At 38.4% G+C, this 144,179-nt stretch overlaps 3 protein-coding genes across 4 annotated transcripts; 2 read left to right on the forward strand and 1 right to left on the reverse strand.

Moving 5' to 3' along the window:
- Positions 1-24,672: 24,672 nt before the first annotated feature.
- LOC103968571 (calcium-dependent protein kinase 4) lies at positions 24,673-73,372 on the forward strand. 2 transcript variants are annotated; one of them, XR_010496675.1, is made up of 12 exons: positions 24,673-25,209; positions 60,155-60,285; positions 60,975-61,016; positions 61,267-61,378; positions 61,477-61,555; positions 61,684-61,853; positions 62,986-63,112; positions 63,349-63,464; positions 63,545-63,652; positions 70,329-70,391; positions 72,277-72,450; positions 72,914-73,372. XR_010496675.1 is itself a non-coding variant. In XM_065151815.1 (11 exons), exons 1-11 carry the CDS (start codon positions 24,871-24,873, stop codon positions 72,352-72,354), a joined length of 1,365 nt encoding a protein of 454 aa, XP_065007887.1. In that variant the 5' UTR covers positions 24,673-24,870; the 3' UTR covers positions 72,355-72,703. The 2 variants fall into 2 exon arrangements, 1 of the variants encoding a protein (XP_065007887.1); XM_065151815.1 differs by lacking the exon at positions 72,914-73,372 and having other exon boundaries at positions 72,277-72,703.
- A 752-nt stretch (positions 73,373-74,124) lies between these two features.
- Positions 74,125-74,857, forward strand: LOC103968578 (photosystem II repair protein PSB27-H1, chloroplastic-like). Its single transcript, XM_009381844.3, has one exon. It carries the CDS (start codon positions 74,170-74,172, stop codon positions 74,686-74,688), a length of 519 nt encoding a protein of 172 aa, XP_009380119.2. The 5' UTR covers positions 74,125-74,169; the 3' UTR covers positions 74,689-74,857.
- A 31,372-nt stretch (positions 74,858-106,229) lies between these two features.
- On the reverse strand, positions 106,230-109,357 carry LOC135638095 (pentatricopeptide repeat-containing protein At5g15340, mitochondrial-like). Its single transcript, XM_065151044.1, has 2 exons — positions 106,966-109,357; positions 106,230-106,663 (listed from the first exon to the last, which is right to left on the reverse strand). Exon 1 carries the CDS (start codon positions 109,175-109,177, stop codon positions 107,237-107,239), a length of 1,941 nt encoding a protein of 646 aa, XP_065007116.1. The 5' UTR covers positions 109,178-109,357; the 3' UTR covers positions 106,230-106,663; positions 106,966-107,236.
- Between the last annotated feature and the right edge of the window lie 34,822 nt (positions 109,358-144,179).

A 144,179-nucleotide genomic window follows, 5' to 3' on the forward strand; every position in this document is an offset into this window, starting at 1 on the left:
TTCTTGAGATGTGCAAGTTTCTTTCTTCCTTCTTCCTTTTGTTATAAGAAGAAGAGGAAGAAGAAAAGGGGAGGAATTCATTCAACACAAGAAAAATCAAGTTTATAACAACCAAATCCATGAAAGGATTTGAACCAAATCAAATCCATAAAGAAAGTTTCATTGAATTAAGCTTCTACTTTAGCAAAAAAAAAGGATTCATCATAAAAGATCAAAATGTGTATACTAAAAATTTATGAATCAAATCTCTTCTTTGGTATGAATGAAGGAAATGATCTTGATTTAAAAGGAAAACAAGTTACAAAAAATCGAGAAATCCAAAAAATATATATAAGAGGAATTTATGCATTAGGAAGATTTAGCATGCCTAATTCTCTTATAATAAAATTAAATTATTCCTCATTCAATGGTTTTATAAAAATAACTGCTAATTGATGTTTAGTATCAATAAATTCTAAAGATATATCATGATTATTAATATAATCTCTAATAAAATGATGCATAATATCAATATATTTAGTTCTAGAGTTTTGAATGGAAATTTTTGTTAAACATATTGCACTAGTGTTATCATATTTTATAGGTATGTTCTTCAAGTGAATTTCATAATCTTCTAATGTGTTTTTCATCCATATAACTTGTGCATAATATGCACCTGCTACTATATACTTAGCTTGGCTTGTAGATAATACAACCGAGTTTTATTTCTTGGACGATCAAGAGACAAGTGCATGACCTAAGAGTTGACATATTTCAAATTTGTTTTTTCTATCTATTTGACAACCAGCAAAATCAGCATCGGCATAAGCAATCAATTCAAGATTTTTAGTTTTTGGATACTATAATCCTAGATTAGGAATTCCTTTTAGGTATCTAAAATTTTTTTTAACAACTTTTAAGTGAGATTACTTGGGATTAGATTGAAATCTAGCACATAGTCCAACACTAAACATAATATCAGGTCTAGTTGCTGTGAGGTATAATAAATTATCTATCATACCCCTATAAGTCTTTTGATCAAAATTTTCTTCATCATGGTCTATATCTAACTTTATGGAAGTGCTCATTAGTGTGTTAATAGCCTTAGAGCTATCCATATTAAACTATTTTAATAGATCTAAAGCATATTAAGTTTGACTAATAAAAATTACATCACTTAGCTACTTAATTTGTAATTCTAAGAAGAATGTTAAATCACCCATTAAACTCATTTCAAACTCTTGGCTCATACATTTAGTAAAAGACTCACATAAAGACTCATTTGAAAAACCAAAAATGATATCATCAACATAAATTTGAACTATAAGAAAATTATTTTCAAAATAGTTAATAAATATTGTGGTTTCAACCTTGCCTTTCAAAACATCATTCTTAATTAGAAAAGAACTAAGTCTCTCATACCAAGCCCTTGGGGCTTGTTTCAAACCATAGAGAGCCTTAGACAACTTTAAAACATGATTCGGAAAAATAACATTCTCAAATCTGAGAGGTTGTTCAACATAAACTTCTTCGGAAATAAAGCAATTAAAAAAAGTACTTTTAACATCATTTTGAAATAACTTAAAATTATTACAACTAGCATAGGCAAGAAGAATCCTTATGGCTTCAAGTCTAGCCAAAAGAGCGAAGGTTTCTTCATAATCGATACTTTCTTGTTGGTTAAAACCTTTGGCCACTAATCTAGCTTTGTTTCTAACCATGATACCAAGTTCATCTTGCTTGTTTCTAAAGACTCATTTAGTACCAATCACCAAATGGTCACTAGGTCTAGGAACAAACTTCCACACCTCATTTATCTCAAATTGATTTAATTCCTCATGCATTGCAAAGACCCATGAATCATCTTTTAGGGCTTCATCAATGCATTTATATTCAATTTGAGATAAAGAGATTGCATTCGCATAAAAATTTTTAAGAGAAGAACGAGTTTGAACACCTTTTGATGTATCTCCAATGATTAACTCTTTAGGGTGAGTATCTACATACTTCTAATCCTTAGGTAAGGATTCTTTAGAAGAAGATGCATCCAAGTTACTTAGAGGAGGAGAGTGTTCATTCACTTTTAAAGCATCAAAATCAAAATCATCATCAAAATTATTTTTCTTAAATTTGGGAAACTCATTAAAAACAACATGAATATATTCCTCTATAACCAATGTTCTTTTATTAAAAACACGAAAGGTTTTAGAAATAAAGGAATATAAAAAATATATATTTTTATCAGATTTAGCATCAAATTTTCCTAAGGCATCTTTTTCATTTAAAATAAAATATTTATATCTGATTTAGCATCAAATTTTAAAATATGAAACATTGGGTTTTTTGTTATTTCATAATTTATATAGAGTTTTGGAAAGTAATAGTCTTACAAGAACCCTATTCATGACATAGCATGGCATATTTAAAACTTTGACCCAAAAATATTTGGGTAGGCTATGATCATTTAACATGGTTCTTGCCATTTCTTATAAGCTCCTATTTTTTCTTTCAATGACTTGATTTTGTTGTGGATTTCTTGGAGTAGAGAAATTATGGTTGTACCAATTTGACTCACAAAAATTTTAAAAATTATGGTTTTGAAATTCACTACCGCGATCACTACGAATAGATTAAATCATAAAACCCTTTTTATTTTGAGCAAGTTTACAAAATTTTGAGAAACATTTAAAACAATCATTTTTGTGAGCAAAGAAATATGTCCAAGTGTATCTACTAAAATCATTAATAATTACAAATACGTATTTACTACCTCCTAGACTTATTGTATCAATTGGTCCAAATAAATCCATCCGAATCAATTATAATGGTCTAAAGGTGCTTAATTAATTTTTCAATTTGAAACTACTTTTATTTGTTTTCCTAGTTAACATGTATCACAAACTTTATTTTTAACGAATTTGATATTAGACATTCCTCTTATAAGTTCTCGAGTTGAAATTTGAGAGATTAGTTTAATGCTAGCATGACCTAATTGTTAGGATCAAGAGCACTAAGAGGGGGGGGGGGGGTGAATTAGAGCAGCGGAAAACTTTCAACTATTAAAACTGCGTCCGTACGATAAGAGCGATTTCGGTAGAAAAGCCGATTCGTAAATCACTTTAACTTGTGATCAAGCAAGATGCAGTTAAAGCAAGTCTGTGAAGGTAGTTTGCAGTTACGATGGAAATTAGAATGTAAGCGTAAACTGAAATATGATATTCGTACGATAAAACTGATTTACCGTTTTGTTGTAGGCTATGTTCATTCAATATGGTTCTTGTCATTTCTTGTAAATTTCAATTTTTTTCTTTCTACTACTCCAATTTGTTGAGGATTTCTAGGAGTAGAGAAATTATGGTTGTATCTATTGAGTTCACAAAATTCTTGGAAATCATGGTTTTAAAATTCACCACCATGATCACTTCTAATTGACGAAATCATAGAACCCTTCTCATTTTGAACAAGTTTACAAAACTTGGTAAAATATCTAAAGCATTCATTTTTCTGTTTTAAGAAGTAAGTCCATGTATATCTGCTATAGTCATCCACAATGACGAAGGCGTATTTGCTACCTCCTAGGCTTGATGTAGAGATTGGTCTAAACAAGTCCATATGGATTAATTGTAAGGGCCTAGAGGTGCTTATTTGATTCTTAGATTTGAAACTACCCTTAATTTGTTTACCTAATTGGCAAGCATCACATATATTATCTTTGATGAACTTGATATGAGGAATTCCTCTTACAAGTTCTTTAGATGATATTTGAGTAATTAGTTTCATGCTAGCATGACCTAATCTTCTATGGCATATCCAAGCATCCTCATTCAAAACCGAAAAACACATTTCATTACACAAATCATTGATGTCAATAGTGTATACGTTATTTTATTTTAATGCAATCATAGACATGTTTTTGTGTGGTTTTTCAATGATGCATCCATTAGATTCGAATCTGACAATATATCCTTTATCACATAATTGACTAATGCTCAAGAGGTTATGTTTTAAACCATCAACTAACAAAACATCTTCAATAAAGAAGTTGGATTTGTTACCTATGGTTCCTTTGCCAATGATTTTACCCTTGTTGTTGTCTCCGAAGGTGACATAGCCTTCGTCTATGCTAGTGAGCTTAGAGAATTGAGATGGATCTCCGGTCATATGCCTTGAGCATCCACTATCAGAGTACCATCTCTTGCTCCTAGCTTGCGATGGTATAAGTTTCTACAAGAAAGGATGATCTTTAGGTACCCATTTGCTTTTGGGTGCCTCAAAAATAGATCTACATTGTTTATCATGTTACATAGAATTTATCATGGTCCCTTTAGGAACCCAAATTAATTTGTACGGACTAATTTTCTTGAATGGACAATAATGTGTTTTGTGTCCAAGTTTGCAACAAAAGTTGCATTTGCTTTGGTGTCGAACATGTAAGATGGGGCCATTTATGAAGGTGGTTGGATTTTGGTGAGGACTTCTCACAAATCCGATTCCACTTCTTTTGGGAACGTGACCCTTGTTTGCAAGGATCATGTTCAAAAACTTGCTACCAACCTCAAATTTCTTCAAGGTGTCTTTAAGTAGCAAGTTTTCCTTTTGGATAGTTTCTGGATCATGGCATTTTGTGCATGAACTTAAACTATCATGATATTCAGTTTTTAACTTATCAAAATTAAAAATAAGACTATCATGCTCCTTTTTTAGTAATTTGTATTTTCTACTAATAATCTTGCATTCATCAAATAAGTCATGGAAGGCATTTAATAATTCGTCAAATGATAAATCTGCATCTATTAAATTCGTTGCCTCCTCCTCGATGGCCATTAAGGCGTAATGAGTAACTTGCTCGGTGTTGGACTCCTCTTCTTCGGACGCGCTCGAGTCATCCCACGTTGCTTTGAGTGCCTTCTTCTTTGATGTTCTCTTTTTGGCTTGGGGACAATCACTCTTGTAGTGACCCGGCTTTTTGTACTCATAGCAAATAACTTGGTTCTTCTTGGGTTCAAGTTTAATTTTTGCGTCATTCTTAAACTTGTTTCTTTTAATGAATTTTTCAAATTTTCTTATTAGAAGTGCCAAGTCATGGTCACAGTCCTCATCACTTGAGTTTTCTCTCAAGTGGTCTTCTGAAGTTTTAAGTGACATATCCTTCCTGTTCTTTGGAAGGATGTCTTCTTGCTCTTCATGAGCTTTGCAAGTCATCTCGTAGGTCATTAATGACCCGATTAGTTCTTCAAGAGGGAAGTTACTTAGATCTTTCGCCTCTTGAATAGTAGTGACTTTAGGATAACTCTTAGGAAGGGATCTTAGAATCTTATTTACGAGCTCAAAATCCGAAAAACTTTTTTCGAGTCCTTTTAGACCGTTGACGATATTCGTGAAACGGGTAAACATGTCGCCAATAGTCTCACTCGGTTTCATCCGGAAAAGTTCGAAAGAATGTATCAAAAGATTGATTTTTCACTCTTTCACTCTACTTGTGCCTTCGTGAGTCACTTCGAGTGTGTGCCAAATATCAAATGCAGTTTCATAAACTAAAACATGGTTGAACTCGTTTTTATTAAGCACACAAAATAAGGCATTCATAGTCTTTGAATTAAGAGCAAAAGCCTTCTTCTCCAATTCATTCCAATCGATCATTGGAAGAGAAGACTTCGAAAATCCATTTTCGACAAGATTCCAAAGTTCAAAATCCATAGAAATAAGAAAGATCCTCATTCGGGTCTTCCAATAGGTGTAGTCCGTCCCATTGAACATGGGTGGACGTGTAATAGAATGGCCCTCTTGGTTTCCGGCGTATGCCATCTCTCTTGGGTTTTAATCCGTTTGAGAGTTAACCCCGCTCTGATACCAATTGTTAGGATCAAGAGCACTAAGAGGGGGGGGGGTGAATTAGTGCAGCGGAAAACTTTCGATGATTAAAAAGGTGTTCGTATGATAAAAGCGATTTTGATAGAAAAGCCGATTCGTAAATCTCTTTAACTTGTAATCAAGCGAGATGTAGTTAAAGGAAATCTATGAAGGCAGTTTGCAATTATGATGAAAGTTAAAATGTAAGCGCAAACTGAAATATGATATTCGTATGATAAAACTGATTTATGTCTAAACGCCGATTCAGAAAATACTAAACTTTAAAACACGATCATAAATGTGCAGAAGGTAGTAAGCTATTGAGGAGGTTTGCAGTAAGGATAAGATGCTCAAAGTAAATGCAAACCGAGATTTAGAGTGGTTCGGTCAATCTTGACCTACATCCACTTTTGGCTTCCTCCACCGACGAGGTCACCGACGTCTACTAGAGGCCTTCCTTCAATAGGCGAAAGCCAACCACCCTTTTACAGTTTCACTCCTTTTGACGGGCTTAGGAGACAACCCTTAGAGAATTTTCTCTCCTCCCTTTAAAGATCAGAACTTGGAAGAAAAGAGGGAGAAGAACATTTGGCCTTTACAACAATTTTGAGCTCTAAAAATCACATAATATGATCAGGATTTCGGTGTGTTTTTGTCGCTCTTTCAGTGCTAAAAGGGTGGGGTATTTATAGGCCCCAACCCAGTTTGAATTTCGAGCTCAAAACTGTCAATTCCCGGAATTCCGGGATCTGGCGGTTGCACCTCCTGACTAAGGCGGTTGCTTCGCTTCGCAGAGCTTGAAGACTGAGCCTCTGGGTGGTGCCACCTCCTATCAGGGGCGGTTGCACAGCCCAGTCTCGCTCGGAGACTGAGCCCAAGCGGTTCAACCGCCAGGCAGAAATCAGGGTCCGAATGGGTTGATCCATTCGGCCCAATTTGGGTTTTTCAGGAGCCCAATTTCCCCAAGATTAAGTTAATGTGATCACCTCCCATTTCCAACTTAATCATTGTGCTAACTATGATATTTCCTAAGACATTTACTACAACTTGCTCTGGTGCGTCAATCGCTTCTTCCGGCGAGCTTCTGGTGAACTTCCGTCGATCATCCGATGAACCCTCGGTGATGCTCCTGCGGACTTCCGGCAAACTCCTGGACTTGCGACGATCCACTTGGCGAGTTCCGACGAGCTTCTTTGGCAAGCTCATGGACTTCTCAAATTTGTTCCCACAGAACCTCTGACGATTATCCAAACTTCCGTCGAACTCTCAAACTCCCAACGTGATCATGATCTTGACTCCGGCGCAACTCCTGCTGCTTGTCTGACTTTCATCGTAGTTAATCCTGCACACTTATCTCAACACATAGATTAGACAACAAATGACAATTGACTTCATCATCAAAATCCGAGATTCAACAAGGAGGTGCTGTTCGTCGGGGAGAAGAAGGGGATGAAGGAGAAGAAGAGAAGAAGAAGAAAGGAAGGAGAAGGAAGAGTAGAAGGGAAAGAAGTAGTTGCGGCTGCGGCTGTGGCAGCTACAGCTGTGGCAGGGAAAGAGGAAGAGGAAGGAAGAAGGGAAGGAGAGGAAGAAGAGAAGGGGAAGAAGGGGCTGCGGCTGCTGCGATGGCAGCTGCAGTTGGAAGAGAAGAAGGAGAGGAAGATGAGCAGGGGAGGAAGAAGAGGCTGTGGCCGTGGCTGAGGCTACGACTGCAGCAGTGCAGCTGGGAAAGAAGAGAAGGAAAGGAAGAAGAAGAGGAAGAAGAGGAGGGGCTGCGGCTGCGGCAATGGCAGCTGCAGTTGGAAGAGAAGAAGGAGAGGAAGATGAGCAGGGGAGGAAGAAGAGGCTGTGGCCATGGCTGAGGCTGCGACTGCAGCAGTGCAGCTGGGAAAGAAGAGAAGGAAAGGAAGAAGAAGAGAAAGGAAAAGGGAAGAAGAGAGGAAGAGGAGAAGGGGAGGCAGTTGCGGTAGTGGCAGCTGCAACTGGAAGAGAAGGAGAGGAAATAGAGCAGGGGAGGAAGAAGAGGCTGCGGCTGTGGTGGCTGTGGCCATGGCTGCGACTACGACTGCGGCAGTTGCAGCTGGGAAAGAAAAGAAAGGAAAGGGGGAAAAAGGGGTTGCAGACGGGATTGTGGCCGCAGTGGTAGCGATTGCGTATGCAGCTGTTATGTCTGCAAGAAAAGGGAGGAAGGAATGTAGTGCGGTGGAAGGGACTGCGATTGTGGCAGCTATGTTTGGGAAAGAAAAAGAAGGAATGAGAGTAAGAGAGAGCAGGTGACTGTGCCTCGATGTTTGACATGTGGTGTAGTTGCAAAGAAAGAAAGAAAATGAGTGCACAAAACGAAACAGGGAGGGGACGGAGGAAAAGTAGAAGGATTTGGGCTGACACCTTCTTCGAATCTTTGGATCAAAACCTTCAAAAGGCAAGTTTCTTTATCGTTTCTCCTATAATTGCTCTAATTTTTCTTATTGCAAGTATTATGATCTTCCTTGTGCAAGTGTTTCGATTCCTTTCTATTACAAATGTTTTGATCCTTTCTATTGCAAGTTTCCCGATCGTTTCTCCTGTAATTATTCTATTTTTTCTTATTGCAAGTGTTTCGATCCTTCCTATTGCAAGTGTCATGATCTTTCCTTACTGTAATTTGATCTATACATTTGCTTTGAATATGAGGAACTTTGAATTGTTCTAGCCTTGCATTTGATATATCTGCTGTTTAGACGAAACGATTCGAATCTGTGCAACTTTTGAGATTCTGACCTTTCTACCTTTTTATGGTTATAACTTCATGTATTGACCTCTGATTTGTTCAAAACTAATTTCATTAGAAACTAGACTTGCAGATCTTTCTTTTGATATATAGATTGAAAGATTTGGATTCCAAACACTTGCCCAGTTTTCTGTTGAAACCGAACTTGTGAATTCTATAAAATTGAGATTTGTTCTTTGATCTTGGGTTACTAAATCTATGGTAACTCCTTGTTGGAAACCTTGATTCGTACGAAATTTATTTCATCAGAAACTAGATTGAAATATCTTTCCAATGATATATTTTCTGAGTAAAATTGGAGCACGATTGATAGTTTGATTCATTTGTTCAATGTGCCTCTTGTATTCTGCCAGAAATCGAGCTTTGGTCGATTTCTCATATTCTGGTTTCATTCCTTTGGAAATTGATATCCTTTGGCTTTCTTATTCAATTGAGCTTTATATTACTGCTTTGAATTCTTGTATGCTCTTGTCCTTAAAGTTATTTGCATTCTTGAAAACTATTGTGTAACGTTTATGCTATATAGTATTGACTCATATAGGCACATGTATATCCCATTGTTCTGCATTTGCTTTTGATATGTGCCTATTCCAGTTTCATTCCTTTGGACATTGAATTCATCTAACCTTCTTATTTGAATTGAGTTATATGTAATTGCTTGGAATCCTTGAATGCTCTTGCTTTCATTTCCTTTCAAATCTGAATACAATTGTGAAAGATTATTGTTTACTTCGTATTGACTCGTAAAGGCACATGTACGTTTTGTTGTTCCGCGTGTGCTTCCGATATGTGCTATTTATTGTTCATACTATCCCTTTTGTACTCTAGTGTTTGTGGGATATTGTGAACCTTTGCCAGAAATGGTGAAGGGAGTTATGCATAGAGCTTGAGATGCTCTACCAGCCCCTATGACTTCACTCAGATGTGGGTGGATGGAGCTCCCAGACGTGGGAGACTTATGTTTGGTGGTCATTCAGAAATGGATGTACCATATTATGTTATGGTCCCACTTCACCTTCTGTATGTTTGATATGATATCCAAAGCTTTGGTTATGTGTTTCTATACGTGCTTTGGATACGAATGATATGAATGCAACGTCAAATTCGACGTTTGAGCTTCTGTTTCGTATTCGTTATTGATATGCTCCGAAATTGTCTATATGCCATTGATATGTTCCGAAATGTCCCATTTGTCATTGATACACTTCGAAACATTTCATACGCCATTGATAAGCTCCGAAATGTTTCATTCATTATTGATATACTCCAAAATGTTTCCTATGCCATTGATATACTTCAAAATGCTTCACATACCATTGATATATTCCAAAATATTTCATTTGTCATTGATATGCTCCGGAATATTTCATACGCTATTGATATGCTCCAATTACTCTATGCTCCATTTGCTATGAACTGATATGTTCTGAAATATCCTATCTGCCATTGATATGCTCCGGAACATCTCGTACGCTATTGATATGCTCCAATTACTCTATGCTCCATCTGTTATGAACCAAATAGGTTTTGAATGACATGACACATATGATTTTGTATCTAATAAGATGGTATCCTTGAGAATTCTTGTATTCTACCTTGCATTATAATATCTTACTTGTTTGAAATCGTTCATTTTGTTCTGAATATGCTTTGCTACTTGCTAAGCTGTTTTTAGCTCACTCCGTTGTTATATAAATCTTTCAGGTCAGCTTGTCACTCTTTGAGATGTTTGAATTGGGCTGAGGCAGTGGAGAGCTATTCTGAATTATGGGCAAGTCTTGTTGGTTATTATGTTATTGTTGTATAAGCATATTTTGTATGAAATGAAATGTTGTCGATGAATCGAAATGGATATACTGTGTAAAAGTGTTAGAAGATCTCTCTTATTTGGAATTTCGGAATGTTAAGTCTAATTTATGATGATATGAACTTGTGGTAAATGGTTCGAGTTATGATTGTATAAATTACATAGCTTGTGGATTTATAAATGTTGTTCATGTTTGTCAAGTTAGCTTGGGTTGCCATAAATGTGAATTATCGAGTGATGTGATATATGATTATAAATTACACAGGTTTTATAGATGTGAATTTGATAGAATGCTTTTTCAGTGTCCTCAAATGTGTGTTTGGATCCTGGATTGGTTTGCGTTGAAAAAATTTTAATATTATGGATATTTTAAGGGGCGTGACAAGTCCAACACCGAGCAAGTTGCTCATTACGCCTTAATGGCCATCGAAGAAGAGGTAACAAATTTAATTGATGCAGATTTATCATTTGATGAATTATTAAATGCCTTCCATGACCTATTTGATGAATGCAAAACAATTAGTAGAAAATATAAATTGCTGAAAAATAAGCATGATAGTCTTGTTAGCAATTTTGATAAATTAAAAACTGAATATCATGAAAGTTTAGCTCAGTGTGAAAAATGTCATAATCTAGAAACTCTCCAAAAGGAAAACTTGCTACTTAAGGACACTTGAAAGAAATTCGAGGTTGGTAGCAAGTTTTTGAACATGATCCTTGCAAACAAGGGTCACATTCCCAAAAGAAGTGGAATCAGATTTGTGAGAAGTCCTCACTAAAATCTAACCACCTTCATAAAAGGCCCCATCTTACATGTTCGACACCAAAGTAAATGTAACTTTTATTACGAATATGGACACAAAATGCATAAGTGTCCATTCAAGAAAATTAGTCCGAACAAATTAATTTGGGTTCCTAAAGGAACAATGATAAACTCTATGCAATATGATAAACAATGTATATCAGTTTTTGAGGCACCCAAAAGCAAATGGGTACCTAAAAATTATCCTTTCTTGTAGAGACATTCACCATCACAAGCTAGGAGCAAGAGATAGTACCTTGATGTTAAAAGCGCTTTTCTTAATGGTTTTATTTCTGAAGAAGTTTATGTTGAACAACTTCCCAGATTTGAAAATAATAGCCTCCCTAATCATATATTTAAATTAACCAAAGCTCTCTATGGTTTAAAACAAGCCCCAAGGGCTTGGTATGATAGACTAAGTACTTTTCTTATTGAAAATAATTTCATAAAAGGCAAGGTCGATACTATATTGTTTATCAAGAATTTTGAAAATAATTTTCTCATTGTTCAAATTTATGTTGATGATATTATTTTTTGTTCTACGAATGAATCCCTTTGTGAATCTTTTGCTAAAACCATGAGTCTCGAATTTGAAATGAGTTTGATGAGAGAATTAACATTTTTCTTAGGCTTACAAATTAAGCAACTAAGCAATGACATCTTTATTAGTCAAACTAAATATGCTTTAGATCTGCTGGAAAGATTTAAAATGGATAGCTCAAAAGCTATTAACACTCATATGAACACCTCTACTAAGTTAGAAGTTGATGAAAGTGGAGAAAACTTCAATCAAAAAACCTATAGGGGTATGATAGGAAGTTTACTTTACCTCACTGCAACTAGACCAGACATCATGTTCAGTGTAGGACTTTGTGCTATGTTTCAATCGAACCATAAGATATCTCATCTCAAAGCGGTTAAAAGAATATTTAGATTTCTTAAAGGTACCACAAATCTAGGATTATGGTATCCAAAATCCAAGAATTTTGAGTTAATTGCTTATGTTGATGCGGATTTTGCTGGGTGTAGACTAGATAGAAAAAGCACATCAAGAACATGTCAATTTTTGGGACATTCCCTTGTTTCCTAGTCATCTAAGAAACAAAACTCGGTTGCACTACCAACAACCGAAGCTGAGTATATTACAGCTAGTACATGCTGTGCACAAGTTGTGTGGATAAAAAACACCTTAGAAGATTATAAAGTCCATCTTAAAAACATTCCCATTAAATGTGATAACACAAGTGCAATATGTTTAACAAAGAATCTCATTCAACACTCAAAAACAAAATATATTGATATTAGACATCACTTTATATAAGATCATGTCACTAATCATGATGTAATCATAGAGTTCATTCATACTAAGCATCAACTAGTTGATATTTTTACAAAACCTCTAAACGAAGAACAATTTGATTTCATTAGAAGAGAATTAGGAATGCTAATATGTCCGAATGCATGAACTTGTTAAAATTATTTTTCAGACTTTATTGATTGGATGATCAAATCACTTGATTGCCATTACATGCCTAAAATTATATGTTGGAAATTATGTGTTTTTGATACAAAAATTTTCATAATAATGAGCATGTTTTATCTTCATGATTGTATTTGAAAATCTATAGTATAGTCTTGTCCGAATGCATGAAAGTGTTAATTTCATTTTCGGATTCTCTTAACTAGTGGTATCCTAACAATCGGATTTTCTCGATACATTATTCTCTTTCGAACTTAATAAGCATATGTCATATCGAGTTTGATTCTCATCATTGATTTTTGACATATGAAATCAACTAGCAAATACATCTCTTATACACTTATCATGTGAAAAGTATTTTTTGAGAAATGGATTTGATGAAATGATTCCTGCCTGTAAATTCCTTCTTATATGGATGATAGTGTTTTTACTTGCAAGGATTTGTTTCACATACATATCTTGATCCTTATAAAAATGAAGTGTGATTTAATCTCTCATCGATTTTAACTTCATTCAAAGGAAACTCACAAATAGCTGGTATCACAAATAGCCTTCCTCCTTTATGCAAAAAGATAATAACAAATAAAAAGGAAGAAGTATTCAAAGCTATCTCCATGTAATATTTTCCTTGAGATGTTTGCATAATTAGTATCCTATCACTCATGGTTGGAAAATGACATGAACCTAGTTATGGCATAATTACCGCACTTATGCTTAAAATTTGCTTATATCGTTCTCCTTTTTGTTGATGACAAAGGGAGAGAAATATATTAATTAATGCTATGAGTGCCATATTTGAATGAGAAATATATGAATTGATGCTATGAGTGCCATATTTGCACTATGTTATTGCCATATCATGATAAAATATCAAGAACTTGTATAGCAACTTTACTTGTTGATATCCTGCCATGTGATGCTACGATTGCTAAACACTTGAAATGTTTGCTTTACGTTAAGATATCAAAAGCTTAAATTGTAAATTTACATGTTGATACCTTATGTTGAACTGCTACCATCATTCATATTTAAAATGTAAAACTTGAGAATGGATGTCAAGTCTTGACATTATTTTCAGTAAGATACATCGTGATAGGAATCATGATAGGAGTAATTGATAAGGTTAAGAATTCTTAACTTATCAATAAGTCTATTGAATTCAAAGGCCTTGAATTCAAGAATGACTTATCTCAAGTATGGCATATAGATAGGGGGAGTTAAGGTTAACTCCGTTATCAATTGATTGTCATCATCAAAAAGGGGGAGATTGTTGAATCTCAGATTTTGATGATGAAGTCAATTGTCATTTGTTATCTAATCTATATGTTGAGATAAGTGTGTAGGATTAACTACGATGAAAGTAAGACATGTAGTAGGAGTTGCGCCGGAGTCAAAACTATGATCAAGTTGCGAGTTCGAGAGTTCGACGGAAGTCCGGACGGTCATCGGAGGTTTTGCGGGAACAAATCCGAGAAGTCCAAGAGCTTGCTAAAAGAAGCTCATTGGAACTCGCCAAGTGGATCGTCGCAAGTCCAGGAGTTTACCGGATGTCCGCAGGAGCATCACCGAGGGTTTCATCGGATGATCGACGAAAGTTCGCTGGAAGAAGCGAATCTTGGGGCAATTGGGCCCTTGACAGACCCAAATTGGGCCGAATGGATCAGCCCATTCGGACCTAGATTTCTTGGCCAGCGGTGGCACCGCCTGGGTTGGTGGTGGCACCGCCCAAGGATCAATCTCCGAGCTGCTAGGCGGTTGTACCACCCTAGTCAGGAGGTAGTATTGCCAGGACCCCGAAAATTCGGGAAATGACATTTTTGAGCTCCAAATTCAAACCAATTTGGGGCCTATTGTTAGGATCAAGAGCACTAAGAGGGGGGGGGGGGTGAATTAGTGCAGCGGAAAACTTTTGACGATTAAAAAAGTGTTCGTACGATAAAAGTGATTTCGATAGAAAAGCTGATTCGTAAATCTCTTTAACTTGTAATCAAGCGAGATGTAGTTAAAGGAAATCTATGAAGGCAGTTTGCAGTTATGATGAAAGTTAAAATGTAAGCGCAAACTGAAATATGATGTTCGTACGATAAAACTGATTTACGTCTAAACGCCGATTCGGAAAATACTGAACTTTGAAACACGATCATATATGCGCAGAAGGCAGTAAGCTTTTAAGGAGGTTTGCAGTAAAGATAAGATGCTCAAAGTAAATGCAAACCGAGATTTAGAGTGGTTTGGTCAATCTTGACCTACATCCACTTTTGGCTTCCTCCTCCGACGAGGTCACCGACGTCCACTAGAGGCCTTCCTTCAATAGGTAAAGGCCAACCACCCTTTTATAGTTTCACTCCTTTTGACAGGCTTAGGAGACAACCCTTACAGAATTTTCTTTCCTCTCTTATCAGATTAGAACTTGGAAGAAAAGAGGAAGAAGAACTTTCAACTCATACAACACTTTTGAGCTCTAAAAATCATAAAGTAAAATCAGAATTCCGGTGGTTTCTGGGTGCCCTTTCAGTGCTGAAAGGGTGGGGTATTTATAGGCCCCAACCCAGTTTGAATTTCGAGCTCAAAACTGTCAATTCCTGGAATTTCGAGATCTGGCAGTTGCACCTCCTAACTGAGGCGGTTGCACCTCCTAACTGAGGCGGTTGCACCGCCGGGCAGAGCTCGAAGACTGAGCCTCTAGGCGGTGCCACCACCTGTCAGGGGCGGTTGCACCTCCTGCTAGAGCTCGAAGACCGACAAACTCCTAGACTTGCGACAATCCACTTGGCGAGTTCTAACGAGCTTCTTTGGAAAGCTCATGGACTTCTCAGATTTGTTCCCGCAGAACCTCCGACGACTGTCCGAACTTCCGTCGAACTCTCGAACTCCCAACGTGATCATTGTCTTGATTCCGGCGTAACTCCTACTGCATATCTTACTTTCATCGTAGTTAATCCTGCACACTTATCTCAACATATAGATTAGATAACAAATGACAATTGACTTCATCATCAAAATCCGAGATTCAACAATCTCCCCCTTTTTTACGATGACAATCAATTGATAATGGAGTTAACCTTAACTCCCCCTATCTATATGCCATACTTGAGATAAGTCATTCTTTAATTCAAAACCTTTGAATTCAAGAGACATATTGATAAGTTAAAATCATTTAAACTTATAAATATTCCCATCATGATTCCCATCATGATGTTTCTCTCTGAAGATGATGTCAAGGCTTGACATTCATTTTCAAATTTTACATTACAAGTTTGAATGATGGTAATAGTAGCAATCCATCATATTGTAAGATGTCAACATGTAAAACTGCGAAGTAAGATTTTTATATCATTACATGATGCACACATTTCAAATGTTTTAGTAATTATTGCATTTCATCTCATGGTAAGATATCAATACGTAAAATTACGATGCAAGTTTTTTGTTTGATATCTTGACACGATACAAACAAGGCATAGCATAGCATTAATACTCATATATTTCTCCCCCTTTGTCATCAACAAAAAGTGTGGTAATTGTGATACCAGGAGAATAATATAAGCAAATTTTGAGCATAAGTGTGATAATTGTTCATGCCTTTACTAGGTTCATGTTATTTTCCAATAGTGAGTGATAGGAAATCAATTATACATGTATATAAGGGAAAGCATGATATGTAGATTGCTTTGAGTACTTCTTCCTTTTTATTTGTTATAATCTTTTTGCATGAAGGAGGAAGGCTATTTATGAGTTTACTTTGAGTGAAGTTAAAATCGATGAGAGATTAAATCATGCTTCATTTTTACAAGGATCAAGATATGTATGTGAAACAAATCTTTGCAAGTAAAAACACTATCATCCATATTTCAAGATGAAATTTATAAGCTGGAATCATTTCATCAAATCAATTTCAGAAAAATATTTTTCATATAATAAGTGTATGAGAAAATCCGATTGTTAGGATACCAATTGTTAAGCGAATCCGAAAATGAAATTAACACTTTCATGCAGTCGGACAAGACTATGCTATAGATTTTCAAATACAATCATGAAGACAAAACATGCTTATTGTTATGGAAATTTTTGTATTCAACACATAATTTTCAACATGTTATTTAGGCATGTAATGACAATCAAGTGATTTGATCATTCAATAAAGTCCGAAAAATAATTTTAACTAGTTTATGTATTCGGACACATCAACATTCCTAATTCTTTTCTTATGAAATCAAATTGTTCTTCACTTAGAGGTTTTATAAAAATATCAGCTAGTTGATGTTTAATATTATGGCAATATAATAAAATGATGCATAAACTACATTGGTATATCATTTTCTCAAATCATATTTATCATGGAAACCAAGGCACAAGGTTTTCAAGGTGGTTATAAAAACATTTAGTTTCAATGTAAAATTCAATAGTGAGTAACGAGATTAAACAATTAGTGATGTTTGTAACTCTTCTCACAAATAAATGCATCAGGTAACCATATCAAACATCAAGGCACAGGGCATTGTGATCATGGTGAGTAACATAAAGAGTTTACAATACACATATAAGCTCATTCAGGAGGTGAAAAATTAAAATGCCTAAATAAAGAGTCAAATTGTCGATGAATTTGCTGCAGCTCAAATAGGATTTGATCTTATCGATGTTCAAGCCGTTCTTGTCTTTGTTCAAATCGGTCCATCCGAATCCCAATATCTTCAACAGATGATGTAGGAGCTTGCTCAAATGAATGTGTTTCCTCAAAGGGACAGATCTGAGGAGATTGAGTACCCCTAAAGACTGGTGTTTCTGGTTCTGGTTCAGGTTGAGGGGGATCGGTTCTTCTAGGCATTCTAACTCAGTTACCGTTTCTATAAACACATCTCAATCGGTGAAGTAGATTTTTATTTATTATGCTAAACCTATCTACTTTTATTACTTCTTCGTCGGATGGTATTGGAATATCGTAGGCTTTCAGTATTCTAGTGATTATACCACCATATGGAAGCATCATGTCTTTCTCAGATAGTTCTAACATGTTTTATTGGATAAGATAACCAAGACAGATGTCATATCCTTTCATGATCCAATACATAGTTCCTAATTCTATTTGGCTTACTTCATCATGATGGTATTGTTTAGGGAGAATGATGCTAGTTAGGATATGATGAAGTACCTTAGTGTTTAGTGGTAATAGATGTTCACAACTTTTAGGAACAATCGCTAAATTGGGATTGGCAAAAATTATTCCCAAGGCTTCAACATATGTTGTCCCAACAGTTTCATCATCCCATGATCCTTTAAAGTAAAGTCCTCTATTTTTTATGGGAATGCCTATCATGTCGCAAATGAGTTTATCCATAATGGAGATGTGTTGTCCTAAGAGATAGGTAAACATTCTTTCTTCTTCATCTACTTATATATTGTTGTAAAACAATCTAACAAGTCTTGGATAGATGGGTTCATTAATTTGTAAAATAGGGAGTAGATCTAGGTTTGCAAACCATTGGATTATCTCTAAGTCTCTTAGTTCATCTAAATCTACATGTTTTCCCTTATTGACACTTCTAAATTTGAAAGAGGAAAACTTTTCAACATGATATTTTGAATCGAAAAGGGTAAGATCAAAGTCTTCCACTAATCTCCTCTTCCCTTTGTCCCTTGATGATCTTCTAGACCTCATAACTACTGTTGTTTAGGAGGATAGTAATGAGCAAGAGTAAATGAATCAAAAATAGAATTTAAGGGCTTCTTAGAGAATACTTGAGATCTTCAAGAGAAGGAGAGATTGTTGATCTTTTGCTTCGAAATGAGGAGTATTTGGGATACTGTGAGGGGAGAAATGGAGGTGGAGAAGCTTTGGAAGAGTAAAGAGGAGAAGGGAGTGAGTTGGGGTCGGTTCCACCGCCGGCCCTAGCTCGGGTTAAAAGGGGGTAGGATTGCGGGCGGTTGCACCGCTTGCTGGGGCGGTGCAACTGCTTGTAATACGTGATAGCCGGAGGTGCTACCTCCAGCTGAGGCAGTGCAACCGCTGCAAGCAGTGAGCATGGTTCTGATTGCTGTGTGGTCTGATTTGAATATTTTTGACTTTGAGATGAATTTTTATTTGTGGATCAATCAACTTTACTTACGTAATTACGTAAGAATTTTCATTTTAAGATAAGAATTTTTGCACGATCAAGATAGATCTTTTGACGTGCATACTCTCAATGTCGTACACATGTTTATGACAGATCGTTCAAGTTGGTAAGCCTTGCAAGTTCATGACAAACTTAGTCAGTTCATGATATAGTTGGATTCGAAAGTTATGAACGGATGAAATCGATGGGTTCGAAAATCCAGAGGATATGTGAAGGGAGAATCATGGGTTTCCAATTCTGAGGGATCAAATGGGATTGTATCCATATCACATTTGTAATTTTAATTTTCTAATCCACTTTTTCTTATTTAGGCTAGAGAGCATCACGTGTTCTTTTTGGATCTCGGGTCATGAATATCGAGAATCCAAAGAGCAGGATATTATTTCTTGCTCCCAACTTATGATGTTTTACATCTTTATAAGAAAGGATGATTTTTAGGTACCCATTTGCTTTTGGGTGCCTCAAAAATAGATATACATTGTTTATCATGTTGCATAGACTTTATCATGGTTCCTTTAGGAACCCAAATTAATTTGTTCGGACTAATTTTCTTGAATGGACAATAATACGTTTTATGTCCAAGTTTGCAACAAAAGTTGCATTTGCTTTGGTGTCGAACATGTAAGATGGGGCCTTTTATGAAGGTGGTTGGATTTTGGTGAGGACTTCTCACAAATCCGATTCCACTTGTTTTGGAAACGTGACCCTTGTTTGCAAGGATCATGTTCAAAGACTTGTTACCAACCTCGAATTTCTTCAAGGTGTCTTGAAGTAGCAAGTTTTCCTTTTGGAGAGTTTCTAGACCATAATATTTTATGCATGAACCTAAACTATCATGATATTCAGTTTTTAACTTATCAAAATTACAAGTGAGACTATCATGCTCCTTTTTTAGCAATTTATATTTTCTACTAATAATCTTGCATTCATCAAATAAGTCATGGAAGACATTTAATAATTCATCAAATGATAAATCTGCATCCATTAAATTCATTACCTCCTCCCCGATGGCCATTAAGGCGTAATGAGCAACTTGCTCGGTGTTGAACTCCTCTTCTTCGGACGCGCTCAAGTCATCCCACGTTGCTTTGAGCACCTTCTTCTTTGATGTTCTATTTTTGACTTGGGGACAATCACTCTTTTAGTGTCCCGGCTTTTTACACTCATAGCAAATAACTTGGTCCTTCTTGGGTTCAAATTTATTTTTTGTTTCATTCTTTAACTTATTTCTTTTAATGAATTTTTTAAATTTTCTTGTTAGAAGTGCCAAGTCATCGTCATAGGCCTCATCACTTGAGTTTTCTCTCAAGTGGTCTTCTGAAGTTCTAAGTGTCATATCCTTCCTGTTCTTTGGAAGGATGTCTTCTTGCTCTTCATGAGCTTTGCAAGTCATCTCGTAGGTCATTAATGACCCGATTAGTTCTTCAAGAGGGAAGTTGTTTAGATCTTTCGCCTCTTGAATAGTAGTGACTTTAGGATCCTAACTCTTAGGAAGGGATCTTAGAATCTTATTTACGAGCTCAAAATCCGAAAAACTTTTTTCGAGTCCTTTTAGACTATTGACGATATCCGTGAAACGGGGGTAAACATGTCGCCAATAGTCTCACTCGGTTTCATCCAGAAAAGTTCGAAAGAATGTATCAAAAGATTGATTTTTGACTCTTTCACTCTACTTGTGCCTTCGTGAGTCACTTCGAGTGTGTGCCAAATATCAAATGCAGTTTCACAAACCGAAACACGGTTGAACTCGTTTTTATCAAGCACACAAAATAAGGCATTCATAGCCTTTGCATTAAGAGCAAAAGCCTTCTTCTCCAATTCATTCCAATCGATCATTGGAAGAGAAGACTTCGAAAATCCATTTTCAACAAGATTCCAAAGTTCAAAATCCATAGAAATAAGAAAATCCTCATTCGGGTCTTCCAATAGGTGTAGTCCGTCCCATTGAACATGGGTGGACGTGTAATAGAATGGCCCTCTTGGTTTCCGACGTATATCATCTCTCTTGGGTTTTAATCCGTTTGAGAGTTAACCCCGCTCTGATACCAATTGTTAGGATCAAGAGCACTAAGAGGGGGGGGGGGGGGGGGGGGGGTGAATTAGTGCAACGGAAAACTTTCGACGATTAAAAAAGTGTTCGTACGATAAAAGCGATTTCGATAGAAAAGCCAATTCGTAAATCTCTTTAACTTGTAATTAAGCAATATGTAGTTAAAGGAAATCTATGAAGACAGTTTGCAGTTATGATGAAAGTTAAAATGTAAGCGCAAACTGAAATATGATGTTCATACGATAAAACTGATTTACGTCTAAACGCCGATTCGGAAAATACTAAACTTTGAAACACGATCATATATGCGCAGAAGGCAATAAGCTTTTGAGGAGGTTTGCAGTAAAGATAAAATGCTCAAAGTAAATGCAAACTGAGATTTAGAGTGGTTCGGTCAATCTTGACCTACATCCACTTTTGGCTTCCTCCTCCGACAAGGTCACCGATGTCCACTAGAGGCCTTCCTTCAATAGGCGAAGGCCAACCACCCTTTTACAGTTTCACTCCTTTTGATGGGCTTAGGAGACAACCCTTACAGAATTTTCTTTCCTCTCTTATCAGATTAGAACTTGAAAGAAAAGAGGAAGAAGAACTTTCAACTCATACAACACTTTTGAGCTCTAAAAATCACAAAGTAAAATCAGAATTTCGGTGGTTTCTGGGTGCCCTTTTAGTGCTGAAAGGGTGGGGTATTTATAGGCCCCAACCCAGTTTGAATTTCGAGCTCAAAATTGTCAATTCCCGGAATTCCGGGATCTGGCGGTTGCACCTCCTGACTAAGGCGGATGCACCGCCGGGCAGAGCTCGAAGACTGAGCCTTTGGGCAGTGCCACCTCCTGTCAGGGGCGATTGCACCTCCTGCCAGAGCTCGAAGACCGAGCTCAGGCGGTGCCACCTCCTGATTGAGGCGATTGCACCTCCTGCAAGAGCTCGAAGACCGAGCTCAAGCGGTGCCACCGCCTGACTGAGGCGATTGCACCTCCTGCCAGAGCTCGAAGACCGAGCTCAAGCGGTGCCACCGCCTAGCTGGGGCGGTTCAACCGCCTGGCAGAAATCAGGGTCCGAATGGGTTGATCCATTCGGCCCAATTTGGGTTTTTCAGGGGCCCAATTACCCCAAGATTAAGTTAATGGGATCACCTCCCATTTCCAACTTAATTATTGTGCTAACTATGATATTTCCTAAGACATTTACTGCAACTTGTTCCAGTGCGTCAATCGCTTCTTCTAGTGAGCTTCCGGCTAACTTCCGTCGATCATCCGATGAACCCTCAATGATGCTCCTACGGACTTCCGGCAAACTCCTGGACTTGCGACGATCCACTTGGCGAGTTTCGACGAGCTTCTTTGGCAAGCTCATGGACTTCTTAGATTTGTTCCCGCAGAACCTCCGACGACTGTCCGAACTTCCGTCGAACTCTCGAACTCCCAACGTGATTATTGGCTTGATTCCGGCGCAACTCCTGCTGCATATCTTACTTTCATCGTAGTTAATCTTGCACACTTATCTCAACATATAGATTAGATAACAAATGATAATTGACTTCATCATCAAAATCCGAGATTCAACACCTATATATACCCCACCCTTTCCTGCATGAAAGGGCACCAAAAATCCAATCTTACTCTGTGATTTTTAGAGCTCAAAAGTGTTGTATGAGTTAAAAGTTCTCCTTCCTCTTTTCTTCCAAGTTTTGATCTATCAAGAGTGGAAAGAAATTCTGTAAGGGTCGTCTCCTAAGCCTGTTAAAATGAGTGAAACTGTAAAAGGGTGGTTGACCTTTGCCTATTGAAGGAAGGCCTCTAGTGGACGTCGATGACCTTGTCGAAGGAGGAAGCCAAAAGTGGATGTAGGTCAAGATTGACCGAACCACTCTAAAATTGCGGTGCTCTATGGTTTGCATTTATTCTTGCTGCTTACCTTACTGTAAACCTCCATATGTGCTTTACTTCCTCTTTACTTTTGCTACACTCCTTTACGAACTCGCTTTCAAGTTAAGTTTCCGAAAACGATTTTACGTCGGAAACGATTTTATCGTACGAACGTAGTTTTAAACATCGAAAGTTTTCCGCTGCACTAATTCACCCTCCCTCTTAGTGCTCTTGATCCTAACATGAATTACTTAAGGAGAGTTTTGAATATTATGAATTATTTACGTATTTTTATTATAAATATTATAAGGCAAATAAATTTAACATTGAAATATTTATAAAAAATTAAATATTTTTAAAAATTGTAATGATGTTACTTATACTTTACCCACTGTTTATTATCCTCTTGCTCATTTATTTGTAATAAAATATTTTGATATTATTGAAGCATTAGAAGAATAGAAAAATGATAATGAATTAAATATGATTATTATGTGAATGACAACTAAATAAATTATTTATTTTCTAAATATTCCATGTATTTATCTTGTTGTTTCATCCTCATTATACAATAGATGGTTTCCGTGATTATTTGTGTATTTATTATGAATGTTTATATTTAGATGTTGAAATTAGTAAAAATTGAGAAAAGTTAAAAAATGTTGAAATCACAGAAAGTATTTATTATGAATATTTATACTTAGATCTTATTTTTTATTAGATTCTATGAACTCATTTTGAAATATAATTGCAGCCTTTCTTTTAAAAAATTTCGTTTAAAATTCAATCTAAAAAAAATTTCTTTTAAAATTGCTCGTTGCAAACACTGCTTAAATTTAATAGCAAAAACAAGGAAAGTAGAACCCTGCTTCAATTAGCAAAAACAGGAAAATTGCTTAATGGCACCTTTATCCCTACCAACGTGGTCTTACCGATTGTTATACCATTCCTAAAATTACAGCAAACGTGGGGCCAGTGTGTGAACCACTTGCGATAATGACTTCTCCGATCACGATTCAGGTAAGCGGGTAGCTCTTTAAATATAAACGTTCCAATTAGCATTACAGGAGACGATCTAGGAATAAACTAATTGACATTAAAAAAACATTTACCCAACATAAAAATTCATTCATTTTATTTGAAATATTTTAGTAGTTAGTAGATTGTTATATTATATAATTAATAAATCTTAAGTCCAAATCCGTACAACAAACTTAAACAAATTGATAAAATATTTTTAAAAATATAAAAAATTAGATGAATTCTCGGAAAAAACACTTTTTTTGGGTTTTTCTCAATAGATTTTCTTTTTATATATTTTTAAAAAATATTTCTTATTTATCATAATCCCGAAATACTTGTACCCCGAATAAGATAGTGAATTTGTCCAATCCCTTCATATATAAGATTCATCAGTTAGTTATAATATTTTAAAATAAATTTAGTATTATTGATATTTTCATTAAAACATTATATATATTAAAAATATTATAACGAAGATAAATTGATTCAAAACTTAATGAAATCAGTTCTTGCAAAAATATGATTTCGAATAAGTATGTTTGTTGGTTTAAGAATAATAACAACCAAATAGAAAAAAAATCTCTGTTATAATATTTTGAAATAGATTTATAATAGTTTTTAAAATATTATAAATTTATTTAAAAACTTATAACTGAGGAATGAGATCGGTTCACCTATGGGCATATCTATAAATAACAAAGGAGTTGTAGGTATTATCTGAAAAATATGAAAGAAAGATATCTGAAAAATATAAAGATGGGATATGGCTTAGAAAAAAAAAAATCCAAAAAAGGAATTTTCTGAGAGTTCTTTAGAAAAATCATCAATTTAAAAAATTTTCCGCACCGAAGCCAGGAGAATGAGACGAAGTGAATAGGAGGACAGAGGGGTTGCCTTCAATCCCAATCCCACCCCGTCTTCGAAGGACAGTCTCCTCCTTTGACCACCTCCCCACCTCCACCCCCTCCTTCCCTTCCCCCCATCTTCCTCTACCCTTCCCTCCTCCTCCTCCTCCTCCAATCATCACTCCGAGCACTTAATTCTCCTTTATAAGAAGACATCATCTCTCTACTTTCTTGATCCATTGATGGTTATCCCTCCAAGCCTAACCCCCCAGGGCAGGAAAGAATGGGCGCATGCTTCTCCGCGGACACCAAAGTAAGCGGCGGCATCGTGCCTACTCGCCTTAGGCCGATAGGTCAGCCGCAGAAGCAGCAGCAACCGCAGCCAGAGCAGAATAATCAGGCACCGCGGGAGAAGCAACAGCAGAATGACAGAGGCAATAAGCGGCGGCCGTGCGGGCTTCTGTCGTGTGGCAAGAGGACCGATTTTGGGTATGCGAAGGATTTCGAGAGCCGGTATTCGATCGGGAAGCTGCTTGGGCATGGGCAGTTTGGGTATACATTTGTCGCCACCGAGAACTCCACCGAGGAGCGGGTGGCGGTGAAGAGGATAGACAAGAGTAAGGTAATTCTGCAAACGCTTATTCTTGATTTGGTTTAGGCTAATTTGGTTTTTTTATTATTATTTTTGTTTTTGATCGTGAACTGCATGAGCTTTGCAATTGGGATTGGGGTGGTAAATTGATACTATCATTTTTCTGATGCACACACAAAGTAGGATTCACTCGTTTGCAATTCTAGTATGGTTTTGTTCAGAACTTCGTTGATAGGTTGGAAGTTCTTCTTTATGTCACCCAATGAATTGATGTGATTCAAGAAAGAGATCATTTTGGGCAAATTTGGACATTCACTGTTGCAGTTGATATCTTCTAATTGACTTGAGTTCCCAGGTTCAGTTTCCATAATAAGGTGTATGCTGGAGCTGCTAGGTATACAACCTTTTGTTATGGTACGATAGCTTTGTTGATGATGAACAAAACATCCATCTCGAGTTGTGCTTGTCTTTGAATAGGATAATAAGCTCTGCAAAATTAACCGACTGTGCATCCCTTCTGAGTGAAATGAAAAATGCTTCCTCTTCATTTATGTGAGCTTTTTGTAGGATCAGTTTATCCTGGAAATTTCAGCAAGCTTGTACTTTCTTATGTGGATTTTTATCCAAATAGCAATCATTTGAAATGGTAGGATTGCAATTAGCAGTGTGTAGGATACCCTGGAAAGGTTTGGTTCTGTTTCCCTGCAACACAGTTCAAACTTATGTCTTGAGTGAAAAATGTGATCAGCCAAAAGTGTATAATCTTTGTGATGCAGTAACTTTATTCATGATTAATCATTGTGAATTAAGGAGATTCTTGACTAGCTACTTGCCACCTGCTCAGTGTCCAACTTCGACCACATAGCTGGCTCCTCAAGTTGGCAAGTGCTTCCAAGCTCCAAAGTTTATTTATCATCTCAATTAGTGATCAAGATAAACTCAAATTAATTGGAGGACAGATTATTCCTCAAGTTGGCAAGTACTTGCTAACTGTTAACACCTTAATAATAAAGTTGGAGAAGTCCAGTTAATATCTGAAGAGGAATGAAGAATTTTAGCTTATTAAGGAGATGATAGTCTCGGTCTATCTTGTAGTCTATATTGGAGGTAGGGAGGGGGAGAGAAAGATTATTGCCAGAATATGTTTCTGACAATTAACACTTGGATTATGTTCGAGACCTTGTCATTGTGAGGTCATTATAATGTCCTGAGATCAAAAACCTACCTTCACTATTTATTCTTGGCAAGAAAAAAAAAAAATTTCAATTCGCCTTAATTCATATATTTTACAAATTCATAGAAAGTTGTCTTTCTATTTTAATATTGGTTGCTCATAAAATGTTTTCTTTCTGCCTTAACATGATTGTAGATCGTGTGAATGAATGTCAAATTTGGGGAATGTAGTTCGGGAGACTATAATTACTATGAATTTGCTAGTTATTGTAAAAAATGACGTAATCGGTGCACGAGGCTCTCGCCAATGCGCGGTTTTGGGTGTTAATGTAGTTAATGTACTCAACCTTACCTCTAAATATAGAGAGGCTGTTCTGTGACTTGGACCCTGGTCAACAGTTGATAAACCATTTGGTTGAGGATTGATACCGGCGTGATGCAGAATGGGGGTAAAGTAGAATAGAACTCGAAAGAAAACCGATAGTACAGTTTTTTCGGATGGAAAATGTACGAACTCAATAAAATCGAAAAATAACTCACCACCTAGTTCAAAATCACAAAGGGATACAGAAAGTTAACCACCATAAGGAAATTAAACAAGGATACAGAACTGAAAATAAAAGATTCACTATTCAAGGAAGCATCCAAGAGATACAGAGTTTAAGCGAGAACTCCAAGAGAGCTTCTGCAAAATATCATCAGTTTCTAAAGTCCTTTCTAAGTCCTAAACACCAAAATAAATACTAGTGCATGAAACAACCCTTCATGCATTGGGAATTTCAAAATTAAGTGTTTACAGCTACTAACTAACTCCTTTAATGCATTCCTTGGTCATGAAGAAATGTTCACAGTTGCTAACCAACTCCGTTAATGCATTCCTTTGTCATGAAGAAAAGCATCTTGAAACAACTTTAACTTTGTACAGGAAATATGCTGATGAGCTATCATATTTGAGTGAGTTGAGTTGAAGATTATGAGGCATCATTGTTGGCTGAAAAAAATACCATATCATAATTAAGGTTCATATGATCAGATTGTAGTAAATTAGATACTCCCGTGTCAATCTCCCCCGGTTGAAAAAGACTTGTCCTCAAGTCCTTGTTTAATTCAACAACTTGATTATAAAAAGGGCTTAAATCAGCCACATTAAATGTTGGGGATACTCCGTAATCTTCTGGTAGTTCAATCTTATAAGCATTTTTGCCAATTCTCTTAAGCATCTTGAATGGACCATCAACCTTTGGTTTTAGTTTTCCAAATTTTCTCGGTGGAAACCTCTCCTTCCTTAGATGAATCCAGACCAAATCACCTGTATTAAACTCCACATGTTTTCTGTGTTTGTTGGCAGCATGCATGTACCTCTCATTTTGCTTCTCAATGGTTGCTTTCACACCCTCATGCAGCTTCTTTATCTACTTAGCTCTTTCATCAGCATCTCCACTAAATTGCTTTGTTGTAGAATGAGGGATTAAGTTCAAAGGACTAGCAGGATTAGCACCATAAACAATCTCAAAAGGACTCTTACCGATACTATGATGGATAGAACGATTGTAGGCAAACTCAATTTGTGGAAGAATGAGATCCCACCGCTTAATATTCTTGCCAACATAGCTTCTAAGTAAATTTCTCAAGCTTCTGTTCGTTACCTCAGTTTGCCCATCGGTTTGTGGATGATACGAGCTGCTGAAATTCAAAGAAGTACACAGCTTCCTCCAAAGAGTTTTTTAAAAATGACTAACAAATTTTGAATCTCGATCAGACACCATAGTTCTTGAAATACCTTGCAATTTAACAATCTCCTTAAAATACAAATTAGCAATATGAGATGAATCATTCGATTTATTGCAAGGAACAAAGTGAGACATTTTTTGAAAATCTGTCAACAACAACCATGAAAGAATCCTTGTTCCTTTGAGTTCTTGGCAGTCCCAAAACGAAATCAAGACTCACTTCCTCCCATGGAGCATTTGACACAAGCAATGGAGTGTACAATCCAGAATTTTGACTTCTTATTTTTGTCAAATGACACACTCGGCATTGCTTTACATGTCTTTCCACATCTCTAAACATCTTAGGCCAATAGAAGTTTGATTGAATAAGAGCTAAAGTCTTATCTCTACCGAAATGTCTACCCAAAACACCACCATGAGCTTTAGTTAGAATTACTTGTCTCAAAGAACAAGATGGAACACATAAAGCATTAGCTCGAAATAGAAAACCATCAAGGATAGAAAATTGTTGAAAGGAACCTGATTTGCAATTCTGCCATATTGAGCCGAAATCCACATCATTCTCATAGAGATCTTTGAACGTCTCAAATCCAACAACTTTGACTTCCATTGCTGATAATAAAGAATGCTTTCTGTTCAATGCGTCAGCAACCACATTTTGAACACCAGATTTGTGCTTAATTGTAAAGTTATAAGATTGCAAAAACTCCACCCAAGCTGTATGCCTCTTGTTTAGCTTGTGTTGGTGATTTATGAACTTTAATGCTTCATGATCTGAATATAGCACAAATGGCTTGGCAAGAAGGTACTGACTCCAATGAGATAAAGCTCGATATATGGCATAAAACTCCTTATCATAGGTAGAATATTTCCTTCTTGTATCATTCAGCTTCTCACTAAAAAATACAATCGGCTTTCCGTCTTGACTCAAAACAGCACCAATTCCCACATTAGATGCATCACATTCAATCTCAAACACGTTGTCAAAATTTGGTAGAACTAAGATAGGAGCTTCGGTCATCTTTCTTTTTAAAAGCTCAAAAGCATCATTAGCCTCATTAGTCTATTTGAATTTATCACATTTCAGACATTCGATGATTGGAGCGACAATAATGCTGAAATTCTTGATGAATCTTCTGTAAAAAGAAGTTAAGCCATTGAAACTCCTCACATCATGCAATGAAGCAGGTGTTGGCCAATTGAGAATAGCTTCTACCTTACTTTGATCCATTATGATTCCATCTTTTAAAACAACATACTCCAAAAACACAACACTAGATGTAAAGAAATCACACTTCGTTAGATTAGCATAAAGCTTTTGCTGCCTCAAAATAAGAAAGATTTCTTTCAAATGATTCATATGCTCCTTTTCACTCTTGCTGTACACCAATATATCATCAAAGTAAACTACAACAAATATTCCAATGTATGGCTTAAGGATGTGATTTATAAATCTCATGAAAGTGCTAGAAGCATTAGATAGCCCAAATGGCATAACCAACCATTCATATAAGCCTTATCTAGTTTTAAATGCTGTTTTCCACTCATCTCCGGACCTCATTCTTAATTGGTGATAGCCATTCCTCAAATCAATTTTAGAGAAAAATAAAAGCACCACATAATTGATCAAGTAAATCATCTAACCTTGGAATGGGAAAAAGATAATCCATTGTGATTTTGTTGATAGTACGGCTGTCCACACATATTCTCCAAGAACCAAGGTCTGCAATTTCGTACAGTACCGGAGTTTTGACGTTGGCTCGATATGATACGAAATTGTATACCGAGCGATATACCGTTCGGTATACGGCTCGGTATATATATATATTATATATAATATAACTCGGCGACGTCGTCGAAGCGATGTTGCCTCTCTCTTCTCCCAGGTGGGGCGACGTCGCCGAAGCTTCGGCGACGTCGCCTCGTTTATATATATAAGATTATATATATATTTATATATATATATATATATTATTTAAAATGCGACATCGCCTTTTCCTTCCCCACGCGGGGCGACGTCACCGAGGCGACGTGACGTCACCTCGTTTATTTAAATAAATAAATAAATATATATATATATAATCTGAAAAAGGCGACATCGTTGAACGTCACCTTTTTCTAATATATATATATATATATATATATATATATATATATATAATTTTATTATTATTTTTCGTTCTGCCTGGTAGCGGCCGGTCCGCGTATCGGTATGTCGTCGGACCGGTTCGTACCGCCTGTACTGGGCGGTATCATTCGGTATTGCCTACCTTGCCAAGAACCATCATTCTTAGGCACCAACAAGGCTGGAACTGCACAAGGACTTATGCTCCTTGGGACTCATTCTGTACGTTGCCTTATTAGGTAGAACAACCCTCGGAATAAGATTAATTTGATGTTGAATGTCTCTCAAAGGTGGAAGGCCATGTGGAATCTCTTCCGGTATAACATCTTGAAATTCCTTTAGGATTGGTTTCATGATTTCCGGTGTCTCCTTATGTTGTTCGTTCTCTTGTACTACCATTAGTGCCAAAACATGACCACCCTTGTCTAATTCATATTTGCATTCACCATAAGACATAAAAACACTAACTTCCTTCTTTGATACATTAATTTCGGAAGGTTGTAATGAAGCTAAGATAATATTTTTTTCATTCACCTTAAAAGAATAAGTATGTTTATAGCCATCATACAACACCCTTATATCATAATGCCAAGGTCTTCCTAACAGCAAATGACAAGCATCCATAGGAGCAACATCACACCACACTTCGTCTTTATAATACTTGCCAATAGAAAATGGAACTAAACATCTTTTAGTTACCTTGATGTCATTTCCTTTTTGCAACCAACATAATTGGTATGGATGTGGATGAGGGATTGTGTCCAACTTCAGCTTCTGCACCATCTCCAAAGAAACCACATTCTCAAAACTGCTGCTGTCGATGATCACCAAGCACACCTTGCCAAGAGAAGTGCATTTAGGCTTGAAACTTCCTCCTTTTGTATAGTCTTTTTTTGAGCCGTACCGAGAACTCTTTTCAAACTTCTGTTGCTTTTCAACTTTCAATGCCAGCTTACTCACATCATTTAAAGACCAATATGGCTGTAGTTGAACCACTTTAGCAATCTCATATTTCAGACCTCCTAAGTATCTTACAATGGTTTGCTCTTTCGGTTCCACAAACTCACCTTTTAACATTAGATTATCGAAATCTGTAGTGTACTCCTCTACACTAAGATCTTTTTGCTTAAAATAATGGATTTTTAGAAAGATCTCTTGCCTATAATTGTCAAGTAAATAATTTCTCTTCAGCTCCCTTTTCATTTTTTCCCATGTCACGATCTTACTCTTCCCCTTACGTTCTCTTTGTTTCTTCAGATTTTCCCACCAAAAAGATGTATTCCGTTTGAGTTTGAGTGCCACAAGTTTGACCTTCTTTTGTTCTGTTGGTTCATGAAAATCGAAAATTCTTTCTACTGTATTAAACCAATCGATAAAGTCATCAACATTTATTTTACCTTCAAATTCTGGAATCTCCAATCTTAGGTTATATTTATTCTGCCACTCGTCTTGGACTCCCTGCCTTATCGGACATCTTCTCGACTCCCTTGGAAGAGGTGTATCATCATAAGAAGTTAACTCACGGACATCATTTTTATGCTGGTTGTTTCTACTTCGAAGTTCTTCAATTATTTCATTTTTTTCTTGTAGACTACGCAGTAATCTTTGTAGCTGCAACCTCAACGACTCGGCGTCATCTTCATGGCCGCTAACTTCACCAACTACATCTTTTCCATTCCGCCTTGCCATGATCTCTAGCTTTTAGCTCTGATACCAAATTGATACCAGCGTGATGTAGAATGGGGGTAAAGTAGAATAGAACTCGAAAGAAAACCGATAGTACAATTTTTTCGGATGAAAAATGTACGAACTCAATAAAATCGAAAAACAACTCACCACCCAGTTCAAAATCACAAAGGGATGCAGAAAGTTCATCACTCTAAGGAAATTAAACAAAGACACAGAATTGAAAATAAAAGACTCACCACTTAAGGAAGCATCCAAGAGATACAGAGTTTAAGCGAGAACTCCAAGTGAGCTTCTGCAAAATATCATCAGTTTCTAAAGTCTTTTCTAAGTCCTAAATACCAAAATAAATACTAGTGCATGAAACAACCCTTCATGTATAGGGAATTTCGAAATTAAGTGTTTACAACTGCTAACCAACTCCTTTAATGCATTTCTTGGTCATGAAGAAATGTTCACAGCTGCTAACCAACTCTGTTAATGCATTCCTTTGTCATGAAGAAAAGTACCTTGAAACAGCTTTAACTTTATACAGGGAATATGCTTATGAGCTGTCATATTTGAGTGGGCTGAGTTGAAGATTATGAGGCATCATTGTTGACTGAAAAAAATATCATATTATAATCAAGGTTCATATGATCAGATTGTAGTAAATTAGATACTCCTGTGTCAAGGATATCTTTTAAATTTATAAAAATCACGAGGTTATTACATCTTTATTACAATCCAAGATCTTTCGCAAATGTTAGACTGACCAATGAAGGCTTATTTGTTTTTAATTTAAGGAACATGCTGAAAATTATATATTTGTTATATAGATTTTCACAGAATTGTTGGAAGAAAAAATGTTATAATTTCACAAACTCAACTTGATCATCTAGTTCAGAACATAACAACAATAAATGGATAGACATTGCTGCCAAAATCAGGTTTGAACTAATGCTAGAACCAAGGTCTGCCATACCGAATCGTACCGCCCGCTACCGGACGGTATGTTCAAAAAACCTCATATTAGACGATATGGGGTAATATCGGGCGGTAATGATTGAAATTTCGGCCGTTACCGCCCGGCACAACTCAATCGATCATTACCGCCCGGTACAACTCAGTAACGATCGAAATGTTAGGACTCTAGCTAGGAGAGTCCTAATTGAGAGGGACATTCATGTAAAACCTACCTAAGCTGACCCCTATTAAAGAGGTGAAGAGGCCGGCTAGGGTTAGGAGGTTGTTTCTTAGAGAAGAATTAGGAGTTGTAAAGGAATAAGAGTCTTGAGTAGGAGTCCTATTAGGAGTTGGTTAGAAGTAGAAGTCCTATTAGGAGTTAGGGTTTAGAAGCCCTATAAATAGCCATGTATTCCTCCTTTTTTGATAAGCAATAGATGAATCTTTTCTGCAATCTTTGAGCAGCAACTTGGAGGGAGGAATCCCTATAGAGTTCCAACGAGACCGATCCCCTAAAGAGATCAACCCCAAGTTTAGAATCTGCAAGGTTTCTAACACCTGGTATCAGAGCAGCGTTCTTGGCGTCTCGCTGCCCTTCCACAGCCGTCCATCAGACCTTCACAACCGCCCAAAACAATTCCCACAATTGCTTAAAACATCGTTGCCGAATATCGCCATCATTTCCACTACCGTGGATCATCCTTTGATCTCCTCGTGAATTGCAACAGGTTCTGGTTTCCTACCTTACTGCTACTGTAATTTAGTTATCCTTATTCAAAAATCCAAAAAAAATTATTCCTATATTACTGCATAAACTTTTCGTCATAAAGTTTTCATCTCTACGACGAAATATACATTGCAGAATTCTAGCCGCATAGCATAGTCTGTTTGATCTTGCTACTGCATTTTTTCTATCCAAATTTCTACGAAATTTTTATGACAGCTTTGACACTTCCTAACAGCAGATTTCCCTTTAGTTTTGTCAAAAAACTCTCAATATAAACCATTGATCTTTTACGTCTAATCTGTTATACTTGAAAATCTGCACTGTAAAATTTCAGTTGCATAGCACTATTTGTTTGATCTTGATACTATGTTTTTTCTATCCAAATTTCTATGAAATTTTTATGACATCCCTTTAGTTCTGTCAAAAAATTCTCAATATAAACCATTGATCTTTTACATCTAATCTGCTATACTTGAAAATCTGCACTGTAAAATTTCAGCCACATAGCACTATTTGTTTGATCTTGACACAACGTTTTTTCTGTCCAAATCTCTATGAAATTTTTATAATAGCTTTGACACTTCCTAACAGTGGATTTCCCTTTAGTTTCATCGAAAAATTCTCAATATAAACCACTGATCTTTTACGTCTCATCTACTACACTTGAAAATCTATACTGCAGGAAATTACAGCCACATATTGTTGCCTTAACCCATCTATTGCAATCTCTTTTGAATGAAATTTCTTATACCCTTCATAGATTATCTTGGCTTCCATCTAAGGTTGATCTATTGAGGAAGTCATCTCTAAAAATGATTTTGTGTTGTTGCAAATTTTCGTCGTAAACAACTAAAATTTTTCTACGAGAATTCTGCTATCGCAACTTGCACCAATTTTCTTGCTGTTATTGTCGAAATTTTCTTGATTAAAGTGGACATACTTGCTGTTATATAAACTGCGATATTGCTGTCAATTCCCTCCTCAAATCTCTCAAGTTTTTGGTGAAAATTTCGTCGAGAAACCGCTGTTTCTTTGACGACAATTCTGCTCTTACAAGACAACACAATTTTGCAGCAAACTTCCACTGATTTCTATCAAACCTTTGCTGCTATCTACCACGGATCTAAAACTTTCATCCACAGCCCTAAAACTCCACCAAATCACACCCTCAAACTGCACCCAAAACATCCACAAAACAAGCCTAAACCGTAGCCTACATCCACCGATCCACCAACCCTTTCGACCATTACTTCTCTCAACCCATACATGCCTTTAACCCAACAACAAAAGAGAGATTTTACCATCACATATTTGGAGGCATATACTATGGTATATGAGGAGGCAATCAATGCTAAATTCGAAATATTCGAGGCACGAATGGAGGATAAGATTCAGACGCTCTTTACCGAACTCAGATTGGGCCGACCACTAAGCCCGAATAAATCACATCAAAGAGAGAGCTTTGCCTAATCACACCAACCCCGAAGAGGTGACTTCCAAGGGAGGGGAGGCTCTATGACCAACCCCAACTATCCATACATGAGGGTGGACTTCCCTAGATGGGAAGAAGGAGACCCGATTGGTTGGATCTCGCGCGTGGAGCGATATTTTCGGTACCACAAAACCTCGGACGCATCTATAGTGAAAATTGTGGCTATACATCTTGAAGGGGAGGCCATACAATGGTTTGACTGGTTTGAACACACTTATGGAATGCTCTCATGGCAACAATTCAAAAAAGGACTGCTGATCCGCTTCGGACCAACAGATTACGAGAACATTGACGGACAACTAGCAAAGATCCGACAAACCTCCACCATTCAGGAGTACCAAACTAGGTTTGAAAGGTTATCTAATCAAACTCGTAATTGGTCTCAAAAACAGCTATTGGGGACCTTCATTGAGAGCTTGAAGCCGGAGATCCGGGGAGAAGTTAAAGCGCGACAACCGTACACGCTCATGACAGCTATCTCTTTCGCACGACATCAACAGGAGCGATTGAACTATGAAGCTCGGAGGACTAGGGTCACTCCTCGACCAGCAATACTGAAGCCCTTAGCCCCCCTATTATCGACCGAGTCCCTGCACAAAAGAGGTTGACAAGAGAAGAGCTTCGGGAGCGATATGCGAAGGGGTTATGTTGGCATTACGACGAGCCGTGGAGTCGTGAGCATCGCTGTAGTAAAGGGAGACTTCTTATGATTGAACTAGTAGAAGAAGAGGTCATTGAACATCCAGAAGAGAGTCTTGAACATGAAGAAGAAGATACAAAAGAAGAGCCACAACCGACCGAAGTTACGGTACATGCACTAGCCAGCTACTCAAACCCGCAAACGATGAAAGTTGGAGGCCTTCTCAAACAACAACCGATCACTGTTCTCATCGACACAGGTAGTACTAATAACTTCCTAAACAGTAAGGTTGCTGTCCGGATGGCCTTACCTATCGAGAATTACAGCAGATTTGACGTTAAGGTTGCCGACGGATGGATTTTGAAGTATGATCGTAGGCGCCCACGAGTGAAACTGTTGTTGCAGGACCAAGAGATAATTGCATATTTCTTCCTCCTCCCTCTTGATGATCATGAGGCTATGCTTAGAATTAAATGGTTGATGATATTAGGTGATGTTTCTTGGAATTTTATGCAACTAATTATGAAATTTTATAGTAAGGAGAAACAGGTGATACTGTATGGGAAACATGGGGGCGACGTTACGACGATTTGCACACAACAAATGGAGAAAGTTTTGTATAAAGCATGCAGCGTCTTTTTGATACAACTCGAGCAGCAAACTAAGGGAGAGCCAATAGAATTTGAAGATCCAAACCTACTTCCTTTGCTTGCTGAATTTTCAGATATATTTGACGAACCGCACAACCTACCTCTTACCCGTCGGCATAAGCATTATATAACGATTCTTCCGGGTAAACCTCCAGCAAATACTCGGCCATATCAGTATCTACATCTCCAGAAGGATGAAATAGAAGTGATTGTAAAAGAGATGCTTAAAACAGGAGTTATTTGGCCAAGTTGCAGCCTCTACTCTTCACCGGTGCTACTTGTACGCAAGAAGGATAGAACATGGCGAATATGCGTTGATTACCGAGCTCTCAATGGCATAACCATCAAGGATAAATACCCTATTCCAGTAGTAGATGAATTGCTAGATGAAAGGGAGCACAAATCTTCACAAAGCTGGACCTTCGATCCGGGTATCATCAAATACGAGTGTGCGAAAAAGACATACCAAAAATCGCTTTTCGAACGTACAACGACCACTACTAATTTTTACTTTCTTCAACAAAAGGTGGAATATCTTGGGCATATCATATCAGAGGAAGGTGTGATTGTGGACCCCTCCAAAATAGAAGCAATGCAGAACTGACCGACCCTGATGAACATAAAATTGCTATATGGCTTTCTGGGTTTAATAGGCTACTACCGCAAGTTCATAAAAAACTATGGAAAGATCAGTACACCACTTATTTCCTTAATGAAAAAAGATGTCTTCCAATGGTCGGACAAAGCCTCCGCTGCCTTCGACAAACTTAAGGCAGCCATGACGACGATGCCGGTGCTAGCACTACCAGATTTCAGCCGACCCTTTATTATTGAGGCCGACGCATCTGGAGTCGGAATTGGAGCCATTCTCATGCAAGATGGTCGACCACTCGCGTACACTAATAAGGCATTGTCTCCCTCTCATCAAAATATGTCAACATATGATAAGGAGATGCTCGCCATTGTGCACGCAGCAACGAGGTGGAGACCCTACTTTATCGGTCGACGATTTCAAATTAAAACCGACCATAAAAGTCTCAAGTACTTTTTGGAGCTAAAGATATCATCCCCTGAGCAGCAAAAATGGATAACAAAGCTTATTGGATATTATTATGAAATAACTTACAAAATGAGGAAAGAGAATATTGTTGCAGATGCGCTTTCATGGCTATCTAAGCAAGCTGAATTTTTGGCCATTTCAATTTTGACTAGTGACTTCCTTAAAGATATTAAGAGGGAATGACAAGAAGATCTGGAGACCTGTAAGATCATAAGAAAATTGGAGGAAGCACCAAGCTCCGTGGCTCATTACAATTGGGACTCAAAAGAATTACACTATAAGGGATGCATTGTGTTTGTGACAAATTCTACGTGCATCTTCACGAGCAGATTTTGGACAAAGTTTTTCCGTATGCAGGGTACTAAATTGAAAAGGAGTATGACATATCACCCACAAACCGACGGCCAGACGAAAGTTGTAATTGGTGCTTGGAGATAGTCCAAAGCCACCCACCAAATATGACTATCCAAGGAGAACTCCAGACCCAGCCAAGTGCCATTATTGATTGACGGATCGTGACTTAACGACGATGACCCACTACTGAAGTGCTAATACAGTGGGCGAACCTACCAATTGAAGATGCCACTTTGTCACGGACTTAACTGGTTTTGCCTAAGTCGTGCGGCACCCTTGCGTGTCTGTCCGCAAAGGTCAGCCTCCCCGAAGCCTCCCATTGTCCCTTAGGACCAACAAAAGAGAGAACGGGTTAAAGAGAAAGCCTCAATCGGGATCCACAAGCAAACATCTCCGAAAAACACTTCATAGACAATGCAAATTACAAATAGACTTTACAAGCTCTGAACAGTTGCACAACAAAGGGTAAAATGGTCCATTACAGACCAAAAATCTCTCACACGTGTCCACATGACACAAACTTTATTTACAAGCCTAAAGAGGCCACCAACCTAACTAAAATGAGACTATTAAGCCTTCGGCCGTCCCTCTACATGTTGTACAAGGCATGAACATACCAAAAGACACGGACATACATAAGCATTACATCAAACATCTTGTTTAGAAGTTTGTCCGTGACATTCTCCCCCACTTATTCCTTCGACGTCCTCATCGAAGCCTTTGTGAACATTGCAACTCCTCGCCTTTGTTGAGTCTTCAATCTTCCGCTCCAGCTACAATGCGCCTCTTGGCTCCCAATTGCTCTCCACTGCTGTTTTTTTTTTTTTTTAGTAGTCGAACCTTTGATCCGCCATGCTGCTTCAACTCACCAATGACTCTGACTCTGGTGTGGGGTTGGCTGAGTTGTGTTGATCCTTGTTGATTCCTGCGGATCCTGCAAATGAAGGAAAAGACCATCCTTACTGCGCCAGTCTCTCAAATACCTCATGCTGCTTGAACTGGGTGGATGCTTGTTGGAGCTTTAACGAGCATTGTCTCGCAAACTTCTGAAGTTTTGGGTCATTCTCCACAAAATTTGCTTATTGACTCTTCTTTCACTTAGTTGTCACATCCAAGTAGGTTCGCATCACTTCTGCTTTCGATTGGCATTTCGTTGGGAAATGAAGCGGACAATCTATTCTCCGTAGCACTGATCACCGTTGGTGAGGATTTGACAACTATTATCTTCCATTATCTTCGAAGGGTCTTTGAACTTGTGCAGAGCTCCACTACTGGATAGATAAGAGAATTGAGGTACTCGGTTTCGCCCATTCTCTTAAGGGTTGAGAAGGCAAAGGTTACTTGACTTCACCCGCCTCCTCCAGGTCGTACTCCATGCATCGAGCTGGTTACTAGCCTTCGCTTGCTCTTTGCTCACACTTCTGAAGCGCTTGTAGTGTTTGCACTCCTTGCGTTGAGTTAGTTACTTTGATTCACCTTCTCAATGCCATCGAACTTCTGGAATGCAGGAAGTTTTCACCCCAACTTTTCTCTTATAGGTTTGGTCGCCTTTGGGATTGTACCGTCTTCTCCATCAACCCTTCCGCCTACTCCACTGAGTAGCAAAGGTACAACACCGCATACTGCCTGCTTCGTTCCTTGGTTATGCACTCTTGCATGACTCGAAGTCCTTCGCTTTCGGCTATCTTGATGAGAAGCTCATTGACACCGGTCTTACGAAGTTCCTCGGCCTCTGCCCTTCAGCCTTGTCTCGGTACTTGGAGATTGCCTTTGCATGCTCCACCTCCTCGGCCCCTTTCATGACCAAGCACTCTCCCTTTATGAGTGCAAGGGATCAATGATTTTCACGGAAGTCCCACCTTTGTGGTACCATGGCGCTGACATGCCCATGGCCCTACTATCCGTCGCATCGCATCTGCATCCCTTTTCTTCACGATTAGTAGATATGTCTTCGTGACACTCCTCTGAGTCCACCTCCATTCTAATTGATGCTTGATTTTGGGTAGCTAAGTCCCTCTGGACTCGTCGTCGCTTCCTCACCCCTTTCGACCCCTTGCTTCAACACCTCTGTGTTATCCAAGCAGTCCGTTTGGTCGATGGAAAGACAGACTGCAACTCCCATGCATGGCCTCTGCCATCAAGTTGTAGGGTTTGCACCGATTCTGTTCTCCTTAGCTTCCTTGGTAGCAACGTTCGCTTACTCGACCTTGTCCTCTGACTTGTCGGGCTCCCTTAAGCGAATATGAGCTCTGGAGCAGTCCAACTCTCCAGTTGCTTCGATCATACCTCTGCATGATCAAGTCCCTCCTATGGGGTTCACTAGTACTTGCATGCGAACTTTTCCCTTGGTGGAACACAGCTCCCATATGCTGATGACCAAGGTTTTCATCCGATGCAAAATTCGATGCACGCCCGGAAGACCCGCCTCTGCGGTACTATGACCTTCACTCCTTGAATCCATAGCCCTTCCTGCCGTCGTGTTGTTCACCAAAGTGGAGCTTCCAGTAGCTCCCGATCATGCCTCCATATGATCTAGTCCCTCACAGGACTATGTCGTGTGTATCGCATTGCCACGACATGTTCCACCACGATCCATTGCACCATGTCGCCTCCTGGTGACATCTCCATTGCATTCTGATCCTTGTGGTATGAACTCGAATTGTGGTCCCTCTATGTGTGGCTTTTGCCCTTACATCGCAGGGTCTCTTCCACCTTCGATTTTGTTCGCTCCTTTGGCAATCGACCTTCATCCACCCACTCTTGGGTCATACCTAGATAAAGCACCGCTCTAGGACAGTCCGTCGCCTAGTAGCTCCCGAAGTCCCCCAACTTCGCTGCAATTAGTGCACCATTGTTTGGATCTTGGGCCTCTGCCTCTACCAGTACAATCTTCGCTGCGCACCGCTTTCTTCATGACAACTTGAATGGCAACACTGTGGCATATTCTTCAAGAGTACCCGCCTCTGCGTCCTCTTGCCCCGTGTTAAGGCCTTCCGAACCCAACTTCGCCTCCGCAAATTGAGTTGCCTTAGTTCCTCCATCACATGCTTTTCCGAGATAAGGTGCATGTGCCCAGAAGCTCCCTTCGTCTTTGGCACCATGCAAGATGAGTCCGCTCCGTCAGAATGAAGGACCCATGGAACAACATGATCCTACTCTTGCCTCTGCAAGAGTTCATGTCCTTGACCTCTGTCTAAGGAAAGCACTGTGCCTTTGCTCCATGTTCCAACTTCTATGCTGGCTCCCTTCATGCGGCTTGGGTACTTCGCCAAGTTACACCCAAGTTGCTCCGCTCCTCGTTTTTGCATTGAGTCGATGGTGGCCCTCGCGCCCACCATTCCACGGGTCAGCCCTCCCTTGAGTCCGATCTCCATATCGACTCCAAGTGTGCCTTTATTTAAGTTGCTTTGGGTCGCTCCCCCACTTGATCTCGCAATACATCCATCAATGCATTCTCTCGAGCGAGATCATGCGACGACTCCTCGCCGCTTGCTCAGTCCATTGAGCTTCGTGGAGTTGTTGTTTGTTGAGGTACTCCTCCTCAACTTGTGAGGTCCGTCCCACATGATTCTCCCTCTGGAGAGCCGAGACTTATCCCTCCTGGATAACTGTCCCATTGGAGCAACATCTCTCTTCGTTTCGGAGACCACCATCCCCTTATACTACTCCGATCTGCTGAACAACCTGTGCATTGTTCTGCCTCCTGCAAACGCACTTGCTAGATTGTGACTCCACGTCAATACAGCCCCCGCTGCACCACTCAAGGCCTAGCAACATGCTGAACTCGTTGCACACTTCAGCCTCCTACGGACGTATCCTTCACATGCCAAAGAGAAAGTTTCAATGCTCCATGGCGCCGAGTTTCTGTCGCCTTGGGATAGCCACGAACATTCCATCATCCGTATACAAGCCCATGTATGAGTATCGAATTCTTTGAGTTAGCAATTCCCCTCACCTCTGTGAGCTTTGCACAACTCTTACGGTCGCTGAGCAATTCATTTCACCTTGCATGGTCTCATCCTTTACCAAGCGCCTCGCTTGCCTTGAGCACCATCAAGTATAGTTGTCAACGTTGAGCCGTAGCTCAAACTCAACCATCCCAACCTTTGTGCGCTCCGTATTCTTCCAAGCTTGCCTGTTCTCGTGGTGCCTCTTGCGCGAAGGGTTGGCCATTCCTCTGAATGCCAATGTCAGATGCCCGCTCCTCCGAGCGACTCCTTTTCCCTACATCTCCATGCTCGGTTTCCTCCAAACGGTCGCGCGTGTGTTGACTGCCCTCAACGTAGCCCCACTAGGTCCCCCACGTTTGCACGCAAAGTGTTTCTATGAGTGCTTGTCCCGCTCTGATACCATCTATCACGGACTTAGCTGGTTTTGCCTAAGTCGTGCGACACCCTTGCGTGTCCGTCCGCAAAGGTCAGCCTCCTCGAAGCCTCCCATTGTCCCTTAAGACCAATAAAATAGAGAACGGGTTAGAGAGAACGCCTCAATCGGGATCCATAAGCAAACATCTCCGAAAAACACTTCATAGACAATGCAAATTACAAACAGACTTTACAAGCTCTGAACAGTTGCACAACAAAGAGTAAAATGGTCCATTATAGATCGAAAATCTCTCACACGTGTCCACATGACACAACCTTTATTTACAAGCCTAAAGAGACCACCAACCTAACTAAAATGAGACTATTATGCTTTCGGCAGTCCCTCTACATGCTGTACAAGGCATGAACATACCAAAAGACACGGACATATATAAGCATTATATCAAACATCCGGTTTAGAAGTTTGTCCGTGACAACTTGGGAGAACTATGACAACTTGAAGATCAAATTCCCAGAATTCATTAATTCCTCAGCCTCGAGGGCAAGGCTGATTTGAAGAGGGCGGGTCTGTTAGGACTCTAGCTAGGAGAGTCCTAATTGAGAGGGACATTCATGTAAAACCTACCTAAGCCGACCCCTATTAAAGAGGTGAAGAGGCCGGCTAGGGTTAGGAGGTTGTTTCTTAGAGAAGAATTAAGAGTTGTAAAGGAATAGAAGTCTTGAGTAAGAGTCCTAGTAGGAGTTGGTTAGAAGTAGGAGTCCTATTAGGAGTTAGGGTTTAGAAGCTCTATAAATAGCCATGTATTCCTCCTCTTTTGATAAGCAATAGATGAATCTTTTCTGCAGCCTTTGAGCAGCAACTTGGAGGGAGGAACCCCTATAGAGTTCCAAGGAGGCCGTTTCCCTAAAGAGATTAACCCCAAGTTTAGAATCTGCAAGGGTTCTAACACGAAATCGACCGTTACCGCACTGTTGTAGTGCTACAGTGCTCTAACGGTCAATTTGACCGTTGGAGCCTTTTCTCATTTTATTTTTAGCCATTCTTCTCTCCCCTATTTAAGCCAAAGGGGAAGGCAGTAGCATCAGTTGCATCGTTAGAAAGAATCGAGTCGGCGACGAGAGACCTTCACAATCACATTCTCTTTCTCAATCGGTCCAGAGACATGACAGCAACATGGATAGTAGTGCCTCGACAGATGATGGCGGTGATGCCGGGCAGTCGTTGGTCTCGTCTACACAACTTGAGGGTGGTGAATGGACTGAGGAGCAATATTTTACACATGCCACTCAAGATTTAGATCATGGAACTCGACAAGGTACTGGTCAAGTTTATGCGCGGAAGGGGAAGGGGAAGGCAGTGGATGAATATGAACAAATACGATAGAGCATACATGATAGACACAGAAAGAGGCTCATCGTATTCACAACCATCGTATTATGGAGAATCATACGGGCAATAACAGTATGGTGATAGTTGGTCATCCTTCTCTGAGCAACAGTATGATATAGAATAGCAGATCAGTAGCGAAAGTAGAAGCTCTGACATTCACCAATATATGCCTCAAGAGTTGCCTCGGACAAATATGATTCATAACGATCAGTCTACGATCAGCATCACATTGATGCATCAATGGCATACGGTGTATCAATACACTATGTCATGGGATCAATTTCATGATTGGGTTCAACAAACGTATCATATTGATATGCAGATGTATCGGATCGAGGACCCCGATCCACCACCCGTGGAGGCCCGTCGTTCGTGTTGGTGGTAGAATCAAGTAATCAACAATAATGTATATCTACATATGTGATTATTTAATTCATTTGAATTTTAGAGTTTATATTGTAACAAAATAGTCTAACAATTCAACTGATTTTTCTGTAGATATTTCAATCTATAACGGGCTGAAATACGAACCTCGAACAAGACTACTTCAAAGCCCGAAAAAGATATATGATACTATTCTTACCTAATTTACATTAATTTTGCTAAACTTATACTATTATTATATTTATTTGTAACTTAAAAACCCTATCCTAACTTTTTTTTTAATTTTAAGGTATTTTCGGAAGGTTAAATCTGTGAAATCAGGTGTACCGTTCGGTATACCGTACCGTACCATACCGAGCCCAGGTCGAAATACTGGTATGGTACGGTAATGCGAACCTTGGCTAGAACAACAATGACAACATATTGGATTATCACTGTATGACAATTACAGAAACTTCAGAACAAGAACAAAGACTTGATATGTGTTTGCATGTTATTGGAAAAGATAGGCAGAAAAATAGAATTGAAGAAGACAAATTTGTGGATATGACTACTATGGATAGTCGTACCATGCATGAATAATCAAAATTTGCTTATCTAACAGGTTGACGAGTATTTTATAAAGTAGTTGACAACCACCTCTGAATGTGCCAAGTTGATTATTAATGGACTTGAAAGGTAAGTTGATGAAGAAGATCATTGGAAATTTTTGATGAGTTACAGATGAGGGACACAAGGTCATAGTGTTAGAGCTAGCCCTAGGAAATTTACTAAAGGATAATTTTGGTAACCTAACAAAGACAATAAAACGGAAAAGATAAAAGCGACAAAAACACCAGATTTACGTGGTTCGATCAATTGATTTTGACCTACATCCATGGACGAAAGAGGAACAAATCACTACTATAAAAAAGGGACAATTACAAATGCCTTAGGAAGATGTTCCTAGGCCATAAAACACCCGAAAATACTAAACAAGAAAAACCTCAACTATAAGCCCGAATTATTTAACTGAGTGTGGACTTAAACCCAAAGCAAACACTTAGGTTTTTCTTGTGATGCCTCTTGTGGTGTCTCTTGTGGTGCATCTGACTTCAAAGCCCAGACCCTTATTTATAGTTCCAATACGAGACAACAAGTCTGATTTTCCCAATGTGGGACTATGGGACTTGCCAAACTAACAAATCTCCACCTTGGCATGTCCCAACAAAACTTGCTCTACCTTCTTCATAAAAGCCCCAATGGGCAATCACCAACAATAAATACCGACCAAGTCAAAGCATTGCTTGAACTTGTAAACTGGAAGAGGCTTCGTAAGCATATCAGCTGAATCGTCCTTCGTATGAATTTTCTGAACAAGGACCTTTCTTTCAGCAATGGTATCCCATTTGCATCCAACAATTTTCTTACCCGAAGGCGGCTTCACAAGATCCCAAGTTCTATTCCAATGGAGAGATTCAATTTCTTCATTCATCGCAATCAACCACTTAGCGGAATTATCACAAGAAACTACATCTGAGTAGGAAGTAGGCTCACCAACTTCACTTGTTTCTTTTGCAACAGACAAAGCATATGCAACCAAATTTGCATATCTTTGTGGTGGTCGAATATCTCTCCGTGGTCTATCCTTGGCTATGGAATATTGCTCTTCCTCTAGATCATCTGCGTCAGTAGACTCGGGACCATCTACTGGAATTCTTTGAGTAGAAGAGTTCGACTGAAAAGAATCAGACCTACCAATCTCAAGCTCCACCTGCTTCTGCGCACTATCATTTGTACAACTAGTAGAATCATCTTTAGAAGATAACATAGATAATTCATCAAAAGTAACATCTCTACTGATTACAAATTTGGGGATTTGGGATCAAAACACCATAATCTGTATCCTTTCACCCCAGAAGCATACCCAAGGAAAATGCACTTTTTAGCTCGAGGCTCTAATTTTCTTTCATTTACATGCATGTATGTTGGAGACCCAAAAATTTTTAAATCAGAGTAATCAACAGGAGTACCTGACCAAACTTCCTCCGGAGTTTTAAAGTTAAGTGCTGCAAAAGGAGCGCGGTTGACAACGTAACAGGCTATATTAATCGCCTCTGCCCAAAAGTCTTTTGTCAACTCTGCATTTGAGATCATACACCTTGCTCTCTCTAAGAGTGTTATGTTCATATGTTCGACCACACCATTTTGCTGAGGCGTCATCCTAACAGTGCGATACCGAACAATTCCTTCATTTTTGCAAAATTCATTAAAGTCACATTCACAAAATTCCATGCCATTATCTGTTCGAAGCCGCTTAATCTGTTTACCTGTTTGTTTCTCAATCAAAGCCTTCCATTGTTTAAAGGTTAGAAAAACATCATTTTTATACTTCAAAAAATAAACCCAAACTTTCCTGGAATAATCATTAATGAAAGTCAACATATACCTAGTACCACCCTTAGACTGAACATGAGCTGGACCCCAAAGGTCTGAATGAATATAGTCAAGAGTACCTTTTGTTTTGTGAACTACCGGAGAATTGAAGCTGACTCTTTTTTGCTTTCCAAAAACGCAGTGTTCACAAAAATCCAGTGGCCCAGTACTTTGTCCACAAAGTAGACCCCTTTTGCTCAATATGTTCAAACATTTTTCACTCATATGACCCAAATGCATATGCCATAATTTGGTGATGTTAGAATCAGACAATGATGATGACGAGACTGCAACTGAGCCTGTGACAGTAGTTCCCTGCAAAATATATAAGCTACCAGACCTGCAAGCTTTCATAACAACAAGAGCATTTCTAGAAACTTTCATAACTCCACCTTCAGCTGTGTATTTACACCCAAGGGCCTCTAGGGTGCCTAAAGAGATGAGATTCTTTTTTAAATCAAGAATATGTCTAACATTAGTGAGCGTCCTCACAATACCATCATGTATTTTAATTCGAATTGTGCCTCTACCAACAACATCACATGCGACATTATTGCCCATTAAAACAATTCCACCATTAAAAGATTCATATGTGGAAAACAAATCCCTATTGGGACATATGTGATAAGAATAACCCGAATCTAAAATCCATTCATTTTTAGACATCGTCCTGTCATCAGTAGCAAAGAAAATATTTTCAACATTCTCATCAGATACTACACTAGCTTCAGCGGACTCAATAGTTTCCTCAACAAGTTTTCCCTTTTGCTTTAATTTATTTTTCAATTTAAAGCAATCAGTCTTAATGTGCCCCATTTTATGACAATATCTGCATTCCAAATTTCTATGTCTGGATTTAGATATAGATTTAGATCTACTACTGTCAAATTCTTTTTTATCAATTCTTCCCCTAACAACTAGACCTTCAGCCTGATTCCCTCTATTTTCCCCAGTGATATTCCTGTCTATCTGCTCTTTAGATTTCAGTGCAGATTTAATTTCTTGATACGAAACTGTTTCTTTTCCATAAATCAAAGTATCACGGAAATACTTAAAAGATTGGGGAAGAGAACACAAGAGTTATAGGGCCTTATCATCGTCATCAATTTTTGCATCTATATTCTCCAAATCCATAATCAAGGAATTAAATTTATCAAGATGTGAGAGTATAGATGTACCTTCAGTCATCCGAAGCATATACAAACTCTGCTTCAAGTAGAGACGATTCTCCACTGTCCTCTTCATATACAAGGCTTTAAGCTTGTCCCACATGCTCTTAGCCGTAGTCTCCGTAGCTACCTCCCGTAAAACCTCGTCAGAGAGATTTAGAATGATGCTTGATCGGGCCTTCTTATCTATTGCCGCAAAATCTTTCTTTGATGTATCATCTAGAATATTCTCAGCTCCTTGTAGTGCCAAATCAACTCCATCTTGAACCAGAATGACCTCCATCTTGAGTTGCCACATGCCGAAGTTGACATTTCTGTCGAATTTCTCGACAACACTCTTTGTTATTGTCATCGTTGCCAAAAGATCCCGAAACCAGGCTCTGATACCAGTTTGTTAGAGCTAGCCCCAGGAAATTTACCAAAGGATAATTTTGGCAACCCAACATAGACAATAAAACGGAAAAGATAAAAGCGACAAGAACACCAGATTTACGTGGTTCGATCAATTGACTTTGACCTACATCCACGGACGAAAGAGGAGTAAATCACTACTATAAAAAAGGGACAATTACAAATGCCTTAGGAAGATGTTCTTAGGCCATAAAACACCCGAAAATACTAAACAAGAAAAACCTCAACTATAAGCCCAAACTATTTAGCTGAGTGTGGACTTAAACCCAAAGTAAACACTTAGGTTTTTCTTGTGGTGCCTCTTGTGGTGTCACTTGTGGTGCATTTGACTTCAAAGCCCAGACCCTTATTTATAGTTCCAATACGAGACAACAAGTCTAATTTTCCCGATGTGGGACTATGAGACTTGCCAAACTAACACATAGAACTTGCTGAATTGTTCTACCAGGATTAGGGATTAATTGGAGAAGCTTTGAGGCCATGCCAATAGAGTTTGAGTATTTGTTGGGGCTGCACAACTAGATTTTGACTTTCTTGTTGTAAATTGTGTAAATTATGGTGTAAAATATGTCATGGATTTATATGTTCAAGATTTTGAGAATACATATCTTCTAAACTAAAAACACAGGTCAAACCCTAATGCAAATTTCTAATATGGCTCTTGGATTATATATGGTCAAATAATAAATCATATGTGGCCTAAGTTTTTAAAATGAGAAGAAAAATAAACATAGAGACATTCAATAAAGTATGCCAACTTGAGAAATTATTACAGATATTGTAGTTGTAAAGGGTAAAATCATAATAATAAGATGAATGCATCCCTTTAAGATAATTTTCCAATCTATCAGCTAGAAATAATATGAGTCTATCTCCATATTGAAAGTCAGTGGTACTAAGTTTTGGGGTTGCATGCCAAGTTAATGTTGTAGTCATCATATAAATATGGTTGATTTTATGATCAAAGGAATGGTATAATGATACTACACATTGTGCCATTATCAAATGGTCTTTCTCCATTGTCAAATTGTTTTGATACCATAATATAAATACAAGTATCCTTGTTTTAGAAACCTGTCAATTCCCTATTAAAACTCTGTATATACAGGCATCTATTGAGGTCAATAAGCTTGTTTAGTATGTGCTAAGATCATTTATATACATAATAGCCTCCTCATGCTGCTAGGATAATAAGCACCATAGTTAACTCATATCCATTGTTTGAGATCTCAGGTACTAGACCTGTATTGGTCCCTAGCTAGAGCCATACGGACTGGTATACCATGGTTGGTATGCTGGCACATAACACAGTAACAAAAGTGGGAGGAGGGAAGGAGAAGAAGTGAAAGAGGAGCACCCACTAGTGGGCTGTGTGAACAACAAATGGGTGGGCTGATGTGTGTGAGAGAGAGAGGCTTACTATTTAACTCTAGAATAGCAAAGGAATGAACGGGACCAGACCACCTAACAAGGGGCAATTTGAATCTTGACTGACACATGTACTGGTAAATGTCGCCTTGTATATATATATCAGTCTGGATGAAAGAAGGAACCTTGGTTCCATCATAACTATGTTCTATTACCAATGTCTTTTTCACTTCTCCTGATCAATGTTAAGAATGTTTTTCATGCCCCATAAGATCATCTTATGTTCTTTGCTTTCATTGTCGCATATAATATTTAGAGCTCATGGTAGTCATGTGTATGAGGGTAAAAGTCTTATTAGCTCTTGTTAAAGTTCTTCCAAAGGATCAAAATTAGCAACTTCGGGATGCTGACTTGGTAGTGACAATCAAGCTCATTGATATTCTTTAAGGAACAAAATTATTGTGCCTTAAAGGTTTCCAAATTGGGGTTAAAAATAGGTAACTTCGGTTTTCTGATTAATGACTCGTGTCTTCTTTATATTAGCCATAATATGATAACGATATAACTCTAACCAAACACATCCTGGGACTGACACCATGGATCTATTGAGTTGAGGAGTTGTCCCTTATCCAATGCTTTCTATACCTCCTAATGTGATAAGGGACAATCAAGCCAAATTTGAGTTAAACTTCAATTCAGCTCAATCGGAGTTCGTGTCGAACTCCAAATCAATCCTAATCCTATATAACCAATCTCAAGCTCGAATCTAAGCTCAAGGACAAGATCAAACACAACTTATTTCTCGCTTGAGTTCAGCTCAAACCAAGTTTTGGTCGAAGTTCAATGTAGCTCAGCCAGAGTTTGAGTCGAACTCCAATTCAATCTCAATCCTGCTGAACCCAATTTGAGCTCAATTTCAAGCCCAGAAGTCAGATTGAACCAGCTCCAACCTCAACTCCAACATGCAACATACTCAATCCAAGTCCCACTTGGATTAGGAGAGGAGTAGGTGGCTAAATTGAGAAAGAGAGCTAGGGGCACTGATCGTAGCAAGGGAGAGTCCCAATGTAGTAAGGACTTCATCCCTAAAAGCACTAGGAAGAGAGGGTCGTGACCTAGTTAGGACTCTACCCCTACAAGCACTAGGAAGAGAGAGTATTAAACTAGTTAGGACTCCACCCCTCAAGCCTATAAAACAAGGGGAGGTGCACCATTCTCAGACCATCTGAAGGTATAAGAAGTCGAGAGCTTCCTCAAGTCCCAGTTGACCCTAGGAAGAGTCCAAGCTGAGAGAAGAAGGGACAAAAGAAGAGGGTTCAACAACCTTAGCATCACGGCTAGTTGGCCCTAATAACTTGCAAAAGGAGCCTTGGGCAACAGCAAGAAGAGAAGGAGAAGAGCTTTAGCAGCCTTTCTTTAAGCAACAACCGAAGCTTCATCTTCTTCCTCGTAGCAACAACGAGAGTTCTATTCCAGTTTCTTCCTCTGCTACGATAGAACCTTACAGCAGAGAACCATTTAAACAATAGCTTCGTCTTCGTCTCCGACATCAAAAGATGCATCAACAACTCCGACAGAAGTAGCCCCTTCCGCAGCACTACGGAGAGGTGCTGTCAGTTGAGAAGAAAAGGAGAGAAAGGGAGAGAAGTTGGCAACAAGCTACGACTTCTTTAATCTGCACTTGTGTGCAAGAAGTCCAAGCATTTGTCACTCATGAAGTCTTTTAATTAGTTCTGTGTTTAAGTACTTCTGTTTTGAAGTAAAGTAGATCGATTTCCCTTTCCAAATTTCTGTATTCTGCAGCAAAAGATGCAACTCCTCCACAAAGACATAAATCCACTTGGAGGGAGGTTCGACGTGGTCAAGTCCTTCCCCATATGGATTAGGTGGTGTCAGATCAAAGATCCTTCACTTGTTAATGGTTACCGCCAGGCAAAGATACAAGGCATTGGGCAAAGAACCACAAGAGTTAGAGTTTCAACCTCGATCTCCAACGAAAAGAAGAGACAACGTAATAATGAGCAATCTAGCAGCCCTGGCGGGCCTTGCTGCCCGAGTCATGACACCTTCGCAAAAATGAAGGTTGTGATGGTTTGGATTCAATCTCAAGCCAATCTAACAACGAAAGAAGATCGAGACAAGCACGTCGTAGCTTGAGAGAAGGAGCCATCATCGTCAAATTCCGAAATCAGTTTGTTGAAGATGCACAATGACAACAATGGCGATGATGCTGCGATTTTGGTGGTAGCAACAAGGTTTGACCTTTCCGAATTGAAGTCTAGATTGACATACCCTCAATGAAGACTTCATCAATGCTGAGGTATTAGATGCATGACTTGATCAACTAGAGACTTATTTTATTCTCTATGGGTACAACAAAGAAAATAAAGTTGCGCTTGTGCTACTCAAGTTGATCGGTCATGCGCTTGTATGGTGGAACACATACTTTCAATCTTATAACAACGAAGTGGTGACATGGGGACAATTAAAACTCATTTGAGAAGAATTCTATCTAATGGGTTACCTTAAAGATTGGTGGAGAAGATGACATAGCTTATGCTAAGGGAGAGACTAATCGTTGCAAGACTGCATTGAATTTTGACAAGCGGTGGTGTGCATGTTTTCCTTTGACGACCACTCGACAATCATGAAATATATCACTTGTTTGCATAATCAAATTAGCACCAAATTGACTTATGACATCTCGAGCACTAGCGTGACGACTATGACAATCAAGAAGAAGAATATAACCTGGATCAAGAAGATTGTGGAGAAGGCTAAAGAGGGCTCCTTGAAAGCTAAGAAAAATTTATGGAATGATAGAATTCTTTGTCATCGGAAATAAGTGACCTATTCTACTATCATTGTATAATTGCAAGTCATGTCAAGAAGAAGGGCTAAAAGTTTCACCCGAAACTCTTATTGAAAAACTGGATGAAGAATGACCAAAGTCAATGGATAATGACTACGCTAGTTGGCGATATCTCCACTGAACTTGCACCAGTATCTCATGCAGATCCGAGTCTATTGTTGATGCACGGCCTAAGGTTATAGACTTAAGTCCATCCCTCGGTCCAAAAGTTTTGAGAACAATTCTTCACTATAAAGATTCGGTGAAGCAAAAGGTCGATAGCACTATCTTCGATACCGGTTGTCAAAAGAACCTCGTCTCGACGAGCTTACTCCAAAAGCTCAACCTATGGACAACATCACATCCAAACCCATATCCTCCTTTAGGTTTACTCCATGAGGATATGAAGATGAAGATTAACTGACAATGCAAGATATGCTTCACTATCACAAGTCAATACATCAATGAGGTGATGTGCAAAGTGGCACCACTTCGACATTTGTTAAGGCATCCTTAGGAGCCCCTACCTTTGGGATTTTACTTATGTCGAGCCTAGAAGTATCGACTATAGATGGATGGAAGGAAGTTTTTCGTCATCTGAGATCTGCTTGGTTCGATGGAGGAAACCATTGGCCTAGAAAAAAAGGATGGTGAACGCTTGCTAAAAGCTTGTGGCTTTCTATTTGGCACGCAAGAAACTAAAATTGATCTCTAAAATGACAAAAGAGGAGAAACCAAGAGGGGTAGCAGCGAGCTTGCAGCTTCGAGAAGTCTGAAAAACGAGACCCCTCAAGTCGACGGTGATAGGCAACAAGGAGAACCTTATTGAAACGACACAAGAAGATGGCATGGTCGGGTGTGACTACGTCGATCACAATAACGGACCTAAGCAAAACCTCTGGTTGCTCAAACCCGCTGATGGCGAGAAGCAAAACCTCAAATTAAGATTCAACAAGAGTTGAATCACCCAATTGGGGGAGCTATGATCAGGGATGATCAAGTTGAGGTCGAGTCAAACTGCATATCAGCTCAATCGAAGTTTGAATCAAACTCTAAATTGATCATGATCTAATTGAACCAAGCTCCAACTCAAATCTGAGCTCATGGACCAGATCATACACAGTTTAATTCTCGGGTTCAACTTAAACCAAGTGTTGATCAATCTGATTCAATCTCCATCCTACTGAACCCAACTCGAGTTCAATTCCAAGCCCAAAAGTCAAATTCAACAAATCTGTGTTTGGGAGAGGGGGGAGGCTTCCAAATTGAGCAAGAGAGCTTGGGGCGTTGGCCCTTGCACGGGAGAATCCTAACCTACTTAGGACTCCATCTCTAAAAGCACTAGGAAGAGAGAGTCTTGACCAATGAAGTCACGGGGTGCCCGGGCACTCGCCTAGGCACCTAGGCGAGGCGAGGCAAGGCCTGAGCGCCCACCTATTGGGCTAGGTGAGCGACTTAACTCAGGCACGGCCTAGGCACTCACCTAGTTTAACTCAGGCCTGAGTCAAACCAAAATACTCATCTAGTTCAATCGAACCAAGTATCCATCGTAGAAACCCACTTGCTAGTGCCATAACATAGAAACCCACTCATGAGTGCCCTAACGCTGAAGTCCTCTCTCCCACTATGTTTCTCACAATGGCGGGTGACCTTTGCGGACGGACACGCAAGAGTGCCACACGACTTAGGCAAAACCAGCTAAGTCTGTGACAAATGGTATCAGAGCGGGACAAGCACTCATAGAAACATTTAGCATGCAAACGTGGGGGACCTAGCGGGGCTGCGTTGAGGGCAGTCAGCACACGCGCGATCGTTTGGGGGAAAACGGGCATGGAGATATAGGGAAAAGGAGTCGCTCGGAGGAGCGGGCATCTGACATTGGCATTCAGAGGAATGGCCAACCCTTCATGCATGAGGCACCACGAGAACAGGAAGGCTTGGAAGAATGCGGAGCACACAAAGGTTGGGATGGCTGAGTTTGAGCTACGGCTCAACATTGACAACTATACTTGATGGTACTCAAGGCAAGCGAGGCGCTTGGTAAAGGATGAGACCATGCAAGGTGGTATGAGTTGCTCAGCGATCGAAAGGGTTGTGGAAAGCTCACAGAGGTGAGGGGAATTGCTAACTCAAAGAATTCGGTACTCATGCATGGGCTTGTATGCGGACGATGGAATGTTCGCGGCCATCCCAAGGCGATCGAAACTCGGTGCCATGGAGAATTGAAACTTTCTCTTCGGCATGTAAAGGATACGTCCGTAGGAGACTGAAGGGTACAATGAGTTCAACATGTTGCTAGGCCTTGAGTGGTGCAGCGGGGGTTATATTGACGTGGAGTCGCAATCTAGCAAGTGCGTTTGCAGGAGGTAGAACAATGCACAGTTTGTTCAGCAGATCGGAGTAGTCCAAGGGGATGGTGGTCTCCAAAACGAAGAGAGATGTTGCTCCAACGGGATAGTTATCTAGGAGGGATAAGTCCCGGCTCTCCAGAGGGAGAATCATGTGGGACGGACCTCACATGTTGAGGAGGAGTACCTCAACAAACAACAACTCCACGAAGCTCAATGAACTGAGTAAGCGGCGAGGAGTCGTTGCATGATCTCGCTCGAGAGAATGCATTGGTGGATGCATTGCGAGATCAAGTGGGGGAGCGACCCAAAGCAACACAAATGAAGGCACACTTGGAGTCGATATGAGATCGGACTCAAAGGAGGGTTGACCCGTGGAATGGTGGGCACGAGGGCCACTATCAACTCAATGCAAAAACGAGGAGCGGAGCAACTTTAGTGTAACTTGGCAAAGTACCCAAGCCGCATGAAGGGAGCCAGCATAGAAGATGGAACATGGAGCGGAGGCACAGTGCTTTCCTTGGACAGAGGTCAAGGACATGAACTCTTGTAGAAGCAAGAGCAAGATCATGTTATTCTACGAGTCATTCATTCTGACAGAGCGGACTCATCTTGCATGGTGCCAAAGACAAAGGGAGCTTCTAGGCACATGCATTTTATCTCGGAGGAGCATTTGATGGCGGAACTAAGGCGACTCAATTTGCAGAGGTGAAGTTGGGTTCAGAAGGCCTTAGCACGGGGCAAGAGGACACAAAGGTGGGTACTCTTGAAGAATATGCCACAATGTTGCCATTCAAGTTGCCATGAAGGAAGCGGTGCACAACGAAGATTGTATTGGTAGGGGCAGAGGCCCAAGATCTAGACAATGGTGCACTAATTGCAGCGAAGTCGGGGGACTTTGGGGAGCTACTAGGCGACAGATTGTCCTAGAGCGGTGCTTCATCTAGGTGTGACCCAAGAGTGGATGGATGAAGGTCGATTGCCAAAGGAGCGAACAAAATCGAAGGTGGAAGAGACCCTACGATGTATTGGCAGAGGCCACACATGGAGGGATCACAATTCGAGTTCATCCCACAAGGATCAGAATGCAATGGAGATGTCACCAGGAGGCGACATGGTGCAGCGGATCGTGGTGGAACAGTTCTTGGCAACTACGATACACACGACATAGTCCCGTGAGGGACTAGATCATACGGAGGTATGATCGGGAGCTATTAGAAGCTCCACTTCAGTGAACAATACGACGGCAAGAAGGGCTATGGATTCAAGGAGTGAAGGCCATGGTACCGCAGAGGCGAGTCTTCCGTGCGTGCATCGAATTTTGCAACGGATGAAAGCCTTGGTCATCAGCATAGGAGGGTTGTGTTCCACCAAGGGAAAAGTTCGAATGCAAGTACCAGTGAGTCCTATGGGAGGGACTTGATCATGCAGAGGTATGATCGAAGCAGCTGGAGAGTTGGATTGCTCCAGAGCCCATATTCGCTTAAGGGAGCCCGACAAGTCAGAAGACAAGGTCGAGTAAACGAATGTTGCTACCAAGGAAGCTAAGGAGAACATAATTGGTGCAAATCCTATAATGCGATGGCAGAGGCCATGCATGGGAGTTGTAGTCTGTCTTTCCATCGACCAAAGGGAGCTGCTTGGAGAACACAGAGGTGTTAAAATAGGGGGTCGAAAGGGGCGAGGAAGTGACGACGAGTCCAAAGGGACTTAGCTACCCAAAATCAAGCATCAGTTAGAATGGAGGTGGACTCAAAGGAGTGCCACAGAGACATATCTACTGGTCGTGAAGAAAAGTGATGCAGATGCGAGGCGACGAATAATAGGGCCATGGGCATGGCAGCGCCATGGTACCACAGAGGCGGGACTTCCGTGAAAGTCATTGATCCCTTGCTCTCATGGAGGGAGAGCGCTTGGTCGTGAAAGGGGCCGAGGAGGTGGAGCATGCAGAGGCAAACTCCAAGTACCGAGACAAGGCTGAAGGGCAGAGGCCAAGGAACTTCGTAAGACCGGTGTCAATGAGCTTCTCATCAAGATAGCCGAAAGTAAAGGACTTCGGGTCAGGCAAGAGTGCATGACCAAGGAACGAAGTAGACAGTACGCGGTGCTGTACCTTTGCTACTTAGTGGAGTAGGCGGCAGGGTTGATGGAGAAGACGGTACAATCCCAGAGGCGACCAAACCTATGAGAGAATCACTCCAAGTTGGGGTGAAAACTTCCTGCATTCAAGAAGTTTGATGGCATTGAGAAGGTGAATCATAGTAACTAACTCAATGCAAGGAGTGCAAACACTTCAAGTGCTTCAGAAGTGTGAGCAAAGAGCAGACGAAGGTTAGTAACCAGCTCGATGCATGGAGTACAACCTCGAGGAGGCGGGCGAAGTCAAGTAACCTTTGCCTTCTCAACTCTTAAGAGATTGGGCGAAATCGAGTACCCCAATTCTCTTATCTATCTAGCAGAGGAGCTCTGCACATGTTCAAAAACCCTTCGAAGATAATAGAAGACAATAGTTGTCAAATCCTCACCAATGGTGATCAGTGCTACTGAGAGTAGATTGTCCGCTTTATTTCCCAACGAACTGCCAATCGAAAACGGAAGTGATGTGAACCTACTTGGAAGTGACAACTAAGTGAAAGAAGAGTCAATGGGCAAATTTTGTGGAGGAAGGACCCAAAAACTTCAGAAGTTTGCGAGACGATGCTCGTTAAAGCTCCAACAAGCATCCACCTAGTTCAAGCAGCAAGAGCATTTGAGAGACTAACGCATAGTAAGGATGGTCTTTTCCTTCATCCGGAGGATCCATAGGAACCAACAGGGATCAACACAACTCAGCCAACCCCACACTAGAGTCAGAGTCATTGGCGAGTTGAAGCAGCATGGTGGATTAAAGGTTCGACTTCTCAAAAACAGCAGCGGAGAGCAGCTGGGAGCCAAGAGGCGCATTGCAGCTGGAGTAGAAGATTAAAGACTCAGCAAAGGCGAGGAGTTGCAGTGTCGACAAAGGCTTCGACGAGGACGTTGAAGGAATAAGTGGGGGAGAATGTCACGGACAAACTTCTAAACAGGATGTTTGATGTAATGCTTATGTATGTCCGTGTCTTTTGGTATGTTCATGCTTTGTACAGCATGTAGAGGGACGGCCGAAGGCTTAATAGTCCCATTTTAGTTAGGTTGGTGGCTGCTTTAGGATTTTAAATAAAGGTTGTGTCATGAGGACACGTGTGAGAGATTTTTGGTCTATAGTAGACCATTTTACCCTTTGTTGTGCAACTGTTCAGAGCTTGTAAAGTCTGTTTGTAATTTGCATTGTCTATGAAGTGTTTTCGGAGATGTTTGCTTGTGGATCCTGAGTGAGGCGTTCTCTCTAACCCGTTCTCTTTTTTGTTGGTCCTAAGGGACAATGGGAGGCTTCGGGGAGGCTGACCTTTGCGGACGGACACGCAAGAGTGCGCGGACGGACACGCAAGGGTGCCGCGCGACTTAGGCAAAACCAGCTAAGTCCATGACACATCGGCAAATGATGGCAGCAGCGACAGCAGTGGCATCTTCCTTCAGTGGTAGCTGCGGGTCTTCCTCCCGCGGCAGTTTCTTCCCTTCCCTCCTCTCTCCTACCTTTGCCCCATTTGCTGCAACCCTCCTATGTTCACTGTAACCATCCTATGTTCACCACAACTCTTGTATGGTGTCACCGCTGCCCCCTTTCTTCCCCCTCTTCTCCAATCGCTCCTCTCTTCCCTCTTCCCTCTTCAGCCCTCTCATGTTCCTTCTTCACCCCTCTACCACAGCCCTCCTATGTTCACCGTAGCCCTCCGCCGCAGTCCTCAGCCTTCTCTTCCCTCTTCCCTCTACCACAATCTTCCAATGTTCACCGCAGCCCTCGTATAGTGTCACCGCAGCCCCCCGTCTCCCCCCTCATCCCCAATCACTCTTCTCTCTTCTCTCTTCCCTCTTCCCTCTTCCCCCTCTTCCCCATTCACTGCTTCCCTCCTACTGCCCTATGTTCCTCGCTCTTCCCTGTGTGTCAAATTTGCAGATTTTGGAATTGTTTCTTTGGATGTTTTTATGCTTGAGTTTTCGGGTAATTGGCTTGGAATTTGGTTTTACAAGAATCTGCAACGTATGAAATGAGGGTTTATTACTTATCGTTTATTGGGTGCATAGCTTTTAGAGGAAAAAGCATCTGGTTTTACAAGAACTGCAGCTCTCTGCTGTAGTTAACAGTACCATCTTTGCTGTAGTGAATAAGTAAAATGTCTATTATTATGGAAGAGGTGGAAGAAGAGGAAGAAGAGGAATATAAATCATCCGGAGAGGAAGAAGAGGAAGATGGTTACAAGATTGACGATGATGAACTAAATTTTAATGATTCTTGATGTTAATTTTGTTTTATTTTGTCATTTTTGCTATTGGATATGGACAATGTAGTTTGATACTTTAAATGGATGCATGTTTGATGTGTTATTTTAATTTTAGTTTAATTTTATTAATCATGACATATAATTTTTAAATTATAATATTCGGGATCGCCTAGCCTCGCTCGGATGAGTGCTAAGCGAGCATTTAGCGCCTCGGGCATTTTGGGACCATGGCTCCTTTTGGCGCCTATCATTTTTTACTACACTGGTCCTAATCTAGTTAGGACACCATCCTTTTAATCACTAGGAGAGAGTCCTAACTAGAGAGTCCTAACCTAGTTAGGACTCTACTCCTCAAGCTTATAAAACAAGAGGGGTGCTCCACTCTCGGATTATCCGAAGGCAAGGATTTTAATTTCGAATGATATTGCCCAGTTCGCCAGTAGATCGGTATGCGGACTGCTCGCTATTGGGCGGTACCGTCGATTGGGGCTGTTTCTGCCCCGTTACCACCCGAAAACTTGTTTGGTTCTTTGGTGGTGTCGTTGGGGCACTTGTGCATAAGGACGTTTGTACGCGGTGGACTGTATTGGACCCTTTGTGACGCAACTATTGAGAGCCTACGAAGTTATCTTTGCATATTGCATTCCATATAAGGTGTTTACTTAAATGTCTATTTGTGGGATCCCAAGTTTGCGTTTCAGAATAGTGACAACGATAAATTAACTTGTTTGGTTGATTAGCAATCACTGTAAATCAACTTGTCTTTGATTTTTTTTCCTTGACTATTTTGCCCCTTCTTTCCCCTTCATTTCTTAGTAGTTTTGTTTTTGTTTCTCGCTCATTCCATGTGTAATTGAACAATAATTGAGATTCTTATCTTTTATTTTTCAATTTATCCCTCTTGGGTTGCCTCCTAGTCCAGCAAGTACCATCAGATATTGCCCTCCACAGATTTTGTTAACATTGGCAATACTTTGCTTTTTCACTTCTTAGTTTCTGTTAGTTATCACTTGTGCTGCAAAGTTTCGCAAGATGTGCCAAGAAGAGAAATTACGAAGTGACAGCAAATGTAAGCTAATATATAGATAAAACATCATACCAAATGTCAAAACTTGTTTCATCATCAGTTGCTTTTGGAAAAATTATTTTATTTGGAAAACCAAAAATTAAAACTAAAAATTGTGTCCTCTTGTTTGCTAGAAAAAGTGATATTGCGTGAGTCTTTAATAATCACATAGTAGCTGTAAAAAAAAAAAATCACATAGTAGCTGTGAGTACAGATAATCTGGCATCATATGATGTCCTTTTTTATGTAATGCCCACATGCTCTTCAATAGGCATTTGTATTCGTCGCAACTTTCTGTTTTCTGGCAGATGATCCTTCCTGTTGCTGTGGAGGATGTAAAGCGGGAAGTAAAGATACTGCAAGCCCTGAAAGGCCATGAGAATGTTGTCAATTTTCATAATGCATATGAGGATGATTCCTATGTGTATATAGTCATGGAGTAAGTTTCTTTATCGTGATCTATTTAGTAGCATGGAATTATTGCAACACAACATTCAATTTCTCCCTATTCATTTTATGTCTCATGCCTTCCATTTATTCTTTTGAACACATTGTTACAAACTGGTCAACATAGATGGAAAAGTATCTTTCTCATCTTCTCTTAATAAAAAGGAATTAACATGTTGACTTACATATGGAGCATCATGAAAAATTACCAACTGCCAATTCTGATCTTCTGATATTTTTTCCTTCTTTTAATGTACCTGATGTTTTTTCTTTAAATTAAATGGTTATTTTTTTCTTAAGAAAATTGTCTACTTGTTTTTATCTTAATTGTTAAGACTTCAATCTTGTAATGAAAAAGACCAAGATTGCTGGTAACTTCTTCAATTAAAGGCTTTCATTTTGATGGTGAATTCAATGACAGATTAACATTCTGAAAAATTTAGATATAGTATCATAACTGATATTATTACTTTCATAGGTTTAATTTATACCTAAAGATTTTCACTTGCTAGAGTTCTGGGAACAGGAGTCTGATTCAACTTCTTTATCTGAACTTTCTTTTGAAATTTAAGATATTAGAGACAGTAATGTCAAGGCTAATTTGTTTGTAGTCAAACTTGTGACTGAGTTTGCTTTCTTCGATATTAATGTCATGTTTGTTTTCTTTTACTTCTTTATCAGGTTATGCGAGGGAGGTGAATTACTGGATCGGATATTGGCCAAGTAAGATTTCTTAGCATTTTTGGAGTTTTAGGATTACAGTGCCTCCATTGTATCTTCTTTGACAAATTGAGATACAATTGGTGTAAAATAAATCATCTATAGAATATTAGAATCTTTGAATTTATGTAACCTTGTGTCTTCTTTGATGTATTCATCTTGTGCTCGACGTACTAAACAATGTTTGCCATTTATAGAAAGGATAGTTGCTACACAAGTTTAAGGGCTTCTAATTTTGATATTTTCTTTACAGAAAGGATAGTCGCTACACTGAGAAAGATGCTGCAATAGTAGTAAGACAGATGCTTAAAGTTGCAGCTGAGTGTCATTTGCATGGTTTGGTACACCGAGATATGAAGCCTGAGGTAAATCTGAATAATTTAAACAGGCTTTCTGAAATACAGTTTTGAGTACCTACTGAAGTTGTCTTGATTTTTACTGTGAAATCCCTGTCTATATGCAGAACTTTCTTTTCAAATCAACTGAAGAGAACTCACCTCTGAAGGCAACAGATTTTGGCTTGTCTGATTTTATAGAGCCAGGTCTTTTTTATGAGTCTGATGAAATTTGGTAGGTTCAAATGATTTTCTTACACTAAAAGTTATCATAAATGTCTAAATGATAATATTTCGTTTAAAATTTTAAAATAGTTAATAATGACATGATACAGGGAAGAAATTCCATGCAATTGTTGGTAGTGCATATTACGTTGCACCAGAGGTATTAAAGCGGAAGTCTGGCCCTGAATCTGATGTTTGGAGCATAGGGGTCATCACTTATATTCTTCTTTGTGGAAGACATCCCTTTTGGGATAGAACTGAGGATGGAATATTTAGAGAGGTACATATGCATTTTGATTTGTCAAGTCATAATATAGAAATATGTTAATATTTCAACAGTTCATATGTTCTTTTTATTAAAACCTTAGTACTCTTGCTTCTTGCTTCAGAGAAGTGTTTTTATGTCACTCCTGAAGACTACAGGTAGCATGTTGTATTTCCTGCTCATGTGATTCTCATAATGACTGTAATGTCATGTCACCGAAATGATTCTAAAGCATGTTTCCTACTTTAAAGCATTATGATTAAAATTTTAGCTGGGCTTGTCAGATTACATTACTTGAAAATTTTCTTCTCTAAAGCATTACATTGGTGTCTGAGGTTTTTGGCCAATAATAAGCTTCCTAAATATTTGTATCTCTAATTCTTGTGTTTGGTTATCAAATTTCAAATTATTAAAATTGTCATTCTCAGAAGTCTTTTAGGTGTGGTCTACTGATGCCTGTGCAGATTATGTTTTGACCAATCTGTCTTGCAGTGTCTAAATTAGTTGTTATGATATGGAAAACATCTTTATTTTTTAACGGACTTGTAGGCATGACACAAGTTTTCTAGAGTTGTCAAAGAGAATTAATGTTGGTGCCTAATTCTTGATGAGTTACTTGTTTAAAGACTATTATGATATATTAGAATCTACAAATGTAGATTGTAGAAACAGAAAGTTGTTAAGTTTTCAACTTGTCCTATGTACTATCAAATCAATTTAAACAATTATAGATGCACATAACAAAATTTTGGTCCCTTGACAAATTGTATGCCGTGTTAAATGCCTTTTTTTCCTTTGATATATTTTGGTCAAATTTGAGTGGACTTTTAGCAAGCATCTTATTTTCCACAGAGCAGCTTAGAATTCTTGGTTAAATGAAAAAGAAACTCATGGTCCACTTAGTTGGTAATAATTCTATTTGTTATGCCTAATAAATCTCATTTTGTAGATCTAATGGAAACTGCCTCAGTTGATAAAGTAGTTCTTTATGATAGAAGATAGTATTAGGTCTATCTGGGAATAAGTAAAAGGTTATGTTTGTCCTTTTGCAGCATATAATTCTTTTCTCCATTTTTTCTGCATAAAACATATTTTTTCTTTTTCATTTTTTGCAGAAACTATAAGTATCCTTGTTGCTGGCTCGCAGGTGTTAAGGAACAAGCCTGATTTTCGTCGGAAACCATGGCCTAGCATAAGCAACAGTGCCAAGGACTTTGTTAAGAAGTTATTAGTAAAAGATCCTCATGTTAGACTCACTGCTGCTCAAGCTTTATGTACGTGTTTCACCTTGAGTTTCTCTAATTTTAGTGCTTCAGTACTGTTTGTCATGGCTTTTTAGTTTAAAATTATACATCACCGTTGATGTTTAATCTTGCTGCACATTCATTAAAATTTTCAACTGCAGTTCTTGTACACATTCTATCTCATCGTTATATGAAACCTCTAAATGATATTGTAATTTTGTTTTGTTCTCTTATAAATTGCTTTTATATCAATGTGCTTTATACAGCAAATCCATGGGTGAGAGAAGGGGGCAATGCATTAGAGATACCATTGGATATCTCTGTTCTATCAAACATGTGCCAGTTTGTAAAGTATAGCCGTCTAAAGCAGTTTGCTCTGAGGGTAAACTATTATGCAGATGGAGTTATATTTTGTATTATTTTCAAAAATTTCTTATAGAACCTAATTCATATTTTATGCAGGCGCTAGCAAGTACTCTTGATGAAGATGAGCTAGCAAATCTTAGGGATCAATTTCAAGCAATTGATGTTGATAAAAGTGGTTCAATAAGCCTTGATGAAATGAGACAAGTTAATATTCCTGAAACACTTTGTTTTATAAAGTTATAATTTTTAAGAATTGAAGTATGTTGTTGAAAATTGCTGTATAACTTCCCAATTATTTTTCCCTTTCCCTTTCATTTTGTTTATTATTTCATCCCTTAGATTATCGATACATGTGATTTGTTTACTGACTTTTGGACTACAAGTTCCATATCATTCATTATAAAAAAAGATGCATAGATAATTGATCCCATAATTGATTGACTTCATATACTAGTAAAACAAAGTGAGAGTGCATCTACTTCAAGATCTTGTCACTCTATTATACAAAATTGTGCACTGGTGTTTGTTCATCAATCTTCATAGAGTAGAGCTCAGTTAATTACCAGGTAATAAATCTATTCACTGTTATCGGCTATGATAGTACTGATAGTACTGATAAGTTGTAATTAACTTAGAATTTCTAGAAGTATTGGCCACTGCTTTCTGCTTTGTAGTAGTAAATACTAAATACTACACTTAATTACATCAATAAAAAGACATGCTTTGGTTTTTGTGTGATTCAATAGGAAAATCAGCATTCTGTTAAACAAGTTCTACAGCAAAGTGCCATAGAACTGCTTTTCTTTGTGTGAAATAATATATCAAAATTTCATATCAAATGGCTATGGAAGCATTCTTGATATCCACAGGTAAGTATATCAATGTTCATTTGAAGTTCAAATACTCGTTAATGTTATACCTTATCTAAGTCTTCTATGTGCTTCGATGTTTTGACAATATTGTGCAACAGACGAATAAGTCAAAATCAATGGAAAAAACATTTACCTGTTGATTGTAACCCAAGTTTTTGTGGCATTTGAGACCCTTGAGGTTTGAAGGCAAGATTTTAAATACTAATTGAATACTAGCTTAGACAATGCATCAAATTGTTTGGATAGTTAGATATCAAATAATATATAAATCTGTATCATTGGAAAAATAATAAAAAGCTGTGTACCTAATAATATCAAGCTAAATGCTTCACTACTAGTGCTTTATTAGATCATTAAATATTGGATCATATGTACTGATTTGATTGGTTTGATGCATATAAGATCAACAATATAAGCTATTTATTTATTAAGATGGTTAATGAAAAAATATAGAGATAAAAAAATATTTGCATATGATTTTTATTGATTTAGAGAAATCCTATGATAGAAATTCTAGAGATTTATTATAATGGATTTTAGAAAGGAAAGATATATCTACTAATTATATTAATATTATTAAGGATATGTATAATGATATAGTTACCAAGGTCTATCGTACCGAAGCGTACCGCCCGTATTGGACGGTATGTACCGGTCTGACAGGTTATTGGAACACGGACCGCCCGGTACCGCTACATGCTACAGTACTATACTGTAGCACTACTACAGTACTACAGTAGTAGTACTGTAGCACTGCTACGGTATAAAATAAAAAAAATCGGTACACCAGGTGAGCCTTGATGTACCGCCCGGTACACCGGTATCGTACTGTACCGAGCCTGGGTCGAAACGCCGGTACACTGCGGTACAGCAAACCTTGATAGTTACTAGTGTTAGAACCAAGGTTCGCCGTACCGTACCGTACCGACGTTTCAACTTGGGCTCGGTACCGGTACGGTACGGTATACCGCTCGGTACACCCAGGTGTACCGAGCGGTACACTCACGTGTACCGAGCACTGTACATGCTACAGTGTTACTGTACATTGCTACAGTACTCGGTACGGTACGGGGCGGTCCGCGTACCGCTGGCCTGTCGGACCGGTACGTACCTGGCGGTACAGTCGGTACGGCAAACCTTGGTTAGAACTATAGAAAGTGTATCTAGTAAGTTTCTTATTACTATCGGATTATATCAACAATTTGTATTAAGTCACTAGCTTTTCACATTGATAATGAATGAACTTACTAGTCATTCACAAGATAGACATCCCTGGTGTATGTTATTTGTTGAAAATATTATCTTAGTACATAAGAGCTTAAATAAAATTAATTAAAAACTTTAGTTATGAAGGCAATTCTTAGAAATTAAAGGTAGATTAAGGCTAAGACTGAATATATAAGATGTAATTTTAGTAATAATATGGGCTAGAAATTCTTTTAATTAAAATCTTTAGGTATCTTGGACCAATTATTCAATAAGATTATAATGATTAAAATGACAAGGAGCATTAGAAGTCTTGTGTGATCATTAGGTACCCTTTATGATTAAAAGAAAATATTTATAAGATAGTTGCTAGACCAACATTACTTTTTGGATCCGAGTGTCATACTTTTAAAAAACATGTATAAAAATTTATGTTTTGGAGATGAATTTCTAGGAATTATTAGGGAAGTGTTGTTGAAATGAATGTTGAGGAATTATTAGGAAGGATAGGAAAAAGTATTTTTATTTGTGAAATATTAGGTACCTCTTTAAAATAGGATAAAATAAGAGAGAATTGCTTAAAATGGTATGGACATATGCTTGGGAGACCTACATATATGGTAGTCAAAAGAGGTGAAATGATTAGGTACGAGGAATGCTAGAGGAATACCTAAAAAGACTTTAATAGAAACTACTTTATTTAAATGCTCTTAACTAAACACAATGTATGTTGTATCACCCAAAACGGTACGGTATGTGTGGTACATATTGGTCTGAGCATGGGTTGATACGTAGATCAACTCGTTTCGGTTGGTCCAATTAAAATAATAGAAAGTTTTTAAAATGATGGAGCCTTGTCCAAATCAGCATTATAAAAATAAAACAGATTAGGGCTTGCGAACGCTTGCCCTTTTCTTGTGTAAGATGTCGTCGCCTCGTTGTCGTTGCTTCGCCATTGCTGCTTCGATGCTTCCTTGCCATTGTTGCTGTAGTTTCGATTCTTCCGTTTCCTCGCCACTACTGCTTCGTTGTTGTTGTTGCTCTTTTCCTCTTATTTCTTCTTCTTTCTACACTTTTTTTTCTTCTTCCTTCTTCCATCTTCCTTCCTCCCTCCTCTGTTCCTCCACTGTCCTTTCCTCTTCTCCCTCTTTTTCTTCCTCACCGGACTCGGACTTGGTACATCGATATAGACTAGTATGTACCGGTTTGACAAATTGCCGAAATAGGTCCGGTACGCAAAAAGGCAATCCTTGACTAAACATATGGCTTTTTATAGATCTTAATGGTGGCAAAAAATAAATATAGTTGTCTCAAAATAGTTGGGACATATATGACCTTGTTGTTATTATTGTATATACCGGTTTGATTAGTTTTTTAGACCTGGTTAGTTGGTTATGGGAATGTTGAGCTTTAGTATGGGTTGGTAAATAGCCAATTAATTAGTAAGCTAAAGTCTAATGGAGTAGAATAATTATAGAGTGATCTTCCGTTGACCATGCATAGGCAAGAGGCTCGTGCATTAGCCACCCTTTAAAAGTATAGTGGAATAAAATATCAAGTTTAGTGTTGCCTTAAAAAAAGGGATTGATAGGATAAAACCAGTGATTTAAAAAGCGCTAGGCGCCAAGGTCCAAAAACGCCCGAGGCGCTAGGCGCTCGCCCGAGCGAAGCGAGGCGCTAAAATATAAAAATATATAATATAATTAATAAATATAATTATTTAAAATTTTAAATAAAAATATGCTATTAAATTAAGAAAATCTAAGATACAAAATCACAATGTCACATTAACAAAAAGTTTCAAAATTCAAAACATTAAAATTTTATATTAAAGTCATTCATCATAATCAATATTATCGTCATTTTCACACAAATCATCTTCATTGAATTCGTCTTCTTCCTCTTGTTCTTCGATTCCTTCCTCTTCATCAAGATATGTTTCATTCTCTATGTCTTCAACAATAGCAGAAGCCGAACTTGATGCTTTTGCACTCATTTTTCTCTTTGACATATGTTTTGTATATGTTTGTAATTCTCCAGCACCTGAAGCTCTTGCCACATCTCCCCACGTCAATCTATCATCTTCAAATACAAGCTCGTCTTCAGCATCTTGCAAATTAGCATCCATTTCTCCTACTAACCACTCATTTGAATCATCAATATCTTGCAATGAGATTGAATCAAATCTATTTTTCAAATCATAACGAGTCTTCAAAGCTTGATTATACTTTATGTAAACAAGATCGTGCAATCGTTGATGTTCTAACCGATTTCTTCTCTTCGAGTGAATCTGTCATGTCATATAATTTAAAAATATATTAATACATATATCTAAATAAATTAATTAAAATAAAAATATTTAGTAATACTTACATGCTCAAAGACACTCTAGTTTCGCTCACAACCCGAAGCACTACATGTCAAACTAAGTACTTTGACAGCAAATTTTTGTAAGTTTGGGGTGGAATTTCTAAATAGACTCCACCATTTAACTGCAAAATTTATGTTATTATTAGCAATAACATAGTAACATAATATATATGAAATTAATTATATCAAATTATTAATACCTGGAGAGGTAGTTGTCCTGGATCGAACGGCAATTGGAATTCCAAAAAGACCTTCAACATTTTTATATAAAGATAATTCATGAATAATCTTATCTTGAACCTCAATGCTGGGAACTAATCTTGCAACACACTGATATAACCCACCCAAAACTTCTGCATCAAATCCAACAGATTTAATCTTATAAAAGAATTCAGGGTTCAAATAATATCCTGTTGCATGTAAGGGACGATGAAGTTGACAATTCTATCTTTCGTCAATGATTGTAAAAATTTTCTCATATTTTTCTTCATTTTCATTAAAAGATCTTTTAATCGTCTCCTTTGCTCTATCCATAGCCTCGTAAATATATCTCATTGCAGGCTTATTTTCATTATCCACCAACCGAAGGACTCGAACAAGAGGGCCCATTACCTTTAATATTTCTCAGAGTATGTTTTTGACGATGCACGCTCTGTAATATCAAGAATGAAGTAGCAAATCGGGTAACACCATGTCTCATTAATTCTTTATTCCCTGTAAATTCTCTCATCATATTCAAAGCCCCAATGTGATTATAAAGAAATCCAACAACAAAAATTGCCCTTTCTAAGGTTTTCTTGATTTCTAAGATCTTTCCAATATCTTTCAACATTAAATCAATACAATGTGCTGCACATGGAGTCCAATACAAGTGTTGTCTTTTTTATTCAAGCAATTTATCCATTGTCGGTTATGATTTGAACGATATTTTGTTCTCCAATTTCTTCCACGAAATTGTCAAGTAAATCATATATCTTGTCTCCAGATTTTACAAAAGATGAAGCATCTATTGACTTCACAAACATAGTCCCTAAAGAACAATTAATCATAAAATTAATTATACTCTTGCGCCTCCTGTCAGTCCAAACATCTGACATAATAGAGCAACTATATGTTGCCCATGATTCTTTATGACCTTTTAGTAAGTCATTTGTATAATTCAACTCTTTTTGCAGCAATGGAACTCGCATCTCATAATAACTTGGAGGTTTGAATCCTGCACCATATCTTCCAATAGCTTCAATCATATCCTTAAAACTGTCTAAACGAGTTGTACTAAGGGGAAGACCAGCCTGATAGAAGAAGCGAGCAATGTACTGAATTGTTCTTCCTCTTATTTCTTTATCACAACCATCACTTATATTTGTTTGTCTCAATTTTGAGCCTCCTGCTTGCCCTTGTTGTTTCTGGGATTCTTGAAGCATATATAGATCCATCGGTCCTTTTCTACCTTTCTTAGTACTCATAACTTCTTTTCCCTTTTTGTCGTATACTCTTTTTTCACTTGAGTTAATATTCGTAGAATAATCTTCTTCTTCATCTCTGCTACAGTGCATTGCTACAGTGCTACAGTGCACTGCTACAGTCGGACCGGTACAGGGCGGTCTACGTACCGCTGGCCTGTCGGACCGGTATGTACCACCCGTACCGGGCGGTACGATTCGGTATGGCAGACCTTGGATAAAACTAACTCTTATCTAAATGCCTCTTTCCTACTTGGCCCCCTCACCGTGACTACTGGTTGCTTTGATATCACTTGTCACTATTGGTTTGACATGAAACAAACTCATTGACTTGATGAGCCTACAACCATGTGACTTAAAATTCTTAAGTTGAAGTTAATGGTATGTAGAGGCTTATCTAGCCATATTATTTTGATATGGGACTATTTGGGGTATTGTATCAAATATTTCAATCTGTGGATAAACTAGACTTTGTTCATAACCCACTTTTGTTGTGATTTTAACTGTAGCATATTGTGGTGCTTATGAACTTATGTAATTGTTTTTTCTTCAAATGAAGCATTAGATTGGTGCAAAGAAATAAGCATGTGCTTAGGAAGGAAGATTTAAGGCTGAAACTCCTCTGTCAATGCACTGTACTGGTCAACAATTTTAAGCACTAGTTCCTTGTTCTATGTTATATTTGCTCCTCCGTGTGTACATCTCCTATTTGTGGACTATAATGGCTTGGTTGGGTAGCATTTATATCTTTTAACATATATCCTTAGTTTACATTCTCTATCCTCACTCATGACCCTTGTATTCTTTTTTTCAATTTATTTACCTTGATGTTCTCCCTTTTTGCTACTGTGAACGTATGTGTGCATTGTGAAAATGATGTGGTACTTCTCTTTGGCTTTGGGATTTAATTTAAAATTGTATACAGTTTTATTTTTCACACTAAATTCCTAATGATGTTTGTTTTGACAGGCACTTGCCAAGGATGTTCCTTGGAGATTAAAGGGACCACGTGTTCTGGAGATTCTTCAAGCTGTAAGTTTGTTTGTTTAAATTCTCATATGGTGCTGTTTGCAAGCTCCCCTATTTCCTTAATTATATCCATTTCACATGGATATGATTCTGTCATCTCCTACTCTTTCTGATCATACTATTTGGCGAATGTTCTGTGAAATAATGCATATAATTAGTCTTGACGTTCCTTCGTTCATGGTGCACTATAGTTGCATACTTGCTGTAGTTCGGTTTTACAATATGTTACTTTGAAAATCTGGAAAAATGTGTTAAATTTATTTAATAGAAACACAAAAATGGATTAATTTTCTTTTACACATTATTTGCATAAAATATTTGGCATCCTTTTATTTGCCATATTTATGAGTTATTCAATAATCTAAACCATTCGACCTATTATTTCTTCCATCTACATATGTCAACCATGAGAGTTAATTTTATCATAGAAATTTACATTCATGACCTTAATCTTTCATTTGCTGTGTAAAAAGAAAGATGCTTTCCTCTATCTATTTTTCTTTATAAAATAGTTGGTCTTAGTGTTATGAAAGATTGATCATTTTATGATCTAGGTGAACAAATTTTTAGTCTTTAGAATAAAACCTCTATGCTTGCAAGGGTAAAATTTGAGTTTTACATTATCTCCCTTGTTCACTAGGCTGCTCTTTTTTATCTGTTTGTGCCTTCCAAGCTTTGATAAAAGACTTTCCCCTATTGCCTAACCCTCAATTTTCTTTGTATAATATTTTCATAAAATCATAAGTCACATTTAAATGATCTAAAGGTTAAGATGGATACTAGTAAGCAAAATAAGACAATCACATGCTCCAACTCCAACCGCAGCTTATGAACCCAGTTCAAACACATGTAAAGAACCTAACATTGCTATCAATCATAGTCTTGAAACTTACACATTCATCAATGTGTTTTACTGATCAAGACAAAAATAGGTTCTTGAATAGAACCGAAATGGATGTAAATCAATCAAAGAAACAATTTGTCAACTTTAGTTGATTTTTTTTAATGTAAACATGACTTGGGAATCCTAACATGTGAAACATTGTTTCTGATGTTAAATATAAAATCAGAATTTATTTGTCAATAAATTATTTGAACATATTTCAACAACATATATGATATAACCATGTAAACATCATAGTTTGGTCTCGTGATATGAATTATGATTTTTAGATTCAAAAGGATTTTCCAACAATTAAAGTTCACATTTCTTTTGAAGAGATAGACCCTCATCAAAGTATGATTCATCTTGTTTATGTCATTTTGTTACTCCTTGGTCTATTTATTTTGTTTTAGTTTGGATGAAGGTAAAACATTCTTCTCAACTAAGATTGTGGCCAAGAAAACCCCAAATACTGTGAGGGCTTCTGGTTGTCTAGGCCTTTCAGTTGCTGGCGGTTTCAGATCCTTCTGCATAAGCACAATGCCTATGCCTAAAATCATAAAGCTATACATAATATGATCATTAGATTTGAGGGTTATCTTGGATGACCAGAAAATTTGTGTATCTCCTTTCTAGTAAAGTTCCTTGCTCACACTTCTGCATAATATATAGGCAGGCTAATGCATTCTTTCTCATATAGCTTATTAAGCAGGACTCTAACATGTCACCTTGTCTGTGATTATGAGAAGCAATGGAAATAGTTGAGATCTATAATTTGTCTTGTTGAAATTATTATACACTTATGTAGTAAAGATATTTATCACTTCATTTTTTAAAATTCCACTTTTATATGCTAATGGTATTAAGAAGATTCAAGATTTTGTTCAGTGCTTCAGATCCATGAATTTTGATAGCCATTTAATTTTAATGCATTTAAGTGTCTCTGCTTCAGTATTATATATTTAATTTTGTGATGATGAATGGACTGCTAATGTTACTCTGCAGGTTGATAGCAATACCGACGGACTTGTTGACTTCACTGAATTTGTTGCAGCAACTTTGCATGTGCATCAGATGGAGTAACATGATTCTGAGAAATGGCATTTACATTGTAAAGCTGCTTTTGATAAATTTGATGTGGATGGAGATGGATATATTACACCAGAGGAACTTAGAATGGTAAATTTTGGTTGTATAGTCCTTATTTAGAGTTCCATAGAGTGCTCCAGCAACATAGTTCTTCGTCGAGCAATCTTGTCCTAGTTGTTGGGTTCTTGGGTTACCTATTCACTTTGAAGAGCTTTCAATTTCAAATAATTTTAGGGGTGGTCCTTAAGTGGTTCGCCTAGAAATTGTGTAGGTTGGGGGATCATCCCCTCTGTTGTTATGCAAAAGAACGAAAAACAATTATATATATATTTGTATGGTTCCATCTTCATGCATCTTAATGTTGAAGAATTATGCCAAAATATAATAGTTTGTCAATATCTGCCACCATAAAATTTTTAACTCTAGAAAAAAAAATTTTCTATACCTTATGAAACTTCCTCCTAAATAGAAGTCAGTCTACTTATTGACCAAGAATTGGACCAGTATTTTAGTCAGAAACAACTTCTAATTGGCTATTGTGTTTCATTTGCAGCATACAGGGTTGAGGGGTTCTACCGAACCATTACTAGAGGAAGCTGATATTGACAAAGACGGAAAGATTAGCTTGTCTGAATTCCGTAAGTTACTAAGAACTGCAAGCATGAGTTCCAATGTTCCTAGTCCATCTGGTATAAGGAATCCTCAGAAGTTCTAACTCCCACTGGGTAGAGGAAAAAGATTGGCAGGAGTCATAAACATTACCATTTCTATAATGTTCTTGCCAAAAATTCTGAGGCTCATTATCAAGAACCATATGAGATGGTTTTCTTCTCAGCATGGGTGAAGTCTTCAAGTTGCTAGTGAGAGATGAAAGGATCATTGGTAAAAGGAACTGCAAGAAAGCATTAATGGCCCGATGTAGTAATTTCGTGTCTTGCATGGTACATTATGTGCTTAAGTTGAAGGGTCTCCTCCATCTTTCATCACGAATGAATGTGTTGTGTGTATCCTATTGCAAGTTGTTCCTACTGGCATTTATCCAAAGGAGAAGCAACACGGGTGGAATGTGATTCACCCACAAATAATTATTTCTAAAGAGTTTAGGAGATAATGCAGATGATGGCTTGATTGGATTATCAAAACTAGTGAATGCAGACAAAATAATGAGCCTTATCCATCCATCAAAATTCTGAGTATCATAAAATTTGACTAGAATTAGATTTTTTTTTTTTTTTTTAACAATGGGTAAGTGGTGAAAGGGAATTTGATATCAGGATATTGACTTAATCTGTCAAAACTTTTAAAGCCTTTGCTAGCTAAGGTAGCTAACATCTTCTGAAAAAAAATATTAACGAAAATTCCAAGCTAGTTAGCTCGCCTACGATTTGAAGACGGGATTTGTCTTGAGTTGGATTTGCTTCAAGGATTTTTATGTTGGACATACTAGTGTCCAGTCCGCAGACATCTTCCATTAGCATCCCGTGGAATGTAGCCTTTTCTTCTCCCGTGAGCGTAATTACATTCTTTACTCTTTCAAACTCTCATGACTTACGCAGTAAAAGATGACCAGTTTAAAAGATGTATACGTATTTATTATTTCCAAATAATTAGCTGTTTAGATGACCCTTGATAAAAATAATGCTTTGAAGCAGCTCACGATCCAACCTAATTACAATGCTGGATATCCACATGATCCACATCCACGATTCCAACTCGGTGAGTCAGGATAACAAGATAAGCCAACGTGGCACTCGTAACCCTTCTCTCCCGTTTATCCTCTCTATCCAATGTTCTACGAAGCACAGCAGGATGGCTTGTTCTTCGCTGCTTGCTGCACCCACCTCCCTTTCCTCAAGACCTGCAGCCTCTCCATCTCCATCCCTCGTTGCCACCATAGCCAATGCGGTTCCGGGCAGCAGCCAAGCCGTAAGCCGCCGGGAGCTCGCCGTGATCCTGTCGTCCTCGGTGGCGCTGCTGCTCGTCCCGGTGCCCCCATCGGCGTTCGCGGCCTCGGACGAGGAGTACGTTAGGGAGACGGCAGATATGATCGGGAAGCTGCGGATCACTATCGGCATGGACAAGAAAGACGCCAACGTGGCCGCGGCCGTGGCGGAGCTGCGGGAGGCGTCCAACTCATGGGTGGCCAAGTACCGGAGGGAGAAGGCGCTGCTGGGGCGGGCCTCCTTTAGAGACATGTACTCCGCTCTCAATGCCGTCTCCGGCCACTACATCAGCTTCGGCCCCACGTCGCCCATCCCCGCCAAGCGCAAGACCCGCATCTTGGAAGAGGTGGACGCCGCCGAGAAGGCTCTTATCCGGGGGAGGTAGGCTAACCAAAAGAAGGAACAAGAAGGAAGCTACCCTCTTAAATCCTATCTCCTCTCTTGGGATGCTGTTCTCCTTCGACTGAAATGCACTGCACTGTATTCGGGTTACTTGTGCTGATGATGTACTTAAAACTCATCTGATGCTGAAAGCTGTGGATTTCAATTGCTGATGTCTTTTATTTTACTGGAACAACGTAATTTGCATTGATGTTATAACCATTCTCTCGCTCTTGCTAGTGACTGTTGTTCCGAAATCCAGAATCTATTGCGGTTGTCACAATTAATCAATTAAAAAAATATATATAAAAGATGAGAATGAGTAGACAAAAGTAATTTTCATGTCATTTTATCGAATAATAAGCTGTTAATCATATGTGGCTCGTAATTTAATAAATAAAATATTTTAAAATTTATGATTGAATTCTAATCAAATATCTAATTATTAATATTTATGTAAATCTAAATATTAAATATTGATACAGATGAAAAGAATATTCAAAGATACCTTTTTAAACATTTTCTCCTCCTTTTATGCATTCCGTCTTCTTGCCTAAAAATAGGCAGAGCCTAACTTCATCGATAACAATCGTCAGAGAGGAATTGGATATAAGCGGAGACGAAGTTGACATCTTTTTCTCAAACAAATTTCTATCATTGGTATAATTGTTTTTCACATTATAGTTATTTTTTAACAATTGATATGATATCAGAATCATAAGTTAATGAAATCTATTTAGTTTATGTAATAAAAAAAATTGAGATCTATGTATGTGATTAAATTTATTTATCATTTAATCATTTGAATCACATCGTAAAATAGTCATGTAAAAAGATTTATTTATTTTTATTAGATATGTTTATTATCATCTTCGCTTGGGAAAAGATATTTTCTATTCCGATTTTGGTGTTCGCATCATAGGATCTATTGATTTAGTAGCGTTGCTGCGGGCGGCGGCCCTATTGTGGGCGGTTGTTACTGCACGCGACAGGACTGTCAAGAGCCGCGGTCTGCCTTGGTCGTCGGCCTTGCCGCGTGCAGCGGTTGCGCTGGCGGCAGCGCTGCGTGCACCGACTACTGCTGTGGGCAACGGCGGATGCGACAGCCCTGTTGAGGGCGGCCGCTTCCGACGGCCCTCCCGGGGTGCGCTGCTGACTGCGGACGGCGGTGCTGCGTTGACGGCACGCGCGGAGGGTGAAGTAGGCCTGCACAGCGCAGGCAGGTGACGGACGACGACAGCTAGCAAAAGTTGCGGGCTTGCTCGCGGTGGTCCAAAGTCCTGTGATGGTCGGCTGGCAGCGCCAATCCGCCGGCGATGGTGCGTAAGAGTTGAGACTCGCGCGTGGGAATCGCACTAGGGCTGCGGTAGCGGTTGGGAGAAAAGTGGGTTCAGTTTCCGCCCGGTTAAGGTCAATTTTACCCTTCGGAATCAATTAATTTCAATCTATATCCTTAGTTTCAATTTTGTCCTTCAAAATTAACAATTTTTTATCTATATCCTTAATGACAAAATTCCAATCTTACCCTTATTAAATTTTTTGTTTTCGATCGATATTATCTAATTTTGAAGTATGTCCTTAATGACAAAATTGGAATCTGACCCTTATGAATAGTTTATTTTCTGTCAATATCCTTTGTTTATATTTTTGCCCTTCAGATTTAGCATCATTCTTCCATAGCCATAATTCATCAACAATAATATAAATTATGTCATAAAAAATTTGATAAATAATTTTATCAAAATTAAAGAAAAATAAATTATAGATATTTTAGTTTTATTTTTATTATTATTAGCCATGTAACATAATTTATTATTGTTTAATTTGATTATTTATATTATTTAGAAATTATTATTATTATTATTATTACTATTATTATTATAGATATTTATGCAGTTATTAAATATATGAGTATAAAAGAAATTTATGAAATACTATTTAGTTTCACACGAAAGCCTTTTGTTTATTCTTGATTACTTGATTGTGCTTATTAATATTTATATTCAATTATTATTATGATATTTTATTGAATAAATTTTACATAATAATAGTATTAAAAAAAATAAGTGAATATTATTTATAGTTTATATTTCTAAATTATGTTTGATTGGTAGTTATCAAAGTGACATTAGATTATAAACTTTTGAGATATAAATTAAATAAATAATTTATTATTTATTTTATATTTTTATTAATCTTATAGTCAATAAAATGGTCTAAATTAATAAAATTATATTAAAAAAATAATATTTATAATAATACTCATAATTAAGATATTTAGATAATTTCAAGGATAGTATTTTTTAATTAATTATATGATGAGGAAGGATATTATTGTTTGAATAACCAGGCATATTAGGGTTATATTCCTAAAGGTAACATCACGAAGACATATGGATTTCTTGATAATTGTGATATTAAGTGAATATTAAATATATCAATATTCATTGAAAGGAGAAATATTTATAATATAAATAGTTCATTATAACTCGATAACTCAAAAAAAAAATATTTATAATTTTAGTAATTCTTCTTTAGCATGTGTAGTTTACATTAGATGTATTGGATCTTAATACTTGGGAAAGATCTAATAAGCTTAGTCTGATATTCTAAAAATGATAATTGTAAATAATATGAAGATTTGATTATCATTGATAAATAGCGTTGTGAAATACTTAAAGACTATTGAAGAACGTTTCAAAATTATTAATAAATCATTATCTAGCACTATGATGAAGGAGTTGACTATAGCTCAATATGATGGTACTAAAAAACTAGAGATCATATCTTTATATGGCTAATAAATTTGACAAGCTTAATTCCTTAGTCATGAATGTTGGCTAAGTCTTTTCTTATATAATTTATTCCTAATTCTTTTCATTCATAATTTGGGTTGTTTAAGATCCACTATAATATGGAACTTGAATGAGTTAATAAGTATATGTAGCAATAGGAATTAAGATTGAAGCACAAAAAGGCTCATGATGTTTTAACTATTTCTCAAAGACTTGGTAACAAGAAAAGGTCAAAGAAGTTTGTTAGGTTTAAAAATTTTGCTTAGACTTAAGAAAAAAAAGTCTTTATAATAAAGTATCAACTTTTTTTTTTTTTTTTGGTAAGAAAGGATATACGAAGGACTACACTAAATGTAAAGCTTAGTTTGAAAAATGAGGTAAAATATTTACCTTTGTACATTTTGAATTAAGCATTACTAAAATCCCTTCTAATGCTTGGTGGATAGATTTTGGTACTTCAACTCATATTATTAATAACTTGTAGGGATTTTTGTTAACCCAAAAACCAAAAGAACATTATATTATTTTAAAATGAAAGTGATAGCAGTGGGTGTTAGGATCTTAATGGCACTAGGGAGGAGTTGAATTAGTGTTATAGCAAATTTGAACTGATTTCAAAGTTTGATCGATAAATCCATATTGAAAATATAATTAATTAAGAATGTGAGTAAAGGTTGTGAGTAAAATAAATGAGTAAACAACAACAAATCATAAGGAAGAAAAGGATTGCAAACCAATTTATAGTGGTTTGATCTTCCCGACTTATGTCTATTCCCAATTCCTCTTCCGTCGAGGCCATCGGTTTTCATTACCGATCTTATTTCTAACAAGTGAAGATCAACTATCCTTGTTACAGATTTTCTGCTTTTAATAGGCTTTGGAGAGAACATTCATAATCTTTCTTTTATAAAATCTCTTACCTTCTATAACTTAGAATCTCCTCTAATCTCAAGGAGGAAGAGACTCAAATAATGTTGAAAGAGATAGTCTACAATACTTTTGTACTTAGGAATTAGTGCTCCATCCATCAAGCATGAGAAAAGTATTTATTGGGCAAAAGGCTACAAGAATGGAGGAAAAAAATTTTAAATTCCAAAAATTTTGGGGTACTAGCGGTACTATTACTATAATGAGGCCATGAATGAAGGCTTTGGTGGTATTACCATAGGCTAAGGTAATACCATCGCCGCCCTAGGTGGTACTACCATAAAAAAAATACAAACAATAATTTTCGGTTAACTCAAGCGGTACTACTACCTGGGCTTGGCGGTATCGCTACTTAGGCATACTTTAGGTTATCGATTTAGCTTCTAATAGACCTAATTCGATCTTGGTTTGAGCCCAATGGGTTCCTTGACAAGTTGGCATGGTTTTCGCCCAATACCAACTTAATTTGACCCTAAAAGACCTCGATCAAGATTTTAAAAATCAACCACATATCTAGCACAATTATGAAGTTTTTAGCATATTATACATGTTGGGAATGTTAGGAAAAGAGTCGGCACTAAGAGGGGGGAGGGTGAATTAGTGAAGTAGTAAAAATTACGTCGATTCAAAATTTCATTACGATTAAATCCATTTCTGACGAAAAAATATTTCATAAAGGTATTAACTTTTAAAGCGTACGGAAGAGCGCAGTCGATGTAAAGCAAGTAAAGTGGTTTGCAGTAAAGTAAATTGCACAAGAAAAATGCAAACCAGATTTTTATAGTGGTTCGGTCGTCGTGACCTATATCCACTTTGCCGATTCCTCTTCTATCGAGGCCATCAGCATCCACTATCGGTCTTCTTTTAATGGGTGAAGACCAACTACCCTTTTACACCCCTCTTCTCCTTTTCACAGGTTTATGAAACAACCTTTTACAACCCTCTTTTACAGGGTATCCCTCTCACACCTCCCTTAGAACTCTCTCTAAGCTTTAGGAGGAGGGAACTCAACTTTCTAAGGTTTATAACTTTAGAATCACAGGGTTTTGCTCAATATTTCTTGCTTATCTATGTAGGAATAGCTGGGGTATTTATAGGCCCCAAATGGATTCAAATTTGGAGCCCTAAACCCTTGAAATTTTAGGGTACGGGCGGTACCATAGCTTGCACTAGGTGGTACCATCGCCTGCAGCCTGACATTGGGCGGTACCATCACCCAGACTAGCGGTACCACCGCCTAGACAGTCTCGGAGACTGAGTCTGGGTGGTACCACTGCCCAAACTAGCGGTACCACCGCCTGACATAGTCTCAGAGATTGTGCCACGACGATTTGACCTGTTTGGTCACTGTTTCGGCCTCTCTTGGCCCAACACAGCCAAAACTTGGCCCAACTATCCCCTAATTTTGTTGGACCAATTCTAATCCCTATTATATGCTAACTATGAATTTTAAGACATTTACTAAGTTAAACAAAGTTGTAAGTCTAGGTTTCTTCTAGCAAGCTTCCAGCGATCTTCCAATGAACTTCCGATGATCTCTCGGTAATGTTCCAGTGGACTCCCGCAAGCTCTTGGACTTCATGATGATCCTTTTGGCGAGTTCCGACGAGCTTCTTTAGCAAGCTCTGGGACTTCTCGATCAATTCTAACAGAACTTCTAACGAACGTTCGGAATTCTGATGAACTCTCGAACTCCCAACAAAATCGTGTTCTTGACTCTGGGACTTTATTTTGCTTTATGCCTTGCTATCATAGTTATTCCTGCACATATAAAAATGCACTTCAATCTATACAATTATTACTAAGCATGAATCATGTAGTCCGTCATGTCATTGGTCCATCAACGCTTTGTTTGATTCTTCGGTGCATTGTCATCTCTTATGACCTATTGCCCAATCAGCTAGTTAACCTCTGCAACTCTGATATCCTTAGCGCAATATCCGCTCTTCTTGGCCCGATGCCCGAATCCATGGCCCAAAGCCTTCTGTCGATATGTCGACCGATCATCCAGCCCGACGTCCAATCTTTTGACATGTTTTCCTTTGGCCTAACATGATTCTTCCTGCTTTAATTGTTTCTCTCTGATCGAAGCATCCTGCATCACTCAAAACATAGATCAAATCATAAATACTATCAATTGGTTTCATCATCAAAATCCAAGATTTAACAATCTCCCCCTTTTCGATGATGACAACCAATTGATGACGGAGTTAACCTTAACTCCCGGAGTTTAAATAAACCCCCCTATCAATATGCCATATTGATAGAACCTTGAATTCAAGTCATTGCAAATTTTATCATGAATATTTGCAATACATCATCATGCATAACATGATCAGATTTCTCCCCCTTTGTCATCAACAAAAAGGAGAAGTTCCAACTCTCAAGTGTTTGTGATATAAGTTCAAATCATTGCATGAAAAACATAATATCAAGTTTTATCATCATGCAATTTGTAAGCTAGAAAATTTAGCAAGTGTTACATCATGCAAGCTATCAAGTTTTAGATATGTAAGGTAGTAAGATAGTAAGTTTACAACATACAAGCTAGCAAAAATTTCGAAAGCAAATGCAAGATAGTTTTCTTGTTGAAGTGTGTAAGCTAGCGATTCTTGCTTCCTATTGCAATGTGCAAGTTGCAAGTTTTACTTCTTAAGATTGGCAAGATAGTGATGTTCAAGATAGCAAGCTGTTGGGAAGAAACCTGTTAAAGCGGAGTGTATTAAAATAGGTTCCTCATCAAAATACCAACTTGATATCCAAATGAAAATATCAACCAGCACAGCATAAACAATAGAGCAAAAATCAATCACACAGTGAGACTAAATCTTTTTAACGTGGAAAACCCAATGTGGGAAAAATCATAGGATCGTAGTCTACTTCAAACTTCCACTATCAATAATAATGATAACAGGTTTACAGTAGGTCTTCTCTAGAATAACTAGAGGATCAGAATAACATCAAGATCATAGATCTTGGCTCAAAAATAGCATATCTTCATCATATAGGATGGATCTCCTCAAAAGTGAATTCTAGGTCTCACAAAGTGGATATCACAGGAAAGTACCTTAGTGAGGATAAACTGCAGATCAACACCGTTAGGATTGTAGAGTTTACTACAAGGATTCTCCACATAAAATTTGGGTCGAAACTGATAACGTTTGGCCACCGATCGTTAAGCAGAAAACTCAGAAACCTAATCTTTCTCTCTCTATTTTTCTCTCCTCTTTTCTCTACACGGCGCACGCTGCACGCTGCAATCTGATCTATTTTCCTCACCTTCTCTCCTCTTTTTAATTTCTTTCATTTGCTGATTTGGGCTCAATAGGACCAATTGTCCAAGCCCACATATGGGCTGGACCCAACAATTCTCCCCCTCCAACTCATATGGTGGGCTGTACCAAGCTCGCTCTTCGCCTACATGCTTCAAGCTTCTCCTTAGGCAAATACTTTGTCAACATATCTAAACCATTATAATTGGTATGCACCTTTTCCAACTGTAATTCTTTCAACTCAAGCACATCATGAATCCAGTGATATCTCACATCAATATGCTTGGATCTAGAATGATATGTTGAATTCTTGGAGAGGTGAATGTCACTCTGACTGTCACAGTAAATAATATATCCTTCCTGTTTCAAGCCCAATTCCTGTAGAAACGTTTTCATCCATAAAGTTTCCTTGTAGGCTTTAGTAATTGCTATATATTCTGCTTCTGTGGTTGATAGAGCAACACACTTTTGTAACTTAGACTGCCAAGAGACTGCTCCTCCTGCAAATGTCATCAAGGATCCCGAAGTGGACTTCCTGGAATCAGTGTCACCTGCCATGTCTGCATCTGTGTAGCCTTCTAACACAGGTTCATCACTGCCAAAACATAAACACAACCTGGAAGTACATCTTAGATATCTTAATATCCATTTCACTGCTGCCCAATGTTCCTTTCCAGGATTTGAGAGAAATCGGCTGACAACTCCAATTGCATGAGCTATATCTAGCTTAGTACAAACCATAGCATACATCAAACTGCCTACTGCAGATGAGTAAGGCACTCTGGACATTTCTTCTTTTTCTTTCTCACTTGTAGGACATTGTTTCGAACTCAGCTTGAAATGACCTGCAAGCGGAGAACAAACTGCTTTGGCTTTACTCATATTGAATCTTTCAAGAACCTTTTCAATGTAAGTCTCCTAAGATAGCCAAATCTTTCTTTTCTTCCTATCACGAAGAATCTTCATGCCAAGTATTTGTTTCATCGATCCCAAGTCTTTTATGGCAAAATACTTACTTAGCTCTCTTTTAAGCTTTCCAATTTTTCCAACATCATGGCCAACAATTAGCATATCATCAACATATAGCAGTAAAATAATAAAATCATCATCTAAAAATTTCTTCATAAACACACAATGATCAGATGTGGTTCTATCATACCCTTGGCTCATCATAAAGGAATCAAACTTCTTATACCATTGTCTAGGTGCCTGTTTGAGTCCATATAAGCTTTTCCTAAGCTTACACACCATATTTTCTTTTCCCTTGACTTTGTAACCTTCTGGTTGCTCCTTGTAAATTTCTTCTTCTAAGTCACCATGAAAAAATGTTGTTTTTACATCAAGTTGTTCAACTTCTAAATTCAAGCGGGCAACCAAACCAAGAACAACTCGGATAGAGGACATTTTTACAACCGGAGAAAATATTTCTTCAAAGTCAATACCTTTCTTCTGACTGAATCCTTTCACAACTAGTCGTGCCTTGTATCTCTGTTGTGAGCTATTATTTTCAGTCTTCAATTTATAAACCCACTTATTCTTGAGAGCTTTCTTCTCTTTAGGCAACTTTACCAAGTCATAGGTGTGATTCTCAAGCAAGGATCTCATATCTTCTTGCATGACTTTAACCCACTCATTCTTATTCTCATGTAGAATAACTTCTTAGTAAGTTTCTAGCTCTCCCTCGTTAGTAAGCATAACATACTCATGTGGAGGATATCTGGTAGAGGGTTGTCGCTCTCTAGTGGATCTTCTCAATGGAATCTCAACTGGTGGTGGAGGTGCTGGTTCAGTTGGTTCAGCATCATCAACTGTAGGTGTATCATCACTGGTATTCTTACCGCAATCTTCTTGTTCATCTCCCCCATGATCATCATGAACTATAGGTGAAGGAACTAGACCCAAACTCCAAGGAATATAAACAGAGGTTTCTGGCTTCTCAATATTATCACCATCATCAAACAATTGGTCTTCAAGAAACACAACATCTCTGCTTCTAATAATCTTCTTGTTCACTGGATCCCATAATCTGTAACCAAACTCTTCATGACCATATCCCAAGAAGATACATGCTTTAGCTTTACTATCAAGCTTGGACCTCTCATCTTTGGGAATATGAACAAATGCTTTACACCCAAAGACTTTTAAGTGATTATAAGATATATCTTTTCCTCTCCATACTCTCTCTGGAACATCACCTTGTAGAGGAACTGATGGAGAAAGATTTATCAGGTTAATTGTAGTTCTCATAGCCTCCCCCCAAAATGACTTCGGTAACTTGGCGTGGGAAAGTATACACCTAATCCTTTCTTCAATGGTTATGTTCATCCTTTCTGCCACACCGTTCTGCTGAGGAGTTTTAGGAACTGTTTTCTCAAGCCTGATACCACGGAACCTGCAATAATTCTCAAAAGGACCCCTATACTCGCCACCATTATCTGATCGAATACACTTTAGTTTTCTGCCAGTTTCTCTTTCAACACTGACATGAAACTCCTTGAAAGCATTGAGTACCTGGTCTTTAGATTTCAAAGCAAAAGCCCACACTTTTCTAGAATGGTCATCAATAAAAGTAACAAAATAAAGAGCACCTCCAAGAGTTCTAGTTTGCATAGTACAAACATCAGTATGAACTAAATCAATAACATCTGATCTTCTAGATGATGGATATGTCTGAAATGCAACTCTGTGTTTTTCTAACTAAGCAATGATCACAAGATTTAAGAGATGTACCTTGCAACTCTGGTAAGAACTACTTTCTAGCAAGAGTTTGAAGTCCCTTCTCGCTGATATGTCCAAGCCTCTTATGCCAAAGATCTATACTTTCACCTTTTTGAATTGCATTAATCTCTCCTTTGTGTAGCTTAGCTTCCATGACATAAAAAGAGTTAATCTTCTTTCCTTTTGCCACAATTAGAGAACCTTTAGTGAGTTTCCATTTACTTTCACCAAAATAATGTGCAAAGCCCTCATCATCAAGTCTACCTGTAGATATCAAGTTAAGACGAATATCTGGAACATGCCTTACATCTTTGAGTATTAATTTGCTCTCAATACTGGTCTCCAATCAAATATCTCCAATACCCATAATCTTAGATGTACCATTGTTTCCCATTCTGACATTACCAAAATCACCAATAGTGTAAGATCTAAAGAAATCACCATGAGAAGTGACATGAAATGAAGCACCAGAGTTAATTACCCAATTACTGTCCTGAGCTACAAGGCTAACACAACCTTCATCACAGACAATAGTGATATTACCTTCAACACTAATTGTATTGATCTCTTTCTCATTTTTCTTCATTACATTCTGTTCTCGCTTCCAAAACCTACACTCTTTCTTCATGTGATCTGGCCTATTACAGTGAAAATATTTGATATTTCTTCTAAACTTGGATCTTCCTCTATATCTATGTGGGTTTCTACTATGACTTCTTCCACGTCTTTCTTGTTTTTCAATAACAAATGCCCTAGAAGAAGATTCACCCTGTTCTTTCCTTCTGGCATCTTCATTTAGTAAACTGTCTTTAACCATATCAATAGTTAGAGTTCCCTCTAGTGTGGAGTTGCAAATAGTCACCACATATGTTTCCCAACTTTTTGGTAAAGAGTTGAGAAGTAATAATCCCTACATCTCATCATCTATATTCATTTTCATAGCAACCAACTTGTTTGCAAGACTCTGAAATAGGCTTATGTGCTCAATAATGTTACAATCATCTTTATACTTCAAATTTACAAGCCTTTTGAGGAGAGAAATTCTATTTCCCACTGTCTTTTTCGCAAAGAGGTTTTCTAACATTTGCCAAACAACATCAGCTCTGGTTTCATCAGAAATATGCTCATGCAAGTTTATATCAATCCATCTTCTAATATAGGCAATAGTTTTTCTATGTTGAACTTCCCATTCTTCATCGTCAATAGTAGAAGGTTTATCTTTAACCTTGATGGGCTTATACAAATCTTTGCAATAAAGCAAATCTTCCATCATACGCCTCCAAGTTGAATAATTTGATGAGTTCAATTTAATCATACCATCAGACTCCATTTCAATCACACAAGAAAACTAGCACCAAACAACCTATTGCTCTGATACCACTTGTTGGGAAGAATCCTATTAAAGCGGAATAATTCTTTCCCTCTTTGTGTATCAAAATAGGTTCCTCATCAAAATACCAACTTGATATCCAAATGAAAATATCAACCAGCACAGCATAAACAATAGAGCAAAAATCAATCACACAGTGAGACCAAATCTTTTTAACGTGGAAAACCCAATGTGGGAAAAATCATGGGACCGTAGTCCACCTCAAACTTCCACTATCAATAATAATGATAACAGGTTTATAGTATGTCTTCTCTAGAATAACTAGAGAATCAGAATAACATCAAGATCATAGATCTTGGCTCAAGAATAGCATATCTTCATCATATATGATGGATCTCCTCAAAAGAGAATTCTAGGTCTCACAAAGTGGATATCACAGGAAAGTACCTTAGAGAGGGTAAATTGCAGATCAACACCGTTAGGATTATAGAGTTTGCTACAAGGATTCTCCACATAAAATTTGGGCCGAAATTGATAACGTTTGGCCACCGATCGTCAAGCAGAAAACTCAGAAACCTAATTGTTCTCTCTCTATTTTTCTCTCCTCTTTTCTCTACACGCCGCACGCTGGACGCTGCAATCTGATCTATTTTCCTCACCTTCTCTCTTCTCTTTTTAATTTCTTTCATTTGCTGATTTGGGCTCAATAGGCCCAATTGTCCAAGCCCACATATGGGCTGGACCCAACACAAGCTTATGTGAGCTTGGACCCAACACAAGCTCTTTCTTCTCTTTTGAGAAGTGCTATTTTTGCTTCCTTTGCAAAGTGCAAGCTAGTAAAATTTTATATTATTTTACAACAATCAAGCTAGCAATTTGGCATATGTTACTTCTATTTAAAGTAAGAATACTAGCAAGTTTTTGAAAAATAATGCAAGATAACAAGCTAGCAAGATACAATGTTTTACATGAAGCAAGCTATAGGAAGTACGTTTGCATCTTCTCTTTAGATGTGCAAGCAAGCAAGTAAGTTTTTGCATCTTCTTGACTTGTGCAAGCTAGCTATCTCCCCCTTTGTCATTGTAAAAAATAAGAGAAGAATACAATTTTGTATATGTTTTTCCCTTTACAATAATTTTCAAATTATGACAAAGGATAAATAATCAAAGATGAAAAATCAAGTTATGAATGTCAAAACAATTTTTCATCATGAATATTTTATCATTACATGCATCATTATCATAAGTTGAAATATTACATGCATAATATCAAATTATCATTCATAATTACTCAATCATTATTTCAATATATTTGTGCATTATTATAGTTTCAATTTACAACATGCACAATTTTAAAACTTTACATATCATCCTTACTTTATGCATGATACTAAAAATAAATCAATCATCATATTATATATGATACTCATAAGCTAGCAAATTTATATTATTTTAGAGCATCAAAACAATATTATGAGTATTTCATGCATTCATATCATCAATGTTTCAGTCATTATTTCAATCATAAAAAATGAAAGATCAAGTCTAAAATTTAAGAGATTATGATCATAATCCGGAAAATATATAAGAAGAATTTATGCATTTTGAAGATCTAACATATCTAAGTTTCTCATTTAAGCTAGCAATTTTTTTTCTCCCCTTTGTTATTATAAACAAGGAAGAAGTAGAGTGGAATATAAATTTTACATCAATACTCTACTTATAACATGAGGTTTGCAACCACAAATACAAAGGAATTTACACATCATGTTATGAAAGATAATAATATTAAATCATGAATGCCATAAGACATGATTTATTTCATCAAATCTCTTTTTTTTATAAATAGTAAAAAGAAACATAAGGGATCAAATGATACAGTATCTTGATTTATGCATAAGAAATTTCAAGAATCATCATGCATAAATTCGAAACATAAACTTATTGAGCATGATATCAAATCATTACTTCAAATAAAACTTGATTTCATTAATCATAGAGCATCTTTAATTAAAATTAAGAAACAATATGATTAATCTTGTTAAGTGTACAAGCATTTGATTTATATTTAATATTTTATTACATTATTACATCATTAAACAATCAAGCATGATTTCAATCAACATCAGAAATACACATTATTTCTTGTTGAAAAACATACATAGGATTATTAATAGATTTAAATCTAATATTTTATTCCTTTAACATAAAATATGTAATTTTCATTATCATTTTCAAAATTACTAGCATGATCCCAATTTTTACATTTTCATTACATTATTAAACATGTAATTTTTAAAAAGAAATTTAGATAAATTTTTTTGAAAACTAAATTAAAAACAACTCATGAAGAACATCAAATAATTTCAAAGTAAACTAAGGGAGTTTCGTTTGAGTTGTTTACCTCGTTGTAGAAAGTCGTTAAGGCGTAGTTTGCCACTTCGCCCTTGTTGATTTTCTCCTTATCTTCGGAGGAGCTTGATTCATCCCAAAGTTCTTCCCTCTTCTTGTGTTCATAACAAGTAGTTGCATTCTTTTTGTTCTTTAAATTTTGTTTCATGAACTTTTTAAATTTCATAGTGATGAGTTAAAGTTCACCATCACTTGAGCTTATGTTCAAGTGGTCTTCAATTATTCTTAGTTTGAAATCCTTCGTGTTCTTTGGAAGGTGGTTCTCAAGTTCTTTACGTGCATTGCACGTCATTTCATAGGTCATCAGAGACCCGATAAGTTCTTCAATAAAAAAAATATTCAAAATTTTTTATTCTTATATAGCTGTTATTTTCGAATCCCAATTCTTAGAAAGGGATCGTAAAATCTTATTAACAGGCTCAAAATTAGAAAAGCATTTGCCAAGAGCTTTTAAACCATTGACGACATCCGTAAAACGGGTGTACATGTCAACAACGGTTTCGCTCAGCTTCATTCGAAATAGTTCAAAATCGTGCATTAAAAGATTTATTTTAGAATCTTTTACTCTATTAGTGCCTTTATGTGTGATTTCGAGAGTGTTCCATATATCGAAAGTCGTTTCGCAAGTAGAAACTTGATTAAATTCGTTTTTGTCTAAGGCACAAAATAGAGCATTCATAGCTTTAGCATTTAAAGAAAATGTCTTTTTCTCCAAATCATTCCAATGGTTCATTGGAAGAGAAGACCTTCAAAAACCATTTTCAACAATGTTCCATAAGTTCAAATCCAAAGAAAGCAAGAAACCTCTTATTTGAGTTTTCCAATATCTGTAATCCATCCAATTAAAAAAGGGAGGATGAATGAGAGAGCGACCCTCTTGGAAGCCGAAAAGAGCCATTTCTCTTAGGTGTTAAACCAAATGAGAAATATGAGGCTCTGATACCAATTGTTAGGAAAAGAGTCGGCACTAAGAGGGGGGGTGAATTAGTGCAGCGGTAAAAATTATGTCGGTTCAAAACTTCATTACGATTAAATCCATTTTCGATGAAAAACCATTTCATAAAGGTATTAACCTTGAAAGCGTATGGAAGAGCATAGTGGATGTAAAGAAAGTAAAGTGGTTTGCAGTAAAGTAAATTGCACAAGAGAAACGCAAACCAGATTTTTATAGTGGTTCGATCGTTGTAACCTACATCCACTTTGTCGATTCCTCTTTCATCGAGGCCACTGGCATCTACTATCGGTCTTCTTTCAATGGCGAAGACCAACTACCCTTTTACACCCCTCTTCTCCTTTTCACAGGTTTAGGAGACAACCTTTTACAACCCTCGTTTACATGGTATCCCTCTCACACTTCCTTTAGAACTCTCTCTAAGCTTTGAGAGGAGGGAACTCAACTTTCTAAGGTTTAAAACTTTAGAATCACAGGGTTTTGCTCAATATTTCTTGCTTATGTATGCAAGAATAGTTGAGGTATTTATAGGCCCCAAATGGATTCAAATTTGGAACCCAAAATTTAAACCCCCGAAATTTTAGGGTACGGGCGATACACCGCCTGCATTGGGCGGTACCACCACCTACAACCTGACATTGGGTGGTACCACCACCTAGATAGTCTCGGAGACTGAGTCTAGGCGGTACCACCACCCAGATTGGTGGTACCACCGCCTGACACAGTCTCGGAGACTGTCCCATGATGGTTTCACTTGTTTGGTCACTGTTTGGGCCTTTCTCTTGGCCCAACATAGCCCAAACTTGGCCAAACTGTCCCCTAATTGGGTTGGCCCAATTCTAATCCCTATTATGTGCTAACTACGAATTTTAAGACATTTACTAAGTTAAACAAAGTCCGTAAGTCTAGGTTTCTTTCGGCGATCTTCCAATGAACTTCCGACGATCTCTCGTCAATGTTCCAACGGACTTCCAGTGAGCTCCTCGACTTCATGATGATCTTCTTGGCAAGTTCTGATGAGCTTCTTTGGCAAGCTCTGGGACTTCTCGGTCAATTCAGACAGAACTTCCGATGAACGTCCGGAATTCCGACGAACTCTCAAACTCCTAACGAAATCGTGTTCTTGACTCCGGGACTTTATTTCGCTTTACGCCTTGCTATCGTAGTTAATCCTGCACATGTAAAAATACACTTCAATCTAGATAATTATTACTACGCATGAATCATGTCATCTAGCATGATTGGTCCATCGACATTTCATCCGATTCCTCGGCGTATTGTCCTCTCTTGTGGCCTATTGCCCAATTGGCTAGTTGACATCCACAACTCTGATATCCTTGGTGCAATATTTGCTCTTCTTGGCTCGATGCCCAAATCTATGGCCCGAGGCCTTCTATCGATATGTCGACCGATCCTTTGGCCCGACGTCCAATCTTCTGACATGTTTTCCTCTAGACCAACATGATTCTTCCTGCTTTAATTGTCTCTCCCTGATCGAAGCATCCCGTGTCACTCAAAATGCAGATCAAATCATAAATACTATCAATTAGTTTCATCATTAAAATTTGAGATTCAATAGGGAAATCTAGGACAGCATCACATGTGTAGTGGAAGAATAGAAAATGAAATCCTAAAACTTCCTACAGAAAAAGAAGGTTTCATCGTCATGCAAAGATTAGTGCGCAAAAACCTACAAAATCGAAAATTACGCGTATAAGAAAGATGTATTACCTAGGGAGATCGTATATATCTGAAAACTTATAGATCTATGGGAGAGGATGAAGAAAGTCAACTGTCCTCCTTTCTAGCGATGATAAGAGAATTAGGGTACTCGGTTTCGCCCATTCTCTTAAGAGTTGAGAAGGCAAAGGTTACTCAACTTTGCCCGCCTCCTCGAGGTTGTACTTCATGCATCGAGCTGGTTATTGGCCTTTGCCTGCTCTTTGCTCACACTTCTGAAGCACTTGAAGTGTTTGCACTCCTTGCGTTGAGTTAGTTACTATGATTCACCTTCTCAATGCCATCAAACTTTTGGAATGCAGGAAGTTTTCACCCCAACTTAGAGTAATTCTCTAATAGATTTGGTCGCCACTGGGATTGTACCGTCTTCTCCATCAACCCTGCCGCCTACTCTACTGAGTAGCAAAGGTACAACACCGCGTACTGCTTGCTTCGTTCCTTGGTCGTGCACTATTGCATAACCCGAAGTTCTTCACTTTCGGCTATCTTGATGAGAAGCTCGTTGACACCGATCTTATGAAGTTTCTTGGCCTCTGCCCTTCAGCCTTGTCTCGGTACTTGGAGTTTGCCTTTGCATGCTCCACCTCCTCGACCCCTTTCAAGACCAAGCACTCTCCCTCCATGAGAGCAAGGGATCAATAACTTTCAGGGAAGTCCCGCCTCTACGGTACCATGGCGCTGCCATACCCATGGCCCTACTATCCGTCGTCTTGCATCTGCATCCCTTTTCTTCACGACCAGTAGATATGTCTCTATGGCACTCCTCCGAGTCTACCTCTGTTCTAACTGATGCTTGATTTTGGGTAGCTAAGTCCCTCTGGACTCATCGTCGCTTCCTCACCCCTTTCGACCCCCTGCTTCAACACCTTTGAGTTCTCCAAGTAGCTCCCTTTGGTCGATGGAAAGACAAACTACAACTCCCATGCATGGCCTCTGCTATCACGTTATAGGATTTGCATCGATTCTGTTCTCCTTAGCTTCCTTGGTAGCAACGTTCGCTTACTCGACCTTGTCCTCTGACTTGCCGGGCTCCCTTAAGTGAATATAAGCTCTAGAGCAATCCAACTCTCTAGTTGCTTCGATCATACCTCTGCATGATCAAGTCCCTCCCATGGGACTCAATGGTACATGCATTCAAACTTTTTCCTTGGTGGAACACAACCCCCATATGCTGATGACCAAGGCTTTCATCCGATGCAAAATTCGATACATGCACGGAAGACCTGCCTCTGTGGTACCATAGCCTTCACTCCTTGAATCCATAGCCCTTCTTATCGTCGTGTTGTTTACCAAAGTGGAGCTTCTAATAGCTCCCGATCATACCTCCGTATGATCTAGTCCCTCATAGGACTATGTCATGTGTATCGCATTGCCACGAACTGTTCCACCACGATCCGCTGCACCATGTCGCCTCCTGGTGACATCTCTATTGCATTATGATCCATGTGGGATGAACTCGAATTGTGATCCCTCTATGTGTGGCCTTTGCTAATACATCGCAGGGTCTCTTCCACCTTCGATTTTGTTCGTTCCTTTGGCAATCGACCTTCATCCACCCACTCTTGGATCACACCTAGATGAAGCACCATTCTAGGACAGTCCATTGCCTAGTAGCTCCCGAAGTCCTCTGACTTCGTTGAAAATGGTGTACTATTGTCTGGATCCTGGGCCTTTGCCCCTACCAACATAATCTTTGCTACGCACTACTTCCTGCCTAGCAACTTGACTGGTAACACTATGGCATATTCTTCAAGAGTACCCGCCTCCGCGTCCTCTTGTCCCGTGTCAAGGCCTTCTGATCCTAACTTCGCCTCTGCAAGTTGAGTCACCTTAGTTCCTCCATCAAATGCTTCTCCGAGATAAGGTGCATGTGCCCAGAAGCTCCCTTCGTCTTTAGCACATTGCAAGATGAGTCTGCTCCGTCAGAATGAAGGGCCCATGGAACAACATGATCCTGCTCTTGCCTCTACAAGAGTTCATGTCCTTGACCTCTGTCCAAGGAAAACACTGTGCCTCTGCTCCATGTACCATCTTCTATGTTGGCTCCCTTCATGTAGCTTGGGTACTTCGCCAAGTTACACCAAAGTAGCTCCGCTCCTCTATTTGCATTGAGTTGATGGTGGCCCTCGCGCCCACCATTCCACGGGTTAGCCCTCCCTTGAGTCCGGTCTCCATATCGACTCCAAGTGTGCCTACATTTGTGTTGCTTTGGGTCGCTCTCCCACTTGATCTCGCAATGCATCCACCAATGCATTCTCTCAAGCGAGATCATGCGACGACTCCTCGCCGCTTGCTCGATCCATTGAGCTTCGTGGAGTTGCTATTTATTGAGGTACTCCTCCTCAATATGTGCGGTTTGTCCCACATGATTCTGCCTCTAGAGAGCCGAGACTTATCCCTCCTGGATAACTGTCTCGTTGGAGCAACATCTCTCTTCGTTTTGGAGACCACCATCCCCTTGGACTACTCCGATTTGCTGAACAAACTATGCGTTATTCTGCCTCCTGCAAACGCACTTGCTAGATTGCGACTCTACGTCAATACAGTTCCCATTGCACCACATAAGGCCTAGCAACATGCTGAACTTGCTGCACACTTCAGCCTCCTTTGGACGTATCCTTCATATGCCAAAGAGAATGTTTCAATGCTCCATGGCATCGAGTTTCGATCACCTTGGGATGGCTGCGAATATTCCATCGTCCGTATACAAGCCCATGCATGAGTACCGAATTCTTCGAGTTAATAATTTCCCTCGCCTCTATGAGCTTTACACAACTCTTTCGGTCGCTGAGCAACTACTTCCATATTGCATGGTCTCATCTTTTACCAAGCGCCTTGTTTGCCTTGAGCACCAACAAGTATGGTTGTCAACGTTGAGCCGTAGCTCAGACTCAGCCATCCCAACCTTTGTGCGCTCCATATTCTTCCAAGCTTGCTTGTTCTCGTGGTGCCTCTTGCGTGAAGGGTTGGCCATTCCTCTGAATGCCGATCTCAGATGCCCGCTCCTCTTAGCGACTCCTTTTCCCTACATCTCTATGCCCATTTTTCTCATAAACGATAGCGCGTGTGCTGACTGCCCTCAACGCAGCCCCGCTAGGTCCCCCACGTTTGCATGTCAAGTGTTTCTATAAGTGCTTGTCCCACTCTGATACCATCTGTCACGGACTTAGTTGGTTTTGTCTAAGTCGTGCGGCACCCTTGCGTGTCCATCTGCAAAGATCAGCCTCCCCGAAGCCTCCTATGGTCCCTTAGGACCCACAAAAGAGAAAACGGGTTAGAGAAAGCGCCTCACTCGGGATCCACAAGCAAACATTCTAAGAAACACTTCATAGACAATGCAAATTATAAACAAACTTTATAAGCTCTGAACAATTACACAACAAAGGGTCAAAATGGTTCACTATAGATCAAAAATCTCTCACAAGTGTCCACATGACACAACCTTTATTTACAAGCCTAAAGCGGCCACCAAACCCAACTAAAATGAGACTATTAAGCCTTCGGTTGTCCCTCTACATACTAGGCAAAGAATGAATATACCAAAAGACACGGACATACATAAGCATTACATCAAACATCCTGTTTAGAAGTTTGTCTGTGACACCTTGGGGGATAGGGGCTTCGGCCCTACTTCGATTCTACTTTAATCGTTTCGCCTTTCTCACAATCGTAGTTAGTCCCGCATCACTTATCTCAACATATGGATTAGATCATTAATTCACCAATTGATTTTATCATCAAAATATGAGATTCAACACTGAAACAGTCATAACGGAAGATGGAGATCCAACCAGTTGAATCTCTAGGGCAAATTTTTTTTATTATTTTCATATAACTCTAGAATAATTCAAGGTGAAAATAGCTTCAATCCAACTAGATGGAGATACAATCCAATGGTATGATTAGTACGAAACCTGCCACGAGGTCCCCTCGTGGGAGCAATTCAAGAAATGGCTTCTCATTCACTTTGGACCATCTAAATATGAGAATGTTGATGGGCAGCTTGCTAAATTCGCTAGATTTCTACATTGCTAGAATATCATGTTGAATCTCGTATTTTGATGATGAAACTACTTGATATATGTTTATGATTTAATCTGCGTTTTGAGTGACGCAGGATGCTTCGATCAGGATGAGACAATTAAAGCAGGAAAATCATGTTGTGCCGAAGGAACATGTCAGAAGATTGGACGTCGGGCCTGTGGATCGGTCGACGTATCGACAGAAGGCTTCGGGCCGTGGAATCGGGCATCGGGCCAAGAAGAGCGGGTATTGTGCCAAGGATATCGGAGTTGCGGAGTCAACTGGCCGATTGGGCAATAGGCTGCAGAAGAGGACGATGCGCCGAAGAATCGGACGAAGCGTCGAGGGACCAATGACATATCGGACAACTTGGTTAATTGCTTAGGATTAATTGTCTCGATCGAAGTTTTGTTTTAATTGTGCAGGATTAACTATGATAACAATGAAGACATAAAGCGAAACAAAGTGTCGGAGTCAAGCGCGAAGGATTTGTTGTGAGTTCGAGAGTTCGACGGAAGTCCGAAGGTTCGTCGGGAATGCTACCGGAACTAGCTGAGAATGAGTTGGGAGCTTGCCGAAGGGTTTTTCGGAAGCTCGCCGGAAGGTTCGTTGGAAGTTCGCGGAGCTCGCCGAGAAAGATCGGAGCTTGCTGACGAAGCTCGTTGAAACTCGCTAAGATCAAATCGTGAAGTCTAGGAGCTTGCCGGGAGTCCGCAGAATGGTTTCCGAGAGATCATCGGAAGACCGCCGGAAGTTTGCCGGAAGCTCGCCAGAAGAAGTCTTGACTTGCGGACTTTGTAATAGCTTAGAAAATGTCTTTAAATTCATAGTTAGCACGTTAATTAGGGTTAGGATTAGGTGTTAATCCTATAACCCAAGTAGGGGCCAATTAGGCCCAAGTTCGGACTGGTTTGGACAAAGTTTGGAGCCAAACCAAGTGAGCTGGAATAGTGAAAGAGGTGCAACCGCCCCAGCCAAGAGGTGCAATCGCCCAGGCTATGTCTCCCAGCGAGACTGGGCGGTGCAACCGCCCCAGCCAAGAGGTGCAACCGCCCAGGGCTCAGTCTCCAAGCGAGACTGGGCGGTGCAACCTCTTCTGTCAAGAGGTAGCACCGCCAGAGCTCAAGTTTCGAGCTCTGCCAAAAGGTGCAACCACCGAGCTCGGTCTTCGAGCTCTGGCAGAGAGGTGCAACCTCTCTGGACAGGAGGTGCATCGCCTGAGCTCGGTCTTCGAGCTCTGGCAGAGAGGTGCAACCACCTTTGGCAGAGAGGTGCAACCACCTTTGGCAGAGAGGTGCAACCACCTCTAGCAGAGAGGTGCAACCACCTCTAGCAGAGAGGTGCAACCTCTCTGGTCAGGAGATGCACCGCCTGAGCTCGGTCTTCGAGCTCTGGCAGAAAGGTGCAACCACCCCTGACAGAGAGGTGCATCCGCCTGAGCTCAGTCTTCGAGCTCTGCTAGGCGGTGCAACCTCTCCAGTCAAGAGGTGCAACCGCCTGATCCCGGAATTCCGGGATTTGATCGTTTTGAGCTCCAAATTTGAACTGGGTTAGGGCCTATAAATACCCCTCCCGTTCAGCACAGAAAGGATACAGATCCACTCCGAATTCTTGTTCTTTTCTATGATTCTAAGAGCTCAAAATTGTGTAAAGTCCAAAAGTTCTCCTCTTTCTGTTCTTCAAAGTCTTGAGTTCTAAAGAGAGGAGAGAAAGGATCTATAAAGGTTGTCTCTTGAGCCTGTCAAAAGGAGAGAAACTGTAAAAGGGCAGTTGGCCTTCGCCTATTGAAGGAAGGCCTCTAGTTGACGTCGGCAACCTCATCGGTGGAGGAAGCCAAAAGTGGAGTAGGTCAAGACTGACCGAACCACTCTAAATCTCTGGTTTGCGTTTATTTTTGAGCACTTTATCATTACTGCAAACCTCCTACATAGCTACTGCCCTCTGCGCTTTTACGAATGATTCTCTAAGTTCAGATCTTTCCGAATCTGCATTGAGATGTAAATCGGTGTTTTCGTACGATCTTTACATCGCAGTTTACGCTTACTCTTTGATTCCATTCATAACTGCGAACTGCTTTCTGCACATTCACAAAAAGATTTTCAAAGTTCAGTTTCTGCGTTTAGACGTAAAACTGCGTTTAGACGCAAAACTGTGTTTAGACGTAAAACCACGTTTAGACGCAAAACTGCGTTCAGACGCAAAACTGCGTTCAGACGCAAAACTGCGTTCAGATGCAAAACTGCGTTCAGACGTAAAACTGCTTTCAGACGCAAAACTGCGTTTAGACGTAAAACTGCGTTTAGACGTAAAACTGCGTTTAGACGCAAACTGCGTTTAGACGTAAACTGCTCTTAGACGCAATCTGCGCTTAGACGCAAACTGCGCTTAAATACAAACTGTGAATCGGCTTTTGCATCATAATAGATTTTATTGAACGAACACACCTTTCGATTTTTAAATTGCTGTAAGATTTCCGCTGCACTAATTCACCCCCCCCCCCTCTTAGTGCTCTAGATCCTAACAATTGGTATCAGAGCGGGGTATTTCTCATTTCGGATTTACACCTGAGAGAAATGGCTCTTCAAGAGGGCTTTTCGGTCTTTCGTCCACCGTTGTTTAACGGATTGGACTACACTTATTGGAAAACTCGAATGAGAGTTTTCTTGATTTCTACGAATTTAGACCTATGGAGTATCATTGAAAACGGTTTTCAACTTCCCTCCAAACCGATGAACGAATGGTCGGATTTGGAGAAGAAGAATTTTTCTTTAAACGCAAAGGCTATGAATGCCTTATTTTGCGTATTGGACAAAAATGAGTTCAATCGGATTTCTACGTGTGAAACGGCTTTTGACATTTGGCGAATTCTTGAAATCACGCACGAGGGAACTAGTAGAGTCAAACACTCGAAAGTTAACTTTTTATTGCATGATTTTGAGTTTTTTCAAATGCAACCAAGCGAGACTATAGGCGACATGTACACCCGTTTCACGGATGTCGTCAATAGTTTAAGAGCTCTTGGAAAATGTTTTTCGGATTTTGAACTCGTAAACAAGATTTTGCGTTCTCTTTCTAAAAAGTGGGATTCAAAAGTAACTGCAATACAAGAAGCTAAAAATCTAAACAACTTACCACTTGAAGAACTAATTGGTTCATTGATGACATATGAAATGGTGCACAATGCACATGATGAACATGTTGAACACAATCACCTTCCAAAGAACAGGAAGGATTTGGAACTCTGGACAAATGAATGCCACTTGAGCGATGACTCAAGTGATGAGGACAATGATGAACAAACCAACCTTCCAAAGAACAGGAAGGATTTGGGACATAGAACATTTGAAGACCACTCGAGCGTAAGCTCAAGTGATGGTGAACTTAAACTACAAATGAAACGAAAATTAAAAAGCAAAAAGAATGGAACTACTTGCTTTAAACGCAAGAAGAAGAACAAAAATTGGGATGAATCGAGCTCATCTGAAGACGAGAAAGTCAACAAAAGCAAGGCGGCAAACTACGCCTTACTAGCCTACGACACTGAGGTAATTAAAATGCCTTTGGTTTATTTTAAAATTACTTGATGCTTTCATGATATATTTTCTTTTAGAATTAATTTTCTTGAAAATTACATGTTTAAAAATAAAAATACAAAAAATTATGATCATGCTGATAATTTCGAAAATGATAATATTGCATGATAAACAAATAAAATGATTTTGATCATGGTTAAGAAGTAATAATGTTTATCATGTTTGATTAACATTGTTGAATGAAATCATGTTTGATTTAAAGTAATGCATAAAGATGTAATATTAAATGGTTATTAACAATTTTATGCATGAGATTTTAAGTTATCCATGATCATGAGCTTGTTTAATCTTCTTGATTTAATTTCAAGATCTATAGCAAAAATCATGTCTGAATATATGAAAATGTTAATTTCATTCTCGGATTCACTTAACAATTGATATCCTAACAATCAGATTTTCTCATACACTTATAAAAAATATTTTTCTAAAATAGATTTGATGAAATGATTCCTGCTTATAAATTCCATCTTGAAATATGAATGATAGTGTTTTTGCTTGCAAAGATTTGTTTCACATTCATATCTCCTATGATTCATGTGCAGAAAAAGAATTTATAAATCATAATACAATGAGATTTCTTATGCAAAAATAAAGTGCTTTTGTGATTCTTTGCTAAAGAGAATAATCATAATCATGATCTTGATAATTATAACATGAAGCTCTTTATAAATCAAGATCGTTCATTATGCTCCCTACATTTATCAAAAAGGGTTTCTTTAAATGAAATGCAATTCAATGAAGTGTCATATTGATATCTTGAAACTTGGAATATTTTAAAATGTGATCTTGATAAGAATGTTTCAAGTTGCTCTTTGTACTATATCTTTTCGAATGAATCATGAGCCTTGATATTATATATTTCATAATACAAGATTTATTTGCCTTATATCTTGAACTTTCATGCTTATCTTAATTTGGCATATAAAGACTAAGGCATGCTTAGATGAAAAAGAATCTCTTAAAAAAAAAAAAAATGCTTTTCCCATCTGATCGAGATTAATGATTTCATGATATTTTGTGAATCTCGAAATTAATTTTAATGACTTGATTATGAATTTCAAGTTAATGATTTGATTTGAATAAGTTTTATCTAAATCATAATCTTGATCTTGCAAAATTGAAGTCACAAATAATATCTTGTGGTATTCATGGATTGAAACATTGTATGCTTAAATTAATCATTCTTCTATGTTTCAAAAATTCCTTAAAAGCCTTATGTGATGATTGAAAACTAACTTGCTTTATGATGAATCACGAATCATGACTTGATCTATGATGTAAATGCTTTGAAATGATTGAAATATTTAACACTTTTATGCTCTTCCCCCTACTTTCTTCTTGTTTTCAATGATAAAATGGGGAGAAGTTTTGATCATGCATGGTAGGATATAATTTGACAAAATTGATACCATCATGATATGAAACATTTATGATGTGCAATTATGCATGCAATTCTTGTGCTTTCTAATTATGATGTGATGTATTGCATATAATGTAAATCATGATTTAAAATGCTATGAGTGCCAAGTTACACATTTTGAGAAGAAATTGTTATATTGAAACATTAATGTAATTATGAATGGTGATATGATATCATGCATGTAATACTTCAATAATGATGCATGCAATGATAAAATATTCATGATGAAAAATTGTCTTGACATTCATAACTTGATTATTCATCATTTGTCATGATTTTGAAATCGTTGTAAAAGGAAAAGAGAACTACAAAACTGTATTCTCTCTTTCTTTTTTACAATGACAAAGGGGGAGATAGCTAGCTTGTACAAGTCAAGAAGATGCAAAAACTTGATTGCTAGCTTGCCTATTTTAAGTAGCAAAGATTGCTAACTTGCTTATTTCAAGAAGAAAAATTGTCTTCTTGAACATCACTATCTTGAATATCTCAAGAAGCAAAACTTGCAATTTGCACATTGCAATAGGAAGCAAGAATCATGAGCTTACACAAGAAAGCTATCTTGCATTTGCTTTCGAAATTTTTGCTAGCTTATATATTGTGAAACTTGTATATCGTAAAAATTGCTAGCTTGTTGGTCTAAAGAGAAGCAAAAAGTTGCTATCTCAAAAGAAGCAAATGTGCTATCTTGCCTATCTCAAGAGGCAAAAATGCTAACTTGCGCATCTAGCAAAGTGAGCAAAATTTTCAAGAAGCAAGAGTTGCCTTCTTGAACATCTCTAATTTGCTAGCTTGCATGATGTAGAACTTGCTATCTTGAACATTACCAAAAGTGCTATCTTATATGCTATAAAACTTGCATATCTAAAACTTGATAGCATGAATGTTCTAAGCATGATGTAACACTTGCTAAATCTTCTAGCTACAAGATTGCATGATGATAAAACTTGATATTATGATTTTCATGCAATGAGTTGAACCAATATCACACACAAACGATTAATTGTGATACTTCTCCTTTTTGTTGATGACAAAGGGGGAGAAGTATGTTGATGACATGACATGTGATGCATAAAGTTTATGCATATGTTCATGTTGATGTGTTGCAAGTATTCATGATGAATATTGCAATGACTTGAATTTAGTTTGAATTCAAGGTTCTATCAATATGGCATATTGATAGGGGGAGTTTGTTTAAACTCCGGGAGTTAAGTTTAACTCCGTCATCAAGTGGTTGTCATCATCAAAAAGGGGGAGATTGTTGAATCTCGTATTTTGATGATGAAACTACTTAATATATGTTTATGATTTAATCTGCGTTTTGAGTGACGCAGGATGCTTCGATCAGGATAAGACAATTAAAGCAGGAAAATCATGTTGTGCCGAAGGAACATGTCAGAAGATTGGACGTCGGGCCGGTGGATCGGTCGACGTATCGACAGAAGGCTTCGGGCCGTGGAATCGGGCATCGGGCCAAGAAGAGCGGGTATTGTGCCAAGGATATCGGAGTTGCGGAGTCAACTGGCCGATTGGGCAATAGGCTGCAAAAGAGGACGATGCGCCGAAGAATCGGACGAAGCGTCGAGGGACCAATGACATATCGGACAACTTGGTTAATTGCTTAGGATTAATTGTCTCGATCGAAGTTTTGTTTTAATTGTGCAGGATTAACTATGATAACAATGAAGACATAAAGCGAAACAAAGTGTCGGAGTCAAGCGCGAAGGATTTGTTGCGAGTTCGAGAGTTCGACGGAAGTCCGAAGGTTCGTCGGGAATGCTACCGGAACTAGCCGAGAATGAGTTGGGAGCTTGCCGAAGGGTTTTTCGGAAGCTCGCCGGAAGGTTCGTTGGAAGTTCGCGGAGCTCGCCGAGAAAGATCGGAGCTTGCCGACGAAGCTCGTTGAAACTCGCTAAGATCAAATCGTGAAGTCTAGGAGCTTGCCGGGAGTCCGCAGAATGGTTTCCGAGAGATCATCGGAAGATCGCCGGAAGTTTGTCGGAAGCTCGCCAGAAGAAGTCTTGACTTGCGGACTTTGTAATAGCTTAGAAAATGTCTTTAAATTCATAGTTAGCACGTTAATTAGGGTTAGGATTAGGTGTTAATCCTATAACCCAAGTAGGAGCCAATTAGGCCCAAGTTCGGACTGGTTTGGACCAAGTTTGGAGCCAAACCAAGTGAGCTGGAATAGTGAAAGAGATGCAACCGCCCCAGCCAAGAGGTGCAACCGCCCAGGCTATGTCTCCCAGCGAGACTGGGCGGTGCAACCGCCCAGGCCAAGAGGTGCAACCGCCCAGGGCTCAGTCTCCAAGCGAGACTGGGCGGTGCAACCTCCTCTGTCAAGAGGTAGCACCGCCAGAGCTCAAGTTTCGAGCTCTGCCAAAAGGTGCAACCACCGAGCTCGATCTTCGAGCTCTGGCAGAGAGGTGCAACCACCTCTGGCAGAGAGGTGCAACCACCTCTGGCAGAGAGGTGCAACCTCTCTGGTCAGGAGATGCACCGCCTGAGCTCGGTCTTCGAGCTCTGGCAGAAAGGTGCAACCACCCCTGACAGAGAGGTGCATCCGCCTGAGCTCAGAATTCGAGCTCTGCCAGGCGGTGCAACCTCTCCAGTCAAGAGGTGCAACCGCCTGATCCCGGAATTCCGGGATTTGATCGTTTTGAGCTCTAAATTTGAACTGGGTTAGGGCCTATAAATACCCCACCCGTTCAGCACAGAAAGGATACAGATCCACTCCGAATTCTTGATCTTTTCTGTGATTCTAAGAGCTCAAAATTGTGTAAAGGCCAAAAGTTCTCCTCTTTCTGTTCTTCAAAGTCTTGAGTTGTAAAGAGAGGAGAGAAAGGATCTGTAAAGGTTGTCTCCTGAGCCTGTCAAAAGGAGAGAAACTGTAAAAGGGCAGTTGGCCTTCGCCTATTGAAGGAAGGCCTCTAGTTGACGTCGGCAACCTCATCGGTGGTGGAAGCCAAAAGTGGAGTAGGTCAAGACTAACCGAACCACTCTAAATCTCTGGTTTGCGTTTATTTTTGAGCACTTTATCATTACTGCAAACCTCCTACATAGCTACTGCCCTCTGCGCTTTTACGAACGATTCTCTAAGTTCAGATCTTTCCGAATCTGCATTGAGACGTAAATCGGTGTTTTCGTACGATCTTTACATCGCAGTTTACGCTTACGCTTTGATTCCATTCATAACTGTGAACTGCTTTCTGCACATTCACAAAAAGATTTTCAAAGTTCAGTTTCTGCGTTTAGACGTAAAACTGCGTTTAGACGCAAAACTGTGTTTAGACGTAAAATCACGTTTAGACGCAAAACTGCGTTCAGACGTAAAACTGCGTTCAGACGCAAAACTGCGTTTAGACGTAAAACTGCGTTCGGACGTAAAACTGCGTTCAGACGCAAAACTACGTTTAGACGTAAAATTGCGTTTAGACGTAAAACTGCGTTTAGACGTAAAACTGTGTTTAGATGCAAACTGCGTTTAGACGTAAACTGCTCTTAGACGCAATCTGCGCTTAGACGCAAACTGCGCTTAAATACAAACTGTGAATCGGCTTTTGCATCATAATAGATTTTATTGAACGAACACACCTTTCGGTTTTTAAATTGCTGTATGATTTCCGCTGCACTAATTCACCCCCCCCTCTTAGTGCTCTAGATCCTAACATATCATAGTAGATTTGAACGATTGTCAAATCAAGCGAGAGACTAGTCCGAACGATAATTGGTGGGAACATTTATTAAAGGACTTAATCTAGATATTTAGTGTGAAATTAAAGCTTGCCAACCCCGCATTATGATAGCTATAATCTCATTTGCACGTTTCTATAAAGAGAAAATCAGTAGGGAAAATCATCAAAATAAAAGTGACAACAAATAGATGATTAGCAAGCCACTCGCCTCATCTATTCCCAACCAAAACCCTAACACTTGAAGACTAACCCGAGAAGAACTCAAGGAAAGATCAGCAAAGGGTTTGTACTAGCACTATGATGAAAAGTGAAGAAGCACCAATGTAAACAAGGGCAACTTCCGATGATTGAACTAATCGAGGAAGAACTAGAAAGTAACAATGCATTGTGGACTCCGATCATGAAGGTATGGATTCTGATGAAGATGTTAGACCTATCATACATACAATACATGCATTAGTCGGCTTCTCTAACCCATAAACTATGAAAGTTGGAGGAACTTTGGAATATCAACATGTTACAGTTTTGATTGATACTGGTAGCACTAACAATTTTATGGATAGTATGGTTATTGACAGATTGGCCTACCACATTGAAAGCTGTGATAAATTTAAGTAAAGGTCGTTGATGGATGGATTTTAACTTGTGATAGCAAATGTTTAAAGTTAAAATTGAGTATACAAGGCTAAGAGTTACTTGTGGACTTCATTTTGCTATCCTCGGAAGACTTTGAAGTGGTGCTGGAATTGAATGACTATCAACCCTAGGTGATATTTTTTAAATTTTTTTCTAAATTAATAATGAAGTATTTTATTAATGAAAAACAGGTGATCCTAAAGGAAAAACATGGAAGTAAAGTCACAATTGTCACTAGCCATCAAATGAAGAAGGTTCTTTAGAAGACTGCGATGATTACTACACTGAAAGGCCGTTGCTTACACTATAAAAAAGTGGAGACCATACTTACTTGATTAACAAGTTGTGATGCGCCGCCGAGTCCCTATGACTGAAGTGCTACTAAGCTCCTCGAGTTTGATGCTTCTAAGACTTGAGAATAAGGCTGATTTGAAGAGACAGAAATTGTGAGAATCCTTTTATTTTTTGAGCTTTGAATAAATATTTTATTAAGTCGATCTAGTCTAGTAAGAGTCGGATAAAAATGTATTTGATATTATTTATTTATTAAGAGTCTAAGGTGGACTCTAGGTGAAACTTTATAAATAAGGAGGTCAACAATCAATGAAATATTATTCAGTCTTTTGATAAATCCTAGGAGGTCAATCCCCTTGAAGTGATCAAGGAAGTCGATCCCCTCAAAGTGATCATCCCCTTTTCTCTCTTTTCTTCTATGATAAAACCCTAAAGTTTCATCATTTAGGAGGATATACCTATATTACATATTGAGACTAACTCAAAAGTCTTGACCAACATCTTAATTTAACACACTCCTCCTTAGAGAATCCAATCTTTGGTTGTGAAGATTTAAAATTTTTTATCATTTTTTAATAATTGTAATACATTTCATATATTTAGAGAAGAAAATGATGTAGCTAATTAGTTGGCATCCTTTGGACCACCAAAACTACTAATTTTTGCTTAGAGTTCAATTTTTTGGTTTGTTGTGATGCGAAAAAATCATGTTTATTTTCATTAGAATTAGTAAAGTTTAATTTCTTTTGTCTATAAAAAAAATAAATCTGACATGCATGGAACACTTCATAGAATTTGCATTCATGTAGGGGGCTCATTAACATTTTAAGTGTTTTTTACCGACTGGAATGGGAAGAGTAATATCAGGTCATTTTCCATAATGTGGGAAAAATGTAAGAAACATATATATAATTCCCTTAAAATAATAGATATGAAAAGAAGAGCTCAAATAAGTTAAGGGAAAAAAAGAAAGATGGATATATATAAAAAAAGAAGGGTATTGAAAGCAAAATATGAATTCAAATGTACTATATTATAGAGAAATATTTTGTTTATATATTGACAGTTAATGAAATGAAGAAGATGCTTTGTTTTTTTCCAAACTCTAAGGTTGTCAAAGCATCATTTTGCATCTTCTACCATTTTTATATTCAATAATTTTTTCAAGTCATGGAAAATATTAATCAGTTCTATCGTCAATTATTCCATTTCATAAATCTTTTATCATGGACAACACCCGCCCATCAATTGAGCATTCAATGTTTTCACAAGCCCAACCATTCCAATTACAAAATTTGTCGTAACAATAAGATAAATACTTTTTAATTTTAATTACTTTCCTGGCGGGTAATTTGTTTCCTAGAAAGAGAGGAAGTAACTTTGTCTTAAACATGTTTATTTAATATGCCGTTCTAGTATCGAAGCCCTTAAGTTTCCTAGAAAGAGATGCAACTCTTACTCTTAATACTGAGAACAATTTTTATTTCTCTAGTGGTAGTTTGACAAAGCTAAAAATTCCCCCTACATTTTCTTCCGTTTGCTCAGATTCAATGAATCTCTTGATTATTAAATAATATTACAAAGGACATAATGATAATCTCAAAGTGGATCATCCATTGTTCAACATGATACTAATAAAATGATACAACCAGATTTGGACCCGAGATGGGAATAAGTTGTCCCTGAGACACCCAAGTTGTTAGAAAGAAGAATTTCACCGAGGGAGATTTGGATAGCTGATGTAACAGAGAACTAAAAAGATTTGGATATCTTTTTGGATGCTTGAACTATGCAAACAGAATGGTGAATATCCATCTTCAAGAGATCAACAGTAAATCATGTGTCCAAAACATTTTCCTTTCTACAGAGAGATCCAACATAATACAGCATTGAAGTAGACTTAAAGCAGAAACCAATTTTAAATTATCCACAAAGCCAGCAATCCATTCGAAACTTCACAAAGCCTGCACATCACTCTGGACTATTCACAAGTTCTCAGCTTTCCAACAGGAATATATTGCTGCTGAAGTCTTTATGCCAAGTAAATGACAGTCTATAAGGATATTCACATTCAACATCAGCATTTACTCCAACGGTATCCTCGACACCAACAGGCATCTTGCCTCCCAGGCTTTTGACATGCCTGGTTCACAAAGATTGCTTGAATCTAGTTGTCCTTCAGCAAAACAATATTGATTAAAATTAAACTGGTGGAAATAACATGTAGTCACAATATCTGTTTATTTGCTATGCAACATATTTTGATTAAACTTGAGATTATGAAAACAGTGGCAGAAAAGGCAACACATACATCTCATCTGAATGTCTATCCAAGGGCCTCTTTTGATCTTTCATTTATCAACATCTTTTGCAATGAAATCTCATAATTTATTATCAAATAGAATATGACACTCTGTCTTGACAGTCATTTTCATTTCTTTTATTGTTGCATAAACCTAGTCTATAAGAGAAAGCTACCTTTAGGGACAACTTGAGAAATCCATCATCTGACTACATTTCTCATCTGCTGTTGGGCCTTTCTACCTTTTCCGTACATATTAATCTCAAAATTTCTGATTATAAAAAGAATAATAAGGCCTGAGAAGACTGTGACTTCACATCTTCAGTTTTTCACTCTTAACCCTGCTTGAATTGATAGTGATAGTCTCTTCAGGACCTGATTCAAGGTCTCAGGGAAACAACAATTCTCAGGGCTTTCTCATGAAACAATAGAGACGTCAATCACAAATCACCAATAATCAGAACAGGAGCAGGCACCTTCCTTAAAACAATGAAAGCGGTTCCGGTCTCTGATGGTAATGACTCTGTTATATATGTCTGCAATAAGCTTTATTGCTACATGGCAATCAGTGCAAATACGAAGGTTCTTAAATATCAAGAGAGGCATGCCAGGCTTTGTGCTAATGAGACCGTAACATATGGCAAGCCTCTCACTGTGAGCTAATAACACCTGCTGTCGCTCTTCTTGCCCATCACCATTTTCTAGGTAATTATCAGGAACACATGAAACTTGAGAGGCTGCATCAGGAATGTACCCAGCCGACTGCAACCTCTGAACCACCTCATCTAACATCATATACAATTCCTCTGTCCGAGGATGTGATCTATCACCAGCACTAAAACAATGAACATGACCATCAATTTCTATATAGCTAATTCCAGGATATCTCCTTCTCCCATTTTTCTTCACTGTCATTCTAAGATTATCAGCTTTTGCATGCCTACCTGATGAAGTATACATGTTGGATAGCAGCATGTGATACTCAGTATTATAAGGATCTATCTGCACTAGCTCATCCATGAGGTGTTGCCCTAATTCTAGCCTTCTGTGAAGGACACAAGAAGCTAGGAGGGAACCCAAAATAACCACATTCGGCTGAAAGGGCATCTTTCTAACCAGAGCCTCAGCTTCCTCCAACTGACCTGCCCTGCCCAAAAGATCGACCATGCAGGAAAAATGCTCAAGCTTGGGCTTCAGACCATAAACTGGGTAGAGATCATGAAAAATTTTACGACCTTGATCCACAAAACCTGAGCGGCTACAAGCAGTAAGAATGTTCACAAAAGTGATATCATCAGGCTGCTGAGCTTCATGCACAACCATCCGATTAAACAATGTCAGCACCTCAGCAGCCATCCCATGCATTGAAAGCCCACTCAACATTGCATTCCAAGTCACAATAGTTTTACGCGGCATCATCTCAAAAGCTCGATGTGCCAAATCGACCTTTCCACTCTTGCTATACATATCAACCAGAGCAGTACCCACCTTGACAAGATCGTTATCTTTGCCATCCAAAATGCCACCAGCTTTGGTGAAGTGTGCATGGATCCAGCGGCCAACTCTTAGATCTCCGGCCTGAGAGCAAGCTGAAAGGAGCGAGCAGAGGGTAATGTGATTGAGATTTCTTATGGCCAAATAGTAATCATCACCAGAGAAGAGCATCTGGGCAAGCAGCGATAGGGCTTCCTTGGGAAGACCGGATTCGATGCAGGCAGAAACCATGACAGTCCACGAAACCTCGTTCTTGTGAGGCATTTTGTCGAATATTTCCTGGCCGCTCGAGAGCCCCTCCCAGCGCAGTGCACCAGCGAGAAGAGCGGTCCAGGCGACAACGGTTGGCGGCTGGGGCATCTCGAGGAATAGGCGGCGAGCGTCGGGCATGCGACCGCAAGTAGCATACATGTGGAGGGCAGCGTTGCGGGCAGGGGTAGAGAAGGGGGTGCCCAGCTTGAGGAAGAGGAGGTGGCCGGAGGCGCCAGCGACGGGGTTGGCTAGGCGGGCAGACGCTGAGAGGAGGGCGAGGAGAGTGACGGTGTCGGGGGCAACTGCGTCGCGGAGCATGGAACGGAAGAGAAGGAGGGAGAGGGAGGAGGGAGGGAGGGCAGAGATGAGGGCGGTCCACTCGGGGGCAGAGCGGGCGGAGCGGGGGACATCGGCGAAGGCGTGAAGGAGGATGGGGGTGGCGGGAGAGGGGCGTAGGGCGGCGTACATATGGAAGAGAGGGGCGGAGAGGAGGAGGAGGAGGCCAGACTTGATGGCGGCCCCGTGGAGGCCGTAGCCGGCGCAGGGATGCGTGCGACCCTGAGCACAGGAGCGGAGGAGGGAGCGGTAGCAAGGAACCAATTCCAAGAACAGTGCTCCTTCTCCTCCATCGATGATCAGCATCAGCTGTCAGTTCTCGATGAGAGATTGATGCATTACAGGGATTCCATCCTTCAGCTCGCTCTTCTTTTTTACCGCCGCCAACGAGGTATCAACGTATTATTTAAGTTATGGACTGTAGCCACCACGAGGAACGTTGACAATTCATCCTCGCCCCTCTTCCAAGCAAGTAGAGGTTATCAGAAGGTCCTTTTACAAAGAGGCGATCGAGAATTCAAGATGTCCAAGAACATATGATGCAACACGATTTTATACGAGGATTGATTTGATCACTAATTTCAACTTTATAATTAAAAATGATAGAGCATTTTAGCTTAAAAAAACCTTCAGTATTACATAATTGATTCTTATCTAAAGGCACCTTTTTTTCTGAAAATTCTTATTTTGAATTAGGCTGTTTCAACCCACAGATCACGTGTTATACCTGGTTTCTTATCTCGGGTTATTTTGGAGATTTTTTAATTAAATTTAGGTTAAAATCAATTGAGAATATTTTTCATAATTTATCTTAGACATGATATCACTTCTAGTTATGTTAGAAATATATCTTGATTAAAAGCGCAGGGTGGAGATTTAAAAAAAATTATTGATTGGATTCATATATATGTATATAAATATGTATGTATAAATGTATATATATACATATATACAAACATATATATGCATATACGTATGTATATATGTATACCTACATATGTATACATATATACATACATATACATATTTATGTATATATACATATACAAATGTATATATGTATATATATATATATATATATATATATGTATATATACATATATACATATATATATATATACATATACATACACATACATATACATATATATATATACATACACATATATATATATATACATATTTATACATATATATATACATACACATATATATGTATATGAATATGTATATGTATTTATTTATGTATATATATATATATTTATATGTATATATATATATGTATAAATGTATACAAATGTATATATATACACATATATACGTGTATATATATATATGTGTTTATGTATATATATATAAATATATTTATATATATGTATATATACATATATATATACATATATATTTATTTATATATATATATATGTATATATATATATTTATATACATATATATATATATATGTTGAATATCGAATTTTGATGATGAAATCAATTATAAATTGTTTGATCTAATTAATCTATATGTTGAGAAAAGTGTGTAGAATTAACTATGATAGTAGTAAGACGTAAAGCAGGTGTTGTGCTGAAGTCAAAATTGAGACTTCGTTGAGAGTTCGAGAGTTTGTCGGAAGTCCGGACGTTCGTCGAAAGTTCTGCCGGAATCAACCGAGAAGTCCAAGAGCTTGCCAAAGAAACTCGTCGGAACTCACCATGAAGTTCGTCGTAAAGTCCGGGAGCTTGCCGGTGTTGAATCTCGGATTTTGATGATGAAACCAATCGATATGTGTTTATGTTTTAATCTGCATTTTGAGTGACGCAAGATGCTTCGATCAAGATGAAATAATTAAAGCAGGAAAAATCATGTTGGGCCGGAGGAACATGTCAGAAGATTGGACGTCGGGCCGATGGATCGGCCGACGTATCGACAAAAGGCTTCGGGCCGTGGATTCGGGCATTGGGCCAAGAAGAGCGGGTATTGCACCAAGGATATCAAAGTTGCGGAGTCAACTGGTCGATTGGGCAATAGGCCGTAGGAGAGAACGATGCGTCGAAGAATCGGACGAAGCGTCGAGGGATCAATGACATGCCGGACAACTTGATTAATGCTTAGTATTAATTGTCTAGATCGAAGTGTGTTTTACATGTGTAGGATTAACTACGATAGCAAGACATGAAGCAAAATGAAGTCCCGAAGTCAAGATCGAGATCACGTTGGGAGTTCGAGAGTTCGTCGGAAGTCCGGACGTTCGTCAGAAGTTCTACGGGAACCAACCGAGAAGTCGCGGAGCTTGCCAGAGAAACTCATCGGAACTTGCCAAGAAGATAGTCATGAAGTCCAAGAGCTTGCCGGGAGTCCGCCGGAACATTGCCGAGAGTTCGTCGGAGGTTCGCCGGAAGATCGCCGGAAGAATTGACATAAGGATTTTTTTAGCTTAGAATATGTCTTAGGAATCATAGTTAGCACGTAATTGGGATTGGATTTGGGTCAACCCAATTAGGGTCTAGCTAGGCCCATGTGAAAACTATTTTGGGCCCAATAAGAGGCCCAAACAATGCCCCAAGAAGACTCACCGTCGTGGCATAGTCTTCGAGACTATGTCAAGCGATGGTACTGTTAGTCTGGGCGGTTGTACCGCCGCTGGCAAGGTGCCAAGCGGTGGTACCGCCCAGCACTGTATCCTGGGCGGTGGTACCGCTTAGGGTAGTGTTAGCGAAGATCGACACTAGACGGTGGTACCTCCCAGCGTAGGCGGTGGTACCGCCTGTGCCCGGTGAACCCGGGATGAGATGTTTTTAGGCTCCAAGTTTGAATCAACTTGAAGCCTATAAATACCCTTCTCATCCTTGGTTAAAGCACACAAGCACAAAGAGCAAAAAAGGAAAGAAACGTTGTAGAAATCAATTGAGAAACCCTCTTCTAGCTTAAGTATTAGAATTCTGTTTAAAAGATGAGAGTGAGTGCTTGTAAGGGTTGTATCCTAAACCTGGTAAAAGGAAAAGAGGGGTGTAAGAAGGAGGTTGATCTTTGCCTAGCAAAGGAAGATCGTTAGTGGATGCTGGTGGCCTCGATAGAAGAGGAATTAGAGGAGTGGATGTAGGTCCCGATTGACCGAACCACTATAAACTACCGTCTTCTCTGGTTTGCATTTTATTCTTGCTATTTATCTTAACTGCATACTGTCTTCCTTACTTTACTTCAAATACGTTTTCGTAAGCTTTCAAAGTTATTATCTGCATGAAACGACTTTTACGTCAGAATCAGATTTCAACGTACGAACGCAGTTTTAATCGTCGAAAGTTTTCCGCTGCACTAATTCACCCCTCCCTCTTAGTGCTCCTGATCCTAACAGTTGGCATTAGAGCCTCATTATTTCTCACTTGGATTAATACCCAAGAGAAATGACTCTTTTTGGCAACCAAGAGGGCCACTCTCTCATTCGTCCTCCCTTCTTCAATGGGATGGACTACACTTATTGGAAAACTCGAATGAGAGTTTTCTTGCTTTCGTTAAATCTTGATTTATGGCATATAGTCGAAAACGGATTTGAAATATCTTCTCTTCCAATGAACCATTGGAATGATTTGGAGAAGAAGACGTTTTCTCTAAATACAAAGGCTATGAATGCCTTGTTTTGCGCCTTAGATAGAAATGAGTTTAATCATGTTTCTTTGTGCAAAACAATTTTTGATATTTGGTGCACTCTTGAAATCAAACACGAAGGCACAAGTAGTGTAAAAGATTCTAAAATAAATTTTTTGATGCACGATTTTGAGATATTTCGTATGGAACCAAGAGAGACTATGTTAGAACCCTTGCAGATTCTAAACTTGGGGTTGATCTCTTTAGGGGATCGGCCTCCTTGGAACTCTATAGGGGTTCCTCCCTCCAAGTTGCTGCTCAAAGGCTACATAAAAGATTCATCTATTGCTTATCAAACGAGAAGGAATACATGGCTATTTATAGGGCTTCTAAACCCTAACTCCTAATAGGACTCCTATTTAAGACTCTTACTTCTAACCAACTCCTAGTCAAGACTCCCATTCCCTTACAACTCCTAATTCTTCTCTAAGAAAACACCTCCTACATGAATGCCCCTCTCAATTAGGACTCTCTTAGCTAGAGTCCTAACAGAATGTCCCTCTCAATTAGGACTCTCCTAGCTAGAGTCCTAACAGTTTACATGAATGTCCCTCTCAATTAGGACTCTCCAAGCTAGAGTCCTAATAGACTATTGGAAACATGTACACCCGTTTTACGAATGTCGTCAATAGTCTAAAAGGACTTGGTAAAACCTTTTCAAACTTTGAACTTGTTAGTAAAGTTTTGCACTCACTCTCTAAAACTTGGGATTAAAAAATAATCATTATTCAAGAATCAAAAAATTTAAATACCTTTTTGATTGAAGAACTAATCAGGCCTTTGATGACCTATGAAATGACGTGCAATTCACGTGATGAACAAAATCACCTTCCAAAGAATAAGAAGAATTTGGGACAGAGAACATTTGAAGACCACTCGAGCATAAGCTTAAGTGATAGTGAATAAGAACTACTCACTAAGAAATTTAAAAAATTAAAGAAACAAAAATTTAAGAACAAAAAGAATCGAATTTCAACGTATGAATGTAGTTTTAATCGTTGAAAGTTTTTCGCTACACTAATTCAAACCCCCCCCCCCCCCTCTCTTAGTGCTCTTGATCCTAACAGCCGGGAGTTTGCCGGAACATTGCCGAGAGTTCGTCGGAAGATCTCCGGAAGCTTACCGGAAGAGCAATTGATGTACCAGAACAAGATTGCTTTGATTATGTCTTAGTTATTATAGTTAGATAGTAGATTGAGTTAGAATTGGGAGGTAATCCTACTAACATAATTAGGGGCCAACTAGGCCCTTAACAGGGCTAAATTGGGCCAGATTGAAAAGCCCATTCAGCCCCTGAAATCATGGCTGACAGTGGCACCGCTTGGGAGGCCCAGTCTCCCAGGTGGTCTGGGCGATGGTATAACCCAGATTGGGCGGTGGTACCATTAGCAGTTAATGCTTCCAGTAGTGGTACCACCCTTATCAAGCATTGGTACTACCAAAGCTCGGTCTCCGAGCTCTATTAGGAGGTCGTACCGCCCAGACTAGGTGATGGTGCCGCCCAGTGTTAGATTGCAGGAGGTAGCACCGCCAATAATGGCGGTGGTACCGCCAGTACCCCGAAATCTAGGGATATGATACTTTTTGACTCCAATTTTGAAGCTAATAGGGCCTATAAAAATCCCACCCTTTTCTGCATGAAAGGGCATGGAAGCATTGGCATAATCCTGAATTCTTGAGTAAGTATTATAAAAAGTGCTAGAGTCCTCCTCCTCCCTTTCTAAGTGTTGAGATCATTCAAGAGAGGTGTGAGACTTATAAGGGTTATCTCCTAAGCCCGTAAAAAAGAGAAAGTGCTATAAAAGGTGGTTGGTCTTCGCTTGTTAAAGGAAGGCCTTTAGTGGATGCCGGTGATCTCGACGGAGGAGGAATCCGAAGTGGATGTAAGTCTCATTGACCAAACCACTCTAAATTCTGGTTTGCTTTTCCTTTTCTATAATTTACTTTACTGAAAATCTCCTTGAGCTTCTCCTTACATTCTTACAAAAGTTTTAAGTTCAATATCTTTCCAGAACGATTTGAATCGAGACGAATATTTTATGAAATTGAAGAATTTTTCGCTGCACTAATTCACCCCCCCCCCCCTTTCAGTGCCGCTCTTAATCCTAACAATTGGTATTAGAGCAACGTTCGCTCTCGTTTGGTTTAAAACCCATGAGAGATGTCGTTTGGTTTAAAACCCATGAGAGATGTCATTTACGGCAACCAAGAGGGTCATTCAATTACACGTCTGCCCATGTTCAATGGGACATATTATACATATTGGAAGACTAGAATGAGGATCTTCCTAATTTCAATGGATTTCAAATTATGCAATGTTGTAGAAAATGAGTTTCAAAAGTCTTCTCTTCTAATGAACGATTGGAATGAGTTAGAGAAGAAGATTTTCACTTTAAATGCCTTGTTTTGTGCATTAGATAAAAACGAGTTTAATCAAGTATCAATTTATGAAACGACTTTTGATATTTGGCACACACTCGAAGTGACTCATGAAGGCACTAGTAGAGTAAAGAAGTCGAAAATTAGTCTTTTAGTACACACTTATGAGTTGTTTCGGATAAAACTAAGTGAGACCATTAGAGACATGTACACTCGATTTACAGATGTCGTCAATGGTATAAAAGGACTTGGTAAAGGTTTCTCAAATTTTGAACTTGTTAATAAAATTTTAAGATCCCTTCTAAAGAGTTGGGACCCTAAAGTCATGGTCATTCAAGAGGCCAAAGATTTAAATAACTTTCCTCTCGAAGAACTAATTGGGTTACTAATGACCTATAAGATGACTTGTAATACTCATTAAGAGCTTGAGAATAACCTTCTAAAGAACATGAAGGATATGACACTAAGAACTCAAGAAGACCACTTGAAAGAAAATTCAAGTGATGAGGACTTTGATGAAGACTTACACTCTTAACAAGAAAGTTCAAAAAATTTATAAAAAAAAAATAAATTTAAAAATGATACTAAAAATAAAATTGAACCTAAGAAAGAACAAGTGATATGATATGAATGCAAGAAGTCGAGACACTTCAAGAGTGAATGTCCCCAAGTAAAGAGGAAGCAACCAAAGAAGAAGAATGCTCTTAAAGCAATATGGGACGACTCAAGTGCATCCGAAGAAGAGGAGCCAACTAACACCAAGCAAGTTGCTCACTATGCGCTAATGGCTATTGGAGATGAGGAGAGTAGTTCATTTGATGTAAATTTATCATTTGATGAACTATTAAATACTTTTCATGATTTATTTGATGAATATAAATTAATTAGTAAAAATATAAATTATTGAAAAAAGAGCATGCTTCTCTTATTAGTGATTTCGATAGATTAAAAGTTGAGTATAATGATAATTTAGCCCAATGTATGAAATGCGATGAATTAGAAATACTTCAAAGGAAAACTTGCTACTGAAAGAAACCTTAGAAAAATTTGAGGTTGGTAGCAAGTCCTTGAACATGATCCTTGCCAATAAGGGTCACATTAATAAGTGAGGTGGAATCGGATTTGTGAGAAGCTCTCACCAAAATCCGACCACCTTTATTAAAGGCCCTACCTTGCATGTTTTGTTAGGAAAAGAGTTAGCACTAAGAGGGGGGGGGTTTGAATTAGTGCAGCGGTAAAATTACGTCGGTTCAAAAAACCTTCGTACAATAAAAATCGATTTCGACGAAAACCATTTCGGAGAGAGGTTAACTTGAAAGTGTTTTTGTAAAGATTGCTTGAAAGCGTACGGAAGATGCATAGTGGATGTAAAGCAAGTTAAGAGGTTTACAGTAAAGTAAATTGCTCAAATATAGAAATGCAAACTAGAAAAGAACACGCTGATTTTATAGTGGTTTGGTCGTCGTGACCTACATCCACTCCACCGATTCCTCTTCCGTTGAGGCCATCAGCATCCACTATCGATCTTCCTTTATAGGCGAAGATCAACCTCCTTCTTACAACTCTTTCTCCTTTTACTGGGTTTAGGAGATAACCCTTACACCCCCACTCACTCTTCTCTCAAACTATTCTAACACTTAGAACTTTGAGAGGAGTTTCACACAAGATTACAGCAGAGTTTTTTTCCTTTTTACTCTCAATACTTATGTTGTTTAACTAGGGATGAGAGGGGTATTTATAGGTCTCAAGTTGATTCAAACTTGGAGCCTAAAAACATCTTATCCCGGGTTTCTTGGGTTTAGGCAGTACCACCGCTTATGCTAGGCGGTACCACTACAAGTGTTAGTCTGACACTTGTTAGGATCAAGAGTCGGGGTCGGCACTAAGAGGGGGGGGGGTGTGAATTAGTGCAATGGTAAACTTTCATTGGTTAAAAATACTTTCATATAAAAACCGTTTCGGAAAGAACTTTAACTTGGGAGCAAACATAAGTATAGATGATGTAAAGCAACGGATGCAGTTTGTAGTTAAGATAAAGAGCAGAATGTAAATGCAAACCGAGATTTAGAGTGGTTCGGTCAATCTTGACCTACATCCACTTTTGGCTTCCTCCTTCGACGAGGTTACCGACGTCCACTAGAGGCCTTCCTTCAATAGGCGAAAGCCAACCACCCTTTTACAGCTTTTCTCCTTTTGACGTGCTTAGGAGACAACCCTTATAAGTTTTCACTTCTCTCTTGAATGATCAACACTTAGAAAGAAAGAGGGAGAAGAACTCTGGCTTTTATAACACTTTTAAGCTCTCAAATACTCAGAATAAAAGTAAGCTTTTAGTTACCCTTTCATGCAGAAAGGGTGGGGTTTATATAGGCCCAAATCAGTTTAAATTTAGAGCTCAAAAGTGTCATCTCCTGGATTTCCAGGGACCTAGCTGTACCACTGCCATAATTGGGTGGTACTACCGCCTGGCATCTGACACTGGGCGGTACTACCGCTCAGTCTGGGTGGTACTACCGCCTGACATTGCTCGGAGACCGAGCTCAGGCGGTACCACCGCTGGTAGTAATAACTACTAGCGGTACCACTGCCTGACAGGGGTGGTACTACCACCCAGAATTCCTAGGAGACCAACTCTCCTGGGTGATGTCATTGCTTGCCCTGGCGGTGCCACCGCTTGGCAAGAATTCTGGGTCCGAATGGACTGATCCATTCGGCCCAATTCCGGTGCGTCAATCGCTTCTTCCGACGAACTTCCGGCGAACTTCCGGCGAACATCCGACGAACCCTTGGCGATGCTCCGGTAGACTCCCGGCAAACTCCTGGACTTGTGACGATCCTCTTGGCGAGTTCCGATGAGCTTCTTTGGCAAGCTCCTAGACTTCTCGGATTGTTCTCGCAGAACCTCCGACGAACTCTCGAACCCTCAACGTAATCTTTGTCTTGACTCTGGCTCAACACCTACTGCATATCTTACTACCATCGTAGTTAATCCTACATATGTAAAATAAACTTCGATATAGACAATTAATACTAAGCATTAATCAAGTTGTCTGACATGTCATTGGTCCATCGACGCTTCATCTGATTCTTCGACGCATCGTCCTCTCTTTGCGGCCTATTGCCCAATCAGCTAGTTGACTCCGCAACTCCGATATGCTTGGCGTAATACCCACTCTTCTTGGCCCAATGCCCGAATCCATGGCCCGAAGCTTTCTGTCGACACGTCGATCGATCCACCGGCCCGACGTCCAATCTTCTAACATGTTCCTCCGGCCCAACATGATTTTTCCTACTTTAATTGTCTCATCCTGATCGAAGCATCCTACGTCACTCAAAACGCAGATTAAAACATACACATATTGATTGGTTTCATCATCAAAATCTGAGATTCAACAACACTAACACTGCATTGGGCGGTACCACCGCTTGGAAGGCTGTGTTGGGCGGTACCACCACCCAGACTGGTGTTACCACTGCCTATAGCCTCTCGGAGGCTGTGTTTGGGTGGTACCACTACCCAGACCGACGGTACCACTACCTGACACAGTCTCGGAGACTAAGCCACGATGGTGCCACCTCTTGGGTCATTGTTTGGGCCTTTCATTTGGCCCAACACAGTCCTTACATGGGCCCAATTGGCCCCTAATTGGGTTAGCCCAAATCCAATCCCAATTATGTGCTAACTACGAAATCTAAGGCATACTTAAGCTAAACAAGTCCCTAGATCTTGGTTTCTTCCGGCGAGCTTCCAATGATCTTCCAGCGAACTTCCGACGATCTCCCGGCAATGTTCCAACGGACTTCCGGCAAGCTCCTGGACTTGACGATGATCTTCTTAGCGAGTTTCGATGAGCTTCTTCTGACAAGCTCCTGGACTTCTCGGCTGGTTCCTACAGAACTTCCGACGAACTCTCGAACTCCCAATGAAATCACGTCCTTGACTTTGGGACTTCATTTTGCTTCATGCCTTGCTATCATAGTTAATCTTGCACATATAAAATAAACTTTGATCTAGACAATTATTACTAAGCATGAATCATGTTGTCCGACATGTCATTGGTCCATCGACGCTTTGTCCGATTCTTTGGTGCATCGTCCTCTCTTACGACCTATTGCCCAATCGGCCAGTTGACCTCCGCAACTCCGATATCCTTGGTGCAATATCCGCTCTTCTTGGCCCGATGCCTAAATCCATGGCCCTAAGCCTTCTGTCGATACGTCGACCGATCCTCTGGCCCGACATCTAATCTTCTGACATGTTTTCGTTCGGCCCAACATGATTCTTCCTGCTTTAATTGTCTCATCCTGATCGAAGCATCCAGCGTCACTTAAAACGTAGATCAAATCATAAATACTTATCAATTGGTTTCATCATCAAAATATGAGATTCAACAATCTCCTCCGTTTTTATGATGACAACCAATTGATGACGGAGTTTAAACAAACTCCTAGAGTTTAAACAAACTCCCCCTATCAATATGCTATATTGATAGAACTCTTGGATTCAAAAATCCAATCAACATATCATGATAAAATCATACATAACATCAACATACTTCTCCCCCTTTGTCATCAACAAAAAGAAGAAGTTTAATTATCAAGTGTTTTAGACAAACAAGTTCAAGTCATTACATAATAAACATAATTTCCAATTTTATCATTATGCAAGCTAGCACTAATTAAAGATGTACAAGTTTAGCATGTTTGCTTTTCTTGAGATAGCAACTTTTTGTTTCTCTTTAGATTACAAGCTAGCAATTTTTACGATATGCAAGTTTTATAACATACAACTAGCATATTTGTTCTTCTCCCTACAACATGCATAATCACCAAATCATCATTAATTTTGAAGACGTGAAAGATTTTAAATTTTGCAAGTTTGTATTTTTGCTTCTTAAGAAAGGCAAGCTAGCAATCTTCTATGATGTTCAAGATAGCATTTTCTTCTCTTTTAAAAAGTGTGATTTTTTTCTTCTTTTGCAAAACGTAAGCTAACAAAATTTTACTTCATTTTACAATATACAAGCTAGCAATTTGGCAAGTGTTACTTCTCTTTGAAGTATGAAGGCTAGCAAATTTTTGAAAAATAATGCAAGATAACAAGCTAGCAAGATACAATGTTTTACATGAAGCAAGTTACATAAAGTACGTTTGCATCTTCTCTTTAGATGTGTAAGCAAGCAAATTTTGTATCTTCTTGACTGCAAGCTAGCTAGCAAGCTAGCTATCTCCCCCTTTATCATTGTCAAAAAGAAGGGAAGAATATAATTTTGTATCTCTTTTTTCCTTTACAATAATTTTTAAATCATGACAAAGGATGAATAACAAAGATGAAAAATCAAGTTATGAATATCAAAATAATTTTTCATCATGAATATTTTATCATTGTAGGCATCATTTTCATAAGTTGAAGTGTTGCATGCATAATATCAAATCATCATTCATAATTATATCAATGTTTCAATCATTATTTCAATCATCAAAAATGAAAGATCAGATCTAAAATTCGAGAAATCAAGATGTCTAAGTTTATCATTCAAACTAGCAATAATTTGGTTCTCTTGAGATGCTAGTTATTTTATTTCCCCTTTTGTCATTGTAAACAAGAAGAAGAGGGGAGGAACATACTGGTATAAAATATTTTAATCATTTCATGATATACAAGTCATAAATATAAAGAAATCATGTCATGAAAGATAAGGTCAATTAAATACCAAAAGACATGATTCATATAGTAAATCTCTTCTTTAAATAAAATACCAAGAAAAAAATAGTAGGAGTGCAAAGAAGAGATCTTGAAAAAAATCTCAAGTAATTCCAAGAGATCAAGATCATGATTTGAATAAAAACTCATTAACTCATGAAGAACATCAAGTAATTTCAAAATAAACTAAGGGAGTTTCGTTTGAGTTGTTTACCTCGTTGTAGAAAGTCGTTAATGTTGAATCTCGGATTTTGACGATGAAGTCAATTGTAATTTGTTTGATCTAATCTATATGTAGAGAAAAGTGTGCAGGATTAACTACAATGACAGTAAGACATAAAGCGGGTGTTGTGCCGGAGTCAAGATCGAGATCACGTTGGGAGTTCGAGAGTTCGATGGAAGTCCGGATGTTCGTCGGAAGTTCTGCAGGAACTAACCAAGAAGTCTAGGAGCTTGCCATAGAAGCTCATCGGAACTTGCCAAGAAGATCGTCGCAAAGTCTAGGAGCTTGCCGGGAGTCCGCTGGAGCATTGCCGAGAGTTCGTCGGTTGTTCATTGGAAGTACGCTAGAAGCTCGCCGGAAGAGCAATTGATGCACCAGAACAAGAAGTGCAGTAAACATGTCTTAATTATCATAGTTAGAGTATAAATTAAGTTAGGATTGGGAGGTAATCACACTAACTTAATTAAGGGCCAATTGGGCCCTTTACAGGGCTGAATTGGGCCAAATGGAATAGCTCATTCAGCCCCTGAATTCTTGGCTGGCGGTGGCACCGCCTGGGAGACTCAGTCTCCCAAGAATTTTGGGTGGTGGTACCGCCCCTGTCAGGCAGTAGTACCATTGACAGTTATTGTTGCTAGTAGTGGTACCACCCTTATCAGGCGGTGGTACCGCTAGAGCTCGGTCTTCGAGCTCTGTCAAGCGGTAGTACCGCCTAGACTCAGCGGTAGTACTGCCCAATGTCAAATGTCAAGCGGTAGTACCACCCAGTAATGGTTGTGGTACCGTCAGGACCCCAAAAATCTGGGATAAGACACTTCTTGGCTCTATTTTTGAAAGCCATTGGGGTCTATAAATACCCCACCCTTTTCTGCATGAAAGGGCATGAAAACTTGATACATTCTTGAGTCTTTGAAGTATCAAAGAGTTGTAAAAGTGTTAGAGTTCTCCTCCTCCTTTTCTAAGTGTTGAGATCATTCAAGAGAGGAGTGAAACTTGTAAGGGTTGTCTCCTAAACCCGGCAAAAGGAGAAAAGCTATAAAAGGTGGTTGGCCTTCGCCTATTGAAGAAAGGCCTCTAGTGGACGCCGGTGACCTCGTCGGAGGAGGAAACCGAAAGTGGATGTAAGTCACGATTGACCGAACCACTCTAAATCTGGTTTGCATTTCATTTTGAGCAATCTTCTTGAACTGCAAATCATTTTATAGCAAAGTACTTCTTCTCCTCATCTTGCTTTCACTACACTTATGCTCTCTTACATTTTAAAGTAATTATCTTTTCGAATCTATTTCCTTCGAACGTACGAAATATTTTCTGAAATTACATAAGTTTTCCGCTGCACTAATTCACCCCCCTCTTAGTGCGCTCTTGATCCTAACAGTTAAGGTGTAGTTTGCTACCTCGCCTTTGTTGATTTTCTCTTCGTCTTCGGATAAGCTCGATTCGTCTAAAGTCACATTCTTCTTCTTGCGTTCATAACAAGTAGTTGTATTCTTTTTGTTCTTTAATTTTTGTTTCATGAACTTTTTAAATTTCATACTGATGAGTTTAAGTTCACCATCACTTGAGCTTATGCTCGAGTGGTCTTCAATTTTTCTTAGTCCGAAATCCTTTCTGTTCTTTGGAAGGTGGTTCTTACGTTCTTCACGTGCATTGCACGTCATTTCATAAGTCATTAGAGACCCGATAAGTTCTTCAATCAAAAAAGTATTCAAATTTTTTGATTCTTGAATAGTCATTATTTTCGAATCCCAATTCTTAGAAAGCGATCATAAAATCTTGTTAACGAGTTCAAAATTAGAAAAGCATTTGCCAAGAGCTTTTAAACCATTGACGACATCTGTAAAATGGGTGTGCATATCAACAATGGTTTCGCTCGGCTTCATTCGAAATAGTTCAAAATCGTGAATTAAAAGATTGACCATCGAAACTTTTAATCTACTTGTGCCTTCGTGAGTGGTTTCAAGAATATGTCAAATGTCGAAAGTCGTTTCGTAAGTAGAAACCCGATTAAACTTGTTTTTGTCTAAGGCGCAAAATAGATTATTCATAGCTCTAGCATTTAAAGAAAAAGTTTTCTTCTCCAAATTGTTCCATTCTTTCATTAGAGTAGAAGACTTTTGAAATCCATTTTCAATGATCTACCATAAGTTTAAATCCAACAAAAGCAAGAAAACTCTCATTCAAGTTTTTCAATATGTATAGTCCGTCTTATTGAACAAGGGAGGACGAATGAGAGAGTGACCCTCTTGAAAGCCGAAAAGAGCCATTTCTATTTGGGTGTTAAACCAAATATGAAAAACGAGGCTCTGATACCAACTGTTAGAAAAAGAATCGGCACTAAGAGAGGGGGGGGGGGGTGAATTAGTGCAGCGGTAAAATTACGTCGGTTCAAAAAACCTTCGTACAATAAAAACCGATTTTGATGAAAACCATTTCGGAGAGAGGATAACTTGAAAACATTTTCATAAAGATAGCTTGAAAGTATACGAAAGATGCATAGTGGATATAAAGTAAGTTAAGAGGTTTGCAGTAAAGCAAATTGCTTAAATATAGAAATGCAAACCAGAGAAGAACACACCGATTTTATAGTGGTTCCGTCGTCGTGACCTACATCCACTCCATCGATTCCTCTTCCGTCGAGGCTACCGGCACCCACTATCGATCTATCTTTATAGGCAAAGATCAACCTCCTTCTTACAGCTCTTTCTCCTTTTACTAGGTTTAGGAGATAACCCTTACACCCCCACTCACTCCTCTCTCAAACTATTCCAACACTTAGAACTTTGAGAGGAGTTTCACACAAGATTACAGTAGAGTTTCTTTCCTTTTTACTCTCAATACTTGTGTTGTTTAACCAAGGGTGAGAGAGGTATTTATAGGCCTTAAGTTGATTTAAACATGAAGCCTAAAAATATCTCATCCTGGATTTCCTGGGTTCGGGTGGTACCACCGCCTGCGTTGGGCGGTACCACCGCTAGTGTCAGTCTGACACTAACACTGCACTGGGCGGTACCATCGCCCAATCTAATGATACCACTGCCTAGGAGGCTGTGTTGGACAGTACCACTGCTCAGACTGGTGGTTCCACTGTCTGTAGCCTCTCAGAGGCTGTGTTTAGGTGGTATCACCACCTAGACTGACGGTACCACCGCTAAACATAGTCTCAGAGACTGTGCCACGACGGTGCCACCACTTGGGTCACTGTTTGGGCCTTTCATTGGGCCTAACATAGTACTTACATGGGCCCAACTGGCCCCTAATTAGGTTGGCCTAAATCCAATCCTAATTATGTGCTAACTACAAAATCTAAGGCATACTTAAGCGAAATAAGTCCCTAGGTCTTGGTTTCTTCCGGCGATCTTCCGGTGAACTTCCGATGGACTTTCGGCAAGCTCCTAGACTTCATGATGATCTTCTTGGCAAGTTCTGACGAGCTTCTTCCTACAAGCTCTTGGACTTCTCGGCTGGTTCCTACAGAACTTCCAACGAATGTTTGGACTTCCGACGAACTCTCGAACTCCCAACGAAATCACGTCCTTGACTCCGGGACTTCATTTTGCATCATGCCTTGCTATCGTAGTTAATCCTACATATGTAAAACACACTTCGATCTAGATAATTATTACTAAGCATGAATCATGTTATCCGACATGTCATTGGTCCATCGATGTTTCGTTTGATTCTTTGGCGCATCATTCTCTCTTACGACCTATTGCCCAATCGACCAGTTAATCTTTGCAACTCCGATATCCTTGGTGCAATATCCGCTTTTCTTGGCCCGATGCTCGAATCCATGGCCCAAAGTCTTCTGTCGATATGTCGACTGATCCTTCGGCCCGACGTTCAATCTTCTGACATATTTTCCTCCGGCCCAACATGATTCTTTCTGCTTTAATTGTCTCATCCTAATCGAAGTATCCTGTATCACTCAAAACACAGATCAAATCATAAATACTTTTCAATTGGTTTCATCATCAAAATACGATATTCAACATGTTTCACCTCGAAACAAATGTAACTTTTGTTGTCAATTTAGGCATGAAGCTTATCATTGTCCATTTAAGAGGTGTAGATCACATTAATTGATTCGGGTTCCTAAAGGAGCTGTAAAGAACTCAATGCAAAATGATAAGTTAAGCCGATCAATGCAAAATCATATCTTTTTATAGAAAAATATACCATCACAAGCTAGGAGTAAGAGATGGTACCTTGAAAGTGGATGCTAAGGCATATGACCGAAGATTTATCTCAATTCTCTAAGTTTATTAGCCTAGACGAAGGATATATTACCTTCAGAGATAACAATAAGGGTAAAATCATTGGCAAAGGAACCATAGGTAACAAATCCAACCTTTTTATTAAAGATGTGTTATTGGTTGATGGCTTAAAGCATAACCTTTTAAGCATTAGTCAATTGTGTGATAAAGGATATATTGTTAGATTTTAATCGAATGCTTGTATCATTGAAAAATCACACAAAAACACATCTGTGATTGTCCTAAAATAAAATAATGTATACACTATCGACATTGAAGATCTTTATAATGAAATGTGTTTTTCGATTTTAAATGACGATGCTTGGCTTTGGTATAGGAGATTAGGTCATGCTAGCATGAAACTAATCTCTCAAATTTCATCTAAAGAACTTGTATAAGGAATTCCTCACATTAAGTTCGTCAAAGATAATGTGTGTGATGCATGTCAACTAGGAAAACAAATAAAATATAGCTTTAAATCAAAGAACCAAATAAGCACCTCTAGACCATTGTAATTAATCCATATGGACTTGTTCAGACCAATTGCTACATCAAGCATAGGAGATATTAAATATGCATTTGTCATCATAGATTATTATAGTAGATACATATGGACTTACTTTTTAGCACACTAAAGTGATTACTTTAGATATTTCTCCAAGTTTTGTAAACTTGTTCAAAATGAAAAGGTTTTGTAATTTTATCAATTCAGAGTGATCACGGTAGCGAATTTCAAAACCATAATTTCTAATTTTTTTATAAATCTAATGGATACAATCATAATTTCTTTACTTTAAGAAATCCTCAACAAAATAGAGTAGTAAAAAGAAAAAAAAGAAATTTATAAGAAATGACAAGAACCATGTTGAACGAATATAGCCTACCCAAATATTTTTGGGCCGAAGCCGTTAATATGGCATGCTATATCATGAATAGGGTTATAGTAAGACCATTACTTTCCAAAACTTCTTATGAATTGTGGAATAATAAAAAACCTGACATTTCATATTTTAAAGTTTTCAGATCTAAATGCTTTATCTTGAATGAAAAAGATGCCTTAGGTAAATTTGATACAAAATCCGATGAAGGAATTTTTCTTGGCTATCCTTCTATCTCTAAGGCCTTTCGTATTTTTAATAAAAGAACTTTAGTTATAGAAGAGTCTATTCATGTTATTTTTAATGAAGTTTTCAAAGTTAAGAAAACTGATCTTGATGATGATGTTAATTTTGATGCTTTAAATTTAAATAAAACCCCTTCTCCATCTAGCAACTTGGATGCATCTTCTTTCAAAACATCCTTACCCAAGGAATGGAAGTATGTAGATGCTCATCCTAAGGAGCTAATTATAGAAGACACATTAAAAGGGGTTCAAACTCGTTCTTCTCTTAAGAATTTTTATGCCAATGCCGCTTTTCTCTTCCAAATTGAACCTAAATGCATTGATGAGGCATCGAAAGATGATTTATGGGTTATCGCAATACAAGAAGAGTTGAATTAATTTGAGAGAAATGAGGTGTAGAAGCTTGTTTCTAGGCTATTTAGTTATTGGTACTAAATGGGTCTTTCGAAATAAGCAAGATAAATTTGGTGTCGTGGTTAGAAACAAGGCTAGATTAGTAGCCAAAGGTTTCAACTAAGAATACTGTATCGATTATGAAGAAACCTTCACTCTTGTGGCACGATTAGAAGCCATAAGGATGCTCCTTGCCTATGCTAGTAGTAATAATTTTAAGTTGTTTCAAATGGATGTTAAAAGTGCTTTTCTTAATGTTTTTATTTCAGAAGAAGTTTATGTTGAACAACCTCCTGGATTTGAAAATGATAAGTTCTCCAATCATGTGTAAATTGACTAAAGCTCTCTATGGTTTAAAACAAGCCCCAAGGGCTTCATATGAGAGACTTAGGTATTTTCTTATTCAAAATAATTTCTCTAAAGGCAAGGTTGATACTACATTATTTATCAAAAATTTTGAAAATAATTTTCTAATTGTTCAAATTTATGTTGATGATATTATTTTTGGTTCTACAAATGAATCATTATGTGAATCGTTTGCCAAAAGCATGAGTCAAGAGTTTGAAATGAGTCTAATGGGTGAACTAACATTCTTTTTAGGCTTACATATCAAACAACTTAGTAATGGTACTTTTCTTAGTCAAACAAAATATGTATTAGACTTGCTAAAACGATTTAATATGGATAGCTCAAAGACTATCAATACTCCTATGAGTACCTCCACTAAGTTAGACATTGACGTAAGTAGAGAAAGATTTGATCAAAAAGCTTATAGAGGTATGATATGTAGTTTACTATACCTCACCGCAACAAGACCGGATATTATGTTTAGCATAGGATTTTGTGCTAGGTTTCAATCTAATCATAAGCTATCTTATATTAAAGCAGTTAAAAAAATATTTAGATATCTTAAAGGAACCACTAATCTAGGATTATAGTATCCAAAATATGAAAATCTTGAGTTAATTGCTTATACTGAGGCGGATTTCAATGGATGTAGATTAAATAGAAAAAAACACATCCGGAATATGTCAATTCTTAGGTCAGGCACTTGTCTCTTGGTCTTCTAAGAAACAAAACTCGGTTGCATTATCCACAACCAAAGCCGAATATATTATAGCTAGTGCATGTTGTGCACAAGTCGTATGGATGAAAAACACATTAGAAGATTATATAATTTATTTTAAGAATATTTCCATAAAATGTGATAACACAAGTGTAATATACTTAACGAAAAATCCTATTCAACACTCTCGAACTAAACATATTGACATTAGGTATCATTTGATAAGAGATCATGTTAATAATCATGATATAATATTAGAATTCATTAATACGAAGCATAAATTGGCCGATATCTTTACAAAACCCTTAATTGAAGAATAATTTGATTTCATTAGAAGAGAAATAGGCATGTTAAATTGTCCGAATGCATGAATTTATTGTATTTCTTTTCCGAACTATCCTTCTCTTAATGTATTTTATGAATGGGGCTTTCATAACTCTATTTTGTTTTTATCTTCCTTGGTATCAAGTTTACTCCATACCCTTTCTCCATCAATGTTTGATATATGGAATTCATTGACATATACATCTCTTACGAATTTTATTCTTATGAATTTTTAATAAGAAATGAATTTGATGTGATGCTCCTCTCATTATGAAGGTTTATTCATGGAATTTCTTTTATTCTTCATATGATGATTCTTTCACATGAATTCTTTCTTAATGAAGGAAGAATTTTTATGAATTTTTTAGTATGAGATGATAACTTGCAAGAGTGAGGATTTGATTTCACATAAATATCTTGATCCTTGAAAGATAAATTTTAGTACGTGATAATCACTTGCAAGAATGGGGATTTGATTTCATATGATCTTTTCATGAATCCCTTCTCTTTGATTAAAGCATGTTTTAATGAAACTTATTTAGTGTTTTTGATTTCACAAAGTTGGTTCTTAATGGATTTCCTCCTTGCTTTCCTTCTTTATGCAAAGTTTTGATGACAAAGGGAGAGAAGTTGGTACTAGCTATCTCTTTAACGTTTATAACTTTTAAATGTTAAGAACTTTTCAATGATACCATATCATGAATGCTTGAAATATGATTGGTATCATCAAATACAAATTGAAATGCAGCATGAATTTTTACCACACTTGCATTGTTGAATTGTTCTCCTTTTTGTTGTTGACAAAGGGGGTGAAATAATACCAAGATATGATAAATTGATGATAATATATGCAATGTATCTTATCATAAATGCTTATGTGCTTATCATTTGAAACTTATCAAAATGAAGAGTGTAAAACATCGTATAAGCTTGAAACGTTTAAAATGCTTATATGATTATATGCTTATCATAAATGCTTGAAATGTTTCATTACAAGATATTATGAGCTTAACTTGCTATTTTACAATTTGATAACTTGCCATCTTGTCATAGAATGATGACTTGCTATCTTGCTAAATTTCATATTCGAAATTCATATCAATGATGATTATCATTGGATTTGAAAATGTATGTTATGCATTGACATCATTTTTATTGATAAATACGTGACATCATATTTTGAGGTTGGCAAATCATGATAAGTGTCATGATATGCATGTTGATAAGTTTAAACGAACTTAACTTTGTTAGGATCAAGAGCGGCAATAAGAGGAGGGGGTGAATTAGTGCAGTGGAAAATTCTTCGATTTTTATATAAAATATTTTGTACATTCAATGAAAACCGAATCGGAAGGATAGCAACTTGAAACATATGAGAGCATAAGCAAGATGAGGAGGAAAAGCAGTTTGCTGTGAAATGATTTGCTGTTAAAGTAAATTGCACTAATGAAAAGCAAACTAGAATTTAGAGTGGTTCGGTCAATATGACCGACATCCACTTTCGAATTCCTCCTCGGACGAGGTCTCCGACATCCACTAAAGGCATTCCTTCAATAGGTGAAGACCAACCACCTTTTACAGCACTTTCCCCTTTTCACGGGTTTAGGAGAGAACCCTTACAAGTTGCACACCTCTCTTGAATGTTCTCAAAACATAGAAAGGGAGGAGGAGGACTCTAGCACTTGTTTACAACACTTTTACACCCCAACAACTCAAGATTATCTCAATGTTTTCGTGCCCTTTCGTGTAGAAAAGGGTGGAGTTTTTATAGGCCCTAATGGCTTTAAAAATGGAGCCAAAAAGTGTCTAATCTCGTATTTTTGGGGTCCTAGCGGTACTACTACCATTATTGGGCGGTACCACTGCCTGACACCAGACACTAGGCGGTATTACCGCTCAATCTAGGTGGTACCATCACCTAACAGAGCTCGGAGATCGAGCTCTAGCGATACCACCACCTGATAGGGGCGGTACCACCGCTGGCAGCAATAACTGCTAGCGGTACCACCGCCCAGACCACTTAGGAAACTGGGTCTTCTGGGCGGTGCCACCGTCGACCATATTTTCAGGGGCTGATTGGGCTGTTCAATCCAGCCTAAATCAGCCCTGTTAAGGGCCCAGTTGTTTCCTAATTAAGTTAGTGGGATTACCTCCCAATCTTAACATAATTTATGCTCTAACTACGATAATTAAGACATGATCGCAGCTCTTCTTATTCCGGTGCGTCAATTGCTCTTCTGACGTACTTCCGATGAACATCCGACGAACTCTCGGCAATGCTCCTACGGACTCCCGGTAAGCTCCTAGACTTTACGACGATCTTCTTGGCAAGTTCTGACGAGCTTCTTTGACAAGCTCCTAGACTTCTCGGTTGGTTCTGGCAGAACTTCCGACGAACGTCCGGACTTTCGACGAACTCTCAAACTCCCAACGTGATCTCGATCTTTATTATGACACAATACCTACTTTATGTCTTACTACTATCGTAGTTAATACTATACACTTTTCTCAACATATAGATTAGATCAAACAAATTACAATTGACTTCATCATTAAAATCTGAGATTCAATAATCTCTCCCTTTTTTATTATGTTAATCAATTGATGACGGAGTTAAACTTAACTCTCCCTATCTATATGTCATACTTGAGAAAAGACATTCTTGAATTCAAGGCCTTTGAATTCAAGAATCAAACCGATAAGTTAAATTCATTAAACTTATCAACATGCACATCTTGATTCCTATCATGATCTAACATTCTCAAAATATGATGCCAAGGCATGACATCCATTTTCAAGTATGATATTACAAATATAAAAGATGATAAAGATAGCAATTCATCATTCTATGACAAGATATCCATTGTAAAATTATAAGTTAAGCTCTCGATATCTTATCATAATGAAAGAAATTTATCAAGCAAATATTTTAAGTATATATGATGAAATGCATTGTATACATTTGTCATCAATTTACCACATTTTGATATTATTTCTCCCCCTTTGTCAACAACAAAAAGGAGAACAATTAATAATGCAAGTGTGGTAAAAATTCATGCCACATTTCAATTTGTATTTGACGATATCAATTATATCATTCAAAAGTTCTCACAATAAAAGTTATAAACATTTAAAGAGATAGCTTCTATCAACTTCTCCCCCCTTTTTTATCATCAAAACTTTGTATGAAGAAGGAAAGTAAGGAGAAATCTATTAAGAACCAACTTTGTGAAATGATTTGAATCAAGTTAAAAATGATAATAGAGTTTCATTAAATCATGCTTCAATTTTCATAAGGATCAAGATATTTATGTGAAATCAAATTAACTCCAATTGTTAGGATCAAGATATTCATGTTGTTAGGACTCTAGTTTGGAGAGTCCTAATTGAGAGGGACATTCATGTAAAACTGTTAGGACTCTAGCTAGGAGAGTCCTAATTGAGAGGGACATTCTATTAGGACTCTAGCTAGGAGAGTCCTAATTGAGAGGGGCATTCATGTAGGAGGTGTTTTCTTAGAGAAGAATTAGGAGTTGTAAGGGAATAGGAGTCTTGACTAGGAGTCCTACTAGGAGTTAGTTAGAAGTAAGAGTCTTAAGTAGGAGTCATATTAGGAGTTAGGGTTTAGATGCCCTATAAATAGCCATGTATTCCTTCTCTTTTGATAAGCAATAGATGAATCTTTTCTGCAGCCTTTGAGCAGCAACTTGGTGGGAGGAACCCCTATAGAGTTCCAAGGAGGCCGATCCCCTAAATAGATCAACCCTAAGTTTAGAATATGCAAGGGTTCTAACACCTGGTATCAGAGTAGCATTCTTGGCATATCGCTGCCCTTCCACTGCCACCCATCAGCCCTCCACAACCGCCCAAAGCAATTCCCACAATTGCTTAAAAGATCGTCGCCGAATTTCGCCTTCATCTCCACCACCGTAGATCATCCTTTGATCTCCCCGTGAATTGCAACAGGTTCTGGTTTCCTACCTTACTGCTGCTGCAATTTAGTTATCCTTATTCAAAAATCCAAAAAAAAAAACTGTTCCTATATTGCTGCATAAACCTTTCTTCACAAAGTTTTCATCTCTTCGACGAAAGATACATTGCAGAATTCTAGCCGCATAGCACCATCTGTTTGATCTTGCTACTATGCTTTTTCTATCTAAATTTTTATGAAATTTTTATGACATCTTTGACACTTCCTAATAGCAGATTTTCCTTTAGTTTTTTCAAAAAATTCTCAATATAAACCATTGATCTTTTACGTCTAATCTGCTATACTTGAAAATCTATACTGTAAAATTTCAGCCGCATAGCACTGTTTGTTTGATCTTAATACTATATTATTTCTATCCAAATCTCTACGAAATTTTTATGATAGCTTTGACCCTTCCTAACAGTGGATTTCCCTTTAGTTTCATCAAAAAATTCTCAATATAAACCACTGATCTTTTACGTCCAATCTGCTATACTTAAAAATCTATGCTGCAGAAAATATTAGCGGCATATTGTTGCCTTAACCCATCTATTTGCAATCTTTTTTGAATAAAATTTCGTATACACTTCATAGATCATCTTGGCTTCCATCTACGATTGATATATTAAGGAATTCATCTCTAAAAATAATTTTGTGTTGCTGCAAATTTTCATCGTAGCCCGTTGAAATTTTTCGACGACAATTTTGCTATCGCAACTTGCACCAATTTTCTTGCTGTTATACTGCTGAAATTCTCTTGATTAAATTAGACATCCTTGTTGTCATATAATCTGTGATTTTTCTATCAATTCTCTCCTCAATTCTCTTAAGTTTTTGGTAGAAATTACATCGAGAAACCATTGTTTCTTCGACGATAATTCTACTCTTACAAGACAGCACATACTTGCTGCAACTTCCACTGATTTCTATCAAACCTTTGCTGCCATCTACCACAGATCCAAAACTTTCATCCACAGCCCTAAAACTCCACCAAACCACACCCTCAAACTGCACCCAAAACTGCCACAAAACAAGCCTAAATCGTAGCCGACATCCACCGATCCACCAACCCTTTCGACCATCACTTCTCTCAACCTATACATGCCTTTAACCTAACAACAAAAGAGAGATCTTAACATCATAGATTTGGAGGTATATACTATGGCATCTAAGGAGGTAATCAATGCTAAATTTGAAGCCTTAGAGGCGCGAATGGAGGATAAGATTCAGACGCTCTTTACCGAACTCAGATTGGGCCGACCACTAAGCCCGAAGAAATCATATCAAGGATAGAGCTTTGCCCAATCACACCAAGCCCAAATATATGACTTCCAAGAGAGGGTAAGCTCTATGACCAACCCCAACTATCCATGCATGAGAGTGGACTTCCCTAGATGGGAAGAAGGAGACCCAATTGGTTGGATCTCGCGCGCAGAGCGATATTTTCGGTACCATAAAATTGCGGATGCATCTATGGTGAAAATTGCAGCTATATATCTTGAAGGGGATGCTATACAGTGGTTTGACTAGTTTGAACATACTTATGGAGTCCTTTCATGGCGACAATTCAAAGAAGGACTGCTGATCCGCTTCAGACCAACCAATTACGAGAATATTGACGGACAACTAGCAAAGATCCGATAAACCTCTACCATTCAGGAGTACCAAACCAGGTTTGAAAGGTTATCTAATCAAACCTTTATTGAGGGCTTGAAGCTGGAGATCCGAGGAGAAGTTAAAGCGCGACAACCGTATACACTTATGGCAGCCATCTCTTTCGCACGACATCAAGAGGTGCAATTGAACCATGAAGCTTGGAGGACTAGGGTCGCTCCTCAACCAGTAATATTGAAGCCCTTAGCCCCCCCTACTTTCGACCAAGTCCCTACACCAAAGAGGTTAACAAGAGAAGAGCTTCGGGAGTGATATGCGAAGGGGTTATGTTGGCATTGTGATGAGCCATGGAGCCGTGAGCATCGCTGTAGTAAAGGGGGACTTCTTATGATTGAACCGATAGAAGAAGAGGTCATTAAATATCCAAAAGAGAGCCTTGAACATGAAGAAGAAGATGCAGAAGAAGAGCCACTACCGACCAAAGTTACGATACATACACTAGTTGGTTACTCAATCCCACAAACGATGAAAGTTGGAGGCCTTCTCAAACAACAACCGATCACTGTTATCATCGACACGGGCAGCACTAATAACTTCCTAAATAGTAAGGTTGCTGTCTATATGAACTTTCCTACTAAGAATTGCAGCAGGTTTGCCGTTAAGGTCGCCAACGGATGGATTTTGAAGTGTGATCATAGGTGCCCGCAGGTGAAACTGTTGTTGCAAGACCAAGAGATAATTGCAGATTTCTTCCTCCTCCCTCTTGATGATCATGAGGCTATACTCAGAATTAAATGGTTGATGACATTAGGTGATATTTCTTGGAATTTTATGCAACTAATTATAAAATTTTACAGTAAGGAGAAACAGGTGATACTGCACGGGAAACGTGAGGGCGACGTAACGACGATTTGCACACAACAAATGGAGAAGGTTTTGCATAAAGCATGCAGCAGCTTTTTGGTACAACTTGAGCAACAAACTAAGGGAGAGCCAACAAAATTTGAAGATTCAAATCTACTTCCTTTGCTTGCTAAATTTTCAGATATATTTGACGAACCGCGCAACCTACCTCTTACCCGTCGGCATGATCATTGTATAATGATTCTTCCAAGCAAATCTCCAGCAAATGCTCAGCCATATCAATATCCACATCTCCAGAAGGATGAAATAGAAAGGATTGTAAAAGAGATGCTCAAAACAGGAGTTATTCGGCCAAGTTGCAGCCCCTACTCTTCACCGGTGCTCCTCATATGAAATAAGGATGGAATATGGTGATTATGTGTTGATTACCGAGCTCTCAATGGCATAACCATCAAGGATAAATACCCTATTCCAGTAGTAGATGAGTTGCTAAGGGAGCACAAATCTTCACAAAGCTGGACCTTCGATCTGGGTATCATCAAATATGAGTATGCGAAGAAGACATACCGAAAACCACCTTTTGAACACACAACAACCACTATGAATTTTTGCTTTCTTCATAAGAAGGTGGAATATCTTGGGCATATCATATTAGAGGAAGGTGTGGCAGTAGACCCCTTCAAAATTGGAGCAATGCAAAACTGGCTGACCCCGTGGAACATAAAACTGATACATGGCTTTCTGGGTTTAATAGGCTACTATTGTAAGTTCGTGAAAAACTATGGAGAGATCAGTGCACCACTTACTTCCTTACTAAAAAAAGATGTCTTCCAATGGTCGGACAGAGCCTCCGCTGCCTTTGACAAACTTAAGGCAGCCATAACGACGACGTCGGTGCTAATAGTACCAGATTTCAACCGACCCTTCATTATTGAGGCCGACGCATTTGGAGTCGGAATTGTAGTCATTCTCATGCAAGATGGTCGACCACTCATATACACTAGCAAGGCATTATCTCCCTCCCATCAAAATAAGTCAACATATGATAAGGAGATGCTCGCCATTATGCACGCAGCAACGAGGTGGAGACCCTACTTGATCGGTCGACGATTTCAAATTAAAACCGACCATAAAAGCCTCAAGTACTTTTTGGAGCGAAAAATATCATCCCCTGAGCAGCAAAACAGGGTAATAAAACTTCTTGGATTTGATTATCAAATAACTTACACAAAGGGGAAAGAGAATGTTCTTGCAGATGCGCTTTCGCAGCTACCCGAGCAAGTTGAAGTTTCGGCCGTTTCACTTCCGACCTGCGACTTTCTTAAGGATATTAAGATGGAATGGCCGGAAGATTCAGAGACTAGTAAGATTATAAAAAAATTGGAGGAAGCACCAAGCCCCATGGCTCATTACAATTGGGACTCAAAAGAATTACACTATAAGGGACAAATTGTGCTTACGATAAATTCTACTTGCATCTTCACGAGCAGATTTTGGACAAAGTTATTCCATATGTAGGGTACTAAATTGAAAAGGAGTATGACATATCACCCACAAACCGATGGCCAGACGAAAGTTTTAAATAGGTGCTTGGAGACAGCCCAAACCCACCCACCAAATATGACTACCCAAAGAGAACTCCAGACCCAGCCAATTGCCATTATTGTTCGACGGATCGTGACTCGACGACGATGACCCACTAATGAAGTGCTAATACAGTGGGCAAACCTACCAATAGAAGATGCCACTTGGGAGAACTATGACGACTTGAAGATCAAATTCTCAGAATTCATGAATCATCAACCTCGAGGACAAGACTGATTTGAAGAGGACGGGTGTGTTAGGACTCTAGCTTGGAGAGTCCTAATTGAGAGGGACATTCATGTAAAACTGTTAGGACTCTAGCTAGGAGAGTCCTAATTGAAAGGGACATTCTGTTAGGACTCTAGCTAGGAGAGTCCTAATTGAGAGAGACATTCATGTAGGAGGTGTTTTTTTAGAGAAGAATTAGGAGTTGTAAGGGAATAGGAGTCTTGACTAGGAGTTCTACTAGGAGTTAGTTAGAAGTAAAAGTCTTAAGTAGGAGTCCTATTAGGAGTTAGGGTTTAGAAGCCCTATAAATAGCCATGTATTCCTTCTCTTTTGATAAGCAATAGATGAATCTTTTTTACAGCCATTGAGCAGCAACTTGGAGGGAGGAACCCCTATAGAGTTCCAAGGAGGCCGATCCCCTAAAGAGATCAACCCCAAGTTTAGAATCTGCAAGGGTTCTAACACATGTGAAATCAAATCAACTCCAATTGTTAGGATCAAGATATTCATGTGAAATCAACTCCTTACTCTTGCAAGTGTTCATCTCATACTAAAAATTTATCTTTCAAGGATCAAGATATATATTTATAAAATTCATCTTTCATGAGAAGACTAAGAAGCGTCATATAAAAAAGAAATTTATAAGTTAAATCAATTTCTCAAAAAAAAATTCACAAGAGATAAACTTGTGAGAGATGTATTTGTCAATGAAATCCATGAAGTGATTAAGTGTATCAAAAATCATTAAGTGATGGAGCAAGGGTATGGAGTAAACTTGATACCAAGGAAGATAAAAATGAAATAAGTTCATGAAAGCTCCATTTATGAAATACAAAAAGATAGTCCAGAAAAGATATACATCAAATTCATGCATTTGGACAAATTAACATTCCTAACTTCACAAATGATCATCAAATAATGCGTCAGGTTATAAATGCCAAAAGTTGAATGTATCAAGGAATTTATTTAGTTAAAATATTTATCAAGTCTAATTCTTAGAGTGATACATTCATCAAAGTAAGCATAGAATTTCACCATCAAAGTAGGCAACAAAAGATTACAACATAAAAGAGATCACAACAAATTTTTTGCATCAAACTAAGCAGCATTTCAAGATTACAAACAGCAAGGTAATCAACATAAGATTACAATATAAAAGTAAGCATAATACATTAGAGAGATTTCATCCACTACTCATTAAGGTGGTGGTAAGTTAAAATGTCTAAACAAAGTATTAAACTGTCGGTGAATTTGCTGTAACTCAGTTAAGATTTGATCTTGGCATTGTTCAAGTCGATCTTGTCATTGTTCAAAATGATTCATCCGAGTCCCTATGTCATCGATAGATGAGGGGGGTGCTTGCTCTACTGGAAGTGATTTCTCAAAGGGACTAGTTGGAGGAGATTGATTACCTCTAAAAATTGGTGTTTTAGGTTTTGGTTTAGGTTGGAGGGGATCAGTCCTTCTAGGCAGTCTAGTCCATATACCATTTCTGATTATGCATCTCATCCGTCGAAGTATATTTCTATTTATAATACTAAATCTATCTAGTTTTATAACTTCTTCTTCGGGTGGAATGGCAATATCATAGGCATGGAGTAGTCTTATGATTAAGCCACCATATGGATTTTGAATCTCGGATTTTGATGATGAAGTCAATTGATGGGTTAATTGATCTAATCCATATTATTGAGTTAAGTGTGCAGGATTAACTATGATAGCTTGAAGACATAAAGAAAGTTTACCGAAGTCAAGTTCAATGGGTGTTCGAGAGTCCGTCGAAAGTCCGAAGAATCGTCGAAAGTATTGCCGGAACCAACCGAGAAAGAATCGGAGACTTGTCGAAGTTTTCAGAAGTCCGTCGAAAAGATCATCGGAGGTTCGCGGAGATCATCGAGAAGGTTTAGATACTTGCCAAAGACTCGTTGAACTCGCCACAAGACCAGGAGCCTACTGGGAGTCCGTCGGAAGAAATCCGAGGGTGTATCGGAAGTCCGCCAGAAGTTCGTCGGAAAGCTCGCCGGAAGGAAACTCGATGTTGCCGATTAAAAATTTTCTTAGGGCTATATCTTAATTTCATAGTTTGTATCTAATTTGGGTTAGGATTATGGGTTAATCCTATAACCCGGTTAGGGGCCAATTGGACCCAAGTTTGGATTGGTTTTGGTCAAGTTTGGAGCCCAACCAGTGAGTTGGAATAGTCCAGGCGGTGGCATTGCCAGACTGGGCAGTAGCATCACCCATAACCCAAGAGGTTCAACGGTGGCACCGCTAGTACACTGTCAGTGTCAGACACTGACAGGCGGTGGCACCGCCAGCACCGGGAAACCCAAAAGTAATTCAAATTTGGAGCCCAAATTTGAATCCTCTTAGAGCCTATAAATACCCCTCAATTCTTAGCAGAGAATACACCTTTTTGAGAAGTTAGAAAGTGAGAAAAAGCTCTAGCAAAGTCTTGTTTTCAATAGCTTAAGTGTTCACCTCCCTTTTTCTCTTTGAAAAAATATGTAAGAGTGTGAACCACTTGTAGAAAGTTGTAAGAGGGGTATTTGGTCCTTCCCCTATAAATTGATTTGCTAGTAGAAGTTGGGAGCCTCATTGAAGAAGGCTTCGAAAGTGGATGTAGGTCATTTGACTGAACCACTATAAGTCGTGGTGTTCCTTGAATGTGTGAGTGTTTAATTTTCTGAACCATTTCTCTACTTAGCTGCAAATCATTCAGGTTTCATCTCCCTACTCTTGATTACCTTTACTCGAGCTATTTTAGCTAAGTCATCCTTCGTCAAATCGAAATCTCTACACATTTACGAAATCGATTTCAAACTTACGAGTTTTAATCCGCTACACTAATTCACCCCCCTCTCTTAGTGCCGCTTCGATCCTAACAATGAAAGCATCATGTCCTTTTTTGATAGTTCAATTATATTTTGTTAGATTAGGTAACCAAAATAATTATTATGTCTCTTCATAATCCAATACATGGTACCTAGTTCTATTTGACTTACTTCATCATGATGATATTACTTAGGGAGAATTATACTTATCAAGATGTGATGAAGTATTTTGATGCTTAAAGGTAGTAAATGTTCGTAGCTTTTTGGAAGAATCGTTAAGTTAGGATTACCAAAAATTGTTCCTAAGGCATCAACGTAAGTAGTCCCAACTGTTTCACCATCCCATTGTCCTGTAAAATAATACCCTCTTTCTTTTACTAGAATTCCTATGATGTTGCAAATGGTTCTATCCGTAATGGGTAAATATTGTCCTAATAGATAGATAGATACCCTTTTAACTTCAACTACATATAAATTGTTGTAAAATAGCCTAACAAGTCTAGGATAGATAAGTTCACCCATTTGAAGGATTGGGAGAATGTCTAGATTAGCAAACCATTGAATAAGTTCCAAATCAATTAATTCGTCTAAATCAATATTTTTACCCTTATGAACATATCTAGATTCTATTGATGAAAATTTTAGGGCATGTTGATTAGAATCGAAAAGTAGAGAGTCATAATTTTCATCTAATCTCCTCTTCCCTTTGTCCTTAGAGGATCTTCTAGAAGCCATGAGACTAAACACATAAATGATACCAAGAACTACACATAAGATGCAGTGATCTTCTTGAAAGATTGAGATTGATCCTTGGATTTGAAGAAGAGGAGGGTTTCCTAGAGTTTCTAGAGGAGGATCAAGGAGAATAAGGGGTGGAGAGGTGTTTAGAGGTGTTTGGATGAATGTAGGAGGGCTTGGGGTCAGTTCTACTGCCGGCCCTAAGTGCCTTTTTATAGGGCAGAGGTTGCGGGCGGTGGCACCGCTAGTTGGGCGATGCTACCGCCTGCCACCCGTGACAACTGGCGGTGCTACCGCTAGCTGAGCGATGCCACCGCCCGTAACCCGTGACAACTGGAGGTGCTACCGCCAGCTGGGCGGTGCCATCGCCTGCAGGCAGTGAGCACTGCTCACATTGGTGTGTGTTGCTGTCATAGGTGATTCCAATTTTGCAAGATTTTTATTGTTGTGAAGCACACAACCTTATTTACATCGTCATGTAAAATTCACATCATAAGAGGAGAAGATTCATATTGAAGATTGTATGTTTATGATTCATCACATAAAATGCATACCATACTTAAACATTATATAGAACTCGTATATATAAAACAAACACATACTGTAATTTCATGATTCACCATATAAAATTTGTACGCAAGCATCGTAACAACTCATATGGAAAAATGCATATGGCTCATTGCACATACTATATGATCATGATTTAAGTGAGTGATCCAAAGAATCAAGAAAAGTCTGAAAACAAAATTTAACAAATTCATGATCGTATTGGATAGAATTCGATTAAAAAAAAATTGAGGGAATGTATCCGAGAAATTTAGAAATCCGGAAGAAGTGAGAAAGTGAACTTATGCATAAGAATTCTTAGGTTTGAGAGATCAAGATCAAATGTTTATCATATAAGATTTCAAATAATTATTGCATTATGATCTTATAAGTATCATTTTGTAACTGACAGTTTTAATTCTTATGATCCCCTTTTTATTATTTTGGCTAGAGAGCTTTATGAGTTATTTTGGATCTTTGGTCATAAGCCTTGGGCATCCAAAATCAAAGTATCATCTCTTGCTCCTAGCTTATGATGGTACATTTTTCTACAAAAAAATATGATTTTTAGGTACCCATTTGACCTTGGGTGACTAAAAAATCAATCTACTTAACTTATCATATTGCATTGAGTCATTTGAGGTTCTTTTAGGAACCTAAGTCAATTTATGTGGACTATATCTCCTGAATAGACATTTGTACGCAACATGTCCATGTTTGCAACAAAAGTTGCATTTGGTGTGAGGTGATACATACAAGGTAGGGCCTTTAATAAAGGTGGTTGGATTTTGGTGAGAGCTACTCACAAATCTGATTCCACCTTTTTTATGAATGTGACCCTTATTGGCAAGGATGATGTTTAAGGACTTGCTACCATCCTCAAATTTCTTCAAGGTTTCTTTGAGTAGCAAGATTTTCTTTTGAAGTATTTATAGTTCATGGCATTTTGTGCAGGAAGCTTAGCTATTTTCATGCTCAATCTTTACTATAATAAGAGAAGCATGTTCCTTTTTCAAAGAGTTGTACTTTTTACTCAATATTCTATATTCATCGAACAATTCATGAAAAACACTTGATAGTTTATCAAATGATAAATTTGCATCAATTAAACTTGTTACCTCATCTCCAATGACCATTAGTGCATAGTGAGCAACTTGCTCGGTGTTGGTTGGCTCCTCTTCTTCGGATGCACTTGAGTCATCCCATGTTACTTTGAAAGCCTTCTTCTTTGGTGTCCTCTTCTTAGCTTAGGGACATTCGCTCTTATAGTATCCCGGCTTCTTGCATTCGTAGCATATCACTTGTTCTTTCTTAGGTTCAAATTTATTTTTAGTATCATTTTTAAATTTATTTCTTTTTATGAATCTTTTGAACTTCTTTGTTAAGAGTGCCAAGTCATCATCAAAGTCCTCATTACTTGAGTTTTCTTTCAAGTGGTCTTCTTGTGTTCTCAGTTCTATGTCCTTATTGTTCTTTGGAAGGGTGTCCTCAAGCACTTCATGAGCTTTACATGTCATTTCATAGGTCATTAGTGATCCAATTAATTCTTCAAGAGGAAAATTATTTAGATCTTTGGCCTCTTGAATGATCGTTACTTTAGGATCCTAACTTTATAGAAGGGATCTTAAAATCTTATTAACTAATTCAAAATCTGAGAAACCTTTACCAAGTCCGTTTAGACCATTGACAACATCTGTAAATCGAGTGTACATGTCTCCAATGGTCTCACTCAGTTTCATTTGAAACAACTAATAAAAATATACTAAAAGATTAATTTTTTACTCCTTCACTCTACTAGTGCCTGCATGAGTCATTTCGAGTCTGTGCCAAATGTCAAAAGCCATTTCACAAACTAATATTCGATTAAACTCATTTTTATCTAATGCACAAAATAAGGCATTCATAGCCTTTGCGTTTAAAGCGAAAGTCTTCTTCACCAATTCATTCCAATCGTTCATTAGAAGAGAAGACTTTCGAAAACTATTTTCTATAATATTTCATAATTCGAAATCTATTGAAATTAGGAAGATCCTCATTCTAGTCTTCCAATATGTGTAATCCATCCCATTGAACATGGGTGGATGTGTAATTTAATAGCCCTCTAGGTTGCCGTCAAATGTCATCTCTTTTGGTTTTAAATCAAATGAGAGTGAACCTTGCTCTGATACCAATTGTTAGGATCAAGAGTGGTACTAAGAGGGGGGGTGAATTAGTGCAGCGAAAAATTCTTTGATTTTCGTATAACATATTTCGTACGTCCAATGAAAATCGAATCGGAAGGATAGCAACTTGAAACATATGAGAGCATAAGTAAGATGAGGGGGAGAAGCAGTTTGCTATGAAATGATTTGCACTTAAAGTAAATTGCACTAATGAAAAGCAAACCGGAATTTAGAGAATTTAGAGTGGTTCGGTCAACGTGAACTACATCCACTTTTGGATTTCTCCTCCGACGAGGTCTCCGGCGTCTACTATAGGCCTTCGTTTAATAGTTGAAGACCAATCACCTTTTGCAGCACTTTCTCCTTTTCATGGGTTTAGGAGAGAACCGTTACAAGTCTCATATCTCTCTTGAATGATCTCAAAACATAGAAAGAGAGGAGGCCTCTAGCACTTGTTTATAACACTTTTACACCCCAACAACTCAAGATTATCTTAATGATTTCATGCCCTTTCATACATAAAAGGATGGGGTTTTTATAGGCCCCAATAGCTTCAAAAATGGAGTCAAAAAGTGTCTACTCCCGGATTTCCAATACCATCACCATTACTGGGCGATACCACCGCCTGACACAGGACACTGGGTGGTACTACCGCTTAGTCTGGGTGGTACTACCACTCAGTCTAGGCGGTACCACCGCCTGATAAAGCTTGGAGAACGAGCTTTGGTAGTACCACCGCTTGACAGGGGCGATACCACCACTGGTAGTAATAACTGCTGGCGGTACCACTACCCAGTTTGGGTGGTACCATTGCCTAGACCACCTGGGAGACTGGGTCTTCTAGGTGGTGCAACCGTCGGCCATGTTTTTAGGGGCTAATTGGGCTATTCAATCTAGCCCAATTCAGCCTTGTTAAGGGCCTAGTTGGCCCCTAATTAAGTTAGTGGGATTATGTCCCAATCCTAACTTAATTTATGCTCTAACTATGATAATTAAGAAATGATCACAGCTCTTCTTGTTCCGATGCGTTAATTGCTCTTCCGACGAGCTTCCGGCGTACTTCCGGCGAACATCCGACGAACTCTCGATAATGCTCTGGCGGACTCCCGGGAAGCTCCTGGACTTTACGACGATCTTCTTGGCAAGTTCCGACGAGCTTCTTTGGCAAGCTTTTGGACTTCTCGGTTGGTTACGACAAAACTTCCGACGAACGTCCGGACATTCGACGAACTCTCGAACTCCCAATGTGATCTCGATCTTGACACTGGTATAAAACCTGCTTTATGTCCTACTACTATCATAGTTAATCCTACAAACTTATCAAGGTCTAACAAATTACAATTGACTTCATCATCAAAATTCGAGATTCAACAAACTTATCAGTTTGATGCTTGAATTCAAAGGTCTTGAATTCAATAATGTATTTTCTCAAGTATAGCATATAGATAGGGTGAGTTAAGGTTAACTCCGTCATCAATTGATTGTCATCATAAAAAAGGAGGAGATTGTTCAATCTCGGATTTTGATGATGAAATCAATTGTAAATTGTTTGATCTAATCTATATATTGAGAAAATTGTGCAAGATTAACAACGACAGCAATAAGACAAAAAGCAAGTGTTGTGCTGGAGTCAAGATTGAGACTTCGTTGGGAGTTCA

Source organism: Musa acuminata, chromosome BXJ3-5 (assembly GCF_036884655.1).
Source record: "Musa acuminata AAA Group cultivar baxijiao chromosome BXJ3-5, Cavendish_Baxijiao_AAA, whole genome shotgun sequence".
Taxonomy (NCBI): Eukaryota; Viridiplantae; Streptophyta; class Magnoliopsida; order Zingiberales; family Musaceae; genus Musa; species Musa acuminata.

Bases quoted from the DNA above. Each gene is read 5' to 3' on its own strand.
- LOC135638095 (XM_065151044.1), bottom strand. From the start codon at position 109,177: ATGCTGATCATCGATGGAGGAGAAGGAGCACTGTTCTTGGAATTGGTT.
- LOC103968571 (XM_065151815.1), top strand. From the start codon at position 24,871: ATGGGCGCATGCTTCTCCGCGGACACCAAAGTAAGCGGCGGCATCGTG. The intron at 61,017-61,266 runs GTAAGATTTCTT...TTTTCTTTACAG, and splicing joins CTGGATCGGATATTGGCCAA to AAAGGATAGTCGCTACACTG. The intron at 61,854-62,985 runs GTACATATGCAT...GCTGGCTCGCAG, and splicing joins AGGATGGAATATTTAGAGAG to GTGTTAAGGAACAAGCCTGA.
- LOC103968578 (XM_009381844.3), top strand. From the start codon at position 74,170: ATGGCTTGTTCTTCGCTGCTTGCTGCACCCACCTCCCTTTCCTCAAGA.